Here is a 143,467-nt window from a genome sequence, read left to right on the forward strand (position 1 = left end):
TAGTGTTTTCAACCTTTTTTCGGTCAAGATTCTGTAGAACCTTGGGGCACACCAGGAGGTATGTCCAACCATGCACACTTTTTTTTAAGCAGTCTCTTGTTTTTCAATGGGATGCCCTATGCGCATGAAACATGCAAAGAAAGTTCCAGAGTGCTGCGTTTTTTAAAATCCAAAACACATGGTACTGCAGTAACATGCATTTACCTGCATCTGCACATCTGCTAAAGGCACCTAATGTGAACAAACCCTAAATGTAGTGGCCTAGTACCTGTAGAAATCAGTGAGCAGTATGTACTGGTAGGATAGGGCAGTGTACAGTGGTAGGGTAGTCAGTGAGCAGTATGGTGGCAGTCAGCTTGTGAGGGGGATGGTAGTGGCAGTCAGTGAGCGGTATGGTAGTGACAGACAGTGAGTGGTATGGTAGTGGCAGTCAGCGAGCAGTATGGTAGTGGCAGTCAGCGAGCGGCATGGTAGTGGCAGTCAGTTCATGGTATGTTAGCGACAGTCAGTGAGCATTATGGTAGTAGCAATCAGTGAGTGTTATGGTGGTGACAGTAAGTGAGCTGTATGGTAGTGGCAGTCAGTGAGCTGTATGGTAGTGGCAGTCAGTGAGTGGCATGTTATTGGCAGTCAGTGAGTGGTATGGTAGTGGCAATCAGTGAGTGGTATGGTAGTGGCAGTCAGTGAGTGGTATGGTAGTGGTAGTCAGTGAGTGGTATGGTAGTGGCAGTCAGTGAGTGGTATGGTAGTGGCAGTCAGTGAGTGGTATGGTAGTGGCAGTCAGTGAGTGGTATGGTAGTGGCAGTCAGTGAGTGGTATGGTAGTGGCAGTCAGTGAGTGGTATGGTAGTGGCAGTCAGTGAGCGGTATTATAGTGGCAGTCAGTTAATGGTATGTTAGCGGCAGTCAGTGAGCATTATGGTAGTGGCAATCAGTGAGTGTTATGGTGGTGACAGTAAGTGATAGGTATAGTAGTGGCAGTCAGTGAAAGATATGGTAGTGGCAGTCCGTAAGCCATATGTAGTAACAGTCAGTGAACGGTATGTAGTGTCGGTCATTGAGTGGTATGTAGTGGCAGTCAGTGAGTTGTATGTAGTGGCAGTCAGTGAGTGGTATGTAGTGGCAGTCAGTGAGTTGTAAGTAGCGGTAGTCAGTGAGCATATGTAGCGACAGTAAGGGCTCGTTCACACTTGGCTGTTTTACCAACGCTTGCCAAACGCCCCTATAGTGTTTGGCAAGCATTGGTCCGGCGTTTGCGGAGCGTTGTTTAACGCTCTGCAAACGCCGCATGCGCGGTTTTGCGGCGGGTGCTAGGCGTTTGCCGAGCGTTAATAACGCCCCACAAACACCTATAATGCAGTTTGAGTGGTGTTACCGCTCCGCAGACACTCCGCAACCGCGTCGCAACCGCACCGCAAACGCCGGCCGGGCGTTTGCGGAGCGGCAGCATAGACGAGAATAGGAGGCTTCAAAGCAACGCGACGCAACGCGACGTGACACAAACGCTCCCGTTAGAACAGCACCATGTGCTGTAATGTGCAGAATTGGCAGAGGCGTTTGGGAAGCGGTAAAAACGCTTCCCAAATGCCTCTCTGCTGCCTGCACACAACGCTAGTGTGAACGTAGCCGAAGGGAGACTTTCAGGGCTGCTCTCTTTGCTCCTCCATCTTCAGCTGTGGAATAAGCCATAGAAGCCACCTGTGTGATGTTGGATGAAGGTGGTCACACCCCCTGTCCCACCCACTACCACCAGCTGCACGAGGAGAGGTTGGGGAATTGTAACTAAACTCTTGAGGAGATGAGAGTGCTACAGACAGCCCCCTTGCTCCCAGCTGACCTGTATTTCCCTATCAGCTGTGCAGGTAAGCCATGGGACACCAAGGACACTGGGTGGGCTCCCAACGTCCTCCTTAGCAACTGATGATGTCATCAGTTGGCAGGACGCGGTCGGGCAGCCATCAAAGCACACAGGAGGTTACATGCCAGTTTAGAAGGCACAAGACTAGCACTGCAGTTGTAAAAAGCTTGCGGCAACAGTAAAAAATGTTTGCCTGTCTTAGATGGGGCAGTTTTTTCTGCTTTTGCCATGGCCAGGACTCTTTGCGGCACCCCGGTTGAGAAACCCTACTGCAGACGTTTGATTCGAATTAAAGTTCACAATTCTCCTGGCTTTCAGTTTATTGATCTTACAAACTTCACATTTGTGGCATGGGAAATAACTGAAACTAGTCTGGCTGAAAAAAGACAAAAGTCCATCCAGTTCAACTATACAAAAAAAGAAAAGTTATAATTCTATACCCACAGCTGATCCAGAGGAAGGCAAAAAAACCCCCAGTAAAGCATGATCCATTTTGCTCCTGCAGGGAAAAAAATCCTTCCTGATCCCCCGAGAGGCAATCGGATATTCCCTGGATCAACTTTACCTATAAATGTTAGTATCCAGTTATATTCTGTGTATCTAAGAAACAATCCACGCCTTTTTTGAAGCAATCCACTGAGCTGGCCAGAACCAACTCTTGAAGGAGTCTATTTCACATTTTCACAGCTCTCACTGTGAAGAAACCTTCCTGTGTTTGGAGATTAAATTACAGCCTGTCTTTGGCACACACCCCTCCCAATCACAGCCTAATGAACACGCCCCCTGCTCAAGCACAGCCTGCATCTTGCCTCAGGCCGAACAGACTATAGAATACAGGCTCACTGTGTCCTATAACCCCAGCCTCCACTCTCAGGAAGAAGAGATGCATGGTCACATGATAGCAATTTTTAACCTGGTAAAAAAAAGTATTATTTCTGAAACTAAGCAAGAGCAGCTTTGGTGCTTGCCAGGGGTGGACTGACAACTCATGGGGCCCCCGGGCAATAGGGGATCATGGGGCCCCTGTGTCCTTGCGCAAACTCAAAAAAGCCTATGAAAAAGGTACCAGGTGCATCTCCTGGGGCCCCCTACTGACCCCGGGCCCTCGGGCAGTGCCCGAATTTCCAAATGGTAAGTCCGCCTCTGGTGCTTGCATAGTTATAACTATATTAGAAAGTATATGTTCACAACTACTTGAAATGACAATATGGCTTGTGTAGGAGCTGTATATGCTATATTTTATTTTCCCAGCAAAAGTTGAGTTATCCTTTAACCCCTTCACGCCTAAGGGTAAAACAAATCAAAATGCCTAAGCACAATTCTGCAAAGTTGACATGTGATAGTAAAACCGTACATATCGTCACAACTACTTTGTACATCCAGGTGGATTATACCTTGATTGTTTCAGGAGAAATTGGGCTTTCATTTGTTGGTAAATAGTAATGGATAGCTCCTGATTTTTTTTTATTATCAAAGGAAAACTGGCCCAAAATAGTAAAAATAAATAATTTTTTTTTATTAAGCTGTGTGTTTCTTGTTACTACCATAACCTACCACCAAAGAACAACCCAAAATAAATTCTCCAGCTCTGGGCAATCGAAGTGATACCATATATGTGTATGTTATTTGTTGTTTGTGCCCACAGTACAGCCCAGAAACAATAGTGCGCATTTTGTTTTTGTCTTTTTTTTTTCTAAAACACACTGACACTAACTGACACTGATACCAATTTTTTTTTTTAAATCCTGACCTTTGCCCCTGACCCAAACACTAGCTCTGGCACTGAACTAGATCAAACCTTGATCTAGGTATTTTTCTTTTATTTTTTAGTATTTATTTATCTTTTTTTTTTTACAAACATTTTTTTTCTCTCTATGCCATTCATAGAGAAAGAAAAAAAAGCAAAGGGGCTGGGCTGTACAGTGACTGATCACTGTGATAGCCAATCAGAGGCTATCACAGCGATCGGAATCGGGAGTCCCGGGTCCCGATCATTAGAACGGGACCTGGGGCTTTCAGTGACACCGCGGTCTTTGTGCTGGTCGGCGCGCTCCCAGCACATAGACAAGTACGCAAGTATGCGGCCCCATGGAAAAAAGCCCAGTTCCGTGAGGCCGCATATTTGTGTGACGTCGGCGTCAAGGGGTTAAACTTACTGACAATCTACTAGGTGTTATCCTTTCCTGTGTCTAGGGTTACCCTTTTTGATAACTGAGCAGGGGTAAGGGCGGCTTTGAAATAAGTGAGCTGGGGCAGGGGCGGACTGACCATTTGAAAACTCGGGCACTGCACGAGGGTCCGGGGTCAGTAGGGGGTCCCATGGGATGCCCATGGTACCTTTTTCATAGGCTTTTTTGAGTTTGGGCAAGGACATAGGGGCCCCATGATCCCCTATTGCCCGGGGGCCCCATGAGTTGTCAGTCCGCCCCTGTGCTGGGGTACACTATTGGCTCTATAGGTGTAGTTAAACCACTGTGACTTAGTGCCACATCACACTAGTGATTGTGTTGCTGGTGGGAGCACACTCTCACCTTTCTTTACAGTGTCACTGCCTCGCTGACATACACGTCTTTCCCACTTCCTGAAGGATGAAAACTCCCTCAGAAGTTTAAAGCTAAACTAAAGACAAAACTTTTGTTTTTCATTTTGGATAGAGTAAGGGAGAGTTTTTGCCATCTGTGTCTCAATGGGGAGATTTCCTTTCACTTTCTGTCCCATGGCCAAAACAGGAAGTATGAGGAAATTCCTCCAAAGTGGAAGAATCCCTATTTTTTTCCAGAACTAGTGTTCACATTGGAAGATTCGCCCTCTATTCCTGTTCTGGTGACAACCCAAAATATGGGATTTTCTTTCATTTTTGGTTATAATAGTCACCAGGAGAAATAGAGAGTGTGAATCTCCCTAACGGAGGCACAGATAGCAATAAACACCTGACAGGTTTTTCTAATCCCTCTCCACTTTTTCCAAAATTGCAAAAAAAACGTTTTACCTGATGTAGCCAGGTGCAGTCTATATCATTATCTCTTAGATTGTAAGCTCCAAGGAGCAGGGCCCTCCTATCCCTCTTGTATTGAACTGTATTGTTGCTGTATAGTCTACCTGGTATATTGGAAAGTGCTGAGCAAACTGTTGGCGCTATATAAATCTTGTATTATAATAATAATAATAATGTCCTTCAGGGTCATTTACAGATGAAACTATGATTAATCCTTTTCCTCCTAGTGCCCAGTACTGGGACTGCTACATCACTTTCTGTTAGCAGAGTGGATCCAATTCTTCTGACAGCAGAGGATCTTGGCACCTGTAGTCCTATAGCCAATACATACTGTATTCCTGAGTGCTGATTGAACTACAACTACCAGAGAGCTGGCGAACAAGAATACTGGGAGAGCAGATATATTCTAGAGCAAGGGACTGGCTCGCTCTCTTGGCACGGGATTCAGAGCTGAACACAGGTGGATTGCTGTTCTCCTCCGGAGACAGATTGTTGGCCTACTGCTGCGGTACTGTCACTATCCGGTCTTCACACAGGTATCTCTGCTCGCTGCACAGACTGGCTGTCAGGCAGCAACTCTGCACTTCCCTGCAAACAACCAAGAGCCTGTGCAAGAACTCTTGTTCCTAGGAGGCCGTGCTATCTATGCCAACCTCTTTCTGTCATCACTCCAGAGATACTGCATGCAGACCAGGGGCGGACTGACAACTCATGGGGTCCCTGGGCAATAGAGGATCATGGGGCCCCTGTGTCCTTGCCCAAACTCAAAAAAGCCTATGAAAAAGGTACCAGAGGCATCTCATGGGGCCCCCTACTGACCCCAGGCCCTCAGGTAGTGCCCGAGTTTCCAAATGGTCAGTCTGCCCCTGATGCAAACACCTTTACAGCTCAGTATCAAGAGATCATTCTTTTGAGAAGTACCACAGCCTGTTTAACCACCTCCTCCAGAGGATTTATTCTCCCTCCTGACCAGGCCATTTTTGCAATACAGCGCTGCATCACTTTAACTGACAATTGCGCGGTCATGGAATGCTGTACATGAATTCAATTTGTGTCTTTTCTTCCCACAAATAGAGCCTTCTTTCGGTGGTATTTGATCACCTGTGTGTTTTTTATTTTTTTGCATTATAAACAAAAAAAAAATCGACAAATAAAACTATATTTTTGACTTTTTGCTATTAAACATGTCCAGTAAAAAAATTTTTAAAAATAACATTTCTTCATAAATTTAAGCCAAAATGTATTCTGCTACATATCTTTGCTAATAAAAATCCCAATATGTGTAAATTAATTGGTTTACGTGAAAATTAAAGCACCTACAAATGGCGGTATTAATACTAGAATTTTTATTTATTTATTTTTTACTAGTGATGGTGGTGACCAGTGACTTATTGCATGACTGTGGCGGGCATTCTAACACTGGGTGGGAACTGACTAACTGCCACTGACATCCGCAGTGACACTAATACAGTGATCAGTGCTAATAAAAAGCACTACCACTGTACGAATGACACTGGGCAGGAAGAGGTTAACATCTGGGGCGATCAAAGGGATAACTGTGTGTTGTGTTGTGTTTTAAATAGTATGCTGTGTGTGTTTTACTATGTAGACAAGCTGCTTTGTATTGCTCTGCTGTGCAGAGCAATACAAAGCAGCCTGTTCGTACTGACAGGGGAGAGATCTGTGTTGTTTACACACAGACCTCTCCTCTGTCAGCACCGCTGATGATCACCAAATCCCAGATGAGAATTGGCAGCCAGGACCGAGGAGCCAATAGTGGCATGGGTAAGGAGCGTGCGCACGCACCCCCCTACCCGGTAATGCAAAATTATGTATATATACATGCTTTTGCACATCCCTGCTGCCCTGTAGCAGTACTTCTGCTATAGGGTGATCAGGAAGCAGTTAACTTAATTGAATTACCAGTATTCACTAATGTTTATGGGCCACATCATTGCTAGCAGAAGACATACGGTAAACCGCATCATAAATGCACAGAAATGCACTAGAACGCATAAAAAATGCACCGGACCCCAAATGACCCACAAAAAGGAGGAGAAAAAAAGCATTTGGAACGCATCAAAAACTTACTGGAAACACAAAAACACACATGCAGAAACACGTCCAGACTGTGTTTCTATGGTGCGAACCGGCTCTTAACGTGGAGTTCTGGTCTCACGCAAAAAAATGAAAGTCTAATAATGTAGCTGCTGACTTTTAACATATGGACACTTACATGCCCAGGTGTCCTGTAATTTCCACACCCAAGCAGATTTCCTTAATTAGCTTCGGGTGCAGGCACCAGCATCTTAACAACGGGAAATCGGCAGTGAAGCCTTCGAGGAGGATTCCAACAAGCGGTACTTCCTCTTTTGGCTGGAGTTCCACTTTAAGTTATAGTTTAAAGCAGACCTAGAACCTAAAAACAATTTTTGCTGACACCTCTCACTCATCCTGCTTTCCCAATCTAAAATGCTGCAGTCAAGCAAAAAGAACAAAAACTGTGTGAGAAAAGTTATATATTGTTACCTTACACCTGGCTTTCACCTACAGCACCTAGTCAGAGGTATCATCTCCATGGGAATATTAACCACTTGACCTCCGGAAGGTTTTATCCCCTTCATGAACAGGGAATTTTATATTTATTTTTTATTATAGAAATGAAAAAAGACTGACAATTTTGAAAACATAGATATATTTTCTAGTTTCTACAGCATATCCAACAAAATATAATTTTTTTTAGGCCAAAGTGTATTCTGCTATATGTTTTTGGGAGAAAAACTAAAACAATAGATGTATATTAATTGGTTTGTAGTGGTTTGGTTATTGGGTTTACAAACTATGATATATATATATACATACATACATACATACAGTGTGTATATATATATATATATATATATATATATATATATATATATTTGAAAATTGATCAGTCCTGATGTACTGATGGCCTATCTCATTTATTGAGACCCTAAAATGCCAGGACAGTAAAAATGCCCCCCAAATGACCCCTTTTTGGAAAGTAGGCAGTTTGAGGTATTTAGTAAGAGGCATGGTGAGTTTTTTTAAGTTGTAATTTTTTGTCACCATTTTTTGGAAAATGAAGAAATTAAATAAACTTTTTTCATTTTTTTTTTACATACTGTCACCAGTGCAATACAGTGACATCAAATGACTGGTGTGGTGGTGATCAGGAACATTGACCGGTGGCAGTACGTAAAAAACAAAAATAAATTGAAATTATTTTTATTCAGTTTTTTAACTTTTCTGTTTTCTTTTTTTTTACATCCTGTCATCAGAGTAGTTCAGTGTCACTGACAATAACACTGTACTACTCTGGGGGGATTATCAGGGATTTTTTTACATTGGTATTGCTTAGAACAGTGAAGTTCACTGTTGTAAGCAAATGTTTTAGCTGTCATGAATGGGTTAACTTTCATGACAGCTTAGTTACTATTGAAATGCTGTGCTTGGCTACAGCTAATCACATGGTACAGGTAGCTAGGTATCATGTAATAGCTGTGAGCCAATCACAGTTTCACAACACTGAGCAAACAGTGATGAATGGAAGCCATTCATGATTGGTTTGTTTATATTATAATTATGTGATCGCTATGACCAATCATAGCGATCACATGATACCAGTAATGTTAATGCGCAGTAGTCACAGGTGTGCCATGCTGTATGCCCCAGGGAGCAACGTACATGTCTGTGCCTGTACCTGCTGCCCACTTGCAGTATATTTACTGTGAGCAGTTGGCAGATGTTTAGGAAATTCAACTCTTGTGGGATGATGCCCCAACGCAGTGTAGTAGCATCTTCTCATGAGATTAGGTCTTCTCAGCAGTCCCCAGGATCTTGCTGGAAGGATGATGATATCAGCTATTTTTAAGATTTTTTGCAACGTTTGTTCATGGAGGGGAGCTTCAGTATGTAAGCAGACCTTGCTATGGAGTGCCAAGTCTGCCCTTAAAAACCTGAGACAAAAACGCCAATCCAAAAAAGCAGATTATATTCTAATTGCCTATTGCTGTTCTTGTCATTCTTCTCTTCAGAATGTTCTCTATCTACAGTGTCATTGCCTAGTTCCAGTTCCACTTCTTGTTTCTTGAATTCCTGGCGCAAACATTACAGAAGCCTGACCCTTATTGTAACGGGGGATTGGGGATTCAGGAGATTGCTACTCCTGGAAGTGTCGGTTTCCCTGATGACTTCAGAGGAAGATCTCTACTAAATGGAGTGGTAACAATGGGCAGTGTGTAAGGAAAGTATTATTTTCCAGGTATGTCTGTGTGGAAAACTTTAACCTCTTTTCTTTCGTGACAATTTTTAAAATTTTTCACACACGTTAAAATCTGTAATTTTTACTAGAAATTATTTTAAAGCCACAAAAAAATGATATGATTTCCGAAAGCAGGCATCCTGTAGAATAAAATGGTGGCAGTTGAAATTTCTGTGATGCACAATAATTGTACATCTGTTAATCAACTGTATATTCTCAGAGAAAATATGCTAAAATTAATTATATTATGCTTGTTTGCACTAAAATACCCATTTTTTTAAGTAAAATATAAGAGATGGGGCTGAGTTTGGTAAATAGATACCAAACATGTCAAGCCTTAAGAATGCGTGTGCTGTTTCAGCTGTGCAAAACTACGGTAACAAAATTTGTCCATAGGTGATGCTTTAAAAGCCTTTAAAGTTTAGAGTTAGCTATTAATCATGGCTCTAGATTTCTTGTTCTCACTTCAATATTTGTGGTAATACCTAACATTTGTGGTGCATTTTTTATTTACATATTCCATCCAAAAATCGAATATTATGTGCATGGTCTGCATGCGGGTGTGTTGGGGGGTCAGGGTGTCGTTACATTTTTAAAATGCTTTTCATTTATTTTCTTATAATTTTTTTTACCACTTTTTTCTTGTAACTATTGCTATCACTAGGGGACTAGTGAGGCCCCTATATGATAGCATGAGCAGGTGACAGGTCCTCTACAAATGTCCATTCTTAAATCTACTAGTATATGGCCAGCTTTACAAATGGCAGATAATGCATCTTTGGCCATACGGTGGACATCCTGGGATCCTCCACTGCTAGACACCTAAAATTCTCCAGCATGTCCTGCAAACAAAAGATATCTCTATGTTCAGAAAATAGATAAGGAAAATATTTAGATCCGCGGATGTTAAAAATAGCATGTGTCTGACATTGAATAGATAGGAAGACATTCCATAATATTTAGCTTTGGCACAGTCTGACTTTTGTTTTCCTCAAATACAGTATCAGCCATTGTTAGAGAACACTCCACATACCTCAAACATATTAACTTGTGGTGCGCTGTTTAGAGAATCAAGAAAACAAAGGGAAGAGGTAATGACCATTGCCTTCCTGTTGGTTTTGTTTTGTAGGTAATAGTTGTCGGAATAGCGTAGGTTTTTATATCCGGTTGCAGCTTCAAAACAAACAGCAGCATGGAGGTTAAGAACTTGTACTTCAGGAATGCTCCTCACAATTAATCTTTGCGAGGCAAAGGGATGCATTGTGGAACCAGATTCAGATTTAAAGGTCAATATCAACAAAGGCATTTTTCCCAGGTTTTGAAAACAGGTGGTGGGTTTAATCATCCACTAAATTTGTGCAGCTGCTGAGGATCGCATCCATACCACAGTTCCTGGTTCTTCCTCCCTCCTGCAACCATTACAAAGCAAGTCCTACTTCTCCTATTCATTCTTGTAATATGACAGTTTAACAAACAGGAGGTCAGGAAATATCTGTCCCTAATATGCATGGACTAAAGGCAGAGGAGGCATCGGGGTTCTAATAGATCCCTGATGTTTCCAAAAAAAGCACCAGTCACTTCCTATTTTTTATCCAATCTTTCTTATTTTTTGGAACATGAAAAAAGTTAATGAAATGCTGTTTAATTTTGCAAAATTTTAATTTTAACAGGTTATTTGACACACACAGTATGGGCATACTTACAATTTCACTCCAAAACACATTATTATACTCAGTGGTGTATTTTGGTTTTGTGCTGCCCTAGGCAAGACTAAAATCGGGCACCCCCCCGCATCTAAATTTGTCCCACCCTTTCACCTTCAAACTCCACCCCTTCCTCTTTAGGCCCACCTCTTCCTTTTAGAGCTCCGCCCACTGACAATGATGGGCCACTATTCCTCACACTGACACCAATGACAGTGCGCTATTCCTCCAACTGATACCAATGATGGGGCGCTATTCCTCCCACTGACACCAATGATGGGACGCTCTTCCTCTCACTGACACCAATGATGGGGCGCTATTCCTCCCACTGACACCAATGATGGGACACTCTTCCTCCCACTGACACCAATGAAGGGTCACTATTCCTCCCACTGACACCAATGATGGGTCACTATTTCTCCCACTGACACCAATGATGGGGCACTATTTCTCCCACTGATACTAATGATAGGGCACTATTCCTCCCACTGACACCAATGATGTGGCACGATTCTTCCCACTGACACCAATGATGGGGCGCTATTCCTCCCACTGACACCAGTGATGGTGCCCCATCATTGGTGTCAGTGGGAAGAATCGTGCCCCATCATTGGTGTCAGTGGGAGGAATAGTGTCCCATCATTGGTGTCAGTGGGAGGAATAGTGTCCCATCATTGGCATTTTAACCCATGTGTGTCACCTTGTGTGTCTGTACCAAGGCCAAGCATTCCAGTAAAAAGTAAAAAAACTTTTTTGAAGCAATGACCGTGCTTTACGATGACCCGCAGCGGGCAGCTTCGGCCAAATCAGCCCTGTACTCCCTTAGACAGGGCCGCTGGGCGGCAGAAGAATATGCTTCTGAATTTAGATGGTGGATGGGGGATACGCGGTGGAATGATACCGCCCTGCGTCACCAATTCCGCATTGGGCTTTCTGAAGCCTTAAAAGACGAGCTGGCCCAAGTGGGCCTGCCTGAATCCCTGAAAGATCTTATTTCCCTGGCGATTCAAATTGACCGTAGGTTACGGGAGCGTAGGTCTGAGAGGTCCAACCACGGTCAGGGAATTACATGGGCCCCGGGGCGGGGGGCAAGCCATCCCACAACAGCAGATAGCCGGACTCCTGTTCCTGTGGACACCCAAGAGCCCATGCAGCTGGGCCTGGCTCGGCATACACTATCTCCCGAGGAACGCCAGCGAAGACGATCCAAGAACCTCTGCCTTTACTGTGGAGAAACCGGTCACATGGTGCGGTCCTGCCCTCTGAAAATGAGTAAGTCTACCTCTCCTTTTTCTTCATTGTCTATTGGGAATGTGAGACAGCCCGGTTACTTAGCTGTGCCCCTCTTCTTCCAGCTTCCAGGAAGAACCGTGGAGGTGACGGCTATAATTGACTCAGGGGCATGCAGTTGCTTTTTGGATCTAGACTTCGCACGTCAGCAAGAGATCCCCCTACAACTCAGGAAACAGGGTCTTAACTTATTTTTGGCTGAGGTCGGGGTTGGTTGATCAGGAGACCCCTCTTATTCCTACTACCATAGTAGGTCAACATCGGGAACTCCTGCGTTTAGATGCCATCGCGTCACCCCTTTTCCCAGTCATTTTGGGGCTCCCGTGGTTGCAGGCACACAACCCCCAAATTGACTGGGAGACCGGGTCTGTTCAGTTCCACTCTTCATACTGTCAGGAACACTGTCACGCTTCTGGCCCTGCAACTCCCCAGGTTCTTCTGTGCTCTGAGGGGGATCCCCAGCTTAAGACAAGTCATTCCAGTGGCCTAAAATGGCTATCTGGATGTCTTCAGCAAACGAGGGGCAGACACCTTGCCCCCTCACCGCCCTTATGATTGCCCCATTGATCTGTTACTCGGTTCTGAAATTCCCTTCGGTCAAATTTTTCCCTTGTCTGAGTAAGAATTGTGGTTTCTCAAGGATTACATTGATGAGAATCTCCAAAAGGGGTTCATTCTCCCCTCCACTTCACCAGCAGGGGCTGGAATTTTCTTCGTAGAAAAAAAAATAAATCCCTGAGACCCTGCATTGATTATCGCAAATTAAATAAGGTCACAATTAAGAATCGCTACCCTTTGCCCCTGGTCCCAGAACTCTTCCAGAGCCTGAAAACCGCAGCTATTTTTACTAAGTTAGATCTGAGGGGTACATATAACTTGGTTTGTATAAGGGAGGGGGACGAATGGAAGACCGCATTTCGCACTCGTTTTGGTCATTTCGAGTACTTAGTCATGCCATTTGGACTCTGCAATGCCCCGGCCACGTTCCAGCATTTTGTTAATGACATATTCAGGGACTACCTTGATGTCTTTGTAATTGTCTACCTAGACGACATCCTGATATTTTCACCTTCACTGGAAGCGCATAGGGATCATGTGGCAAGGGTCTTAGAATGATTATGCCTACATGGGCTATACACCAAGGCTGACAAGTGCAGTTTTGAACAGCACAGCATTGCCTTTTTGGGATTGATCATCTCCACCGCGGGAGTCGCGATGGACCCCCAAAAAGTCTTGACAATTCTGGATTGGCCAATTCCCGCAGATAAGAAGGGCATCCAGCGTTTTGTTGGATTCGCTAACTTCTACAGGAAATTTATCAAGAATTTCTCGGGTCTGGTCTCCCCCATAACGCAACTAACCAAACAGGGAACCCGCTTTAAGTGGACACCGGACCCCCAGGCGGCCTTTGAGGCCCTAAAAAACCTGTTTACCTCGGCACCCATTCTCGGTCATCCGGAAGCCTCCTTGCCTTATGTTCTGGAAGTGGACGCATCTGAAAATGCAGTGGGGTCAATCCTATCCCAGAGGAAGGGCACCAAGGAACTTCTGCACCCTGTGGCATTTTTCTCAAGGAAACTTACTCCGGCCGAAAGGAACTACGACATTGGCGATTGAGAATTATTGGCCATTAAAATGGCATTGGAGGAATGGAGATATCTGTTAGAAGGAGCCACGCACCTGATCTTGATCTTCACAGATCATAAAAATTTAGAGTATTTGAGAACGGCAAAACGCTTGCGACCGCACCAGGCGAGATGGCCGCTCTTCTTTTCTCGATTCTCATTCCACATAACATACAGACCTGGTTCCAAGAACACGAAGCCCGATGCTCTCTCGTGCATGTTTGAGGATCCTAAGCAAGAGCCAAGACTGGATACCATTCTCTCTTCAGGAAACTTCCTGGCCCTCCAAACGGAACTACGTTCTAAATTACAGGACGCATCTATGGCTATGGCCACTCCATCTGGGGTATCCCTCCAGAACAAGGATGGACTCTTATGGAAAGAGGGGTTAATCGTGGTGCCGGAAGAGGTTCAAACATTGGTCCTGGGACATTGCCACGATCAAGCTATGGGGGGACACTTCGGGCTGCCAAAGACTCTTGAACTGATCAAACGCACATTTTGGTGGCCAAATATGACCAGAGACTGCGAGCGCTATGTCAAATCCTGTGCCGTGTGTCAAAGGAACAAACCTCCTAGGAGCAAGGCCTGGGGGCTACTACGCCCACTACCTATACCCGACCGGCCGTGGCAAATGATTGCAATGGACTTCATAGTCGAACTTCCCAGGGTCACACCGCAATCTTCGTGATCGTAGACCGCCTGTCAAAAATGGCCCACTTCTTACCCCTGAAGAGTACACCATCGGCTTTCGAGACCGCACAGATATTCATTCGAGAAATGGTCAGGTTGCACGGAGTCCCAGAAGATATCATCTCGGACTGAGGATTGCAGTTTACCTCCAAATTTTGGAAAGCTGCTTTATGTAAGGCACTGGGTATCAAATTATCCCTTTCCTCCGCTTTTCACCCACAGACCAATGGGCGGACGGAAAGGACCAACCAGACACTGGAACAGTATCTGAGATGCTACACGTCCTTCCTGCAGGATAATTGGCTGGCGCTCTTACCTTTGGCAGAGTTCGCCTACAATAATGCGAATCATTCAACCACGGGGCAATCCCCTTTTTTTTCGAATTACGGACTTCACCCCACTTTTTTACCCGATCTGGTCACTGAGAGTTCAGTTCCAGCTACTCAAAGCACCCTCACTTTTTTCTCCTCCAACAATAAGTTGCTTTAGGAAGCCATTTCTAGAGCCCAGGAAGATAACAAGAGGGCCTTTGATAAGAAGCGAAGGGGGGAACTGGTGCTGCAACCCGGGGATACAGTCTGGTTGGCAACGACAAACCTAAAGATGTTGTGCCCTTCGAAGAAACTAGGACCAAGATGTGTGGATCCATTTCGTGGGAAGCGTATGATTAACAAAGTGGCATATGAGCTTATTCTTCCGGAAAACTTCAAAATCCACCCGGTATTTCATGTTTCTCTGCTAAAACCAGTCGTACCAGATCCATTCCTGGATCGGGAGTCCAGACCTCCAGAAGCTATAACTATTGAAGATCAAGAAGAATTCGAGGTGGAAGCAATTCTAAAATGTTCATGCCCCTAGACTTATCCGGGAATTCTTTCGTGGCCACCCGCGGTGGAGGGATCGGTTGGGCACCCGGAGGTTGCCTGTAGGAGGGGGGCAATGTCAGGGATCGCCGCGACGCTGGTCCCGGCGCAGGTGCAGTGCGCCGTCTCATGCAGGGATGCGGACACTAGGTCCCGGCCAGCCGCGGCGACACGGAATCCGAGCATGTGCACTGGCGTTCACGGGTGCGCGCAGGGCACCAATGACAGTGCAGGGCGTGGTATTTAAATCCCCCCTGTGCTGTCACTGGTTGCCGAATGGTCTTTTCCTGTTACCTGTGTTCCTGAATCTGTTAGTGAGTATTTCTGATCCGGATTGCCTGACGTTGCCGATTTCTCCTGTCCTGACCCCTGGCTTGCCTGACCTTGCTCCTGAATGCCCCTTTATAGATCTGACCTCCTGTTACTGACCTGGCGTGTGACCCGACCATTCTCTGCCTGCTGCTTTGTACCGCACCGACTCCCAGCTACCGACTCGGCTTGTCTGACTGTGCACTTGCTCATCCATCCGTCCATCCCACCGAGATCTCCCGGCCTCCTCACATCAGGCTCTCACCCTGCGGGAGCCTCTGGCGGACTCCTCTACCACTGGTGGGTGTACCCGGTAGTCACGACCTGGTCTCGGTACACTCCAAGTCCATCCCCACCATCAGGGGCCCTGGTGAACAAGTGATCCGGGACTTAGACTCCGCGCTCTGGGAAACCTGACCAGTGGGTTGCTAGAGGTGCCGCCAGATGGTCGCTTACAGGTTCCCTCCCCCGTCTGGCAGTCTACTCTTTGGCTTCCTCCCCAATTGGGGGGACTGGCCTTACCAAATTCTCAGGTATACTTTTGGGTGGTGGTCCTGGTCTCTGTTTACTAGTGGCTTGTGAGATTCAAATCTAATGCTGCAGTGTGCGTGGAGACGGCATTCCTGGGATCTCTGTCATATTTACGTAATCTTGAATATAGAGGGCCGAGACCATACAATGGGGTTCCTGAACCGACGCGCACCACTTGGAGGGTGTGGCTGGCTGCCAGGTGTTACTTTATGAATCCAAACCAGTGACCTCCAGCCCAGCCACTCTGGGGCAACCCCTCTTTTTTCCATTTAGGAGGGTGGATACTATCCTAACTGAAAATCTCTTGGTATTTAGCAGCTGTTCCTCAGAAACCAGGTCACTAGATTACATCTGTCTACCTGGGGACAAAGGACCTGAGAAAGCAGATCCTCTCAGCACAGCAATATCCAAGGAGGGTAAACAGCCAGAGCTGACAGGGTCAAAAACCAAGCCTGTCTGGGCCAGTGCGGGGCTATCAGGATCAGGGAAGTTCGCTCGGACCTGAATTTCCTGAGAACTGCTGGCAATAAGGAGACTGGGGGGAAGGAGTAACACAGGTTAAAGTCCCACCGCTGCGCTAGTGCATCCACCGCCAACACCCTGTCCCAACGGTTTAGAGAGAAGAAAACCGGAACTTTGGCCCGACACAAAAAGGTCTATGGATGGAGACCCCCACTCTCATATGATGGCTTGGTAGATTTCCCAACTGAGCACCCATTCTGATTCCCTCAGCTGCCTTCTGCTGAGAAAGTCTGCCACTTGGTGCACATCCCCCTTCAGGTGGATGACGGATAGGGAGGCTACATTGGTCTTGACCCAGGTAAGCAGTTCTAAGACCACGGACCAAAGAGTTTTTCTTCGAGTCCCTCCCTGTCTGTTGACGTACACCGTGACGCAGCACACCATTTGAGGCAGGCTGGTTGTCCAGCACAAGACCACTAAAGGCAGGCTGGTCATCTGGCACAGGACCCTTTGACTGGGCATTAGGAACAGGACCACCAGGCTGGACACCAGGACCCTCTGGCTGGACAACAGGAACACGATCATCAGGTTGGGCACCAGGAGCAGGACCTTCCAGTTAGGCATCAGGAACAGGACCCTCCGGCTGGGCATCAGTGGCAGGCTTGGTAGTGGATGGCAGGGCACCAGCGGCAGGCTGAACCCAATCAGCAAGCATAGGAACAGGTTGAACACCATTAGTGGGCTGCATGGAGGAGAACTTGACCCCATCAATGGGCCGCATGGAGGAGTGGACCCCATTAGCAGGCAGCAGACCATCAGGCTGGGCAATGGTCAGGAGATCAGCGAGGTCATGTTAATTAGCAAGCAAAGAGTCAATGGATCGAAACTGGACAGTGGACAGAGAACCAGTTATGCCAGGATGGATAGCAGGTTACATATCATTGAAGTTAAGCTGGATCGCTGGAATACAGGTTGGATGCAGGGTGGCTTGGAGAAAAGGATGAGAGCCCTACCTGGCTGAATGAGGCAGTCTGTCCTGCGGGTGAATGGAATGTCTTATACAGTTTTGAACAAAGGAAACTGAAGTACAGTGAGGCCAGGTTACTGAAAGTCCTGAATATGATATCGGATGGTGTGGCAGCAGACTGGGGCGCATCGAATGGTGTGGCGACAGACTGGGGCACATCAGATGGTGTGGCGGCAGACTGGGGTGCATCGGATGGTGAGGTAACAGAAGTGGTAAAATTGTGCATGTTAGAAAAAACTTCAGTTTCTTTTTAGGTTTAAATGATGCAGTTTTGCAAGTGATTGCATGGCTGTGAGCAGGGGGTGCAGCAGATGGCGGAGTAGAACTTAGAGATCATGAAAAGGGAGTAGTTGCTGAAGAAGGTTTCTGAGGGGCTGTCACAGGCAACAGAGTAGAAGGGGAAATCTTTCAATGGGTTGAAGGCAGGGTAGGTGTAGCAAGTGGAAACAGGGTACTGACAAACTTGGAAGCAGAGTAAACTGGGCTGCAACTATAGTTGCTGTGGGTGACAGAGAGGGAGATACTTGAGAGAGCGGGTGGCTAGAAGCAGGAATGGGTTGGTGCAAGCTGACTGAGACTGAGTGCAATATATCTGACCAGGCTTGTAATAATGGTCAAACAAAATTCAGTTTACACTCCCCTTGTCTGACTAGAGACTGCACTGTGTTAACACAATCCACTAGCACCTGTTGGACACAGGCTGAGTAATGCTTACAAAAAATAGGCTGAATCATCCTCCAATACCCATACAAGTAATTCCACCTGAGCTATACTAAAATGTAGACAAAAAGTCATCACTACCTTTCGAAATAATAGGCAAAGCCAACTCACAGACTTGAATCAAGGGCTAATCATCACAGAACAACATCTTGCCTTGGTCAACCAGGGAATGAACAAGGCAAATGCATTCTAACAGCTGATCTTTGGCCCACTCCTTCAGTATTTGGTGGCAATATCCCCTTTCCTCTGTCACTAGCAAAGCATAATATACAACCTCATCAGGATGCATCTTGCAGCAAACAGCAGAGCCAAGATGGCTCCCCTGTGTAGCCACTTCTGGTCTTTCCTGACCTTGGTGTTATGTCAGGAATACCAAGTGTTGGTATCCTGTGAAACAGGCTTCACCAGAAATTTGTGAACTTACACTGAGAACAGCAGGCACAAGTAAGATATAAAATAATGTGGTTTATTAAAGGATAATGCCAGCAAAACAATATAACACACATACACCAAGATAACCAAAACCCCAAGAACCTAAATCAGTGAAGCCTAAATGGGTGTGAGTGACCACAATCCTACTAAACCATGTAGGGTAAAAATAAAGTAGTAGTCAGTATCAGAACCTCATCAGAGTCATATATGGGAGATCAGACAGAGGGAACAGGTAGCAAGCCAGGAAAGGGAGAGGGTAGACAGGAGAAGGAACAAATAGGCAGGTAAGGGATCAGTTTGCAGGGTCAGGGCCAGATTCAGGATGCAGGAATACAGGTCAGAGGCATATAGACAAACACCAAGTCAAAAAGGAAAAGCACAGACAAGGTTTAAATACACTTCCTGCAAGGAGCATCAGGTGCTGCCTGATTACCACGATCTTCTGGCTGCTGAGAGACACCTGTTGGTGGACACTAGAACTGCAGCACATAGGTCTGGAAGCCACAGTACCTCCAGCAGGTGAACGTATCCCTGACAGGAACACTGTTGGCAGAGGTGTGTGTTGGAGTACAGTTGTGTCAGAGGTATGCGTGGGGGGTACAGTGGTGGCATAGGTGTGCGTTGGGGGAACAGCTGTGGACAGGGGTACAAGTGTGGTTGGGGGCACTGCCCGTGTCCAGGGCTGATCACTTGCATGTGACTGCTGCAAGAACATGCGAGAGGGTGAAATTAGCTGCAGGAGACGGCAGCCTCCCAATGCTTTCAATGTGGCTGCCTCTTGCAGATAATCTTGGAAACCCCTACTAGGGTTCTTGTATATAATCACAGGCAGGGTGCATTTGCAAGTGTGAATGCACCCTTAAGTTAGCCATACATGACTTGAATTTTAAACAAATGTTCCACCCTGAATTAAAGTATATTCTCTACTTACACGGGTTTAATGGATGCACGGCAAAAAAAATGTCCCTGGAAATTTTTTCAATATTTGGCAACTTTGATCCTGTAAAAGTAGCAGTGACATCATCACTATGCTGCACATAGTCTGTGAAGACAGCACAGTTGTGATGGTGTCATCCCACTATAGGATGCCTGCAGAAAACTACAGAAGAGCACACATAAGACCAATCACCCTGCAGAAGAAGAGCAGCAGTGACTGGGCTGGATTACAGGATGCTCCTGCACCAATGAATGGTTGCACAAGTGATTACCGTACTGATCTGGAAGAAATACACAAACCACACCAAGATTCATGTAAGAATACACGTCTTGTATTTAGACAATATTTTCTTATTACACAATTAAACTTTAATCAAACTGCACACACAATTAACTTTACGTGTTAGGCAGCACAGTGGCTAAATGGTTAGTGCTTCTGCCTGGCAGTACTAGGGTCGTTGGTTCGAATCCCAACCACGGCACCATCTGCCTGGCGTTTGCATGTTCTCCCTGTGCATGCGTGGGTTTCCTCCAGGTACTCCGGTTTCCTCCCACACTCCAAAAGACATGCTGGTAGGTAAATTGGCCCTAGTATGTGTATGTATGAGAGTTAGGGACCTTAGATTGTACACCCCTTGAGGGTTAGGGACTGATGTGAATGTACAATATAAATGTAAAGCGCTGCGTAAATTGACGGCGCTATACAAGTACCTGAAATAAATAATAAATATTATTTATATTTATATATTTATATATTCTTGTCCCTCTTTAGAAAGCATAACTAAAGAAAATCCTAACATGCAGCATGTCTAAGTTAAAAGCTTTTACTATCTGGACTGAGAAGATAAAAATAGTTATGAAACTGTCTCCTGTAGAAATATTTCCTCCCATTAAAAAAAAAAATCATGATTATTTAACAACCAAAAAATATTAGAATTTCCTCAACCTAACCTATTGTCTGATAAGATAAAACCAAGATAAAACACTTTCAGGGGATTGCAAAGGGTTAATATGTCCAAAGGCATATGCTTCACTCATGAGTTCCTGTATTTTCACTTACACAGCTTCTCTCATCTGTCAGTCTAGTATAGTGGATTTCCTGTACCCACAGGGCTTATTAGGAAGGAATAATAATGACTGGAACTGCCTTGGGATCAACATTCCAACTTGAATGCAGTTGGTTGACATTTGTCTGCTTGACCCTTTAACCATGAGTTTGTTACCCTGAATTGGATTTGCAGATAACACAAATATATAGTAGGCACTATCTGATGCCTATGCTACATACTGTAAACTATGACTCAATAAAAGTTCAGATACATAAATGCAGTGTATAAAGGACTAACTTCTAAAATGCAGCTGATGAATATATCCCAAAGCAGCCTAAGTCCCCGGTCACACTGGTGCTAATTGTCATGTGATTTGATAGTTTCAAGTCGCACCCTATTGTGTGCAATGAAAGTGGTCATGTTGGTGCGATTCCAACTCTGTCGGAGTCACACTGATTTTGAAAGTACTTCATGCACTACTTTTTCCAAGTTCAGATGCGACTTGCATAGACATCTGTGCATGAAGTTGCAGATGTCTTCCAAATCGCACCTGAAGTTGGACTGACATTCAACTTTGAAATCGTGCGAATTCCAGTGAAGTCGCACGATTTCAAAGTCGGATTTGGTGTGACCGAAGACTAAGGTTCAATGGGACCCTATGGTTCCTCCAGAGGGTAACAGGGGTTCCTGGAGCAGAGAACAGTTACTGAGCCTACATAGTTCTAGCACTAATGTCAGCCAGAGACAGAAGTGTGGGACCAGTAGAGACTCTCATCTCTAAGAAAAGTAACCACTGAAACAAATGATTTTAGCTGCATTTAAGGGGGTTCTTCCGACTGACCCCCAATGTAACAGAGCATTCTTCATAGTGGGGTTGATCTACTAAAGGCAAACATATTGCGCACTCTGCAAAAGCGTTTGCTCCAGAGCTTAGCAAACGAGGTAAAACTTCACGTTGCAAAAAATATCCAATCACATGAAAGGAAAATAAAAAAAAAAAAACCTCACATTTTTGCTTGTACATGATTGGATGATGGAAGTCAGCAGAGCATCCCCTCATTTAATATAATCTGAAGCAACTGCAAAGGGCACAGTCTAGTTGCCTTAAGTAAATCAACCCCATAGACTTGAATGCAAAGTACCACCACATTGGGCACCAGTGTAAGGGTGATTCTTTGGGCTGATAACCAATGTAACAGGGCATTCTTCCAACTTGCCATCAAGGTAAGTAGCCATCACACTATCCACCAAGAAGCATGTTTTCCACTGACCACCAGATAAGGGATCCTTCTCCTATTAACCATCTAAGGTGGCCCATTGCCACTGAATACCAATGTAAAATCATGCTTATGTACTGTAAACTGTAGAGCATGTATTTAACAGAGGTTCTCTAAGACCTAAAGTATAACTAAAGGCAAAACTTTTTTTCCTTTTCAGTAGAGTAAGGAATGGATAAAACCCGTCAGATTTTCTTTCCCTCATTCATGTCCCTTTAGGAAGATTTCTCTTCATTTCCTGTCCCATTATCAAAACAGGGAGTGAGAGGAAATCCCTCCAAAGTGAGGGAATCCTTGGTTGTCACCAGGGTCCTAAGAAATAGTGGCCAATTGGAAGATTCTCCCTCTAGTATTGTTTAGGGGACCCCAAATTAGGAATTTTCTTTTACTTTCAATGATGATGGTAAACATGATAAAGAGAGATGACTCTCGCCAACAGGTGTTGTAACTCCTTCCCACAAAAAAAGGTTTTGCTTGGTTATACCACTATTTATTCTCTAGGGCCTCTGCTTTAAAAAAATATATATATAATGTTTGGGGGCTCTAAGTAATTTTGTAGCACAAAAAATTAAAAATACTATTTTTACATGTAAACAAAGTGTCAGAAAGAGCCTGGACTTAAAGTGGTTAAGGGTTACTGCAAGGGTTCCTCTATGGTAAAACAGTTAAGAACGACTCTCTAGGATAGAAAGGAACAATTAGGCAGAGATACACAACTTTGGTAAATTACATTTATTATAACACTTTGTGAATGGTCCATACATTTAAGAAGGCACAACACAATGTTTAACTCATTAAAATAGCAAAACGAAAACAAAGTGACAATAACTTCTTAAAGCTTATTACAAGTTTTAATCCCTTCACTCGTTATCTGTATGCTTTTTGAAACATTTCATACAGACACTCAGCAATCTATAATAATACACACAGTAATTGTGTATACACAAAAACATAAAAAGAGACAAAGATCAGTAGCATAGACTACAATACAAGAAAATAAAGTTATCTTTGTAGTAGATGGCTGCCAGTAAGTACTTTCAAAATTTTATAATGGTCATGTTTATTAAAAAAGAGAAGATTTTAAAATGTTATCTGTTAAATAGAATACTGTGTTTTTCGGATACAATAGTTCATTACTACATTTAAAAATTGATTAGTGTTACAAAAGCTGGCTTTTTTGTGGACATACAAAGTAATAAATTAGGGGGTTGATGTACTAAATCTGGAGCATGCAAAATCTGGTGCAGCTTTGCATAGAAACCAGTCAGCTTCCAGGTTTTATTGTCAAAGCTTAATTGAACAAACTCAAGTAAGAAGCTGATTGGCTACCATGCACAGCTGCACCACATTCTGAGTGCACAGGTTTTAGTAAATCAACCCCTAGGTGTCCAGTAAAGAGTGAAAAGTGCTAGATGGTTTTACTTCTTTAGGCTAGGTTCACACTTGGGGGCTTGGTTGTGGGAATCGCACCTGTTCCTGCACCCGCCTGCAGCTGAATCTAGTCAAAAAGACCGTGCGGTTTCCCTGTGGCTGCATTTTCAAAAAGTCGCATGCACCACTTTTGTTTGGAAACACAGGCAAAGCAGCCAATTCAAATGAACGGGCTGCGTGTCTGGGCAAATGTGAGCCCTTTCATTTTCAATTGCCTCAAATCACACCGCATCGCACCAAAAGTAGGGCATGCACTACTTTTTCAAATGCACCGCATTTATGACCTGCTTTTGGGGTGTCATTAATTTAACAATAACACTCATTGCAGATCGCAACTGCAGTGCATTTTGAATGTGCTGCAGGAATCACTGGTTTCACTGTGTTCTAGTGTGAATCTAGCCTTAAAATAAAATTTAGACTGGGTGAGTTTATTTTGGGAAAAAAAAAAAGCAACCGTCTAAACCCAAACCACTACTGAGGGCTCCTAACTCTTTGCAGCTTTTCGCTACAGTCAATGATTTATCCTTTTTGTTGCCAGAGCTGTTTTTTTATGGGGTTTTTTTGTATACATTTAAAAAATTATTTTAGCCCTGAAGATTGCCTAAAACCCCCAAAACATTACATATTTTCTGAAAGCAGACACCCTAGAGAATAAAACAGTGGTTGTTCCAATTTTTTATGTTACATATTAGTGAAAAGGTCTATGAAATGTAAAATTTCAGTAAAACAAATTTAATTTTAGGGCATGCAAACAGAATAATTCACCAATTTTTGGTAAAATATAAAAGATGGGGTTGCACCAAGTAAATAGATACCCAACATGTCAAACATTAAAATTGTGTAAGCCTATGAAATGGCAACAAACTTTAGTACCCTATGTTTTTCATAGGGGATGCTTTAAAAGCTCCTACAGGTCATTGACTTAGCGTTACCCAGGATCTCTGGTGCTAGAATTATTGCTCTCACTCATGGTGATATGTAACGTGTATCACAACTGACCCTTTGGTGCGTAGGTGCTCATGACAAGTTCTTTTTAATGAGACACCAGGGGGCTGGGGAAAGTGACACAGGGACCCAAAAGTGATAGTCAGCAAGAAGGGGAGGAAAGCGGATATAGGTCTGCCCAGCTCCCTTCCCCGTTCCTCTTTTGTTTGCCTATGTTTTGATTATTATGGTTCCATTATGGCTTGATCTTCACTGATCTATTATATTGATATTTTCATTCATTTGATTTCATCTACATTTTGCTATGCATGTCATCTATGGTTACCTATACATGACTTATTTTCCTGGGAAAAGTAGAATTCCACCTGGTGGTGAGTGCAATAGGTTTGACAAAACTTAACTATAAGCCTGGGAATACATGACAGGCTTGCACACGACGGGGGGGGGGGGGGGGGGGGGGGGTTGTGAGGGTGTTATTAAAAATAACCTTCCTAATCTGCAGGACTGTAATTTTCTGTAAAATTCAATGCAATATGGCAGACTGGGGGCATTTGTACAGAACACCCCCTGAAATGTTATTTATATATTGCTTTTCAGATTCTAGGCAACCTCTGCATCAAAAATGTTATTTTTGGTGAGATATTCCCAAAGGGTTAATAACTTTTAAAAGGATGCAGACCCTGCATTTTTTTCATTACACACGTCAGGTCCGAAGTGTAATACACTACAAAAACATGGGCAGGATGAAAGGGTAGCTAAAGTGGCAAAAAAATGAAAACAGGGATTTTAACCACTTGCACGTCTGAGGATTTACCCCCCTTAATGACCAGGACTCTTTTTGCTACTCGGCGCTGCACTAATTCAACTGATAATTGCGCAGTCATGCAATGCTGCACCCAAACAAAATTTACGTCCTTTTTTCACACAAATAGAGCTTTCTTTCAGTGGTATTTGATCACCTGTGCGCTTTTTATTTTTCACGCTATAAACAAAAAAAGACCGAAAATTTTGAAGAAAAACGATATTTTTTACTTTCAGCTATAAAAAAAATATATAGTAAACTCAAAGTTAGTTATACATTTAGGCCAAAATGTATTCTGCTACATGTTTTTGAAATCCCAATAAGTGTATATTGATTGCTTTGTGTGAAGTTATAGCGTCTACAAACTATGGTATAGATACTGCAATTTACACCATTTTTATGCTATACAGCGCTGCGCTAGATTAACGAACAATTGCGCAGTCATGCAATGAAATTTATGTCCTTTTTTTCACACAAATAGAGCATTCTTTTGGTGGTATTTGATCACCTGTGCACTTTTTATTTTTGGCGCTATAAACAAAAAAGAAATTTTTTAAATTTTTTTAAAAAAAAAATATTTTCTCATTTCGGTCATAAAAAATATCCAAAAAAACTAAAATTTTGTCATAAATTTAGGCCATGTAAATGTATTCTGCTAAATGTTTTAGTTAAAAAAATCCCAGTAAGTGTATATTTATTGCTTTGTGTGACAGTTATAGCATCTACAATCTTGGAATTTACACAGCTTTTACTTTCTGACTGCTCATCACATTTCTTGAGGTGCTAAAATACCAGGATAGTACAAACACCCTCAATTTACCCCTTTTTGGAAAGTAGACACTCTAAGCTATCTGTGGAGAGGCATATTGAGTCCATGGAAGAGTTTGTTTTTTTCCACAAGTTTCTGGAAAATGACAAAAACATTTTTTTTTTTTTTTTACACAAAGTTGTCATTTAAATTATTTATTTCTCACACAAGCCATGGGTATATGTGGAGTTACACCCCAAAATACATTCTGCTACTTCTACCGAGTATGGGGGTGCCACATGTGGGAGCCTAGCCACATACAGAAGCCTGAAATCCAATGACCACTTTGAAAGCCTGAAGGTGCGTAACTTCCTCATTTCACTTCCTCAATATCTCAATCTGCAAAATACTTACCATGCTTCATATCAAATTCCTTGGGGTGTCTACTTTTCAAAAAGGGGTCATTTGGGGGGGGGTTAGGTGCTATCCTGGCATTTCAGGGCCTCCGAAACTGTGATAGGTAGTTTGGAAGTATAATGAGGAAATAAAGTGCTTTAAAAGCCTGAAGGTGCTTATTGGATTTTGGGGTCCTGTACTTGGCTAGACTGCCAAAACATCTCTCACATGTGGTACCCCCATACTCGGGAGAAGTAGCAGAATGTATTTTGGGGAGTAATTCCACATATACCCATGGCATGTGTGAGCAGTAAATCATTTAACTGACAATTTTGTGTAAAAAAAATTGTAATTTTCCAAAATCTATTGATTCAACAAATAGTTTGGGGTGTCTACTTTCCAAAAATAGGGCGTTTTATGCCCAACATTAGAAGTTTATGCCACACATCACTCACTCTTCTAACCACCTGAAGATCGAGCCTTTTCTGACACTTTGTTTACATGAAAAAAATCAGTATTTTTTGCTACGAAATTAATTTAAACCCCCAAACATTATATATATTTTTTTAAAGCAGACACCCTAGTGAATAAAATGGTGGGTACTACAATTTTTTATGGCACATAGTACCCACGCAGCGATTTTTTAAAAGCAATTTTTAAAACAAAATACACTTTTTTTACTTTTAATGCACAAAAACACAATATATTGGCCAATTATTTGGTAAGGTATAAAAGATGATGGTATGCCGAGTAAATAGATACCAAACATGACATGCTTTAAAACTGAGCATGCCCCGTGCAATGGCGACAAACTGCATACATTTTCAATATCCATAGGCAACACTTTAAAAGCCTTTAAAAGCTACAATTTTAGATTTACAGAGGAGGTCTAGTGTTAGAATTACTGCCCTTGATCTGACGTTCACGGCAATACCTCCCATGCATGGTGCAACCGCTGTTTACATACCGGCACAGGGTCAAGGCTTGTGCACACAGGTGTGCGTGCATGGGAGGGGCGAGTTTTATTTTTTTTAAGTTATTTTGATTTTTTTAATTATTGTTAGACTGTACCTTTCATTTTTTTTATCACTTTTAATGCTATCACAGGGAATGCAAATATCCCCTATAACTTCAATGGGCATTGTCATATATTCTTTTTTGAGAAATCTGGGGTCTATCAGGCTCTAGATATCTCCTCTGCCCTTACATTATCTAACCAAACCAAAATCAGTGTGATCAGATGCTTTCCCAATTTACAATTTATATCCTGCGAAACTGAAGTGATGAAATGCTCATAGCTTCCGAATTCTAAGACTATAGAGATGATTGGCACCACTCTGGTCTTCAATCAGCTCTATGGACAGCTGGCAGAAACACCGGCTGCATTCTCAGGTTCCCCCGATGGCACGGGACTGCCCGAGAAGGCCGTGGAAGGCAGCAGGGGAGGGGGGGCATAATATCCCGCTGCTTGTAAAAGCAATCCTGCAGCTAATTAGCCACTAGGATTGCTTTTACATGAAAGCCGATTGCTGGCTGAAAAAAATGATACCAGAATGATGCCTGCAGCTGTAGGCATCATCCTGGTATAACCATTCAAAGTCCAGTGATGTACTGGTTGGGTGTATATGCTATGTTCTTTTTTTTTTGTATGCAGCCTGTGGACTGAATGAAAAAAAGAGAAGAAATCTCTGCCAGAAAAAGTGTGTGGTATGCCCACCATTAGAATATACCGCCCTGCATCCACCCACTTCTAATGGTGGGCACACATTAGGTCACACTTTGCCACATATGCCAGTTCCAAGATTGTACAAATGTCTAAATAGTGGCACGCTTGAATAAAAATTGTCCACGTATAAGTGGTACCCCGTATGGAAAAAGGATGACACCAAGTCCCAAACTATCTTGCCACTGCTCTGCTCCCCATGTAGTCTGGGCATCCGGGGGGCTCCACGTGACTATCTTTTCCCTCGTAAATCCGAAACTTATAAGTATAGCCTGTTGTCCTCTCACAGGTCTTCTACATCTTGACCCCATATCTGGCACGCTTGCTAGGGAGAAATTGTTTGAATGCAAGGCGGCCAGAAAAATGAATGAGGGACTCATCAACGCAGATTTTTTGCTGGGGAGTATAGACATCTGCAAATTTTTGGTTAAGGTGATTTGCAAGGGCCTGAATTTTGTGGAGCTGGTTAAATTCAGGGTCACCCCGAGGATGACAGAGTGTATTGTCATTGAAATGCATATAACACATTATACTCTCATATCTATGCCTGGCCATGGCAGCAGAGAACATGGCATATGATGAATCGGGTCTGCGGACCAATACAACCGCAATTCATTTCTTTTAGTAATGCCCTTGTTGAGGGTTAGGCCCCCAAAAAATGTAAAGTCGGAAACCGTAATGAGTTTCCATGCGAATGGTCTGGCAAGGTTTGAATTTGGGTTGGCGGCGATAAATTGTTGTGCATATAAATTGCTTTGATCCACAATCAAAGCATACAGATATTCTGTGAAAAACAGCTCCAAAAATCAAGGAGGTATGTGAAAGACCAGGATGTACTAGACCGCTGGTACTCGCCAGTTCATCAAAAGGTAGAGCGGCACTAGTACTGGCACTCTGCTGCATATGAGAGTCATCAAAATTTACCGGCAAGTGCTAACAGAGATCAGGCCTGATTCTGCGAACACTGTGGTTTTGTGTGCAATGTATCAAGTGACAGTGACCTACTGACACTGCACTTGCTGGGGGAGAAGGGGGGGGTAAGCGTAGGGGCTAAACGCAGGTGCTGGCAGGAGCCGGGGCTGATCCCGCTAAAGCTGCGTTTTTGGGGATGCTATACTAATGTTAATGCTGGTATAGCGCTGATCTGATCAAAGATATTGATCCGTTCAGACACTATGCTAGCAATGGAGGTTTATTGTGCATGAGCGTGCTCCTGACGGGCAATCTGACGCTATCTGGGAGGGGCGTGAAAACCACGGGAGCGCAAATCATATATGTGATTTTGCGCACCCATGTCGCCCTGTAGCAGTATTTCTGCTATAGGGCGGTCAGGAAGCAGTTACAGAAGAGGTTTGTGTTACAGCGCTGCGTTACTTTAGCTGACAAATGCGCGGTTATGCAACACTGCACCCAAATTAAATTTACATCCTTTCTTTCCCACAAATTGAGCTTTCTTTCTGTGGTATTTGATCATCTGTGCGATTTTTATTTTTTGTGCTATAAAAAAAAAAAGGCTGACAATTTTGAGAAAAAAAAACAATATTTTAGACTTTTTGCTATAAAACATGTCCAGTAAAAAAATGTAAAAATCAAATTTCATCAAATTTCAGCCAAAATGTATTCTGCAACATGTCTTTGCTAAAAAAAAAATCCCAATACGTCTAAATTAATTGGTTTATGTGAAAGTGTCTACAAATGGCGGGAAAGATACTGGGATTTTTTTGTATACTAATAATGGCGGCGATCAGCGACTTATGGCGGTGATCAGCGATTTATGACAGTGATCAGCGACTTATGGCGGGACTGCGGCGGACATTTTGACACTGGGGGGGGAACTGACTTGGGGTCACTGACATCCCCAATGACACTAATACAGTGATAAGTGCAAAAAAAAAAAAACCACTGACACGGTACTAATTGCACTTGGGAGGAAGGGGCTAACATTTTTTTGGCAATGAAAGGGTTAACTGTGTGAAGGGAGTGTTTTACTAGGGGCGGGGGTGTGTGCTTCACAGGAACACACTGATCCCCAGAGATAAACTCCTCTCTCAGGATCACTGTGCTTGGAACTGACAGGGAGCAGAACTGCATTGTAAACAATGCAGCTGTGCTCTGTGTCACTGTTTGCCGGCAATCGCCGGGACCTGGTGATTGACACCCGCGGCCATGATCGGCGGCACGGGTAGGGCGGGTTGCTACTGATACCAACGATGGGGCACTATTTCTCCCCCCTACTGACACCAACGGTGGGGCACTATTCCTCCCCCCCACTGACACCAACGATGAGGCACTATTCCTCCCCTCACTGACACCAACGATGGGGCACTATTTCTCCCCCCTACTGACACCAACGGTGGGGCACTATTCCCCCCCCCACTGACACCAACGATGGGGCACTATTCCTCCCCTCACTGACACCAACGATGGGGCACTATTTCTCCCCCCTACTGACACCAACGGTGGGGCACTATCCCCCCCCCCCACTGACACCAAAGATGGGGCACTATTCCCCCCCCCCCCACTGACACCAAAGATGGGGCACTATTCCCCCCACTGACACCAAAGATGGGGCACTATTCCCCCCACTGATATCAATGATGGGGCACTATTCCCCCCACTGATATCAATGATGGGGCACTATTCCTCCCACTGATATCAATGATGGGGCACTATTCCTCCCACTGACACCAATGATGGAGCACCATTCCTCCCACTGACAGCAATGATGGGGCGCTATTCCTCCCACTGACAGCAATGATGGGGCGCTATTCCTCCCACTGACACCAATGATGGGGCACTATTCCTCCCACTGACACCAATGATGGGGCACCATCATTGGTGTCAGTGGGAGGAATCGTGTCCCATCATTGGTGTTAGTGGGAGGAATTGTGTCCCATCATTGGTGTTAGTGGGAGGAATCGTGTCCCATCATTGGTGTCAGTGGGAGGAATAGCACCCCATCACTGGAGTACCATACCATATTGAAATCAAATCTGATGTTTTTTAATTTTTATTTGGTGTGCATTGGAAGAGGGGTAGTCTTATACGGCGAGTATAGCCCAAACCCTATATTTTAACAGGAAAAGTAGGTCGTCTTATATGCCCAGTCGTCTTATACACCAGAAAATACAGTATGCCTTATCTTGGAGCACAGTACTTGTATTCTTAGACCATGGGTTATATGCACCCAGGTGATCGGACACTTGCTAGGTCTACCTCCAGAGCGAATCATATAACCCCACCCACTCAGTGAGACTCAAGCTTTTTAGCAAGCAATAAAGGGTGATCAGGATACAAAGCGAAAGGGCCTGTGTCCTGTACTGTACTCCACAAATTTACATGCAAGTCAAATCTTAATTATACAGTACAGGACTCGTAGTCAAAGGCCATGGGATTTCCCTGAACAATAAGCAGAGGTTTGTGTAACAACATAGCTAACAGGACTGCTAACAGGACCACAAGACAAGGGTTAAAGAACCCAAAGAAAAAAACACACACGCACGGATGACAGTTTAAAGCACCTTGCATCAGCCAAAGCCTGAATTTCCGTCTGAAAATGTGTGAACAGAGTACCAGATGGTGGCCTTGCAAATCTGGGAAGCAGATGTTTTGATGCTGAAAAGCCCAAGAGACATCAACAGCCCTGTTGAAATAGGCTCTAATAGGGAAAGGAGGAACTCTATACTTTAGAACGCAAGCCCTAAAAATGAATTGCCTAATTCGCTTAACAATTCAGGTGGGATAAAAATTGACTCTTGTGAATACAGCCTTATGACCTTCAGGTAGATCCTGACAGTTCTGACCACATCTAGGCAATTTAGGGTGATTTCCGTATATTTGGGGCAAGATAAGGGAAAGTTTTGGTTTCACCAATTTGTCCTTCTGTAAGAAAGGGACCTTTACAGGAAAGAGCTGCCAACTCAGAAACACAGATAACAGATGTAATGGCTACCTGGAAGGCAACTTTACAAGTGAGGCCTTCCAATGAAATATGTCTAATTGGTTCAATGGCAGGTCTCTAAGTAAAAAGCAACAGGCTGAGATGCCAAGGTCACACAAGAGTTTGAATTGGAGTATTAAAATGAGCAATTCCCTGAATAACAAGTCTTGATGAGGGATTGCAAGGCAAGAGGTTTCTGAAAGTAAATGGATAAAGTAAAGCAGACACACCCCTGAGAGTACTCAGTGCCAGACGCTGGTCAAAACCAGATTGAAGAAAGTCCAAAATATGTGACATTCGCACAAGGCAAAGTAGGCCATTCCATATGCAAAGGTCAATCTTACAAGAGTTGGATTTTCTTCCTCTGAGTAAGGTGGGAATACCAAAATCTGAAACGTTGCATATACTTCAGGACTTAGATTATAAAAAGGAGCCAGGATAGAATAGATATCCTAGGGCTGGTAGGTCTGGTCTGTTTGGAAGAGGTCAAGGTTTGTCCACCAGAAGTCTGTGTACCACGTTCTTCTGGGCCAATCTGGTGTAACGAGAATCACCTGAACCTCTTCATTCTTCATCTTGCGGAGCAGTCGAGGCAGTGACTTCATTAGAAGGAAGGCATAAACTAGCTTGAATTGAACCCAAGGAACTTCCAGGAATCACCAGAGCATCCACTTCGAAAACTAGAGGATCCTGGGCTTGGCTACAAAGTTGTCCAGCTTGTTGTTGAACCTGGTGGCCAAGATTTCCACATCTGGTTTTCCCCAGCTTTGACAGATGCAGAGACCACGCTTTTGGGTCTAGGTGGCTTAGGAAGTCTGCCTGCCAACTGTCCACTCCAGTGATTTGGATGGCTGAAAGACAGCTTGAATGTGAGTTTCTGCTGAGGAGAGTATTGCACATGTTGTTCTGAGGCAGCCTCTGTTCCACGTTGATGGGAAGTTTTGACTTCTGTGAGGATCAGGTCCCCTGGACAGTAAGGAAATTGTAAACTCCAACTCAGCCTATAAGATATCTGATGTCAACATTACTCAGGGCATGTGAAGGAAAGTCTTTCCCAATTCTAAGGTAGGTTTGGAGATTGATCAAGTTAGGGAGAGCTTTGTCTGGCTTGACAAAAGCATTGGGCAAATCAAGGAATGGATTTGCTTGTTCCATGTTGTAAGTTGGATTGAAGAGGTCTGAAGTAAAATCTGGCAAAGGGAACTGCCTTGAAGGAGGCCATCATCAAGCTCATAACCCCCACACTAAAGTGAACTGAGGGGTGCCATTTTCACTGGTGGGTCTTTGTGTAGGAATTTAGAGAAGCAACCTTAAAATTCTGGCTTGGTTTGTGTCCAAGATTAGACCTAGTTATTTCAGATGGATGCTGGATAGCAGATTTTGCAAAGCTGATTGTCCAGGCAAAGTTTTGAAGGAACTGAATTGTCCTCTGGACATTGGTGGACAAGGTTGTGGTAGGGGAATCTTTCGGTAGGAGCTCGTCCACATAACCTGTGACATGACTGCTCTGGGTTCATAAAAGTGCAGAGGAGAGCCCAAACTGTAGTGCTACAAAGTAGAAGTGTTGGTCTTCCTTGTCTTAGAGAAGCAATGACAGATCTTGTTAATTCCACCCAGAATTGTGGTACATGAAAAAAATATGCTTAGAAATATTGTAAGTCCACTAATAGGCAGATGGTTTTGAGCTTGAGAATAGTTGCAAGTAGAAACCATGAAACTGTTCTTCTAAAGGAAATGGCACACCCACTCCTTGCAGTGTTGGTACAAGGTGGTAAAGTAAATCTACATTCTTTCTTTTGGACTGAAGCTGGCAGATTGGAAGGGAAAAAGTCACAAGAGGTTCAGAGATTAAAATCTTTTTGTACCCCTTTAAAATGACAGATTGAACCTAGAGGTCCAGGATGTCTTGGATCCAGACTGGCACAACATACACCCATCCTATGTGTGTGGGAGGCATCTCATCAATATGATTAGATTCTGGGCAGTCTTGGTGGACATGGGAGCCAAGCACTTGCAGGAAGAGTAGGTGGCAGGCCTTGATTTGGAAGTAGATGCCTTGGGATAGTAAAAGGAACTCTGTATGCATTTTTGGCAGAAAAGGTGGGTGGAAAAGTGTCCTCCATAAGGCATAACAAAGTTACCTCATCCATCAGAGACTAAGTTTGGACAGGAGGCACGTGTCCAAACTAAATACACACATTATACAAAGGGGGGGAGGTGCAGCGCTATAAATACTTAATAAACAGCAAATCGGATATATAATATACTAGACAGTGACTGAATGGTAATGAAATAAGGCCACTGAATAGTGGCTACCAAAGTGAAAAGAGTGCAAAATAAGTAAAAGAGTCCAATGGAGGGGTGCTCTTAAGATCCAAGATGATCCTTATACGTCCAATGATTGGAACCGCAGGGTGATAAGTAATGTAAAGATTGCGCACTCACCAGATACGCAATCTTTATGCGCATTTGTATATACAGTCACCGGACCTCTGGAATCATCAGACTGGTCTGGTCAGATCTGGTCAGCAACAACTTCCACTGCCTGGCGCTCGGATAGATGCGGCTGCTCTGTGGATCTGGCCAGATGCGGAACAAAGATGGCCGCCGGGGCCCCTCGTGGCACCGGCGGTAAGGCATCCAACCTACTGTAGCGCTATAAATACTGTTTATTAGGTATTTATAGCGCTGAACCTCCCCCCCTTTGTATATTTACGTCTCGGAAGGTTATATGGTGCCTTTTTTGGTGTACAGCTGCTGTGTTAGTATTCAAGCGCTCGCTTACTCTGTTTTTTTAAATACACACATTGCACTTTGTGCCAAGGTGAGCGCCTAATACAGGATCCAGTACCTGAAGCAAGCATTACAGGCTAGCCCCATATAGTGGAGCCTGGATATGGTTCCCAAGGTATACATCAAGGGTAGCGGATTCAGAAAACTGCCCAAGACAGTAAGCAGTCAAATCTTGGCAGAAACGTCACAGAGAAAAAACTGGTTGAAAAAAGAAAATAATTTAATGATGTGCTTTGGGGTAGCCCTAGCAAGTTTTTTCACTGGAAGGTAGCTGCAAATAACCCATGGTCTAAGAATACTGTACAATTCCTATACTGTACAATTAAGATAAACATCTTTAACCAATACATGTGCTCCTTCACACATCTATTTCACAAAAGGGTTATAAGTGCTGGTTAACCACTTGCCCTCCAGAGGATTTACCCCACTTCCTGACCAGGCCATTTTTTGTGATACGGCGCTGTGTTACGTTAACTGACATTGCACGGTCATGCAACACTGCACCCAAATGAAATTCATGTCTTTGCTAAAGAAAAAAATCCCAATACGTGTAAATTAATTGGTTTACATGAAAGTTACAGCGTCTACAAATGGCGGTATAGATACTGGAATTTTTTATTTTTATACTAGTAATGGTGGCGTTCAGTGACTTATAGTGGGACTACAGCGTGCATTCTGACTGTCACTGACATCCCCAGTGACACCAATTCAGTGATCAGTGCTAATAAAAAGCACTGACACTGTACTAATGACACTGAGCAGGAAGGGGTTAACATCTGGGGAGATCAAAGAGTTAACGGTGTGCTTTACACTGTAAGCACACTGCTTTGTATGGCTCTGCTATGCAGAACCATACAAAGCAGTGTGCAGGAGCTGACAGGGGAGAGATCTGTATTGTTTACATACAGGTCTCTCCCCCATCTGTGACACACGGTGATTGCCAGGTGTCGGCGGGACGGGACATGGTTATCTACATGTGAGGCCGCCAATGGCAGCACGGGTAGGCGTGCGTCTCCTACCCGGAAATGCAAAATCACATATATAAACGTGATTTTGCACACCCCTGCCGCCCTGTAGTAGTACTTCTGCTATAGGACAGTGGGAAAGCGGTTAAGGAAAAGGCAGGGGGAGGGGTGTAATATACAGACCAGACGGGTTCAGGGAACAGAAAGACCATGATGCTTAACCACCTCCCGCCCGCCATATAGTCTGACGGGCGCAAGGTGGCTCTCTCGTTCTGAGAGGACGTCACATGACGTCCTCCCATTCTCACCGCGCATGCACGGCTCAGGGAGCGCACAGCGCGGCGATCGGCGGTGCACTGTGTCCCTAGGACACAGCGGATCACCGATCACGGAAAGAGCCGAAGATGTCGGCTTGGTCATGTGATCAGATGTGTCCAATCATAGTTGATCACATGTAAACACGGAAATGCCAGTTATCGGCATTTCTCTCCTTTCGAGCCTTCACGCTGACAGCTCGAGAGGAGAGGAGAGCCGGTAATCGGCTTTCCACAGAGGGGACATGTACACTGATCATCAGGGCACTGATGATCAGTGTGCCCTGATGATCAGTGTAGCCCCAGCAGTGCCACCTGTCAGTGCCTATCAGTGCCACATCAATGCCACATATCAGTGCCCATCTGAGCTGTCTTTCAGTGTCATCCATCAGTGCCAATCAGTGCCGCCTAACAGTGCCAGCCAGTGCCGCCTAACAGTGCCAGCCAGTGCCGCCTAACAGTGCAATATATGAGTGCTGCCTTTCAGTGCCCATCAGTGATGCCTGTCAATGCCCATCAGTGCAGCCTATCAGTGTCCATCACTGCAGCCTCGTTAGCGCACATCAGTGAAGGAGAAAAATCACTTATTTACAAAATTTTATAACAAAAACTAAGAAAAAACTTTTTTTTTTTCAAAAATTTCAGTGGTTTTTGGTTTGTTTAAAAAAAAAATTAAAAACCCAGGAGGTGATTAAATACCACCAAAAAATTATTAACATTTCTTATGGGTACAGTGTTGCATGACCGCGCAATTGCCAAAGTGCGACAGCGCTGAAAGCTGGAAATTGGCCTGGGCAGGAAGGGGGTATAAGAGTCCTGTAGGCTAGTGGTTAAAAATGCTCCACAGGAACGCATGTCTACATTTTTTTTACGCTTGTTTCTAAAGTAAAATACACTTAAGCTGAATTCACACATCTGTATTGCTGTAAAATGCTCTAAAACACACATTTACCAAACGTGTAGATTCTAAATGGAACCCAAATGCAAATATTAAGTACATGAGGGCAGCCAAGGGTCACTGGAGAGTATCTGAAAGCAATAAAGCCTGTCATAAAGGAAAAAGATACGTATTACATCTTATTCCTTTACCCCCTAGACTTAACAAGCAATTAACCAATGCAGTTCAAGGGGCCCCATGGCAAGCATTTTTCTTTGCAAGTTCTGGATTTGGACCTTTATAGAATTTATAGCTATGTGTACTATACAGCTGTTGAGACATTTCAAATTCTACAGATATTTGATTTGTAGTTGAATATAAGCGATTATTTTACACCATCAAGTATTTCAGGCTGAGGAGAATCTCGCTGTTCTCAAAGGAAACACATTCTGGAAGAAATGTGCCTTCCATTACTAAACACCTTCTGCAAATTGCTGTCTGGGTGATTTTGAATACATTGAGTAACTGTCCCAGAACCAGTATGAAGCAACTGGTTAGAGCATACCTGTTCTGTGACTCAAATTACTGAAACCAGAAACTCCCCCCAAAACTTCCCAAAGACATAGTTCAATCTAGTTCTTTAAAAGGAATTTTAACTTTTTTTTAAAAAATAATCAGCTAAATGTACATAATCAAGCAAATTTTCAGTATTTTAAAACTTTGTTGTGTGCGAACTATGACATGGTGGTAGGCAAGTAGATTGGCATGCTTCACAGTGACTGCGCTTCACTGTTCCTTACTGTGAGTCCAGGAATCTGTTCAGCCTGACAGAAAACATCAGAATGTTTATCTGGGTTGCTGTGGGAAGGATTATGAAAATACTGAGCAGCAATCCCGTAAAAATGTGGTTCCATCCCAATTTATAAAACTCAAAATCTATATTTACCGTACATTTTAGTTTCCCTTTAAGCATTTACACGAAGGCCTATAAATGCAGTTGGCAGCTGTCTTATGCAAAACACATAGCACAGGCTCTTTGATCTTTTAAATAGTGAACTTCAAACAAAATTATTCAATTTTCTTTTATTAAACAATAACAAATAATAGCACAATGTGTCCTCAGGGAAAGATGGATACAATAGATGTTACCATTTTTTTTAGAGATCCTTATTTTCTACTAAATGTGAATAGAGCACTAAAGTCAAGATGGTCACCCGAGCTCGGATCATGTTACACCAGTGAGCTTTGTTTTTTCTTTATGTAAGCTCTATCATGTTAGAGGAAAGCTCTCCCTGCAGGTGATTTCACACACTGAGATTTCCTAACTCCAGAATCTTCCACTCTCGACTACTGCAACAATTACCGTTATTGAACCAAGGTGGGCCTACCGTTGAATGGATTGAGTCTTCAGTAGCTTTGCCTTTGAAAACTAGTGAAACACATTCACTTTAAAGCTGGCCCCTACAACACCTTAATAATTGCTTCTCTGGGGCCAACAGCAAACAAAATAACATAAGTGCTGTCCAAGTTATTTTAAACCTGGCTGTACACAATGATTGAGAGAAAACCAGATTCCCCTATCAACGATAAACAGCATGGATCAACAAATATCCTGCAGCTGACTATTGTATCCTGACAACAGTAGCTGTCAGAATACCAGAACAGTGACTGCAGCTGACTTTCTCAAAGTTTGTTAAGCAGGGGTCACCCATGGCTCGAATTTCAGCCGGCTCACATTCTTTATCCATGGGTTACCTGGGACCTATGCAGAGACCCCTCGGCAGAAAAGTGTTCTTCATATATAGCCCAATAGAGTTGACTGTACACAAAATGCATATTATCATGGCAAAAGGCAATCTTGTGACAGTTGGATTTTAATGTCTAAAGCTAGTCTTACTTGTTAGCAAGTGCCTGATGCTTTTAAAGCGCTTATAGACTGTTGTGGTACAACAGAATGCAATTAAGAAATTTACAACCCATAAATTACTGGGGTTATATTGTCGGCCCTCTGTTCTGTCAGAGTGCAGCTCAGGTGACAACCATGTAAAACAAGTTCCATTTCTTTTTTTTACTTACTTACTGGCTGCACAACTGCACGATTGTTTATGTGAACAAGTTAATGGCTTGACCTTTATGCATCGGATCATCACTGATGTTTTAGGTCTGAGAGATATGTTAGTAGGGAACCATTAAAGTCTGCAATGCAGTCTGCAAATGTTGAGGCACACACTTGTTATTTTAGTTCCCAGTTGCCCTGAGCACATTCTAGTCCATTACCATCCTAGTGGACATTTAAATGTACAGTTGTAATCATAAATTGTATCTAAAAGCCGAAAGGGCAGTGTTTTGCGCAGGAAAGTAGGTATTTCATCCTTTTATGTTATATCAGTAAGTAATTAGAAACATTAGTGTCCTTGCAGTACTGAATATAAAGACAACTTTATCACCTTCTTTAAGATACAATATGTAAGTGCTTTCAAATGCAGGGGGGGATTCATCCAACCCCAATAACTCTGAGAGAGGCCATTGGAGGCGTCATTGCAGTTTTATAGAAAGGTGGCAAGAGGTAGCTACCACTATTAGCAGGGGACATCACCAATAGGTCCCCAGTGCTCATTGAGTGAGGTAGACCAAGGCTGTTTGTGCTGCTTGCAGCGTAGGTGGCTTTTGTCCAGAAGTTTGTTTGCTCCAAAACAGGAAGACAGGGGCTGGAGACTGCGGCTCGAAGACTGTTCAGGGGAGAGCTTAGATCTGCAGAGGAAATACATTAATAACTTCACTTTACAGCAGACAACAATGGCATAGAAACAGAGGAAGTATTGTGGAATACTACAGCAACAGGAAGAGCCTGCAGTGAAAGACTCACATCTAAAGAGAAGCTTTAAAGCAATAAAATCAATCCGTGTTTTGTGCCAATGACACATTATCCAAAGAGCTTTACAGAATTGTGGTCTAAACAAAGACTTTTAAACCAGTCAATCATCCAATCAATTCAACATTCTGGTCATAACTACCCAGGTGTGAGAAGTTTTTGTTTACTTACAATTTCCTTTACGGACGTTGAATTGAAAACTAAAATAAATGCCTGCCAATATTTTTTTTCAATTGGATTATAGCAAGTTTTGGAATATTGCAAATCTTTAGTGAGGAAAAATAATGTTTACAATGTACATTTCTCACAATGATAATTAGAATCGTAATTTGGAAAGAATCTAAAATTTCAGTGAACAAAAAAAGTCTTTTAATTAAAATCAAATTTGTGACTAAATATAAAAACATGCAAATTTGATGTTTGTGTTGCCACCCTAAATAAAAGTAATTTAATCCAATAAGGCCACATTCACACAACAGATCTTTTGCTGCATTCTGAGGTAACCGAACATCCAGTTTGTGTGCAGCCAGAGCTCCATAGAAATACAAACCCTGGATGCACACTGGCTGTGTCCAGGGTCAGTCAGAGGCTTTTTCTGCACTTTTAGATGAGTGCTTACATGCGAATAGAGGCAGCAGCCTTTGATTTGTACAGGGTGCAAATTGACAACTGCATCTGCTAACACTGCATTGTGAATGCAGCCTTATTTATGAATAAACCTCAAACTGTGGGCTCAATTCAAAAAGAGTTATTTTACTCTTAAAATCTGAGATAAAATAACTCAGTTTTTTCAAACAATTTTTTTGCAATTCTCCAAAAAAACCGCTACTGAAATAAAGCTGATGAGTTATTTGATCAAAATGTGAGGAATTTTTCTCATAAAACCATGTGGTATTTTCTCTCATTACATGATATCCAGTGGAATGGATAGTGGAGAAAGATTAGAACCAGTGTCAGTTTTTATTACTAGTTGTTGTTAAGGACACGGCGGCCTCCATCAACAACCAGCTACCGTGCAATATATTACTGCTTGAAAATATGTGTTAACCACTTGCCAAATGCGCTATAGCCGAATGATGGCTACAGCGCGGTTGTCCAGTTCTGAGGGAGTCATATGACTGTCCTCCCAGAACGCGCCCTCCCGTGTGCCCCTGGCGATCTCCGTGATCGTTGTGTCCTACGGACACAGCTGACCACGTGATGTGGTAAAAAACCAATCACAGTGGCCTTTTATCACATGATCAGCTGTGTCCAATGACACAGCAGATCACCGGTAAATGCAGTTGCCGGTTATCGGATGCACTTTCCTCACGCTATCACAACGTGAGGAAAGTACTGCCGATAACTGGCAATTGTCAAGAGGAGGGATCCGAACCGATCCTCAGGGCACTGATGATCACTGCCCCACAGTTCTGCCCACAAGTGCCCAGTAGTGCCATCCACCTGTGCCTAGTAGTGCACCCCAGTGCCACCCATCAGTGCTGCCCAGCAGTGCCACCAATCAGTGGCCATCATTGTTGCATATTAGTGCAGCATCATCAGTGCCACCTTACAGAGACCATCAGTGAAGGAGAAAAATTACCTGTTTGCAAAATTTTATAATAGAAACAAAGAAAAAAATTTTTTTTCAAATTTTTTTGTTTATAGCACAAAAAATAAAACGCCCAGTGGCAATTAAATACCACCAAAAGAAAGTTCTATTTGTGTGAAAAAAATTATAAATATTTCATATGGGTACAGTGTTGCATGACCACACAATTAACATTCAAAGTGTGACATCGCTGAAAGTTGAAAATTGGCCTGGGCACGAAGGGGGTATAAGTGCCCTGTAGGCAAGTGGTTAATTTCCACAATATCAATATTTTAATGTGTGAGCTATTTACCACAAAATTCTTAGTGAAATGCACATTTGCAAAAGAATTACTGCATGCGTTATTTTATCAAATTTTCTCAGTCGTTCTTTAACTCTTGGTGAATTGACCCATACATTCCTTAAATAACGCATGCCTGGAGCACTACTTATTTATTTCCTTTAGTGAATTGACTTTTACACAGTTTTATTAGTTATTGATCTCATGTTTTTGGTGTGTGAGGTAAATAACTCAAAGTGACCGTGAATTGATATTTTTAGCATCTAATGAAATGACTGGAGAAAATGTGTCACGTGATTCAATTATCTCATGAGATATTCTTTAGTGAATTGAGCCCTGGATCCCTTAATTGCACTGTTCCATCTGGCATAGGTGTCTTGATCACAAGGCTGATTGGACAGTATTACAATTTCTTTGGTAGGTGAAATGTTTTACATAAATACGTAACTACACTGCTCAAACAAATGAAAGGAACACTTTTTAATCAGAGTATAGCATCAAGTCAATAAAACTCCTGGGATTTTGATCTTGTCAGTTAAGTAGCAGAGGGGGTTGTTAATCAAACTAACAGGTGCAATAGATGGGAAACAATGAGACGACCCCCAAAACAGGAATGGTTTTAGAGGTGGAGGACACAGACAATTTTTTCCCCACTCATCTTTTCTGTTTTTTGCTAGTTTTGCATTTGGTTAGGGTTCAGTGTCACTATTGGTAACATGAGGCGATACCTGGACCCTACAGAGGCTGCACAGTCCAACTCCTCCAGGATGGTATATCACTACATGTCATTGCCAGAAAGTTTGCTGTGTCTCCCAGCACAGTCTCAAGAGCATGGAGGAGATTCCAGGAGACAAGCAGTTACTTTAGGAGAGCTGAACAGGGCTGTAGAAGGTCCTTAACACATCAGCAGGACCGATATCTGCTCCTTTGTGCAAGGAAGAACAGGATGAGCACTGCCAGAGCCCTACAAAACGAGCTCCAGCAGCCCACTGGTGTGAATATCTCTGACCAAAGAAACAGACAGGGTGGCCTGAGGGCCCAACATCCTCTAGTGGGCCCTATGCTCACTGCCCGGCCCCATAGAGCTTGACTGGCATTTGCCATTGAACACTAGAATTGGCAGGTCTGCCACTGGTGCCCTGTGCTTTTCACAGGTGACAGCAGGTTCACCCTGAGCATATGTGACATAATTGAAAGGGTCTGGAGAAGCCGAGGAGAACATTTTGCTGCCTATAACATCATTCAGCATGACCGTTTTGGTGGTGGGTCAGTGATGGTCTGGGGAGGCATAGCCATGGAGGTATGCACAGACCTCTACAGGCTAGACATAAGCACCCTTACTGCCATTAGGGATTGGGATGAAATCCTTGGACCCACTGTCAGACCCTACATTGGTGTAGTGGGTCCTGGGTTCCTCCTGGTGCACAACACTGCCCAGCCTCATGTGGTGATAGTATGCAGACAGTTCTTAGAGGATGAAGGAGTTGATACCATTGAATGGCCCCCACGCTCACTTGATCTAAATCCAATAGAATACCTCTGGAATATCAAGTTTCAGTCCATGCAACGCTGCCAGGTTGCACCTCAGACTCTCCAGGAGCTCAGTGATGCCCTGGTCCAGATCTGGGAGGAAATACCCCAGGACACCATCTGTCGTGTCATTAGGAGCATGCTCCAACGTTGTCAGGCATGCATACAAGCATGTAGGGGCTATACAAACTACTGAGTACCATTTTAAGTTGCTGCAATGAAATTTCAGCAAAATGGACTAGCCTGCTGCACCGTTTTTTCACTTTGATTTTCGGGGTGTCTTTGAATTCAGTTCTCTGTAGGTTGATCATTTTTATTTCCATCAAACTATGGGGCATCCTTATGTTCCCAACACATTACCCAGTCCTTAATATATCAATATAGATATCCAGCATCTTAGAAGCAGATGTGGGTGGGAGTATTGGTGTTTGCTATAGGCTGGGAATCCCTGGGAACAGAGGAGACAACAGTAGTGTGGAGCCAAACTATATTTTTTATCTTATACTGTATATTCTATACACTGGCCAACATTATACCGTCCACAGCTCTACACCTGCACATACTGACCACCAAAATCAATATTCTATGTCATTTCGCCAACCTTGCAAGTTCTTGAACGGGCATATTTTGCTATTAGAGAAATTAAGAAATTGTGTATAAAATCACAAAGACATTCATTTCAAGTTCAATAATACTAATATTATTAGTGTGCACAGCCACTAGATGGAGTATGTCCCACATAAGTACAATGCTCTGGGAGAGCCATTGTTTGCAGAAGAACAAAAGTGAGTGAGGTGTTTTTTGTGTAGAAGAAAAACCCTGATCAGGGTAGTGTCCAGTAGGAGGTCTAGATCCTCCAGGATACACCCGAACCTCTGCAGAGTTTGAACAGTTTGTTTGACATTGACTGGCAGAGTCTGTGCTGACCGTTCCCTCAGTAGAGGATCATTAAGGTATCCTACTACGAGAATGTCCTGAGAGTGAAGCAGAACAAGTACAGGGGCTAAAATCTTGATGAAGACCCATGGTGCAATGCACAGACCGAATGAAAAGACAACAAATGGGTAATGTTACCAGCCCATCGCAAAATGCTAATGGAACTGGTGCACCGGAAAGATGAGGACATGTACCCTTGATGCCTGTGGAAGCCAGGAAATCTGCTGGATGGGGGGAAGCAATAAATTAACTTGTAGATTCCATGAGGAATTTCTGTATCCAAAAGGAAAATGTTGAAAACATTGAGATCCAGTATGGGGCCAATGCCCCTTTCACTTTGGGAACAGAGAACAGGTTAGAAATCCTGAAACTTTTCTTGCATTGGAACAATAGCTAGGACACCTTGAAAGAGTAGCTATGCCAGAACTGCATGGGGGTCTGCTAATCTTTGCAAAGACATTGGCAGGTTTTACAACAAAGAAGCACTGAAACAGAGTTTGAAATTCAGGCATGTAGCACCTGGATACCATGTTCTGTACCCAAGTGTCCAAAATTTAGTAGATCCAGGGAGGCGCAAAAGCTTACAGATGTCTCCCTGCTCTGATAAGTGGGGAAGTCTCCTGATTTCGAGTCCCAGGCTTGGGGGCCAGGAAGAAAGCTCTTTTTTGGTTCAGCCACAGAGGGTTTCCCAGACTGTGACTTGGCCTTTTTCTGGGGATCGTCCCTCCTATTATGTCCTTGATAAAGTTTTTAAGGATAAGCCAAAGACGCATTCACAACTGCCGGGCGTACACAATAGTGCTGTGGTGTTCTCTGATTGCAGCCTAAATGGGTGTCCTTGCAGAAGGGAGTTTATGTTGAACCATCCTCATTGCTCTGATCTCCAGGATGTTGATGGGGGCTTCCATCACTGACCATGTTTCCTGAACCATGACCAGGTTCCCTGAGGGACTGCAACACTCCTCCCCAGTCTGAGAGACTCGCAACTTTCTTTCTAGTGATAAAGTAAGACTTCCCCTTTATTACGGCTGGGCTGGAGTTTCACTAAATGAAGGAATTCCATGTCTGGACAAAAGCATGGGTAGGTCAAGAGAAGAAGCATGCCTGTTCTAATCCATACAAATATGCTGCAGAGGTCTTAAATGAAATTGGGTAAATGGCACAACTTCAGAGGAGTCTTCCTTGAGGCCTAGAACGGTCATGGAGAATCTCATCAAGGGATGGCTCTTTAACTTCAATTTCTGAGCGTTAGCTCTGTGAGAACAGTTTTTTCTGGAACGAATACCTTTGCTTGAGGTGTATCTAGAGTCAGACCCAAATATTCAGGGTGAAGAGAAGGCTAGAGAGCAGACTTTTTGTAAGTTGGTCACCCATCTGAAAGCCTAAAGCATCCAATTGTCTTATGAATTTTTGGAGATTGGAAATTTGGAATTCTGGAAGATTTGGATATCTGGAATAGAAAGTAGTCCTATAGAAGATACGGACGTTCCGAGTTTTCTGAAGGAAAAGGAGAGGTGCAAAGACCTTTGTGAACAGTCTGGGATCAGAGGATGGGCCAAATGGTTGGGATCTTTCCAGAGCCTGGACCAGCTCTGTGACGTCAGCAGACAGCAGGATTTAGTCCACTGTCGGCTGAAAATAGGTCACCGTAGTGCAGAACTGCTCCTGTGATCCAAAAGGACACAAAGCCTTTTTCCTGTACAATCAGGAGAAAAAATAACCCCAGAACTATGGGATATTTCTATATGTGAATGTTTAGGAGAAAATTATTGGGAGGCAAACGAATGTGTCAGTAAAAATACTGACTCCCACAGTACACAGAACATGGAAATGCAATTATTTTAGTAAATATAAACTGCTAAATACCTTTTCTCATCATCAGTATATAGCAGTCTTGTGACTTCCATAAGTATCCAGCTGAGAACTGGTTAAAGCTTGTAGGAGGAGTTTTCATTCTCCTCTGACTGTCCTACGAGGCTGCATAACCTCTGTCCCTCTATCTGGACAGTGCTGATTGGCCCTGTGCTGATCACATGCACCCTTCCAAAGCAAAAAAACTCTCTAGCAACACACACCAAACTGAGCATGTGCAGAGTGACCCCTAGAGCTCTGTACTATCAGCAGATGGATTGGGGTTGTAGAAGTGGAGGATCTGAGAAGACAGGATCAAACAGTATTTTTACACAATGAGGAGGATTAACCGCTTAGGTTCCACGAGGAGTATAACAAGCACGCTTTACTGTATATACAGACTGATTTTACGGTTGTGGATTTAGTAACACTTTAAGCTCCAGGGGATGGGGCAGGGTGAAACATGTTGAGGCATGGCTTGGATGAATCAAGCAGAGGCTGCTTTTACCTGCTAACCACTTGGGCTGGGCGAGGTGTGCGGCAGTCGGGCTCTCTTTCTGGTACAGCCTACACTGGAATTGCATATTCTTCACGAAATTACAAATGGGCAGATAAGTGCTTCATTCACCACTGCATAAGAGTTTTGTCTATAGCAACCAGATTCTTTGTCTAAGCTGTGTCAGAGGTTTGAAAAGGAAGAAATTGACAACGCTTTTTGACGGTATGCTTTGTATGGTAAATGTGTTCCAATGTGCGTCCAGTTTATACAAAAAATGTTTAGCCCTGGTTCGCTCTGATGTTAATTGGGGGGTACTCTACTTCTACTGAACACCCACGTTATTATAGGGGTGACAGTGTGGTCTCAGGACACACAAGCACTCAGATGCTGGTTTGTTTTGTGCTGTCCTGAACATTTCCTGCAAAGTCTTGGCCTCTGTTAGGTGCTTACTGACTTTCATGATTTCCCTACCAGGGATGTGTTTAGGCAGGGGAAATGCTGGCAGTAATGCCGTTTTGTCAGAGATCAGAGTGAATTATTTTTCAATTTGAGCTCAGGTGAATTCTTTTTTTTTCCCTCTGCTTTAACCGCAATAAATACATATTACATATAAAAGTTTAATTAAATGATTGCATAACTTAAGTTTCATACCTACATATGTCTTAATTGCCAACTATGCATGTCCTCACCTGGACTCTGAAGCTGCTGCATCTCCAGTAATTTCTGCTGAGCAAGCTCATGTCCTGATTTTGCAGCCTTTTCATAATGTGTGAGAGCTTCCAGTCTGCTCACTGAAACTCCAAATCCTTTTTCATAGCACACTCCCAGATGATAGCGACTTTGAACATCCTAACACATACACAAAAAATATGTTGAAATATTGGCTATTAATACAGCACAAAGTCTGGCAGTAGAACTGAATTCAGAATGAACAGAGAAGGCTCCAGCTGTGCAACTGTGTGCATTAACTGTAAACATGTGCTGCAAAAACCATTATTTTACAACAAAAAAACATATAAATGCTGTAAGCACACTGTGCTCAAAATATTACAGAAAACCCTATGTTTGTTAATTGGCAGGCATGTGACCTCTGTTGAAGGGTGGGAAGAGAGTACAAAATCGACCAATCCTACCCTTTGTTAAAGATCACATAACCATATGCCTGAGCCTCCGGATATCTGGCTATCACTGAAGATACCTTAAAGTAGCATGTTCTAAAGGAATTTCTGCCCTTTTATACAGTCATGGCCGAAATTGTTGGCACCCTTGATATTTTTCCTGAAAATCAAGTATTTCACACAAAAAAGGTATTGCATTAACACATGTTTTGCTATACACATGTTTATTCCCTTTGTATGTATTGGAACAAATATAAAACAGAGGCAGAAAAGCAAATATGACATAATGTCACACAAAACCCCAAAAATGGGCTGGACAAAAGTATTGGCACCCTTAACTTAATATTTGGTTGCACACCCTTTGGAAAACATAACTGAAATCAGTCGCTTCCTATAACCATCAATAAGCTTCTGACACCTCTCACCCGGAATTTTGGACCACTCTTCCTTTGCAAACAGCTCCAGGTCTCTCTTATTGGAAGGACACCTTTTCCCAACAGCAATTTTAAGATCTCTCCACAGGTGTTCAATGGGATTTAGATCTGGGCTCATTGCTGGCCACTTCAGAACTCTCCAGCGCTTCTTTGCCATCCATTTCTGAGTGCTTTTTGACGTATGTTTGGGGTCATTGTCCTGCTGGAAGACCCAGGATCTTGGACGCAAACCCAGCTTTCTGACACTGGGCCCTACAGTGCGACCCAAAATCCTTTGGTAATCCTCAGATTTCATGATGCCTTGCACACAGTCAAGGCACCCAGTGCCAGAGGCAGCAAAACAACCCCAAAACATCATTGAACCTCCACCATATTTTACCGTAGGTACTGTGTTTTGTTCTTTGTAGGCCTCATTCCGTTTTCGGTAAACAGTAGAATGATGTGCTTTACCGAAAAGCTCTATCTTGGTCTCATCTGTCCACAAGACGTTTTCCCAGAAGGCTTTTGGCTTACTCAAGTACATTTTGGCAAACTGTAGTCTTGCTTTTTTATGTCTCTGTGTCAGCAGTGGGGTCCTCCTGGGTCTCCTGCCATAGCGTTTCATTTCATTTAAATGTCGACGGATAGTTCGCGCTGACACTGATGCTCCCTGAGCCTGCAGGACAGCTTGAATGTCTTTGGAACATGTTTGGGGCTGCTTATCCACCATCCGGACTATTCTGCGTTGCAATCTTTCATCAATTTTCCTCATCCGTCCACGACCAGGGAGATTAGCTACAGTGCCATGGGTTGCAAACTTCTTGATAATGTTGCGCACTGTGGACAAAGGCAAATCTAGTTCTCTGGAGATGGACTTGTAACCTTGAGATTGTTGATATTTTGCCACAATTTTGGTTCTCAGGTCCTCAGACAGTTCTCGTCTCCTCTTTCTGTTGTCCATGCTTAGTGTGGCACAGACAGACACACAATGCAAAGGTTAAGTGAACGTCTCTCCTTTTTATCTGCTTTCAGGTGTGATTTCTATATTGCCCACACCTGTTACTTGCCCCAGGTGAGTTTACAGGAGCATCACATGCTTGTAACATTCTTATTTATCCGCAGTTGTGAAAGGGTGCCAATACTTTTGTCCAGCCCATTTTTGGAGGTTTGTGTGACATTATGTCGAATTTGCTTTCTTTCCTCCCTTTTTTTGTTTTGTCCCAATACACACAAAGGGAATAAACATGTGTATAGCAAAACATGTGTTAATGCAATACGTTTCGTGAGAAATACATGATTTCCTGGAGAAATATCAAGGGTGCCAACAATTTCGGCCATGACTGTATATCTATATTGTCTTTTTGTATCCATTCCTGCAGGACTGTTAGCTTTGTAGTTTTAGTAGAGGTCCACTTAAATACAAGGAACAATATTTGATAGCCTATGTTTGTTTGAGTGATGGCTTTAGCGCAGGATATAAAGAGCCATCTGAACATTACTGACTAGGCTTTTCCAAAATAGTGGTCCACTGACTACTTAAAGCGGAGTTCCACTCGACCTATCAAAAAATAAAAGTCAGCAGTTACAAAAACTGTAGCCGCTGACTTTTAAAAAACAGCCACTTACCTGTCCCTCGGTCCCGTGGTGTGTCCCCTGCAGCTCATTTCACCAGCCGTCCTGTATTCCAGGAGACCAGCATCTTCAGTGTGGGCACCCAGCTGTGATAGCTTGCAGCTTCACAACTGGGTACCTATTGCGCATGCGAGAGTAGCGATGCCCTTCGTGAATGGTCCTGTAGTCTTCTGGGACCTGTCAAGTGTGCCGAAAGACTACCGGGAGGGAGGACATTTTCCGTTTTCGATCTCCTAGGGTGAGCGGGTACCTGTCAAATTCGGGTACCCACTCCCCCCCCACTCCCCAAAGGTGCCAATCCTTAATGGGGAGTGGAGGAGCAGTCCTTAAAGCGGAACTTCCCCTTTTGGGTGGAGCTCCGCTTTATTATTATTATTATTATTATACAGTATTTATAAAGCGCCAATAGTTCACTCAGCGCTGTACATTACAAAGGGGGACAGAACATGTGACAGAACAATACCAATACAATGCAAAACATGAGGGGATCGAGGGCCCTGCTCTTTCGAGCTTACAATCTAGAAGGGATGGGATAGTGGTACAGGAGGAGATAGCTGTGGGGGATGGAGTGGTAGGAAGAGTGGAGGAGGTCAGCAAGTTAGCAGGGGGTGAGGTAGGCTTCCCTGAAGAGATGGGTTTTCAGGGTGCGCCTAAAGGAGAGGAGAGTAGGTGATAATCTGATGGGTTGGGGCAGGGAGTTCCAGAGGATGGGTGACACCCTGGAGAAGTCCTGGAGGCGGGCATGGGAGGAGGAGACCAGGGAACTAGAGAGAAGGAGGTCTTGTGAGGAGCGGAGTGTGCGTGTTGGGCGGTACTTGGATATTAGGTCAGTGATGTAGTTCGGGGCAGTATGGTGGACAGCTTTGTATGTCAGTGTTAGGATTTTAAATTTGATCCGTTGCGCAATCGGAAGCCAGTGGAGGGATTGGCAGAGGGGGGTGGCGGAAATGGAGCGGTTGGAAAGGTGAATGAGTCTGGCAGCCGTATTCAGGATCGACTGAAGCGGGGATAGCCAGCGGCGAGGCAGGCCAGTGAGGAGGGAGTTGCAGTAGTCGAGTCGTGATATGATGAGGGAGTGGATGAGCTGTTTAGTGGTTTCTGGGGTTAGGAACGTGCGGATTTTGGCGATGTTGCGGAGGTGGAGTCTGCACGAGTTTGTTAAAGATTGGACTTGGGGCTGGAAGGATAGGTTGGAGTCCAGAATGACACCAAGTACTCTGGCCTGCAGAGCGGGTTTGATATTGGCGTTGTTGGATGTGATGTAGAAGTCAATGGGGGGTGGGGTTCGGGCTGGGGGGAAGACAAGGAGCTCGGTTTTGGAGAGATTCAGTTTAAGGAAGTGGAGCGACATCCAATCTGATATGTCGCTCAGTAGGTGTGTGATTTGGGCAGAGACCGAAGGGGTGAGGTGGGGGGTTGAGAGATAGATTTGTGTGTCGTCGGCATAGAGGTGGTAGTTGAAGCCGTGAGAGTGTATGAGTTGGCCAAGGGAGGAGGTGTAGATGGAGAAGAGAAGGGGCCCAAGGACAGAGCCTTGAGGGACCCCAACAGAGAGGGGGAGTGAGGGGGAGGTGGTAGCATTATAGGTAACGCTGAAAGAGCGTTGTGACAGGTAGGATGAGAGCCAGGAGAGAGCAGAATCTCTGAGGCCGAGGGAGTGTAGTATTTTGAGGAGGAGGGGGTGGTCAACTGTGTCGAAGGCCGCAGAGAGGTCAAGGAGTAGGAGCACTGAATAGTGGCCATTAGCTTTGGCGGTTAGAAGGTCGTTGGAGAGTTTGAGTAAGGCGGTTTCGGTGGAGTGTAGGGGGCGGAAGCCAGACTGTAGGGGATCGAGGAGGTTGTTGTCGTTGAGGTGAGAGCATAGGCGGGTGTAGACGAGACGCTCGAGGAGTTTAGATGTAAGTGGGAGCAGGGAGATGGGTCTGAGGTTGTTCGGGTCATTGGGGTCCAGGGAGGGCTTTTTAAGTATGGGGGTGATGTGTGCATGCTTCAGTGGGGAGGGGAAAGTGCCGGAGGAGAGGGAGAGATTAAAGATGTGGGTGAGGGAGCGTAGGATGGAGGGGGAGGGAGGTCGTAGGAATTGTGAGGGGATAGGGTCGAGGGGGCAGGTGGTGAGGCGGGCATCAGAGAGGATCTTGGAGACTTCCTCAATGGTAGTAAGGTCAAAGGTGTGGAGTGTTGGGGGAGCTTCAGTATGAGGAATGTAGGGTGGGGTGGGAGTGGAGGTCAGAGCAGTGGTGGGGCCGTGGGAGAGGGGTGATGAGGGGGTAGCTGAGTGAGGGGGAACGGGGTCGGAGGGAGTTTGAGCAGTGACGAAGTCCCTGCGGGTAATGTCGAGGGGGAGGGGGGATGAGGGGGTAGCTGTGTGAGAGGGGACGGGTTGAGAGGGCGTGTGAGTTGCGGCAATGTCCTTGCGAATTGTGTCAATCTTGTTTTTGAAGTGATTGGCAATCTCAAGGGCGGTGAGCGAGGTGCTGGGTGGAGGTGGGGGTGGAGAGAGTAGAGAGTTGAAGGTGGAGAAGAGTCGGCGAGGATTGGAGGAGAGGGCCTTGATGAGGGTCAGGAAGTAGGCTTGTTTGGCTGCGTGGAGGGAGGAGGTGTAGGTGCGGAAGGCAGATTTGTAGCAGGTGAAAGCTTGTTGGGATTTTGTTTTGCGCCATAGTCGCTCCAGGGCACGACTGCGTCGTTTGAGGGTTTTGGTGTGATCAGTCTGCCAGGGCTGGAGCGGTCGGAGTCTGATGTTGCGTGTGGTTAAAGGCGCTAGTGAGTCAAGGGCTGCTGACAGCGCGTTGTTGTAGGCAGTCATAGCCAAGTCGAGGCAGGACAGGGGGAGGATGCGGTCGTGGAGTTGATCAGCTGCAGAGTGGAGGGGGGCAGGGTTAAGGTTGCGGAGGTTACGGCTGGTAGTAGTGTGACATTTGGAGGGGTAGGCGTTGGAGGACGAGGAGATAGAGAAGGTGATCAGGTTGTGGTCAGAGAGAGGGAAGGGGGTGTTAGTGAGGTTGTGGGGAGCGCAGCGGTTGGAGAAGACAAGATCAAGGATATTACCGTTGGAGTGGGTGGTGGATTGTATGCACTGTGCAAGTGCAAAGGAGGAGGTTAAGTGGAGGAGACGGGCTGTGTCCGGGTTGTCAAGGTTGACAGGGATGTTGAAATCCCCAAGAATGATGGTGGGTAGCTCAGAGGAGAGGAAGAAGGGTAGCCAGGAGGAGAAGTCTTCCAGGAAGCGGGGTATGGATCCAGGAGGCCGGTATATCACAGCAATCTTCAGGGGGGTTGGGGAGAATAGTCGGACGCAGTGGGCCTCGAAGGAGGAGAAGGATAGGGAGGGGGGGTTTGGGAGGACTCGGAAGGTGCTCCGCGGTGACAGGAGCAGACCAACTCCACCACCTTTACGACCGTTAGGTCTGGGTGAGTGGGTCCAGGTGAGACCTCCATAGGAGAGTGCAGCAGGGGAGGTAGAGTCAGTGGGCTGGATCCAGGTTTCCGTGATCGCCAGGAGGTTGAGGGAGCGGGAAACAAAGAGGTCGTGGATGGCGGTAAGCTTGTTGCACACCGATCGGGCGTTCAGGAGTGCACATGAAAACGGGGGGGAGATTTTAGGGAGCAGGGGGACAGATACTAGGTTGCGGTAGGACATGGCGGTGGGAGGGTGTTGTGCGGGTGAGGGAGGTGGTGGAGGGCCAGGATTCGGGGAGATGTCTCCCGCGGCTAGGAGGAGGAGAAGGGTGAGAAAGGTGGCATGGGAACGGGATGTGCAGGAGCGTGAGAAACTCCTAGTGGAGGTGTTGGGGTCAGTGGGAGAGTGGAATAATAGGAGGAGGTGGTGGGTGCCATAGAGGGGCGAAGGAAGCAGTGAGGACACAATGTACAAATGTTTAGGAGGAGCAGAGGGATATAGTGAAGAGTTTTTTTTCTGTAGATAGAAAATTGGCTACCACAATGCAACAGGAGCCATCTCGTTTTGCACGCTATTAGCAATGCTGTTTATCAGCACAATGAAAGGAATCGTATCAATCAGGGTTCCCCAAGGGTCAATGGGGCTATCCAAGGGGGTCGATAAAATGGCATTGATGATAAATGATGGAAAATGATTGTGGCCAATTAATTTTATGAGGTCTATGCAGTGCTCCATGCTAGTCCCTAATCCTGAAAATATGGTTATTGGCACCAAGGCAGCATTACTCAAGGTTGATCAGTTGCCAAAAAGAGTGGCAAGAGTTGCGGTGCATTTAATAAACGTTTTGCATTTTACCAACCATAATAGCAGCTGCTGATACCAAAAAGAAGATTCAACAGTATTCATGAGAAATTATATCTTTAATACTATTATTTAAGGTAGTATTTATTAAATTGTTTTTATATAATGAATGTTTGGGGGTCGATGATCAATGGGAAACTTCAATGAGGGGTTGATAAGCTGATAAGCCGAAGAGTGCTACTGTTTAGCTGAATTGGCCTTTTTTTTTTTTTAAAAGTATGTATTTTTTTTCCTCGTTATACTTACCTCGGTGGATGCAGCATTGGTCCAATGCTGCATCTGTCCCACGCCGCCTCTAAGTGTGAGAACTCAGTGATCACATGATCGCTGAGGTCTCACAGCCGCTCTGTGCAGAGAGCAGTGACTTTAAGTCACCGCTGTCTAATCAGCCCCCCTGAGCTCACAGCTTGCTGAGAGGCTGAGCCAGGTGCCACTCCAGACCCTGGGGTGGATCCCGACTTTGAAGTTGGGATCTTTTCCCAGCCTGGACTAGCTGAGTGGTGTCAGGCGTCAGCAGGCTTCAGCCCGCTGTTAGCCAAAAGCGGGGCACAGGAGTGCAGAACAAACTGCACTCCTGTAATCCACAGGAGAAGTACAGCCAAAAGACCTTTGGCTGTACTTCTCCTTTAAGCATTACCTGAAAATGTTTCACAATGCAAATTCATCATTAAAGGCCACACCATGAGTCCATTTTAAAATAAGCCTCACCAGCTGAAATTTGGGATAGTCCCAAGGAAACAAAATAAAAAACTGGGTACAAAATATTAGTGAAAAAAACAAAAGCAAAAACACACATAAACCAGCCCATGCACCAGTTTTTCATTTTTGAATGGTTTAAAAGAGAAGTATGAGAGAAAAAAAAAACATACATACTCACTTAGAATGTTGCAGCATTAATCCAAGCTGCAGCTGTCCCCTGCCAGCTTTCACCAAGAACTTAGTGACCAAAGACCACTGATAATTTAGTTCTAGGGTCCACACTGAGCACAGAATGGTGACTTATCAGTCACCGCTCTATGCTCTGTCCCTCCAACACTCACTGGACTGCTGGGCTGTGGTGCAGTGCACTCTTGTGACCCACAGAAGAAGTATGGCCAATAGAGCTTTGGCCATACTTCACTTTTAAAGATACAAAGTGTAGGGACATTGGTACTAGACTACTCTATAGAGGTATCTATTGTGTAAACTAGGTGTAGTCTTTTATGGTTTGATTTTGGTTTAACGAGTCACTATACAGTTGACAAGTGCAGTTTAGGTAAACATAAATTCAATGTTTCAGACACATTTTTTGTAAGATCTATGCTTTATGACTTACTCCATTTTCAGCTGCCATCCAGAAGTATTTTGCTGCCTTCTCTGGATCAAAATGAGACTCTTTACTATAGAAAACTCCTAAATAGGCTTGAGCCTGCAAAAACAATAACATTACTGTTATGTATGGTAAATATAATCAACAATTCAGAACAATGAATAAAGACCACGTTATGGAGAGTAGCTATAGTTGGACTACACTGAAGGATTAAGTCACACCAGTGGCTGTAGCTGGTGTGTGGTGGGGTCCAGCGGGATCACAGCAGTGCTGATGCGCTGATCTTGGCACATTGCATCTTTTTTTTTTTAATGAACTTTATTGAAATGTCACAGAGATATTCCATTAAAGTGGAAGGTCTGTCATGTCTGGCTCCCAGCGCCAGCTTCAGAGGAGAGAACAGTGTCAACGGCTGCATTACCTGGCGGTGACATCACCCATAGACTTACTATGTGGCATCTGTTGTGGGCTATCCCTCTTCTTCCCTGAAGCAGACGCTAGGAGTTGATAACGTGACTGGTCTACGTAAGTATAGACATCTTTCATCTACAGTCTAGTTTGTATAGGACTTAGAACGGGGGTGGAAGCAGGTTTAAGATTATACAGAACTTTAAGTTCAATTACCAGCCATGCGGTGGAGTGCTTTGCATGGCGCTGGAAAATACTGCTCGCAGTACCTTTTTCAGTGCGCACGGCCCGCAGACCTCTGCAACGCAGTGGTGTGAAACAGGCACATCAGAGACAAGACATTTTACCTTGTCATGTGATAGGATTAAGCTGGAAAAGCCACCCAAGGCAGTTCCACCATATCTGGTGTGAATGTTAATGCTCTCTGCTAAAGTCTGCTAACACTTGTACCTTGTGACAACTAAGAACAGCAAGGAAAATACTGTACCCATTGTTTTTACAGGCAAAACATAAAAACAGATGCTATCTGCACTCAAACTGCAGGTAAAGCTGGGTATACACTATCAGGTTTTTTTTTTTTCGTTCAACCCAATTATATGAAAAGCCTGACATGTTGGTGCCCTTGTCTGGCCTAATTTAATTAGCATGAGCTCACACTGGCAAGCAAACTATTTGTGGATTTTGAGATATCTATATGTAACATATTATATACATGTAATGCTATGAGATATTGTACTTTGACTGTCATGATTTTATTTCAGAATAATCTGACTTTTCCTCATGAGGAAGTGGATTATTTCCACGAAACATGTAGAGGAGTCAACAATCAAGGGTTCAATCAAACAAATCAAACAATCAACAAACAATCAACCCAATCAAGGGTGGAGCTGTAACCACCATAATTTATGTGACCTGTGAGAATATGTTAAATCACTGTGATTTTAGAACAGATTCATGTACATATCTGATCAAATAATTTTTTGCATAACAAGAAAAATGTATTGTTTTTATGACTGTGTTGTCCTTCGGGTGCCAAGATAGTCCATTTTCCTCTTTGGGGGTATGTGCCCCTTTCATTTTTCTTTTCGTTCAACCCAGCAGGCATAGTGAAAAGTCTGATATTTGGCTCCTGTGTATGGGGCTTAACACACTACCATTTACTGTGGGTTGGAAGTTTAAACGGTCTATTAGGATTGTCTAATAAACAGGTCCTCGTGAAGTCCCTGCACTCAGAAATGATATCTATGGTAATGCAAATTTCTATATTTACACATTGCCTAACTTTCAAAGCCAAGGTAGGATTAGATAAGAAAAAAAAAATAATAATAATTATCTGCTCATGTTCTATTACATAGAAAGATCTTTAGCTCCCATGATGTCAATTAAATTAGGTTTTAAGATTAAAAAAAAACTGTAAAAAAAGAAAAAAAAAAAAAAAGTATATAAAATACACTGCTCGAAAAAATTAAAGGAACACTTTGAAAACACATCAGCTCTCAACGGGGAAAAATATCATGCTGGATATCTATACTGATATGGACTGGGTAATGTGTTGGGAACGTAAGAATGCCCCGTCGTTTCATGGAAATAAAATTCAGTCCTCTGTAGAGTGATAATTTCAAAGTGTTCCTTTAATTGTTTTGAGCATTGCACACACGCACGCACGCACCATAGCCTGAATTCTCCTGGCAATTGACAAATATAAGTCTTGGATGGTGGCTAATGGAATTTGATACCATTCTTCATACATATATTGTTCCAGTTCTGAAATGGCGCAGGAGGAAAAAGAACCTTGTTCGTCAAAATTGCCTAAAGTGGCTCTATGATATTGAGGTCCGGCGACCTTTGTACATAGTCACAAGCAGTGACTCTACATTTCCAGGTGATGATGGGGCCTGCAGAATACCAAGATATGGCTGTCCAAATCAGGATTGCGCCACCACGTTTTACCGTTAGCACAAGACAGTCCTGGTCGTAAGCTTGGGATGGCATTTGCCACACAAAAACATCCAGTGGTTGGGAACAGTGTGAAGCTCAATTCATCTAACCATATTACAGCCAGATATTACAATCAATAGTCCAGGATTTATGGGTGTTGCACCTTTCTCTCCTTTACTGAGCATTAATATCGGTAACTACACTGTATGCACAATTATTAGGCGAGTATTTTGACCAAATCATCATTTTTGTAATACTGTCCAACTCCATGCTTATAAACTTGAATGCTTATTGGATTTAAGCATATCAGGTGATTTATATTTGTGTAATAAAAGAGGGTGTGGCCTAAGGAGATCAACACCCTATATCAAGGTGTCCAAAATTATTAGGCAGCTTTTTTTCCTCAGGCAAAATGGGCCAAAAAAGAGATTTACCTGACTCTGAAAAGTCAGAAATTGTAAAAAGTCTTTCAGAGGGATGCAGCACTCTTCAAATTGCTAAGATATTGGGGCATGATCACAAAACCATCAATCGTTTTGTTGCAAATAGTCAACATGGTCGCAAAAAACATGTTGAGGAAAAAAAAGATGCAAATTAAACTGCCAAAGATTTGAGAAAAATCAAACATAAAGCTACCAGAAACCCATTATCCTCCAGGGCTGTCATTTTCGAGAACTGCAACCTACCTGGAGAGCCCAGAAGTACAACGTGTTCAGTGCTCAGAAACATGGCCAAGGTAAGAAAGGCTGAAAACTGACCACCACTGAACAAGATACATAAGTTGATATGTCAAGACTAAGCCAAGGAATACCTGATTTTTCAAAAGTTTTATGGACTGTTGAGATGAGAGTGACTCTTGACAGACCAGATGGATGGGCCCATGGTTGGATCAGTAATGGGCACAGAGCTCCACTCTGACTGGCTGGATAAAGTGGAGGTGGGGTATTGGTATGGGCTGTTATTAAAGATGAGCTAGTTGGACCTTTTCGGGTTGAAGATGGACTCAAAATCAACTCCCAAACCTACTTCCAGTTTTTAGAAGACACTTTCTTGAAGCAGTGGTACAGGAAAAAGTCTGCATCTTTCAAGAAGACCATGATATTTATGCAGAACAATCCATCGCATGCATCGAAGTAGTCCACTGCGTGGCTAGCCAGTAAAGGCCTTAAAGATGAAAGAATAATGACATGGCCCTCTTCCGCACCTGACCTATACCCTATTGAGAACCTGTGGGCCTTTCTTAAAACGGGAAAACAGTACACCTCTCTGAACAGTTTCTGGGAGGCTGTGGTTGCTGCTGCTCAAAGCACTGATCCTCAACAGATCAAGAAACTTACAGAATAAATGAATGGAAGGCTTATGACTTATTGAAAAAGAAGGGTGGCTACAGTGGTCACTGATTTTTGTTGGAAATGTCACAAAAGTGTATTTGTAAATTTTGAGTTGTTTATTATTCTCAATTTAACAGATGAAAATAAACAAGTGAGATGGGAACATTTTCGTTTTTCATTTAGTTGCATAATCATGCTGCACACAGATATTCTCCTATGAAAGCCAAAACCTCACTTTTACTGTCTTAAATATTCAGGTTTGAGGTTTATTAACATTTTGGACTGACTGAGAACACTGTAGTTGTTCAATAATGAAATGAATCCTCAAAAATACAACTTGCCTAATAATTGTGCACACAGTGTAGTGGTTTGGCACTTGCAGCTCGACTGTGAATGTTTTCCTTATAGAGTTCCCCCCGCACAGTTTTTGTGGACACGGGCTTTGGAAGACTGAGATTGAGCTCTGCAGCTTTTGCAGCAGTTGTTTTCTTATTCCAAGTCCCAATCCTGCGCAATGTCCTTTTCTCTCATTTCAGTCAGTTGACCATGCTTATGCTTATCAGACAATATTTTCCCGGAAACTGTGTATGCCATCATAACCATTGATACTGTACCTCGCGACACAGCAAATAAACAGGCAACTTCAGTCACAGAGGCACCAGCTAAACGGGCACCAACAATTTGCCCCCTTTGAAGCTCAGTAAGCTCTGACATGACTCCGTATTACTACCAGTGCACGCAGTGAATGACAAAAGTGAGGCTTCCCACCTGTTAGCTAGGCGTCTCATCACACAGCAGAATAATGTTACATCATCTCTTAACGAGAAACATGTCGTCGCTTTCACACCTGCAAATCATGTAGTTTTTTCATATTTTTGTTCAAGTTCTGAATATGTGCTTGCACTTAGGAGACTCTCAAAATTATAGTTAGGACTGCAGTACACTGGGCTGCCATTATGTGGCCGCTGCAGCTTACACATATATTTGCAAATCTGTGCAAGCTAAACCCCTTGGTGTTAACATGAACTGTTAGGGTCAATTTGGTTTGCTGGCCAGGTGAGCTGGGAATTTTTGTTTGCCGTTTTCTGACATGCGTCGCACGTCCGTGTGTTCCTTGCCATAAAGGCCAGTCATATGTTGGGGTGGTTGCCAATTGATTTTACTGTTGGTGAATTGGTGAGGGGATGTACTGGATACTTTTTCCGCTGTTGTGCTAATGCATCCCTATATTTTAAAGGGGGCTTACATATTCTGATAAGTGACCCTGCAACCCCCAGCCAGGGTTTTGGGGAACAGGTCCTTTTCCTCATTAACATGGTGCCAGGATGCTTTGTCCTTTGCTACTACCCCCCCCCCCCCCCAACCCCCAGAAAAGTAGCCTCACATTCATATTGAGGGAATGTGGCCTGGTATGGTTCAGGAAAAAAAAAGCTGCATGCTTAACACCCCCCCCCCCTGGCCTGCATGGATTTTGGGGAGACCTAACGCTAATTTTTTTTTTTAATCTTCTTTACTAGCAAGTCAAGATCCCCCAGCTCACAGCAGAGGTGAGTCACTGGTTGTTAGGATGTCAGTGAGTGTCAGCTTCTTCAGCAAAAATACACAGAGAAACATATGTACATGTGTTTTTGGTGTGTCTCTATTGAAGTCTATTGGGGACAAAATTGTAATGCATCGCACCAAAGTAGCACAGGTACCTTCCCCAAAGTCATATTGCAGTTGTGTAGCACTTATTTGAACGGACACCACTGAATTCAATGTGATTTCCATTGTCATACGATTCTATGCAACTCAAGTCAAAACTAAAAACGCATGAGTGTGATTCAGAGATATCATTTTCTTTTTGTTTTCTTAAGGAAAACAAGAAGAAAATTATATATATATATATATATCTATCTCTTCTCATATAAGGGTTCCAAGATCAGTGCACACCACTCACCTCTTTCACACCAGCCTGGGCAGCTTCAAGAAGCAGCTGTAGTGCTGACTGTGTGTCCCCACTGATGGACTGTAGCAAATGGCGGGCATAACGATATTTGGCAAGCTGGTGCCCCCCGCTGGCTGCCAGACGATAATATTCTGCTGCCTAGAAGAACAACAACATATATAACATATATAATATAAAAAGAAAGATGCCTTTTTTTTCTAAATATAAAGAATAAAAAACATTCCAGGACATTTCATATTTTTTTCAGTACTACACTAACAATAAAATACAGACGCTTTTGGATTATACTACTGTCAAACAATAACAGCAAAATGAAGACCTGGGCTATGATACAAGTATAAGATGAATAAATATGGGGCACTGCTGTCTTTGAAGACTTAGTAAGGCTCAAAATTGCACATGACAAGCGATGGTACCGATTTTCAGCATTAATTACAATTGATTGGACCACTTTCAGTTTCCTATAGAGCAATAATAAGTGCCTTTTTCTTTAATTTTTTGTCAGTTTACTGTCAGTAGCGACTGCTTCTCCCACACACATTTGAATAAGATTTTTTTTTTTTCAAAGTACTAAATGCATAAATCTTGGTAACAAACCACTTATGTTCTTTAGAACCACTACTGTCTCCAGAATTTCAAGCAACAAATTAGCTGCTCTAGTAGCATAGTAGCATAAAAAGTGGTCCACAACCTTATTATACAATATACAGTTGTGTGAAAAAGTAAACACACCCCGTGCAAATGGCTGACTAAATAATGTTTGAACAGGCAAACATTAGATCATTATTTCAAACAGTAACTACAGATAAAGACGATATACAGTACCTGAAGTGGTATTAAAGCCAAAATGTAATATATTGCAGCTTACCAATCATCAGATGAGGTGACTATTAGTTTTATTTTTTTATCAGTATGGGGAGTGGGGGGTAATGTTAAATGTGTTAGCAGATTTAGATACACTAACACTACTTAAATGAAAATCTAATGTTGGCCTTTTCAAATATGTTAAAAGGTAACAATGCCATGGGGTGTAATCTCAGTAGATAAGCAGTTTTTGAAATACTCAGACCAGCCTGTCTCACACCAAGAACCATGCCACGTTCAAAGTCACTTAAATCCCCTTTCTTCTCCATTCTGATGCTGGGTTTGAACGTCAGCAAATCGTCTTCACCACATCTCTATGCCTAAATGCATAGAGTTGCTGCCATGTGATTGGCTGATTAGCAACTTGTGTTACCAAGCAATTGAACAGGTGTACCTAATAAAATTGCCAGTGGGTGTACATCACAGAACACAGAGGTATTGATATTCATATCTACTTGGGTAAGTCTACCACCTTTAGGTCAAGGTTGGGCAATTCATTTTTCCAAGTGGCCACATGAGAAACTGGGACTGTCGTGGAGGGCCACACCTAATTCTGCCTTATATTAATTTTGGATCTGTGAAGGTCTGCAAGTACATAAATATATAGAAAGAAAACACATGGCATAGGAATAATAGGTACAACTGCTCATGAAATGGGTTTCTTTTAGATCAGTGGACAAGGAGTGGTAAAAACAGGCAGCTGAGACGCGGTTTTATCCTCCAGAACTATAGTATAACAGCTGGATAGGATTGTTCATGTGCCACGGATTGATTCTTTGCTTCGTGGCATTTTTACCTTGATGTGCAGAGTTTGACTAGCAGCACCACTTGTCAAACTTGCTCACTGAGTTCAGTGGCGCTATGCAGCAACTGTATGCAATGCAGGTATTGTAGGGTTAAATTAAGTTAAATTAGGAAGTGGGGAGTTGAAGTGAAGAACAGGTGCGTGGCTCTTGGGGTCTGCAGCGTGCAAGTGCTAAAAACAGGAAGAACTTGATATGTAGTAGCAGGGGAGCATCGGGATGTGTCCTAAGCTACGCTCTCCCATGCTCTTCTTCCAGTTCTTGCAGCTCTCTACACGGACCTCTGTCAGGGTGTCTCTCTGGGTCTGTCAGCTTCCCCAGTGAAGACGTTGATAGGCATAGAGAAGCATGCTGACAGTGGAAGTATCTAAGGCCGGATAGAGACAGCCAAAGGGCTGGGGCGGCAATTTGCCCTGGTCTGCTTTAGGTGAAAGGAAATTGGCCGAAAAAAAGCAGAAATCTCCACACTGGCATAACCCCTCCCAGCTCAGCTAAGCTTCAGTTTTGTAGCAAGCAATGAGGAACACAGACAAGAGGGAAGGGATCTTTGGTGTCCTTTATTATACTCCAAAAAAATAACTTTACAGGTAAATAAAAACATTTCTTATTTCCTAATCGCAGGACACAGAAAAGGGCAACCAAACTGATAAGAGGTATGGAGGAGCTCATCTATAAGGACAGATTAGATGAACTGAATTTATTCTCTCAAGATGAGGAGATTAAGGGGGGATATGATCAACATGTATAAATACATCAGTGGTTCATATAGTGAACTTGGTGTAGCGTTACGCATTTTAAGGTCATCACAGAGGACAAGGGGGCACTCTTTACGTCTGGAGGAAAAGATTTAATCTCCAAATACTGAAAGGCTTCTTCACGGTAATAAGAGCTGTGAAAATGTGGAATAGACTTCAACAGGTGGTTCTGGCTAGCTTATTAAAATTGTTTCCAAAAAGGCTTGGATTCTTTCCTAGATAGACATTATATAACTGGATACTAACATTTATAGGTAAAGTTGATCCATGGAATATCCGATTGTCTCTTGGGGAGGGTCAGGAAGGATTTTTTTTCCCCTGCAGGAGCAAATTGGATTATGCTTTATTTATTTGCCTTCCTCTGGATCAACTGTGGGTATAGGATTGAATAATTTTTTTTTCACATCTATTGGTTAAAAACGAGATGGATTTTTTTCAACCAGACTAACTATGTAACTAGGATACAGAGGACTTAATATTCATAACTACTAGGGATGCAAAGCACTGAACATAAGGGGTGGGCAACACAACAAGGCCAAAACATACAAAAAACAGGGGAACCCTACTACAAAGCAGCTTGCAGGGCATTCTGCCCAAAACTGGCATCCACAAAGGCAAGAACATCTACCTGACAGAACTTGGTAAATGTAAAAAGATGACAAGGCAGCAGGCTTACAAACTTGAACAACAGAAGAATGGGGAACTGGAAAAGGTGGAACCTCTATCTTAATACCATAGGCCTGAGAAGTGAGCTGACAAATCCACCCAGAAACAGTGGATCAAGAAGCAACCTGACCCTTAGTAGGACCCTTAGGCAGTACAACCAGGCTATCAGAATGTCGAAACAAAGCTGTAGACTTGATAAATTTGAAGGATAAGGGAGAAAAAGGAGGCGCCACCTCAGTGCACAAAACAATAGATTTATTCACAAAGGGTTAAAAACCCTCACAGGATATTGAGTAGTATAAAGCTCATCTAGCAGTACAGTATCAGCCGCTCCTCTCCGCAGGTACCAGCAACCAGGATCCTGAGAGCTGTAGAATTGTGGAATTAGCATGGACACCTTGTGAGAACCAGAAAGTCAACACCAACCAGCGTGGAATGCACAACTCGATAGCTGTCGGGATCCCAGCTGGCAGTACCTGTGGGATAGAGAGGAGTGGCCAATACTGTACTAATAGATGAGCTTTATACTACTCAATATCCTGTAAGTGTTTTTAACTCTTTGTGAATAAATCTATTGTGTTAAAACTGCCCCTAGGTGGCACCTCCTTTTTCTCCCTTATCCTTCAATACACAGCTCGCTATACTGTGAGGATGGCAGCTGCTGATGAACCATTTATCTTCCAATAAGTCTTATGAACTTTATGGACCGTTTATGGTCACTAATTTCACCCAGTGACCCTCTGGTGTTTTATATGTTTGCTGGATACCATATCTTTTGTGCGCCGGATAATTCCTATTCTTCAGATAAATTTGAAAGCACTTTTTCTTTAGGATGCTTACGATTAGGACAAAAGATGGCAACCTAATTCAGGTGAAACAAAAAAAAAACATCCTAGGTAGGAAAGAGGACCAAGGCCTCAACACCACCTTATCCTGGTGAAGTACCAGGCAAGGTTCCTTAACCACTTGAGCTCCTGAGGATTTACCCCCCTTAATGACCAGGCCTCTTTTTGCTACTTGGCGCTGCACTAATTCAACTGATAATTGCGCGGTCATGCAATGCTGCACCCAAACAAAATTTACGTCCTTTTTTTCACACAAATAGAGCTTTCTTTCGGTGGTATTTGATCACCTGTGCTCTTTTTATTTTTCACGCTATAAACAAAAAAAGGCCAAAAATTTTGAAGAAAAACAATATTTTTTACTTTCAGCTATAAAAAATATATAGTAAACTGAAAGTTGGTTATAAATTTAGGCCAAAATGTATTCTGCTACATGTTTTTGGTAAAAAAAATCCCAATAAGTGTATATTGATTGCTTTTTGTGGAAGTTATAGCGTCTACAAACTATGGTATAAATACTGCAATTTACACCATTTTTCTGCTATACAGCGCTGCGCTAGTTTAACGGACAATTGCGCGGTCATGCAATATGGTACATAAATGAAATTTACATCCTTTTTTCCCCACAAATTGAGCTTTCTTTTGGTGGTATTTGATCGCCTGTGCGGTTTTTATTTTTTGCGCTATAAAAAAAAGGCTGACAATTTTGAGGAAAAAAAAACAATATTTTGGACTTTTTGCTATAAAACATGTCCAGTAAAAAAAAAAAATGCAAAAATCAAATTTAGTCATAAATTTCTGCCAAAATGTATTCTGCGACATGTCTTTGCTAAAAAAAAAACCCAATAAGTGTATATTAATTGGTTTACGTGAAAGTTATAGCATTTACAAATGGCGGGAAAGATACTGGGATTTTTAGGGTTTTTTTATACTGATAATGGCGGCGATCAGCGAATTATGGCGGCGATCAGGGACTTATGGCAGCGACCAACGACTTATGGCGAGACTGCGGCGGACATTTTGACATTGGGGGGTACTGACTTGGGGTCACGGACATCCCCAAAAACACTAATACAGTGATCAGTGCAAAAAAAAAAAAAAAAACTGACACTGTAGTAATGGCAATGGGAAGGAAGGGGTTAACTTTATTTAGCAGGGAAGGGTTATAGGAGTGAGGGTAGTGTTTTACTAGGGGGCGGGGGTGTGTACTGGGCGGGACAAGGCTGATCGAGAAAAAAAACTGTTCTTTCTCAATCAGCTCATCCTCGAGCTGACAGGGAAGTGACAGACAGCACAGCTACTGCAGCTGTGCTCTCTGTCACTGTTTGCCGCCGATCGCCAGGACATAGCCGCTAAGGAGCGGCTGTGACCCGGCAACTGACATCTGTGGCAGAGAACAGTGGGACAAATAGGGCGGCGGCCCCCTATTTGTTTACAAAACACACGTCTAAAAAGGTGGTTTTGCCTGTGAGTGCCGCCCTGCCGCCCTATATGTACAGTGGCTGGGCGGCATGCGGTTAAATGAAAGCACAGCCAACTCTGAGATCCTGCAAGCCAAGGTACAACCAGAAAGACCATCTTCCATGTAAGGAGGAGTAACAAGGGACTCACAAAGTTTCAAAAGGAGAATACATGACGCATTATGATCAAGGAATATATTGGCACAATAAATACAGATGTGCATTCAGAGCTCAGTAGAAATTATTTATTTTTTCACCTAATGGTTTACCAGGGAACAATTAAATAAGCCCTAATAAATCTATTAATAATATTTTGTACCGATGTGATTCATCACTACAATCAGTCACAAAATGTCACATACTTTGGTCATGTCTTTGGCCACCCCTTTTCCTTTCTCATAGCACACAGCCGTGTTGTATTGGGCCTTGTTGTAGCCAGTTTCTGCGGATTCTTGAAAGAAGTGGAAAGCGGACTTGTAATCAGCACTGTCTCTGGCGCTGATGATCCCTGGAGAGATTGGTAAGAAATAAGAAATATCAACATATAGATATGATTAAAGGGCAAATCCAATCAGATACAGCTGCAGCACACATATAGGAACAAAACAGATTCAAACAAAAAATAAGGATGATCAATGTCTGCAATACTGCAAAATCCTGCTGCCTGCTCTTTGTGCTGATGGTGAGCATCATCACATTGGCACTCCCCATTTTAAGCCATCTCCTTCCTCAAAGTCCACATAAATACCTCCCTCTTTTGCCCTTCTCTTGAATTATTAAGTGTTCTTGCATGGCAAGACCACTTACTGTTATCTCACATACATATTCTTTTTATTATAGCCAAATTTACCACCCTAACTCCTCCCACAGTTTTTACACTACATAGACAGTAATATACCGAAACGTGCGGATTGTTCCCGATTGGTGTGCTATTACTTTGTGGAACGTTTCGCCGAATGCTTCACAAAATATCGGCATTTTTGTGGTGAAATTGGTCCCATAGGAATGAATGGCGGAATATTCAAAACTAGAGTGGGAGCTGACAAAAGCTAGAGTGTGAGCTGAAAATTCAGGAGATGATTTCTAAACTGCCATCACTCACTCATTTTCAAGCCCACCTACACAAATCTTATATCAAAACGTTAAGCTATCCCTGCTGCCACTAAAAATGTCCACGGCTAAGCCATAGTCCTGATAGTCTTCACAATATGACCATTTGTTTGCAACTCACGCCGCCCATTGACATTCATTGAAACTCCACTCTAGCCACCTCAAATATTAAGGGCAATTTCTAAACTGCAACTGTGCCTTCATTTTTAATATTTCAGAGACATACTATGCATCAAAATGTAGGTCTGGGTCTTGTGATTCTCACTCTATCAAGCTTGCCATGTGCACTTTTTAAATTTGAACAATCAATTGGTTAGTGTAATGTTTACTATCTTTACTCACTCCTAACACTCCACACAGTTACTCTGCCCACTCCATAAAGTTACTCTGCCCAGTCCAACCTTTTCACAGTTACTCCAGACACTCCAAGCATACAACAGTTACTCAAGCCACTCCACCCAGCTACTCCGCCCACTCCAGTTGTAGCCTACTGGTGGAGGCAAGAACACTTCACACAATTTCCACAGAAATTGTAGCTTTTCTAGTTAAAGATGATTTTTTCAGCACATTGTACAGGTACAGTTGTGTTCACAACAATAGCAGTGTGTTGAAAAAAGTGAATAAAGCTAAAAATCCTTCTAATAGCTTTTATTTCCATACACACAAATGCATTGGGAACACTACACATTCTATTCCAAATCAAAACATGAAGAAAAATATATCAAATTTGTGTTTCTCTAAAAAATTGAAGAAAAGTGAATATTAGACTGTTCAAAAAAATAGCAGTGTTTGTATTCTTCTTTACAAACTCAAACATTCATTATATAAACTGAAAAATGTTTGAAGATTTTGCTTTCGTTTGAATCAATTAATATTTAGTTGTATTAGCACTGTTTCTGAGAACTGCTGCACATCTGTGTTGCATGGAGACAACCAACTTCTGGCACCTGTGAACAGGTATTCCAGCCCAGGATGATTGGACTACATTCCACAGTTCTTCTCCATTTCTTGGTTTTGCCTCAGAAACTGCATTTTTGATGTCACCCCACATTTTTTCTATTGGATTAAGATCTAGGGATTGGGCTGGCCACTCCATAACGTCAATCTTGTTGGTCTGGAACCAAGATGTTGCACGTTTACTGGTGTGTGTGTTTCGGGTCGTTGTCTTGTTGGATCACCCATTTCAAGGGCATTTCCTTTTCAGCATAAGGCAGCATGACCTCTGCAAGTATTCTGATGTATTCAAACTGATCCATGATCCCTGGTATGCGATAAATAGGCCCAACACCGTAGTATGAGAAACATCCCCATATCATGATGCTTGCGCAACCATGCTTCACTGTCTTCACAGTGTACTGTGGCTTGAATTCAGTGTTTGGGGGTCGTCTGACAAACTGTCTCCGGCCACTAGACCCAAAAAGAACAATCTTACTTTCATCAGTCCACAAAATGTTGCGCCATTTCTCTTTAGGCCAGTCAATGTGCTCTTTGGCAAATTGTAACCTCTTCAGCACATGTCTTTTTTTCAACAGTGGGACTTTGCGGGGGCTTCTTGCAGATAGCTTGGCTTCACATAGGCATCTTCTAATTGTAACAGTACTCACAGGTAACTTTAGACCTTCTTTGATCTTCCTGGAGCTGATTGTTGGCTGAGTCCTTGCCATTTTGGCTATTCTTCTATCCATTTGAATGGTAGTTTTTCGCTTTCTTCCACGTTTTTAAGGTTTTGGTTGCAATTTTAAAGCATTTGCGATCATTTTAGCTGAGCAGCCTATCATTTTCTGCACTTCTTTATATGTTTTCCCCTCTCCAATCAACTTTTTAATCAAGGTACGCTGTTCTTCTGAACAATGTCTGGAACGACCCATTTTCCTCAGAATTTCAGAGAGAAATGCACTGTAACCAGCATGTTCAACATTTGCTGCTTTCCTTCCTTAAATAAGGGCAATAATTGCCACCTGTTTTTCAAAGAATGAATAACCTCACTAATTGAACTCCACACTGCTATTATTTTGAACATGCCCCTTTCAATTAGTGATTCAATTACACAGAATCAGCAGCATGCATGTCATGACTGTTGGGTCTGTTGGATTTTTATTACTCTACTACACCTGCTAGTAAATTATTTGCCATGTAGAAATATCATTTCTACCAAAAACAGTGATTGATCAGGTTAGTGATGTCTGACTGCTATTATTTTGAACACAACTGTATATACACAGATTTCAAGTAAATTCAAAGTCAATTAATACATTTGTGAATTAATACACGCCAAATCTATACCTTTTCTTTTAGGAGTGGTTCATACGTGAATGTGTGGTTCAGTGTGATTCAGTGCGGTGCGTTTTTCAGCTCATTCATTTGAATGATCTTAAATCACACTAGATCGCACCAAAAGTAGTGCACACACTACTTCTAAAAAGGCACTGCAACTGATTGCATGGTTCTGCAGTACCATAGGATGTGGTACAGGCAAGCACACTGTGTTTGTGTTGCCGTTATGGATACAATGACACCTGTAGCATATTGTATACCCAGTACATTTTGAACGTGTTGTGGGAGAAGCGCACAGATTGTGGATTTCCGGCACCATCTTCTGGTGTGAACAAGCCCTTAGTGCTTATGTAAGAAAACAGAAAAAGGTACAAGAAAAGCCTTTTTTCCCCATTTGGATAGACAAGGGAATGGTTTAAACTCCTGTTAAGACTTTTCCCATCTGTATACAAATGGGGTTTTTTTTCTTTACTTTTTGCAAAAGTAAAAAGAATTTGGCTGTGGATACATTTTAAACATAGTGGCTTAGAACTCTTGACTTGTAGCTGTCACCGGGGTCCAACTTTGGACATTATCTACTGTACATACAGTGTGGGTTGTATACTCTTCACATTTTAGGATTGGTTTCTTCTAAGTGCCCCAGACTCCCCACAATCCAGAAACACAATCATAGATAAAAGATATATACTGTACATACCAAATATGTTTAGCACTGTCGGCACACTGGTCTGTGTCAACTCCAACAAATGAGAGGCAGCAAGGTTTAATGATTCCACGTGGTCTTCTTTGGGCTCCCGTAGCTAAGAAAAGAGCAAAAACGGTCTATTAGTATATTTCAGTTCTTAATCATTAAAGCGGACCTTTCACCTTTTACTGCACTTTTGGTTATTCCCATCCTCATTAGTACACAATTGCTAACATTTTGTGTCTTGTGACCTGTATATAGTTTATTTTTGTCTCTCCACCTTCCCACTTCCTCAATGTTTGCCTAGCCAAGAGTAATGTACTGCCCGAACCCTTCTGGGAAATTCATGCCATACATCCCCAGGAGGCTGCAGGTCAGTAAATGCCAAAGTATCACAAGATTTTGCATCTGCATAGGTGTTGGCTCTACCAGCACAAAATCTCACGCTACCCCAGCACTTACCAGCCTTCAGGCTCCTAGGATGAGTGGCATGAATATCCCAAAAAGCTGCAGACAGCTGAAGAACCGTCACCAGGCAAAATGAGGAAGAGAGAGGATGAAGGACTAAATTAAACTATATTCAATTCGCAATACATTAAATTGTGTAATAAGAGGAAGGGAGGTAATGATAAAGTGCAGTGAACAGTGGTCCGCTTTTACATGTCCCAGCATGTTCTGACGACTTACTGGGGAAAGCAAGAATAAAGAGTACTGTATATTCCATTATTGCTTCCGTAATATTACCTCATTAACAGGTCTTGATGTACTCTCTTCTGAACTATGGTCTAACCCATGTGAAGAGCCAAGGTTTACATCACTGCAGGAATCTATTATGTTAAGAAATGAATAAAACTGTCAACCATAAGTAAAAATTAACAGTGAACAAATTTTTAGTGTGCACAGTCTTCCACCTGCCATACCTTGCTCGACCAGATGATGGAGCAGGTCATTATCACTCGAGGAAGCTAAAGATGCACTCTCAAGAGAATTATCCACATCCTGCAGAGCAGCATCACTACGCAGCTGAGCGTTACTCCAAGTACTAGACTGGACATTCTTAGACAAAATGTGATTGCTGACGGCTACAACAAAAAGAAAAGAAATATATATTGTGTGAGAATCAACAATCCATTCTTTAAAATGCATCTTAAGAAAGCCAGTACACATATAGCCATGTATTCTTCAAGCCTGAACTGGCAATGTGTCTGGATCTCACATATGGATAAAATATGGTGTTATGAAGGTAAAATAATACAGTGATGTATTGATTTGAATTTGCGTTCCTACCATGTTTGCACTTACTTTACTTATCTCAGGCCATGATATGATATATGTTTCTTTAACTTCCACAACCAAATGGTAAGCAGTGAGTGACATCATGATGCCATGAGCTAGCATATTAATTACCCCTTCCCACTGAGCGTACACACATATGCGGCCTTACTGAAGTGATTTGCCTTCTGTGGGTCACATATGTGTGTACCTGTTTGTGCTGGTAGTGCACAGCTAGAAAAAAAGTCTGTAAAACAAAAACAAAAAGTGTTGCGTAAAAATAAATTAAAATAAAGATAAAATAGCTGGACCAGGGTTTATCTAGGTAATTGTTAGGATCAGGACCAAAAGGTCAGGGTCAAAGTGTTGAAGTCTTGGTTCACACATATGTGCTTCTAGGAACACGTGCCAATTGCACGCATTTCCCAACCTACAGGCAAAACGAGCTGCTCTTTAACAGATGAACGAACAGGGGTGCCACCGATTCTTAATGGCACCCTCATGCATCTGAAAATGCAGAGTGTTTTCAGGTGTGCAAAATCACATGGTGCAGCAGCCTAACGCCGCAGTTTTAAAAGAAGTTCGGGGACATGTTTCCTGCAGGTACAGCAGCCCATTAAAATGACCACTCAAGACAACAAATATAGAGCTAAATTCCAAAAATATGTTTGGGCCAATTTTCTCTTGGTAGCATAAAAAAAAAAAAAATTACCAACAAACGAAGACCAAATTTGTCCTGAAAAAACAAAACAAAAACAAAGTATAGTTCACCTGAATGCACTAAGTAGAAGTGAATATAGGTACGCTTTTACTAACACATGCTAAAGTTGCTAAGCTGGCTTCACGCATTAAGGTTTGTTTTACCTTTGCCATGAAGGGGTAAATATGAGGTGACATTTCCAAAGACAGTATAGCAAACCCTGCAATCAGACATGCATGAGGTTGCAGAGAACACTTCATATACAGTGGGTATGGAAAAGAATCAGCCCCCTTTAAAATTATCACATTGAATTACCCCCCTTTAAAATAATCACATTTTGTTGCTTTGCAGACCGAATTGAAGACGTACACAGTTTTTGTTTTATCCAGCTGCAGTTTCTTAGTGCAAATTATAATATCAAAGTGAAATATAAAACACCAACATGTCAGCCTTTTTTTTTTTTTTTTTTAAATTCAAAAACAGAATCACTGAGTTGGAAAAAGGATCACCCCCCTCTGAAATATGACTTTTACACTCAATCAGGTGTAGCTAATCATCTTCTCAATGGCACACAAAGCCATTTGACTTTCAACTGTGATCAGCTGTGCTCATTTTGATTAGCTCAGCATGAAAAGAGCTTTCCTGGAGCATTTCAGTCCCTGGTAGTGCAGCTGAAGCAAACAAGCAACCATGGGTGGCAAGGCACTGTCAAAAGATCTCCAGGATAATGTTGTGGACAGGTACAAGTCAGTAGATGGATACAAAAAAAATTCAAAGACTTTATCAATGCCTAGAAGCACAGTGAAGTCTATTATTAAGTGGAAGGTATTTGGTACAACACAGACCTTCCCTGAATCAGGATGTCGCTCTAAACTGGAAAGAGCCAGGGGGAAACTGGTCAGAGAGGGTACCAAGTGGCCTACAGCAACTCTGAAGCAGTTTCAGGAATTTATGATAAAGAGTGGTCATTGTGTGCATGTGACTACAATATTACAATTTCTCCACAAATGTGGCTTGTATGGGAGGGTTGCAAGAAAAAAGCCATTCCTCAAGAAAGGCCACATGCAGTCACGACTGAGCTTTGCCAAAACGCACTATGAAGATTCTGATGCCAGATGGAAAAAGGTGTTATGATCAGATGGGACTAAAATGTAATTATTTGTCCTCAACACAAAATATGTCTAGCAGAAATCCAATGCAGCTCACCATCCAAATAACACCATTTCTACAGTAAAGCATGAAGGTGGTAAGATCCTGTTATGGGGTGTTTCTCTGCAGCAGGGACTGGAGCACTTGTCAGGATAGAAGCAAAAGATGGATGGGGCAAAATATCATCAAATTCTAGAGGAAAAACTGCTGCCCTCTGCCTGAAAGCTGCCAATAGGAAGAAGGTTTACCTTCCAACATGACAATGACCCAAAGAACATAGAAAAAACACCACACAGTGGCTGAAGGCCAAAAAGGTGAATGTCCTTGCATGGCCTAGTCAGAGCCTAGACTTAGACCCCATTGCAAATCTGTGGAATGACTTAAAGACTGCAGTCCACAAGCGGGCACCATCAAATTTAACTGAACTTGCGCAGTTCTGCAAAGAAGAGTGGACAAATGTTGCAAAGTCTAGATGGGCAAAGTTAGTAGAGACAAATCCCAACAGACTAATGGCTGTAATTAAATCAATAGGTGGTTCAACAAAATACTGACACAGGGGGGTGATCCTTTTTCCAACTCAGTGATTCTGTTTTTGAATTTTTTCCGACATATTGCTGTTATATCTTTCACTTGAATGTTATAAGTTGCACTTAGTAAATATAGCTGGGTAAACCAAAAACTGTATGTCTGTCTTCATTTCAGGCAAAAAAACAACAAAATATGATTATCTCAAAGGGGCGATTCTTTTCTATACCCAATTTATGTTTGTAATATTGGGACTATCCTGAGTAATGAAAGTCCTGGCCTGAAGAACTGGCATTTTCACAAGTGGCAGTGTGATCCTGAAGTACTAAGCAATGAACATAAATGGATGGGATTTTTTTTTCTCATATACAGGTGAAACTAAAAAAAATTAGAATATCGTGCACAAGTTCATTTATTTCAGTAATGCAACTTAAAAAGGTGAAACTAATATATGAGATAGACTCATTACATGCAAAGCAAGATAGTTCAAGCCGTGATTTGTCATAATTGTGATGAATATGGCTTACAGCTCATGAAAACCCCAAATCCACAATCTCAGAAAATTAGAATATTGTGAAAAGGTGCAATATTCTAGGCTCAAAGTGTCCCACTCTAATCAGCTAATTAAGCCATAACACCTGCAAAGGGTTCCTGAGCCTTTAAATGGTCTCTCAGTCTGGTTCAGTAGGAATCACAATCATGAGAAAGACTGCTGACCTGACAGTTGTGCAGAAAACCATCATTGACACCCTCCATGAGGGAAAGCCTCAAAAAGGTAATTGCAAAAGAGGTTGGATGTTCCCAAAGTGCTGTATCAAAGCACATTAATAGAAAGTCATGTGGAAGGGAAAAGTGTGGAAGAAAAAAGTGCACAAGCAGCAGGGATGACTGCAGCCTGGAGAGGATTGTCAGGAAAAGGCCATTCAAAAGTGTTGGGGACTTTCACAAGGAGTGGACTGAGGCTGGAGTCAGTGCATCAAGAGCTACCACACACAGATGGATCCTGGACATGGGCTTCAAATGTCGTATTCCTCTTGTCAAGCCACTCCTGAACAACAAACTACATCAGAAGAGTCTTACCTGGGCTAAAGAAAAACAGACCTGGTCTGTTGCTCAGTGGTCCAAAGTTCTCTTTTCTGATGAGAGCAGCTTTTGCATCTCATCTGGAAACCAAGAACCAAGAGTATAGAGGAAGAATGGAGAGGCACACACTGCAAGATGCTTGAAGTCCAGTGTGAAGTTTCCACAGTCTGTGTTGATTTGGGGAGCCATGTCATCTGCTGGTGTTGGTCCACTGTGCTTTATTAAGTCCAGGGTCAATGCAGCCATCTACCAGGAGATTTTGGAGCACTTCATGCTTCCTTCCACAGACGAGCTTTATGGGGATGCTGACTTCATTTTCCAGCAGGACTTGGCACCTGCCCACACTGCCAAAAGCACCAAAACCTGGTTCAATGACCGTGGGATTACTGGTCTTGATTGACCAGCAAACTTGCCTGACCTGAACCCCATAGAGAATCTAAGGGGCATTGCCAAGAGAAAGATGAGAGACATGAGACTGAACAATGCAGAAGAGCTGAGGGCCGCTATTGAAGCATCCTGGTCTTCCATAACACCTCAACAGTGCCACAGGCCGATAGCGTCCATGCCACACCGCATTGAGGCAGTAATTGCAAAAGGGGCCCAAACCAAGTACTGAGTACATATGCATGCTTATACTTTTCAGAGGTCCGATATTGTTCTACTGTATGTACAATCCTTGTTTTATTGATTGCATGTAATATTCAAATTTTCTGAGATTGTGGATTTGCTTTGCATGTAATGAGTCTATCTCATATATTAGTTTCACCTTTTAAGTTGCATTACTGAAATAAATGAACTTTTGCACGATATTCTAATTTTTTCGAGTTTCACCTGTAAATTTCATGGCCTGCAGTGGGTCAGGAGTGGTAGAAATAAAGTAATGCTGTTAAAGAAACATAAAAAATTTGTATAACATATATATTTAATTAAGCACATACTACTTACACGATCTGCTGCACTGATAAAGAGATGAGAGGATCTGTTCCAGGTAACTGCGCCGTGAGCACCTGTCTTCCTGAGGTTTATTGGTGCGACAGTACAATGATGCCTGGCGAGCTAAATGCAGGAAAATCACAGCTGTGGCTCCCTGTGAGACACGAAGAAAGAGTGAAGACTAGTCACACACACTTAGTTTTATTAGTGAGGATGAGAAATAAAAGAGCTATACAAGGGCTCTAAATAAATTGGTTACACCTTAGTTGGCTCAGCGGCCCTTTGGCACTTACTATGCAGTCCTTGGGGCTACTGCAGACACTAGTGTTTTGATGCTTACACAAGCAAGTGAAGGAAAAATAATCTTTAGACTGGCTTCTTGTAGTTAAAGTGCTTGTAAACCTCTGGAATGAAAAATGAACAAAGCGTATCCTTCTATGTGTACCTGCCTCGTCAGTATCCTCCACCCCTCTTACATATCACAGTCCTTGGTCAACCCAATGTTAAATCAGAGCCCTCAGCCCCCCCCCCCCCCCCACCCATTTTCACTTTAGAGTCCTCACCCAAACCTGGCCATCCCTTCTCTAATTTTCCATCAAAGTTTCCCCTTTCACATCACAGTCCTCAGTCCCACACTTTAAAATCAGGGTCCTCAAGCCCCCCCCCACACACACACACACACACACACACACATGCTTTTTCACTTCACAGTCCTCGTCCCAATCCCCCTCCCCCTTACCTAATTTCACATCAGAGTCCTCTAGATAGTATATATTCCTATGGAGAGTCCTCTAGAAGGGCATAGGACACAAACATGCTACAAGACTTGCCTATCAGTGATGTCTCTTTAGCAATATATGAAGGTTTACTTTAGTAAGCAACATTGGGAACCTAAGAAGATTGGGGGAGATTTTTCTGCTAGCACCCGAAAAACCACATGAAGACTAAGTTGAGGAAAAACAAACACATTGGGTAGAGTTGTGCTATACAGGGTCTGTGCAAGGCACAGCAACCACAAAGATTTCACTTACCATTTTTCTAGTCCCACTAAAGATAATGAACAAAGGAAATAAATTCTAAGGGTGAAACTGATATTTTCAACCTCGCTGTAAATATTTTTCTGGTTTAGCTACTGTTATTTTTTGTTAAGTTTCAAAAGGCATATGCTAGTTTACAATCTATGCAACACATTTTTTAGCTGAAGTTGTATCTCCAAATAATCGTCATGTCTTTACATGTTCATTCATAACTTCCCTCATCGCCTTTTAGAGTATACCCCATATGTTATACTTTTTCATCCTTGCATGGAAAAGGGTGACCATATTCAGGCCTGGTAATACTATAGGTGCAAAATGCAGAAAGTGAAGGTGCTCAGTAAATCTCAGGGTGGTGCTGGAGACATAATTCTTAACAAACAAATTGCTATTGTTATGTCCCTACTCCTACACACTTGTATTGAAACACACCTGTCGTCGGCAAATTGAAGACACCCTATGTAATCCAAAGTTTCTGAAAGTGGATATTTGAACACTGTAAAACAAGTGCTCTGACCTCCATGTGAAAATCTTTACAGAGTAACTCCATTTTTGTTGAGAAAAAAAAAATTCCCCTCTGGGTGATCTATGTACATGGCAAGGATTTTAACAAACTTTGTTACAGATTCCTACCTTGTTATTCTGAAGAGGCATGTGTTTGTTTATCTGTGTCCATGTACAGAGTGAATCTAATAGGCATGATTTTATAGTTCTCAATCAGCTGCTGCACTTGCAGTGTCTAATTAGGAAAGTGGCTGGGTCTGCACCCCTTTCGACATGATTTCCCTTTGGGAGTAGCTCACTGAAATGAAGTTGTTGCAGGGGAATCCCAAAATCTGACTTGTATCTATTGCAGAAAAATCAGTGAGCCAATCACAAAAACAGGAAATTACATTTGTGGGGTGGTGTTCTGTATACCATCTTTGTACAGAACACCTCCAGGTTGCCATATTGCATTTCACAGAAAACTACAGCGCTGCAGACTGAAAAGGAAAGGTAATTTTTAATAACAATTACATTATGACTTCAGTCACAACTGTATACGCTATATTATTTTTGTTTTAGTTGCTATTTTTTCGCACAAAAGTGGAGTTACCCTTTAAGCCTGTTGACTGGCAGTTCAGGTACTGAGCACTGATGCATTGTGTGAGGCTTGAAGAATGCTGGAATATCTTGGATTTTAAACGGGGCTGCATTTGGAGTGTAGTGACAAGCACTGAAATGTAACCTACCTGTCCAAATATTAATAAAGTATAGGTTAACTTACCACGCTAAATGCATTCAGTACAGTATACTGTGGCAGCTGACCAGTGCAAAACTGAAAGTTCCCCCTTTTCTTATGTTTCTGTTCATTCTGACCACTGTGCGCACCTGATGATTGGGAGCTGTAACTGAAACAGAGATAGGTAAGCAGACATGAGAAATGTAAAAAAAAATTTATAGATAGAATATAACTCAGTCCATAGTTTACATGGCACTTCCGTTTTCCTTTGTAGAATCTTCTGTTTGCTTTTGCTCATAGTTAGAACAATAGTTGAAGGATCAATATAATCCGCATAGAGCAGCCATGTATCACAAAGAAGATACTTTATGCTCACGTTATATCCATATATACAGTGGACTGATGCAATTTCCTCATAACATCAATTCACACCTCACCCAAGAAGCCTAAAAAATGTTGCAAAAAATGATACCACGTGAAAAAAGCTCAAACTATCATATAAAATGTGTAAATATGCATACAAAAATAGTGTTGTTACCCCTTTATAAATGAATGACCCAATTACAAAGAGTGTCTGAAAAACTTAAATATATAGACTCAAAGTGGCGCTACACCCTACAAAAATGTTATCGCATAAGTGGACTCAATATGTAAAAATATCAAAAATTAAACTAAAACAAATAACTCAAAAGAAATTTAAGTCCAAATTATACAAGTCCACCACATAAATGTGTATTAAAAGTTCCACCATAAGTGTCCCAAAAAATCCACATCCATCTCCCACTGTTCAGTTCTCATAATAGCCACTCCCAAAGTGAGGTTTATCTCACTCACCATAAATCAATGCCTCACATTAAAGATGATTGTTTTTTTACTATGGTTCGCTCTCGACACTACATCAATCTTTCTGCTCCAAGTAGTAATACCTCTTTAAACAAACCTTCTCCTCCCAGCAAGTATCCATAAAAAATAAGAGCTCACAATAATGCCCAAGCCAATTTTCAGCTTTTAATGCTGTCGCATTTTGAATGACAATTGCGCGGTCATGCAACATTGTACACATATGACATCTGTATAATTTTTTTCATACAAATAGAGCTTTCTTTTGGTGGTATTTAAATGCCCTTTCGTTGGGCATTTTATTTTTTGCGCTATAAACAAAAAAACAGCAAAAAATTTGAAAAAAAAAAGTTATTCTTTGTTTCTATTTTAAAATTTTGCAAACAGGTAATTTTTCTCCATCACTGATGTGCGTTGATGAGGCAGCACTGATGGGTAGCACTGATGAGGTGGCACAGATAGGCAGCATTGATAGGCAGCACTGATGGGTGGTACTGCAGGCACAGGTGGGTGGCACTGCTGGGCACTGATCATCAGTGCCCTGATGATCAGTTCCGATGCCTTCGCTGACAATTGCCGTTTCTCGGCAGTACTTTCTTCATGCTGTGACAGCGTGAGGAAAGTGCAGCCGATAACCGGCAACCATATTTACCCGGTGATCTGCTGTGTCATTGGACACGTGTTAACAGGCCACCGTGATTGGCCGTTTACCGTACCATGTGATCAGCTGTGTCCATAGGGCACAGCGATCACCGGCAGGGTGTGCGGAGGAGAAGGAGGGGGGGGGGCATGTTCTGGAATAACATCCATGGATGTCGTCCCAGAACTAGACAACCGCGCTGTAGCCATCCTTTGACTATAGCGCAGTTGGAAACTGGTTAAAAAGCCATATATGTAGCAAATTTACCTTTAATTGCCATTTTAACCTGTCTCTGTCACCTTGTGAGTCTGTACAAAGGTCAAACATTGCAGGGTATGTAAACATTTGATCAGGGCCATTTGGCCGATTTCTGTTATCATTAGGATTTAAACAGGAGCCAAATAACTATGTGCTAAAAAATGGCTTCATTTGTTATTCCCAGTTCTTTCCTATTAACTAAAAAACAGGTATTCAGCCTGTGTCTGCAATGCGGCCTTATACCAGGCAGTGTTGTATTAAGGGAAGTGTTATTCCTTTTAGTGATCCACAATGTGCCTTCATTCCAATGTTTTACACTGCTATCACCTAGTCTCCAGGATAACTTCTATACCCCTGAGTTGCCCACTTAAGAGTAGCTGTGCTTTTTTTCCATTGTATTCGTTTACCAGCATCCTGTGTAGAGGTTGCTTATTTTTTATCTCATAAATATTGTTATATTAGCATGTCTTATGTATCATTTATGATCTTCTTGTGAGACATTATTGCTATTTCTGTACTGAGGCAGTTTGTTGGGTAGGATACTTTTTGTAAATAAAGAATTTGAAAGAAAAAAAAAATGGCTTCATATGATCACTATCCTTAAATAAAAGACATGAACAGTCATATTTTCAATATAAACGCCAAGATTTCATAATTTCTGCTAGAGTGTGGAAACTTTTGAGGAGAAGCTGTAAACTCCCTTTATGATCCCTGCACCTGTTTTACATATTCATTCTATTCTGTCCAATCTGTTGGACCTTCCTAGTCTTTATGCATATGTGGGCTACATGACCTGCCTATTAAATTTAAAGATTATTTTAAAGACCTATCCCGCTATCATATATCCATTTTCCCCAGAAGAGCAAGTAGTTTCCTTGTTCCAAATGAAAATGAAGGCTGTTGCTTACAGTAACAAACCAGGTAAAACCTTTGACTCACAAACATGTACTTCTGAAGTAAAACAAGCACAAAGTTGATCTGTGCAACAACTGCTGTTTTCATAAATCAATTACGCTGATCCACAAATAGCAAATATATAAAATAAAGACTGTCTGTATAGCACCAGAGCATTCTGCTATTTTCCGCTGCAGCAAAATATATTATTCTTATTGAATCTAAATTATTTTGTAAGAAGGAAATGCATGATAGACATAAGGGGAGTTTGTATTCATGTTAAGCTGTGAGGAACAAGGACAGGATCATTAAACAGTACAGGCCTCTCATTTTACAGGAGAATGGGGTGATACCCATAACCATTATTGCTTTTTGATTTGTTACTGCTCATTACCTCCCAAGCACTGTGCAAGAGGTGACCTTTCCTTCAGAACATTGTAAAGCCATTCACCTATTGCTCTGCTGGCAGGATGACTGGTGAAATGGACTTTCCCAGTATTACTGAAGAATTGTCAGTTTTGCTGTATATAGAGCATAAAATCCATAAAGACACATATCCTTCTGTGGAATCCTCATTAGGGATGATGTATGAGGTCTGGAGAAAAGAAAAGTGTCTGGGCTGTTGATAACAGCAGCATATTCCGACTATCTGCTTTTTAATGGGAAAAATGACAGCTGGCATCTTATTCATCGTTACGGCCAACGAAAACACCTTTGATACAGTATTTGCAAAGCTGCCCATTTCTTCTCAGCTTACAATACCAGCTTTTCCTCTGTTCGGCTGCAATACGGTCATACTTTTTTACAAGGCTGCTCATGGTTGGAAGTAGACATGAGGTCCTTTAAAATATCCCTTGCTGGCTAGCCAAGATCTGAAGATGCTACAAACGCTCAGAGCTCAGCCAACGGGTCTCTAACAGGGCACATGAGGCTTACCATGTCATTCTTTTTGGAACACAGGCACCGTAATGTAAAAGGGCAAGTACTGGACAGCAGAGCCGGAGCTCCTACTAGGCAAAGTAGGCGGCCGCTCAGGGCGCACTGCCACCTAGAGGTGCCTGGGCGCAGCACAGGCTGGGTGCTCTCGCTGTGTGGGACGCCGCCACGTCATGAATGATCATTCAGCTGAGGGGCGGGGCAGCAGAGGGGAGGGAGAAAAGACAGCGAAAGATGCCAGGTGTCTTGGGCCAGTGTAGCAGCTGAGCTGCAGCTCCCTCCAGTGTTCTTCTCAGATTCAATTCCTTACTGCAAGCCAGCTGGTGGCTGCTGATCACTGTGGAGTTCCTGCCCTTCTCTTCCCATTCATCAGCGGAGGCGGAACAGCGTCTGCAGAGGAAGGTAATATCTGACTTGGATGTCTTGTGTCTGTGAGCCCGCCATCCATCACATGTGATATGTGTCAGTGAGAGATGACATTATGATCCCAAAGCCTGCTCTTCTAGTTGAGCTTGCTGATCTATGTCAGTGTGTCGGGTGTGTGTGTGTGTGTCGGGTGTGTGTGTGTGTGTGTGTGTCGGGTGTGTGTCGGGTGTGTGTGTTGGGCTGCCTGATGTCACAGCGTTTTATCTCCCTCCTTTGCCTGGGGGAATTCAAGCCCAGGATCTGTCAGTGTGGATCCATCATCCTCCACTCACTGCAACTGTCACCCTGCCACTGTCCACCACAGATACAGTCCATCCGTGACACTGATTTTGTCTTTAATATTGGTGCTGGTGGCACTTATTTTATTGCAAATTAAAAGAAATCTAGCAGTTTCATGTTTTGTTAATATTTTTTTTTCTGTTTTTATTTAAATTTTTTTAATTCATTTATTTTGTTGGGGGGCGCAAGTAGCTGGTCTTGCCTAGGGTGCAAAATAGTCTAGCACCAGCCCTGCTGGACAGGTTAAGGTGTGTGTTTCTATCACACACTTACCTATAAAAGACACTCTACATCCTATATACGGAATAAAGCATAACTACACAAAACTTTTATTTCCAGTGTTGGATAGAGCAGGGAAGGGTTAGAACCTCTGTTACATTTTTATGGATGTTTGTGTTCTTTTTGGGGAGACCCAACCTCACTATTGGTTGCAAAAACCTCAGTCACTGGAGGAGAAAGTGAGGTGGATTTATTATTATACAGGATTTACAGTTAGGTCCATATATATTTGGACACAGGCACAATTTTAGTTTTTTTCAGGTATTTACCAAAACATATTTAAGCTATAGTTAGATAACGGATATGGGCATGTACATCCAAATTGGAGGAAAGGTTTAGGAATTACAGCTCTTAAGAGTACACAATATTAATTCCTAAAAATAAATAAATCAATATAAAATAATATAATATACAATAGTGACAAAAAATAAGTGCCAAACTAAGATTCCAAAAAGAAATCTATCACCCATTTAAGAAATACGTGTACCGACATATAAATAATATGTGACTACTATTTCACACAAACATATGGATAGTGTACACACATCTACTAAAATTAAGCCAAAATATCCAAACTTAATCCAATGAGGGAACTCTTAGCAGTGCTCACACAGTGCCAAAAAAATGAAAATTTATAAATGTGTCCTCCTTGATGAAAGACAATCTTAAACAATGTCTTTTTGTGGAAATGAATAAAATCATGCAGTGTGCAACAGTGATAATTAAATAAATCCGTGACTGTGCCAAACTCTTCTCCTGTTAACGGCTAGATTGCCTCCTCACCTCCTCCTAATGACCCCAAAGGGGCCAACAGGCTTGCAGGATCACCCTGGATCCTTGATTTATAATGGCCAGCAGCTTCCTTCCTTCCCTGGATCTCCTTTGTGGGGCTCCTAGTGCCCCTGATCAGTCAAGGTGGTTCTGAAGGATAATAGCTCACCAATCCAGTGAGCCAAGAAAAACCTCTAAGTGTAGTACTTTAGTAAACTTTGTTTATTCAAAGAGTAAAGAGTATCACTCACATTACAAGCAGTCCTCCCTCCTCACTGATGTGTGGGTATACTGCATGTGAATGGGACTTCCTGGGTGTAGCAAAATGGCGTCGCACGCCGGAAGGGCGTCACCACGCACCGGAACTACGGACTCGCGAACCTACGCGTTACGTCACCGTCTGCTCGTGACTTCCTCGGGGTATACCCTGAGGAAGTCACGAGCAGACAGTGACGTAACGCGTAGGTTCGCGAGTCCGTAGTTCCAGTGCGTGGTGTCGCACTTCCGGCGTGCGACGCCATTTTGCTACACCCAGGAAGTCCCATTCACATGCAGTATACCCACACATCAGTGAGGAGGGAGGACTGCTTGTAATGTGAGTGATACTCTTTACTCTTTGAATAAACAAAGTTTACTAAAGTACTACACTTAGAGGTTTTTCTTGGCTCACTGGATTGGTGAGCTATTATCCTTCAGAACCACCTTGACTGATCAGGGGCACTAGGAGCCCCACAAAGGAGCTCCAGGGAAGGAAGGAAGCTGCTGGTCATTATAAATCAAGGATCCAGGGTGATCCTGAAAGCCTGTTGGCCCCTTTGGGGTCATTAGGAGGAGGTGAGGAGGCAATCTAGCCGTTAACAGGGGAAGAGTTTGTCACAGTCACGGATTTATTTAATTATCACTGTTGCACACTGCATGATTTTATTCATTTCCACAAAAAGACATTGTTTAAGATTGTCTTTCATCAAGGAGGACACATTTATAAATTTTCATTTTTTGGCACTGTGTGAGCACTGCTAAGAGTTCCCTCATTGGATTAAGTTTGGATTTTTTGGCTTAATTTTAGTAGATGTGTGTACACTACCCATATGTTTGTGTGAAATAGTAGTCACATATTATTTATATGTCGGTACACCTATTTCTTAAATAGGTGATAGATTTATTTTTGGAATCTTAGTTTGGCACTTATTTTTTGTCACTATTGTATATTATATTATTTTATATTGATTTATTTATTTTTAGGAATTAATATTGTGTATTAGACACAGTTCTTTAAGAGCGCTACACTGTTTTCTATGATTTATTGACACTGTTTTGGTATCAGTTCTTGAGTGTTGGCAGCTGTAGAATAGGTTCTGTACTTCCATCTCATAGCGCAGGAGGATTTTTGACTATTTGTGTAAGCTCTTAAGAGTAGACATCCCCCTTTTTCAAGGGACCAGAAGTAATTGGACAATTGAATATAATCATAAATAAAATGTTCCTTTTTAAAATTTTGTTGAGAATCCTTTACTAGCAATGACTGCCTGAGGTCTGGAACCCATGGACATTACCAAAGACTGTGTTTCCTCCTTTCTGATGCTTTGCCAGGCTCTAACTGCAGTTGTCTTCAGTTGTTCTTTGTGGGTCTTTCTGACTTTAGTTTTGCCTTCAGCAAGTGAAATGCATGCTCAAATAGGTTGAGATCAGGTGATTGACTTGGCCATTGCAGAATATTTCACTTCTTTTCCTTCAAAGGCTCCTGAGTTGCTTTTGCAGTGTGTTTTGGATCATTGTCCATCTGTACTGTGAAAAGCCGTCTAATCAACTTTGCTGCATTTGGCTGAATCTGGGCTGACAGTATACTTCTAAACACTGCAGAATTCATCCGTCTGCTTCTGTCACATCATCAATAAACACCAATGACCCAGTGCCACTGGAAGTCATGCATGTCAATGCCGTCACACTGCCTCCACCATGTTGTACTAATGACGTTGTGTGCTGTGGATCATGAGGTGTTTCAAGCCTTCTCCACACTTTTTTCTTCCTGTCATTCTGGTACAGATTAACCTTAGCTTCATCCGTCCAAAGGATGCTTTTCCAGAAATGGTCTGGCTTTTTTAGATGTTTTTTGTCAAGGTTTACTCTGGCTTTTCTATTCTACAGACCTATGAATGGTTTGCACCTTGTGGTGAACCCTCTGTATTTGCTCTCGTGAAGTCTTCTCTTGATTGTAGACTTTGACAATGATACGCCCACCTCCTGGAGTGTCCTTCACTTGTCTGGATGTCGTGAATGGGTTTTTCTTTACCATATAGAGGATCCTGCGATCATCCACCACTGTTGTCTTTGGTGGATGTTCATACCTTTTTATGTTGCTGAGCTCACCAGTGCATTCTTCTTTCCTCAGAATGTACCAAACGGTTGATTTGGCCACTCCTAATGTTGCTGCTCTCTGATGGATTTGTTTAGTTTTTGAAGCCTTACAATGGCCTGTTTCACTTGCATGGAGAACTCTTTTGAACTCAAGATGTAGGTTCACAGCAATAGATTCCAAATGCAAATACCACACTTAGAATCAACTCCAGACATTTTACCTGCTTAATTGATGAAGAAATAATGAAGGAGTTGCCCACACCTAGCCATGAAACCGCTTTTGATGCAATTATCCAATTATTTTTGGTCCCTTGAAAAAGGGGGGGGTGACTACTCTTAAGAGCTGTAATTCCTGAACCCTTCCCCCAATTTGGTTGTACATACCCTCAAATTAAACCTGAGATTGTGTACTTTCATCCCATATCCATTCTATAACTATAGCATGAATATGTTTTGGTAAATACCTGACAAATCTAAAATTGTGCCTGTGTCCAAATATATATGGACCTAACTGTATATAGAACCAATAGTTTGTGCAGCGCTTTCCAATATAAAGGGGGACAGTACAATTACAATACAGTTTTATACAGAAAGAAAAGGAGGGTCCTGCTCATGGAGCTTACAATCTAAAGGTGGAATCCAAAATTTCACAGACTTAGAGGACAGTGACAATAGTCCGGGGTGGGATTCTGGTAAAATTTAAACTTGCTTCCTTCGGACAGGAAGTGCAGTTTCTAGCCCTTCCTACTCTATCCAAAATTGCAGGAAAAAAAAAAGTCACTACTGCCTTCGGAAGTGCTAAATTAAGGCTTACCTGTAGGTACAGTAAATATTGCCTAAATGTGCACTGTTTAAGGGATATTTACTTTAGCAGAGCCCAACTCGTGATGTGTACAATCATACCACAGGTCGGCAGGGGACACGTGCATATGCGCCCCCAGACCCGGAAGAAAGATCGTGATGTACAGGTACCTCACCCAGCCTGGAGCTGCCGCCTGCTCGCAGTACAACTATTGTGGGCGGGAGGCAAGCAGTTAATGTGTTAATATTAGCTGCTTACAATCACCTACACAGCAGAGCTTGAACTGGGAGAGGAACTCGCAGCACAAGAAGCCAAGCAAATGTGCTGCAGTGCTCATGTGCTAACACGGCACATACTGATAGGAGGAGAAAGCAAAGCAATAAAAAAATAAGCTAATCAGTGTGTAGCTTCACTTTCACTGTGAAGTCACAGGGCTGGAGGCAAAGACAAGACATGTAAGTATTACTTAACTGCAGCAGACAAAAATCAGGTCTCTTGGATCTGCGTATGCCATGTGGCAGATGTTTAAATCTCATGACTGTATGGACAGATATACTACATATATATGTCAGCTAAAACAGCTCTAGCGTAAGTATTTCATTTGTGTATTTAGCCATTTGTCTTGGGTCCACCTTTAAGGAGTGCCAGCAACTACAGTTGTGTTCAAAATAATAGCAGTGTGTTGAAAAAAGTGAACAAAGCTCAAAATCCTTCTAATAGCTTTTATTTCCCATACACGGAAATGCATTGGGAACACTACACATTCTATTCCAAATCAAAACATGAAGAAAAATATATCAAATTTGTGTTGTTCCTCTAAAAAAAATTTAAGAAAAGTGAATATTAGACTGTTCAAAAACATAGCAGTGTTTGTATTCTTCTTTACAAACTCAAACATTCACTATATAAACTGAAAAATGTTTGAAGATTTTGCCTTCCTTTGAATCACTTAATTAATATTTAGTTGTATAAGCACTGCTTCTGAGAACTGCTGTACATCTGTGTTGCATGGAGTCCACCAACTTCTGGCACCTGTGAACAGGTATTCCAGCCCAGGATGATTGGACTACATTCCACAGTTCTTCTCTATTTCTTGGTTTTGCCTCAGAAACTGCATTTTTGATGTCACCCCACATTTTTTCTATTGGATTAAGATCTAGGGATTGGGCTGGCCACTCCATAACGTCAATCTTGTTGGTCTGGAACCAAGATGTTGCACGTTTACTGGTGTGTGTGTTTCGGGTCGTTGTCTTGTTGGATCACCCATTTCAAGGGCATTTCCTTTTCAGCATAAGGCAGCATGACCTCTGCAAGTATTCTGATGTATTCAAACTGATCCATGATCCCTGGTATGCGATAAACAGACCCAACACCGTAGTATGAGAAACATCCCCATATCATGATGCTTGCGCAACCATGATTCACTGTCTTCACAGTGTACTGTGGCTTGAATTCAGTGTTTGGGGGTCATACATTTTTTTAAATATCAATGTACCTCTAGAAAGGGGGGCACTGGGCACCTAATTTAAAGTTGCAGCTCTTGTTCCCACCACTGGTTCATGACTATAAACAATAGTGGCTAGAGTCCCAGTATTAACCGCTAACAGGAGTGAAACCAGGGCAGTTCATAGGAGGACACACCAGGCTCCCTTAAAGGGCAATGCACTTACTGCAGCGGTGGTCAGGAGATCACAGATAAAATCATTCAGGGTATTTACGAATTCATTCTGTAATGTGAGAAGTACCACATGCATTTGTACAGTGATACCTGTCAGTTTTGTTTTTTAAACTATGGTTTTGTCTTCACACATAAAATGTTTTAGATCTCACCACCGATGGAATATAGACATCTGTTACTGTATTAAAAATACATTGTGCAATGAAGCAGACTGCAGCTTGCTATGACACTTAACACGCAACTTTGAGCTTCCCAACCATGAAAACAAGCGTACTGACGTCAGAAACAGCATGAATTTATCTGCTCCTATCTCCAGTGGCATGCTGATGAAATACCAGCATAAGTTCAAGCAAATAACCTAGAGCTAATAAAAACCATAAAACAACTGAGGTAAATCAGGTCCCATTGATCAGAATTTTTCAACTGTGCTGATGCATTTAGTGACATCTTAAAATTAATCTTAATAGTTCTGGAGCAATGTATAGTGAACTTGTAAAACTGGGAAATTTAAAACTGAACATTTTCTTAAGAAGCGTTTACCATCAGTGAAAACTGCATGATAAAACAGTAAGAAGATTCAGAGACCAGGGCAGATGAAATTATATGAAAATGTTGACTTTAGAAGTCAAGATGGGCTGTTCCCACCTAAGCATCACTGCTGGACTTTAAATGGGATGGACACTTTTTCCAAATCTCTAAAAATGCTTAGCCTAGGGATACAACTTAAAATGCATGTTAGTGCATAGCAACAGTGCTAAAGATCCTTAGATCAAAAGACAAATGTTATGAAAGCTGAAGTTTAATTTGGTTATATTTTGGCTTCCCTGGTTCTGGTTTCTGTCCCCCTTAACAACTAGCAAATTATATATATTTTTTCAAACTTTAGACCTAGTGACATCACTGGGTCTTTGTGCTTCTCAATGCAATGGAGAAAGATCATGACTGGTGGGAGGGGCCAGCAGAGTGCTGTAAATGACTTCCATAAATATCACAACATTCTGCCCCAGTACGCCTTGCAAAAGCCCTTAGTTCTGACGCAAGCAGTGGGCTGTCTCTTCAGACATCATAAGTAAATATCCAAATTCTTTCATGGGTGAATATCAGGCTGCAGAAGTGGGCATACCTAGACAGATTGTATTTTTTAATGCACAATAACCTAGGTAACACCATCGCTATGCCCCACTACCGTCACAAAATTGAGAAAGTGAAGTCACAGCTCCCCCTAGCATCCGACATCAGTTGACACTGGGAATGTTGGCACTGCTACAACAGAGGAAGGAGCAGCTGAGAGCACTGGCAATGTATCAGTGGGTCAGAGAATGGGTAAGGTGGCAGTCTATCTTTAAAAGGTTAGTTCACCTTTAATGACATTCAAAAAACAATACCATATGTATTACAGGTTTTATTGCAAAGCAAATGCTGTTCTCCATTTTATAAAATGATCCTTAAAGCGGAGCTCCACACAAAAGGGGAAGTTCCGCTTTAATGCTTTGTCCCCTGCTCCCAATTAAGGATTGGCACCTTTAGGGAGAAGGGGGGGAGGGAGCCGGTACCCAAATTTGTCAAGTACCCGTTCCCACTTCCACTGCAATCAGCTAAGCAATCAGAAGTGGAAGTGGTCTTCCCCACCTCCCTCCCCGTAATCTTTTGGGAAACGTGACAGGTCCCAGAAGACTACAGGGTCATTCACAAAGCGCAGCGCTTCTCGCGCATGCTCAGTAGGCACCCAAGCTGTCACAGCCAGGTGCCCACACTAAAGATGCTGGTGCCAGAGAGAGAAGACGGCCAGTGAAACCAGCGGTGTTGGGGACACCGCTAGACCAAGGGTCAGGTAAGTGGCTGTATTGTAAAAGTCAGCAGCTGTAGTTTTTGTAGCTGCTGACTTTTTTTTTTCTCTCAGGTGGAACTCTTAACTTTGAAGCTGCCACTGCAGACTCTCCCTCTCCCTCCTGCCTAGATAGTAAGATGAAATGACTGTTCGATGCACAGCTCCAGCGCCCCACTTATGAGCACTCAGCTACAAGAACTCCGCTTATTTAGCCTAACCAAACATGCGCCTCCTGCTCTCTCCCACAGCAGAGGCTGAACTCAGTATTCTGCCAATGAGTGGACTGCAGCTTCGCAGTTGGGCAAAATGAGTTCTTATAGACAAATGCTGGTTCATGAGGTGCTGAAGCTGCATATCCAACAGCGGGACAGTGAGAGGAAGTCCACACTAAAAACAGCTTCAAAATGAAGAATCAAATAAAAAAAAAAAAAAAAGACAATTTTAAATGTTTAGTGGATATAAAGAGTATACACACCCCTATTAAAATGTCAGATTTCTGTGATGTTAAAAAAAAAAAAAAAAGAAAAAGGAGACAATCTTTTAGGTGAAGGGAAGTAAAATAAAAAAGTAAAATAATATGGTTGCATAAGTGTGGACATCCTTAAACTAATACTTTGTTGAAGCACCTTTTGATTTTATTACAGCACTCAGTCTTTTTGGGTATGAGTCTATCAGCATGGCACATCTTGGCTTGGCAATATTTGTCCACTCTTCCTTGCAAAAACACTCCAAATTCCTTGCAAAAACACTCCAAACTCCACAGGGCATCTCCTGTGCACAGCCCTCTTCAGATCACCCCACAGATTTTCGATTGGATTCAGGTCTGGACTCTGGCTGGGCCATTCCAAAAGTTTAATCTTCTTTTGGTGAAGCCATTCCTTTGTTCATTTGGATGTATGCTTTGGGTCGTTGTCAAGCTAAAAGATGAGGTTCCTCTTCATGTTCAGCTTTCTAGCAGAAGCCTGAAGGTTTTGTGCCAATATTGACTAGTATTTGGAACTGTTCATAATTCCCTCTACCCTGACTAAGGCCCCAGTTCCAGCTGAAGAAAACAGCCCCAAAGCATGATGCTGCCACCACCATGCTTCACTGTGGGTATGGTGTTCTTTTGGTGATGTGCAGTGTTCTTTTTGCACCAAACATATCTTTTGGAATTATGGCCAAAACGTTCAACCTTGGTTTCATCAGACCATAACACATTTTCCCACATGCTTATGGGAGTCTTCAGATGTGGTTTTGCAAAATTTAGCCGGGCTTGGAGGTTTTTCATCATAAGAAAATGCTTCAGTCTTGCCGCTCTACCCCATAGCCCAGACATATGAAGGATATGGGAGATTGTTTTCACATGCACCACACAGCCAGTACTTGCCAGGTATTCCTGCAGCTTCTTTAATGTTGCTGTAGGCCTCTTGGCAGCCTCCCAGACCAGTTTTCTTCTTGTCTTTTCACCAGTTTTGGAGGGACGTCCAGTTCTTGCTGGTGTCACTGTTGCGCCATATTTTCTCCACTGGATGATAACTGTCTTCACTGTGTTCCATGGTATAGCTAATGCCTTGTAAATTCTTTTGTACCCTTCTCCTGACTGATACGTTTAACAATGAGATTCCTCTGATGCTTTGGAAGCTCTCTGCAGACCATGGCTTTTGCTGTAGGATGCGACTAAGAAAATGTCAAGAAAAACCTACTAGAACAGCTGAACTTTATTTGGGGTTAATCAGAGGCACTTTAAATTATGGCAGGTGTGGTGTGTACTGATTCCTATTTAACATGATTTTGAATGTGATTGCTTAATTCTGAACACAGCTACATCCCCAGTTATAAGAGGGTGTGCACACTTATGCAACCACATCATTTTAGTTTTTTTATGTTTACTACTCCCCCCCCCCCCCCCAAAAAAAAAAAAAAAAGATTTCAGTTTGTTTTTTAATTGAGTTGTACAGTTTTTATAGATCACATTAAAAGGTGGAAAAGGTTCTGAAATTATTTATCTTTGTCTCATTTATTTACATAACAGAAACCTAACATTTTAACAGGGATGTGTAGACTTTTTATATCCACTGTACATACATTAAAAGGTAAACTAACTTTTTAATCAAAGAAATTAAAAGAAAAACACTGAAAAAACATCGTATGCAGAAAAACTGGTGGTGTGAAATACCAGGACAAAAGTATTAGTTAATAAGTGAAACACTAGAGCACTACCATAGTACAGGAAGCTCACGTATGTATTGCACAGTGCAATGCCAGGGCCTTAACGTACAAAAAGTCTTGGTCTCAGGTGAGGAGGGGTAGGAGTGTGGTGTTGCTTACTATAACCACTTCAATACTGGACACTTTCATGCCCTTCCTGCCCAGGTAAATTTTCACACTTTGAATGACAATTGCATGGTCCTGCAACATGGCACAGTGCTAGATCAAATGGGGGCTCAGGTAAGTAAACAGGAAAAGGGAGGGGGGGGGGAGGTAGTGAGGAGGAATATTGATACCTAAACATTTTTTACCTTAATGCAAAGAATGCACCAGGGTAAAAATGCTTATGCTTTGTAACCATTTTAATATTTCCATTTTAAACGTACCTTTTGCTACCCACATTCTGACCCAACGGAATCAGAGATGAAGGATTTAAAGCTTCAGTCTCTCCGTGAACACATCCCTGGATATTGGAAGCATGACAGCGGTTCAGGGCTGGAAGAAAAACATAACCTATTCATGTAAACTTTACACAATTGGCACCCTAACTTAGCAATTCTGTACCATGACCTCATTGCTTCTCTCCCTAGGTGCAAGGTTACTGGTCAGGTCTGACATGACTCTATATACTACTTAGGCCTCATGCATACTGGGCGTTTAGCCCCTCTGCATGCGATTCTGGCATTTACATGTGGGTGGAAGCCACAGGGACACCATCGAGCCCTGCTGTTGGCAGCCTGTAAAAGTCTTAAGAGTGAATGAAAACTGCCGTGGCTGGATTATGTACAGAGTAAGTCTAACGCTTAAGGCAGTATGTGCCCAATGACAAATGCCCAGAGCACAGGCATCTTACCTTCTGGGCATTTGTTCTTAGGCCTATACTGCCCTAAATGTTAGTACCATTGCAGCAGTGGCTGCAAGGTGCACCAGAGCCTTCCGCTTCTACAAAAATGCTGGAATCTTGCTCATAGGGGCTAGGCACCCAGTGTATGCAAGGCCTTAAACTATTCTACTGTTATAAGAAAATAAGTTTATTTCAACAGCTTAAGTTCCCCCAATATATGGTATAGTTGACTCACTAATGGCAACACTTACAAATATATATATGAAATACAATAACAAAAGCTGTACACTGCTGTAACACAAGCCCTGACCTTCACTTATATCTTTACAAATTACCCCACTCTTACATTTACAAACAGCAGAAAGGGTCTCTCTTTTGTAAGTGACATATAGTATGTGCCATTTGGCTGGAAATATGTAATGCCCATGATTTAATGGCAGCCCTGTAAAGAATAAACTATTAATTATATAAACCATATAAAGGTGGCTCTGCTAGAATAATTGTATGAGAAGAAAATTGCTCTGGTACTGATCCAATATTGTGCTGTAATTACAAACTTGGCTTGGATGGTCACCCATCTAAGGATTTTGAGACAGGAGATGGAGCCAAAGCAATAAGGAAATAAGTTAAATGTGTAGAAGTGTTTCTCTTTTTTCAGCTAGCTAAGATCTAGTAAGTAAAGCAAGAAAATGACTGACATGAAAGATTTGCATACTCCTTATACTTAATCATATAATTAGCTAAGGGAAACACAAAGCGAGTTTGAATTTATTAGGCTTGGTATCCAAAGATATTTATTATAGTGTAATTAAAGACAAAACCTTTTTTTTGTTTTTATTTTGGAAAGAGGAAGGGAGAGTTATAACCCCTGTAATTTTTTTTTTGCCATATCTGTCCCATTGGGGAGATTTCTCTTCACTTCCTGTCCCATAGTGAAAACAGGAAGTCAGAAGAAATCCCTCCAAAGTAAGGGAATCCTAGCGTGTCACCAGAACTAGTGTCCACATTGGAAGATCTCCCCTCTATTACTTTTCTGGGGACAACCCAAAATGTGTTTGAATCCCACTCCACTCTATCCAAAACTAAAAAAAAAAAAAATTCTGTCTTTAGATACACTTTAATCTCCCTTTGGAAATGTAAATTCTGACATGAAGAGTATTATTTACTAAGCATTTAGAATGCATAAAAACCTCAAGGGCCTGTGCAAGCATAATGAAACCATGTTAGAGTTATTATGTTGCCTTTCCGTTGAAAATCAATTTGGCTAAAAATGTTGTGAAGAGATGAAACTGACAGGGACAGGAAGACTGGTTCTTTAACCAGAGTTCATCCAGGTACCCCACAACACGAATCCCCTCAGAATGAGGCAGAGCCAAATCTGGGAAAGCACATTTGTGAAAACAACCATGGATAGGCCAAGGGAAAGGGCAAAAAAACTGGTAATGAGGGTCACCTACTGCAAAACGCACTTAGTGATGGGGAGACAAAAAAGTGGGAACATGCAGATAGGCATCTAATATGTACAAAGAGAAAGCAAATCTTAGAAATTTGGCAGTGTACCTGCCAAGCCATTCCAGCAGTAGTGTGAAGATGAAGGTAAAAGTTCCAGCTGACTATGGACAGATGGAACTATAAGGAGACAGCTAGGGTTCTGAGCCCTAACCTTAGTTCAAATAGCAGTGGTCTTACAGCTTTCCGTAAATACAACTGCAGGTTGAATGGCAGGGCCGGTCAGAGCAAAGGTAGACTTAAAGAGACCTTTTACCTAAGGGGTGTCTTTGAACACACTTTTTGTGTTTGGTTTGTTAAGCTAGGAAATAGCTGGATCTACCACAGGAATTGTCCATTTTCCAAGCAAACTTTCCTCAGTAGGATATGTTGGGCGAAAAGTTTAGGGTAGAGAAAAAAAAATTTTTTTGCAGTTGAGCCCAGTCATCATTTAGGACAGGCTCAAGCAGCGCCTGAACAGAATTGATGTTAGCTGGTATAGGGAACTTTGAGGACCCCATACTAGAAACTTTACGGCGAGCAGACACTCTACGCTAAAGAGAGAACAGCTTCAATCAGCATAACAAATAGTGTTCATGAGTTTCAGAAACATTTCTGTAGCAGTCATGTCATTCTGATCAGATATCTCAGAAGGCAAGGAGTCTTCCTCTGCTAATGCCACCTCTCTGGTACCACATCTGGCTGAAGAACAAAGTCAAAAGCTGATGCTGGAGAGAAGTAGAAGGGGCGTGGCCATGACCCTAGGAGTCCCTGGCCTCGACATAGCCAGAAATTCTGCCTATGAATTCAGACAGAAAATTCTTCTCTAGACTGAAACGATGAAGTTGTCGTGGCCAAAGGAACTGCGGAATGAATATAGGAAGGTTGAGTGTCAGACTGGTGCAGCCATCAAGGGAGCAGGTACCAGTGCTACCGGGGCAACACAGTGGCTAAATGGTTATCACTTCTGCCAGGCAGTACTAGGGTCGTTGGTTTGAATCCCAACCACGGCACCACCTGCCTGGAGTCTGCATGTTCTCCCTGTGCCTGCGTGGGTTTCCTCAGAGTACTCTGGTTTCCTCCCACACTCCAAAAACATGCTGGTAGGTGAATTGGCTCCGGTCTAAATTGGCCCTAGTATGTGTATGTATGAATGTAAGGGACCTTAGATTGTACGCCCCTTGAGGGCTGGGGACCGATGTGAATGTACTATATAAGTAAAGCGCTGGGTAAATTGATGGCACAATATAAGTACCTGTAATAAATAATACCAGGGCTAGCCAAGATGGTGCTCAGCCAGTGAATTAGATCTAAAGAGGAGGCAGGGCGCACATGCACAGTAGTCTCCCTCAACTAAGGCGGCACAGGCACCGATCACTCTTCAGCCTACACAGGCACTATACAACTCTGCTGAGTAAAAGGGCAATTGGTAAAACAGTGCCACACCAGACACCCTCTAGCAGTACAAATGGACTGTGCCAAAAACAGATTAAATGGGCACCCTGGGTAAATGTTTAAAGGTCTTCTGTACTCACCAATTAAGTATCAAGAATAAGGGTGATTTAACCCCATCCTGGCTTTATCCTCCATGGTAGGCATACCCCACAGGGGTATTTAGAAACTGGTCTCGGTACCAGGCAGACCATAGCCCTGGACCTGTAAAACACCCTGCATTTAACTCCACACACTGCACTACATGCTCAGGGGAGCACCCAAAGCAGAATCCAATGCAGAGTAACTTTACAGGCCAGCCTCGCTTCCTTCATCAGAAGGGTTCTTGGTATGGTCTCCCAAGGCTCTGCCCAGGAGTCCACTAATCCAGAAGCTGCAACCGCTGTAGCTATAGTGCAGCCAAGTGATGAAGAAATCATTTTGGAATAAATTACTCAGTGTGAGAGAAAGGGAGACAACAGATCCATTGGTTAAAGACCCTAGCAAAATACTGAGTCTAGCTGGGTGTGAGAGGGGTGTCCCTGCAGCTTCTTTTTTGCCAATGTCTAATCACCTGAAGGTAGCTGCATATAACTCTATTGTAATGATTTAAAGAAGCCTGTGTCCTGTACAATCAGGAAAAGTAATAGTAAAGTGGTTCTCCAGTCTCCCCTCCAAAAAATTAAAATTCAACACGTACAAATACTGTAGCTGCTGACGTTTAATATAAGGACACTTACCTGTCCAGGGATACAGCGCTGTCCTCACTATGCAAATAAGCGGAACTTCCCTTTTTGGGTGACGTCCCGCTTTGCATTTCCCTTTTAAACTGGAGCAACTGTCATTAAACATAAAACATCTGTTGCGCAATATTTACGTTGCTACAGGCTGTTCTCTCAATGGATATAAATAAATACATATATAAAGGCTGAACACACCTTTTCCAGTCCAACTGCAATCTCCACGGGTTTGACATCCAAACAGGAGTAGAAACCGTTCAATTAGAAAGGTTCAGTGAGTTTAGCCAATAAGATGTTGTGTTTCATTCAAATCAACTAAACTTGTGCTATGAACCCAGCTGTTCTAATCCCCCTTATACATTATTGGTTATTCAAAAAGAATACAAGTATAAATAAAGCGTAACTTCACCCAAAAAGGGAAAGTTTTGTTTTATGTCCTCCTCCCCCCTCCTCTACCACATTTGGCACATTATATTTTTTTTATTTAGGGAACGGGTACCTAGTTTTGATAGGTACCTGCTCCCACTTCCCCTCAAATCACCTAAGCAATTTGAGCAGAGGTTTGGTAACAGCCTGCAGAACCTTTCTCCCAAAAGTTTGATAGTGAAAGCTTGATCGCGTTGTGGCCTTGCAGATTTGCTCCAGAATGGAACCACCTTATTCCACCCATGAAGAAGTTAAAATTAAAAGGGCATTAAAGGCAGGAAGACTCACTTGCGTGACTTTGTGTAACTCAAGGATAGTTTACTTAATCCAGCAGGCAATACAGATTTTGAATTTTGATCTTGGAGCTTTTCCTGCCACTTTCTTTACTGGCGGAAACGGCAAACAAGAAATGTGATTTGTTATAATGATCTATTGGCTTCATTAGAAGTCAAAAAATGTGTAGCACTGACTTCAAATCCAGGACCAAAAAAAGGAGGCCACACCCGCGAAATGCATCACCTAGGCAACCACGCACCACTTCTTGCAGTCTCTTCTAGGGCTCAATTCACTAAAGAATATCGTATGAGATAATTGGATCACGTGACACTTTTTTTTTTTCCCACTTATCTCATGCGACATTCAAAAGGTCAATTAACTGTCAGTGTATATATACGTGATTGTGCTATATATATATATATATATATATATTGTGATTTCCAGGTAGGGGCACACGCAAGCTGCTATTTGCGACTTCGGCTGTCAACCACCGGGTCCCGGCCGGTGATTAAACGCCGGCACCTGGTGATCGCTGAGCATTACTGATGGGGGCGGGGGGGGGGCGGGAGAGAACTGTATGTAAACAATACAGTTCTCTACCCTGTCAGAGCCGTACAAAGCAGTGTGCTTACAGTTGAAAACACACACACAGCTTACAGTAAAACAGCACACAGCTAACCCTTTGATCGCTCCACGTTAACCCTTTCCTGCCCAGTGCCATTAATACAGTGTCAATGCTTTTTATTAGCACTGATCACTGTATTGATGTCACTGGGGATGTCAGACCCACCCCCCTCCCCCCCCGTGTCAGAATGGCCACTGCAGTCCCGCTATAAGTTACTGAACGCCGCCATTACTAGTATTAAAAAAAAAAATACCAGTATATATACTGCCATTTGTAAACGCCATAATTTTCACATAAACCACTTAATTTACACGTATTAGGATTTTTTATTTTAGCAAAGACAGTAGCAGAATACATTTTGTCTTACATTTATGACAAAATTTGATTGTTTAAATTTTTTTACTGGACATGTTAAATAGCAAAAGGTCAAAAATATTGTTATTTTCTCAAAATTGTCTGTCTTTTTTTTATAGCGCAAACAATAAAAAAAACCGCACAGGCAATCAAATACCACCAAAAGAAAATGTCACTTCTGGGTTTCTGTGTCACTGGCTGGAGAAGAAACTAAAGCAGTGCAATATAATATTTAATTGCAGAATGGGGGAGACCCTGCTGTCTCATTAAGTGCCGGTTCACATATATGCGGATTGGATGTACCGTAGTTGTAGGATGAACTGCATCCAATCTGCATGACATGCGAAATAACATTGCTTCCTATGATGCCTGTTTACATATGTCCAATGCACTGGCAGTGCGGACTGAAAAAGAGTCTTGTACAATATCTGAGCAGTGTGGTCCGGTTCAGGTGCGGATCACAGGCTATTGACTGAACAGTTTCTAAACTGCAGAAGTGTGAACAGGGTAAAATCCTGACCTGATCCTGTCTTGAGCCTGACTTTTTGCTGAGCAACTACTGTGTCAATTAGTGGTGAAACTTGAGCTTCAGTCTGTACTGCTCATGTGTGGATCAGCTCTAAAGAGAGCCGGTCACCCAAAAAATCATCACACAGGGGACTTTTTGTCCCCCATGTAATGAAAAAGAAAAAGTTAAGTGAAAAAAAAAATCTTTTTAAAAAGTGTTCAGAATTAGTTACACCCAATAACTTAACCAATTTAAGACCATGCCAATTCAGACATTTTTTACATTTAAAAATCAGTAATTTTAGCTAGAAAATTACTTAGAACCCCTGAACATTATATATTTTTTAAGCAGAAGCCCTAGAAAATAAAATGAAGGGTGCTGCAATTTTTTATGTCACACAGTATTTGTGAAGCAGTTTTTCAAAGGCAATTGTTTTGGAAAAAAATACACTTTAACCATTAAGCTCCAGAAAATTTTACCTCCTACATGACCAGGCCATTCTTTGCTATATGGCACTGCACTACTTTAAGTAGTAATTTTTCCACATCACTCATCATCATTGATCATCACTCGTTTAAAAAAAAAAAAAATTATATATATATATATATACAGTCATGGCCGAAATTGTTGGCACCCTTGATATTTCTCCAGGAAATCATGTATTTCTCACGAAACGTATTGCATTAACACATGTTTTGCTATACACATGTTTATTCCCTTTGTGTGTATTGGGACAAAACAAAAAAAGGGAGGAAAGAAAGCAAATTCGACATAATGTCACACAAACCTCCAAAAATGGGCTGGACAAAAGTATTGGCACCCTTTCACAACTGCGGATAAATAAGAATGTTACAAGCATGTGATGCTCCTGTAAACTCACCTGGGGCAAGTAACAGGTGTGGGCAATATAGAAATCACACCTGAAAGCAGATAAAAAGGAGAGACGTTCACTTAACCTTTGCATTGTGTGTCTGTCTGTGCCACACTAAGCATGGACAACAGAAAGAGGAGACGAGAACTGTCTGAGGACCTGAGAACCAAAATTGTGGCAAAATATCAACAATCTCAAGGTTACAAGTCCATCTCCAGAGAACTAGATTTGCCTTTGTCCACAGTGCGCAACATTATCAAGAAGTTTGCAACCCATGGCACTGTAGCTAATCTCCCTGGTCGTGGACGGATGAGGAAAATTGATGAAAGATTGCAACGCAGAATAGTCCGGATGGTGGATAAGCAGCCCCAAACATGTTCCAAAGACATTCAAGCTGTCCTGCAGGCTCAGGGAGCATCAGTGTCAGCGCGAACTATCCGTCGACATTTAAATGAAATGAAACGCTATGGCAGGAGACCCAGGAGGACCCCACTGCTGACACAGAGACATAAAAAAGCAAGACTACAGTTTGCCAAAATGTACTTGAGTAAGCCAAAAGCCTTCTGGGAAAACGTCTTGTGGACAGATGAGACCAAGATAGAGCTTTTCGGTAAAGCACATCATTCTACTGTTTACCGAAAACGGAATGAGGCCTACAAAGAACAAAACACAGTACCTACGGTAAAATATGGTGGAGGTTCAATGATGTTTTGGGGTTGTTTTGCTGCCTCTGGCACTGGGTGCCTTGACTGTGTGCAAGGCATCATGAAATCTGAGGATTACCAAAGGATTTTGGGTCGCACTGTAGGGCCCAGTGTCAGAAAGCTGGGTTTGCGTCCAAGATCCTGGGTCTTCCAGCAGGACAATGACCCCAAACATACGTCAAAAAGCACTCAGAAATGGATGGCAAAGAAGCGCTGGAGAGTTCTGAAGTGGCCAGCAATGAGCCCAGATCTAAATCCCATTGAACACCTGTGGAGAGATCTTAAAATTGCTGTTGGGAAAAGGTGTCCTTCCAATAAGAGAGACCTGGAGCTGTTTGCAAAGGAAGAGTGGTCCAAAATTCCGGGTGAGAGGTGTCAGAAGCTTATTGATGGTTATAGGAAGCGACTGATTTCAGTTATGTTTTCCAAAGGGTGTGCAACCAAATATTAAGTTAAGGGTGCCAATACTTTTGTCCAGCCCATTTTTGGGGTTTTGTGTGACATTATGTCATATTTGCTTTTCTGCCTCTGTTTTATATTTGTTCCAATACATACAAAGGGAATAAACATGTGTATAGCAAAACATGTGTTAATGCAATACCTTTTTTGTGTGAAATACTTGATTTTCAGGAAAAATATCAAGGGTGCCAACAATTTCGGCCATGACTGTATATATATATATATACACACACATATACACACACACACACACATTTTTTTGTACAAATCCAATAAAACATTCTTTATAAATTTAGGCTATGATCTATTCTGCAATGTCTTTGTTAAAAAAAACTCCCAATAAGTGTATATTAATTGGTTTGCATGAAAGTTGTAGTGTCTACAAAGTATGGCAAAGGTGTGGAAATTTTTGAAAAACTACTTGTCCAGGGACTAAATTGGTGTCCCAATCTACTTGTCCCTCATGACAATCTACTTGTCCTGATAAAATTAGGAATGTCTGGGACTTTGAAAATCAAATAATTATGGCAAATTAAACGTTTAATTTTTTTTAACATTGCGCCATTTTATCTCCTCCTCCCAGTCTCCAGTACCGCACCCAGGAACTAGCAAGGAAGAAAGAGACCTTGCAGTAATGAGCACTGATTGGGTGTTTGTCAGGAAAGGGGAGGGTCCAGCTTATCCTTTATCCCTTTTGCTGCCAGAGCCATTTTTGATTTTTGCACGCATTTACAAAATCATTTTAGGCCTGAAGATTACCCAAAACCCCCAAACATTATATATTTTCTGAAATCAGAGACTCTAGAGAACAAAATACTGGTAGTTCTAATTTTTTATGTCACATGATATTACCGCAAAAGGCAATATAAAATATAAAAGATGAGGTTCCACCGAGTAAATAGATATCCAACATGTCAAACCTTAAATTTGCGTGCACTTCTGAAATGGCAACAAACTTCAGCACCCTATACTTTTTTTCCATAGGTGACCCTTTTAAAACCCTTATAGGTCATCGGTTTAGCATTAAAGAGGAGGTCTGGCGCTAGAATTATTGCTCTCATTCTGGCGTGCGCGGCGATATGTAACGTGTGTATTGGAATCGATGTTTTCATGCGTAGGCACCCCGGCATGTGCTTTTATGTTTGAAAGTGAATATATGCGGGCAGGGGCGGACTGACAACTCATGGGGTCCCCGGGCAATAGGGGATCATGGGGCCCGTGTCCTCGCCCACACTCAAACCACACCCAAAAAAGCCTATGAAAGGTACCAAGGGGCATCTCATGGGGCCCCCTACTGACCCCGGGCCCTCGGGCAGTGCCCGAGTTCCCAAATGATCAGTCCGCCCCTGTATGTGGGCCCAAATTTTTTTTTGAGGGTATGTTATGTGCTTGGGTGTAACTTTGATTTTTTTTACTGTTAAAAAAACATTTCTACTTAACTTTTTTCATCACATAGGGGACACAAAGTATATGATAATTTTTTGGTGACAGGTTCTCTTTAATAAGCCATGCAGGGTCTAAAAGACCCTGTATGTCTCCCCTGAATGTAATGCAGTGTACAGTGGGGATCGAAAGTTTGGGCACCCCAGCTAAAAATTTGTATTAATGTGCATAAAGAAGCCAAGGAAAAATGGAAAAATCTCCAAAAGGCATCAAATTACAGATTAGACATTCTTATAATATGTCAACAAAAGTTAGATTTTATTTCCATCATTTACACTTTCAAAATAACAGAAAACAAAAAAATGGCGTCTCCAAAAGTTTGGGCACCCTGCAGAGTTAATATCTTGCACTGCCCCCTTTGGCAAGTATCACAGCTTGTAAACGCTTTTTGTAGCCAGCCAAGAGTCTTTCAATTCTTGTTTGAGGTATCTTTGCCCATTCTTCCTTACAAAAGTCTTCCAGTTCTTTGAGATTTCTGGGCTGTCTGTCACGCACTGCTCTTTTAAGGTCTATCCATAGATTTTCAATTATGTTGAGGTCAGGAGATTGTGAAGGCCATGGCAAAACCTTCAGTTTACGCCTCTTGATGTAATCCCCCGTGGATTTCGAGGTGTGTTTAGGATCATTATCCATTTGTAGAAGCCATCCTCTCTTTAACTTCAGCTTTTTCACAGATGGCATCAAGTTACCATCCAAAATTTGCTGAAATTTTATTGAATCCATTTTTCCTTCTAATCGTGAGATGTTCCCTGTGCCACTGGCTGCAACAGAACCCCAAAGCATGATTGATCCAACCCCATGCTTAACAGTTGGACAGAGGTTCTTTTCATTAAATTCTGTGCCCCTTCTTCTCCAAACGTACCTTTGCTCATTCCGGCCAAAAAGTTCAATTTTAACCTCATCGGTCCACAGAACTTGTTTCCAAAATGCATCAGGCTTGTCTATATGTTCATTTGCAAAGTTCAAACGATGATTTTTGTGGTGAGGACGTAGAAGAGGTTTTCTTCTGATGACTCTTCCATGAAGACCATATTTGTACAAGTATCTCTTTATTATGGAATAGTGTACCACAACTCCAGTGTCTGCCAGATCTTTCTGGAGGGATCGTGCAGTCAAACGTGGGTTTTGAATTGTTTTTCTCACAATCCTGCAAGCTGTTCTGTCTGATATTTTTCTTGGTCTTCCAGATCTTGCTTTAACTTCCACTGTTCCTGATGACTGCCATTTCTTAATTACATTCCAAACAGAGGATATTGACATCTGAAAACGCTTTGCTATCTTCTTATAGCCTTCTCCAGCTTTGTGAGCGTCAACTATTTTCAGTTTCAGTTTTCTAGACAACTGCTTAGAAGAACCCATGGTGCTGATTGTTGGGGCAAGGTCAGATGAGTCTGGGCATTTAAAACCTTTGAGATTGACATCACCTGGTCTTCCCAGACGATGATTGAGAACCATCCATGACACTGGCAGGTCTCAGCTTGGCAAAGGGGGCAGTGCATGCTATAAATTCTGCAGGGTGCCCAAACTTTTGCAGACGCCATTTTTTTGTTTTCTGTTATTTTGAAAGTGTAAATAATGGAAATAAAATTAACTTTTGTTGACATATTACAAGAATGTCTAATCTGTAATTTGATGTCTTTTGGAGATTTTTCCATCTTTATGCACATTAATACAAATTTTTAGCTGGGGTGCCCAAACGTTCGATCCCCACTGTACATCACACTGCATTACATTCTTTCCGGGAATCTGTGAATAGGGGACCTGGAAGAGACGTCAAACATCCCTTCTGTGTCAGGACAAGAAGTGGAGGAGAGTGGGGGGGTTGGCACTGTGGGCTGTGTGGAAGCAGTCAGGCGGCAGCGCTGCCACCCGAATGCTTCCACCTGACAGGTGAGCCCAGCTGCTTGCCCACAACAGGGCTAAAGGTTGGAAAAAGCTACATGCCCGATGCCCGGAACTACATGTTGATCGGGCGATACAAATTCAACATCCCCTGTATCTGTATATACTGGATTTTTTTTCCATACAAACTCGCGTCCCATTGGCTTCAATGTAATATTAATTAAAAAGTCTAATAGAATACAATTTATATATATATATATATTTTTTTTTTTTTTTTTTTAAAAACCATCCATTTTGGTTTTCAGCCAAGTGCAACCTGAATTTTCGATTTCAGTCACGAATTTTCATTTCGGTGCACCACTGCTACTAATGGCGGTGATAAGCGACTTATAACGGGACTACGATAATGCAGCGAGCAATCTGACACTGATGCTGGGGAACAAACTGCCTAACTGCCACTGACATCACCAGTGACACGATTACAGTGCTCAGTGATAATATACACAGTCACTGTACTAATGACACTGACTGGGAAGGAGTTAACATCTAGGGTGATCAAGGAGTTAAATGTGTGTATTATGTGCTGCTTTTACTAAGAGATCTCTTTGTTTCTGATCCCTGCTTTGCTAACCAGTTGAAAGTCAAAACGTAAATATACTAAAAGTATTGCAGTCTTCATATGGTTAAAATCCCCCCCGCAAAAAAAATCTTATGAACAGGATTGCACACATCAGGGGAGCCTACACACAAAAATGTTGATTTCGCTACACATTATATATTGCTGTACATGCCAGATGAAAAGCAATAACTCTAGGCCCACAGTCATGGTTTATTCTAAACGGATGACCTGTAGGGGCTTTTTAAACCATTGCCGATGAAAAAATGTAGGGTACCAAAGTTTGTTGCCGTTTCAGCATTGGTTCACACTATAGCAGTGTGCGAAATCACATGTGATTAGGACAGGAATCACTCTGCATTCCTGTTCAACTCAAACGCGGTTCTTTGCAGTGTGATTTGAGCCCATTAGTTTTGTATGGCTCAATTCAGAACGCACCAAAACGAAAAAGGTGCAGGAAACTTTTTTTTGTCCGTACCTGAATCGGACCACATGGGTGGTCACACCCATGCAATCAGATTCTTGCAGCCGCACTGTGTTTTGCGACCTGTTTAGTGGCGTCATTAATGTAACATTATCACCGGTGGCAGATTACATGAGCAGAGTGCGATTTCAATGCAGTGCGGGAAATGCTCAAGATTTGCCCTGTTGCCCCCACTGCATATATGTGAACTGGGGCTCAAGGGTGCACACAATTTTAAGGCTTGATATGTAGGGTATCCATTTACTCAGTGCAAACTCATCTTTTATATTTTTTCAAAAAATGGGCAATCTAATGAGATTGTATGTCCTAAAATTAACTTTTTTTTAGTACTTTTAACTAAAATTTTCAGCTAATATTGTGTGACATAAAAAAAATGGAACTACTGCTATTTTATTCTCCAGGGTGTCTGATTTAAGAAAATGTATAATGTTTGGGGTTAAAGGTGGGAGGGTTCTATAATCTTGCAATGAAAATATTAGGGCTCATGTACACAGGGAGTTTGAAAAACTCTTCTTACCACTGGAAACTGACTGCTAGAAAATGTAGGTTAAAAATGTCAGTTTAGCCGTGTTTACCTACTGCGTTTATGAGCATTTAGCCTCGTTTATGCACGTTTGAGTTTAGAAGCGTTTTTAAAAGATAACCTCAGGAGACCTTCCAAATGCCCAGAATGAAATTAAATAAAAAAAAAAAAAGGCTACTAAAATACTGCATGAGTTATTTTATCAAGTCATGCTGTATTTTAGTAGTGAAAAGCATGTGTTGATGTTTCAGCTGTCAGCGGGATTCCCCACTGACAGCTGAATGTAAAAGAAAGAATTGCCGGCAAATAAAAAAACGGAGTGGGGTCCCCCCCTCCATCCATACCAAGCCCTTCGGGTCTGGTATGGATATCGAGGGGAAGCCCCATGCCAAAATGAAGAAAAAAAAAAAAAATAGCGTGGGTGTCCCCTACAAAATCCATACCAGACCCTCATCCGAGCAAGCAGCCCAGCAGGTCAGGAAAAGGAGGGGGCGAGTGAGCGAGCACCCCCCTCCCTCCTGAACCATACCAGGCCACATGCCCTCAACATGGGGAGGGGGGTGCTGCCGGGTCAGGACATTGGACACAGCTCATCAAGTGGTAGAAGGTTGCTGTGATTGGCCGTTTACCATATCACGTGATCAGCTGTGTCCGTAGGACACAGCGATCAACGGCAACGTCGGGGCGCACAGGAGGAGTGTTCTCAGATGATGTCTATGGACGTCGTCCCAGAACTAGAAAACCGTCTTTGGCTATAGCGCAGTAGGGAAGAGGCTAAAACCACGTCAGATCCCTGTGCATATATACGCATATGGACATAGTATCATGAAAAAGAAAAAGAGAGGCTCTCCATAGTGTAATCCCGATTAAAACAATGTGGTAAATGAAAAGATGACAACCAGGCCCTTTACATCATATAAACAACTCATGTTCCAGAACCCAAGATGGCTGCAGCGGGATCATGTATGCGTAGTGGTGTGTGTTCCCTCTCTGCCCTACTAACGTTTTAAAAATAAAAATGGGTAATCTATTGAGTTTATTTGTCCAAAAATTAACTTTAGATTATGTTACCTGCTTACCCACCGCCCTATAGCAGAACTACTGCTACAGGACGGCAGGGCTGTGCAAAATCACGTATATCCCAATCACAGCACCACCTGCCTGGAGTTTGCATGTTCTCCCTGTGCCTGCATGGGTTTCCTTCAGGTACTCCGGGTTCCTCCCACACTCCAAAGACATGCTGGTAGGTTGATTGGCTCCTGTCTAAATTGTCCTTAGTATGTGTATGTATGAATGTGAGTTAGGGACCTTAGATTGTATGCCCCTTGAGGGTTAGGGACTGATGTGAATGTATAATATATATGTAAAGCACTGCTTAAATTGACAGCGCTATATAAGTACCTGAAATAAATAAATATGCATGATTTTGCATTTTCAGTTAGGGGGCACGCATGCTGCCCTACCCGTGCCGCCATTGGCAGCTACAGATATCGATCACCAAGTCCCAGCCGGAGATTCCCCGCCCGCACCGGGCAATCACCAAGGAACAGTGACAGGTCTCTCTCTTGCCAGCAAGGAAATGCTGCTGTGTACTTCTCTGCACAGCAGAGAAATGCACAGTAGCATGTTTCCCTAGTAAAACAGCACAGCAAACAGTTAACCCTTTGATCATCCCAGATGTTAACCCCTTCCTGCCCAGTGTCATTAGTACAGTGTCAGTGCTTTTTATTAGCACTGATCACTGTATTGGTGTCACTGGGGATGTCAGTGACAGTTAGTCAGTTCCCCCCAGTGTCAGAATGGCTGCTGCAGTCCTGCTATACGTCGCTGATCACCACTACTAGTATAAAAAAATAAAAATTCCACTATACATATTGCCATTTGCAGACGCTGTAACTTTCACGTAAACCAATTTACACGTATTGGGATTTTTTTTTTTTTTGCAAGGACATGTAGCAGAATACATTTTGATCTAAATGTATGATGAAATTTGATTTTTTTTTTTACTGGATATGTTTTATAGCAAAAAAATATTGTTTGTTTTTTTCTAAATTGTCAGACTTTTTTTGTTTATAGTGCAAAAAATAAAAAACGCAAAGGCGATCAAATACCACGGAAAGAAATCTCTATTTGTAGGAAAAAGGACATAAATTTAAGTTGGGTGCAGCGTTGCATGACCGCGCAATTGTCAGTTAAAGTAACGCAAAAAAATAGCTTGGTCAGGAAAGGGGGTAAATCCTCAGGAGGGCAAGTGGTTAATTGAAATCTTGTAACACAAAAAATATAATTTGCGCTAGTAGATAAATATTAAAATATACCGGTGAACAAAAAAATATAAAATATTATCCATGTAAATAATACTTATAAATACATATAAAGAATTTTTTATATATAAAAAAAGTGTCCAAAAAAACAGTCCAAATTTGAGATGTGTAATACAGATCCAAAAACGTGCACGAAAAATATAAATGTGACAATCCACCACCAAAAGTACTAAATAAACTCACCAGAGCTATAAAAAACTGAAGCATATATTGCTCTGGGAGCAGTGGTATTAGTAGAGTAATAGACCATTCATGGATGTGTCTTCAGGGAGTAATATTCTGCAGAACCCAGATCCAAGCAGACCAATTTCAATGGAGCGAATGCTCTAGAATCAAATACCACTAAGGAAATCCACTTCTCCAAAAAGATCACCCTAATTGTATCCAAGAGGGGAAATGCCAGACACTCGGAAGAAATAAAAGAACTTCATGGTGCAGTATTATTAAAAAACAGCTTCCTTTATTATGCACTCATTGCACTTATCTCAAAAGGTGTCCCAGCCGACACCAGCGTTAACAGCATACAGGAATCACAGTGAAAAACGAACCCAGCCACTTGGCACATGCGCAGTAGATCGCTGGGAAACGTAATGACGTCACATCAAGCCCCACCCTACGCGTTTCGTCATGGACGTCCTCACGGAGCGGGTATATTTTCAGGTATATTTTAATATTTATCTACTAGCGCAAATTATATTTTTTGTGTTATTTGTTACACTTTATTTATGGTGGATTTTGCAGCTGGTATATCAATTAGTGACCCATATATATATTTTCTCTCTCTTTCCATAGGCGCCATTATATTTATTTATTTAATTGAAATCTTGTGCTTTGTAAACCGTTGGAAGTTTTGTGACATAAAAAATGGAACAACCGCTATTTTATTCTCCAGGGTGCCCGATTTCATAAAATGTATAATGTGTGGAGGGTTGGGCATAATCATCAAGCACAAAATGAGTTTTAGAAACATGTGCAAATAACCACAAAACCGGCTGTCGGCGAAAGGGTTAGTCATGATGGGTACAATAATCTTTATTACTGCGTGTCCAAATAAAATGATGGGACGCGATCTTTGGAGCGTTTAAAAACATTGCAAAAAGTATTGGTTGCCAAAAATGTCCCAGGACTGAACTACGTACCCATGGATGGCAGCGTGTCAGGGGCACATTTATGAAGAAAACTTTGTTCCAACAAAAAAAAACAATGACAGCCTGTTAGTCTCAATAAAGTTTTCCTATATGCTACAAAAAAAACCCCCATCTCTTTGCCCAATGACTGGCTAACCATCTGGACTTGGTGGCACTTCTCTTGGACTGAGCTGCCGGCTGTAAGCCCTGACAGAGGTTGTATTGAGATTCCGAATACAGGCTATGGGAGCCAGGTACCGTCACTATAAAAGTGTGTGACAAGGGAAAGTCAGCACAAGAATGACCCCCTCTACCACCAGGCTAAACTAAGACCCGCCCAGCCCCCTAAACACTGACATGTCCTCCCGGTCGGCACTGTCATACTCACCCCTTCCTAGGAGCCCCGGAATCCGCCACATTTTGGCAACCGAGCCAGTCACAGGGCTTCACTGCGCAGTGCGCATGCGTTCCGAGCCGCCCCCTTCACACCTACCATAGAGCCGGAGAGGGGGCGGGCCAGAGCGCCCACGCACTGAAAGTCAGTACTGTACAGGAGATTGCATAATAGTAAGCACGTGCTGGTACTGGCTGTCTGCAGGTGGTGAAACGCCGAGTTCAGTCTTGTTTGTAAAGGAATCTAGAATACAGCTACAACGTATACATTCTAAAACAACAGCTGAAGGATCCTTCACTTCATATTCAGTGAGCTGCCTTGATCCGCAGAGATTAGCTGCTTGACCTCTGGAAGGTTTTATCCCTCTCATGACCAGGGCATTGTTTGCTATTCAGCACTGTGCTATTTTAGCTGGCAATTACGCAGTCATGCAACGCTGTGCCCAAATGAATTTTCACACAAATAGCGATTTCTATTATAATACAGTTCAATACAGGAGGAATCAGAGCACCGTTTGTTAGAGCTTACAATCTAAATGGGATGGTCAAGTGACACAAAAGGTAATAGCTGTGGGGGATGAGCTGATGGAGGAAATAAAACTCCAGTTGACATGTCAGGTGGGGGCGGGCAGAAGAGGGGATTCGTCACACTATATATATATATATATATAGTGAAGGAAATAAGTATTTGATCCCCTGCTGATTTTGAATATTTAATGAGGGAAATAAGTATTTGATCCCCTATCATTCAGCAGGATTTCTGGCTACCAGGTGTCTTTCATACAGGTAACAAGCTGAGATTAGAAGCAGTCTCTTAAAGGGAGTGCTGCTAATCTCGTTTTGCTACCTGTATAAAAGACACCTGTCCACAGGAGCAATCAGATTCTAAACTCTCCACCATGGCAAAGACCAAAGAACTGTCCAAGGATGTCAGGGACATGATTGTAGACCTACACAAGGCTGGACTGGGCTACCAAACTATTGCCAAGCAGGTGACAACAGTTGGTGCAATCATTCGCAAATGGAAAAAACACAAAATAACTATCAGTCTCCCTAGGTCTGGTGCACTATGCAAGATCTCACCTTGTGGTGTGTTAATGATCATGAGAGCAGTGAGGAATCATCCCAGAACTACACGTGAGGATCTTGTCAATGATCTCCAGGCAGCTAGGACCACAGTCACCAAGAAAACAATTGGTAACACGCTTTGCTGACAAGGATTGAAATCTTGCAGTGCCCGCAAGGTACCTCTGCTCAAGAAAGCACATGTCCAGGCCCTTCTGAAGTTTGCCACTGAACATCTGAATGATGCAGAGGAGGACTAGTTGAAAGTGCTGTGGTCAGATGAGACCAAAATTGAGCTCTTTGGCATCAACTCAACTCTCCATGTTTGGAGGAGGAGGAATGCTGCCTTTGACCCCAAGAATACCATCCCAACTATCAAACATGGCGGTGGAAACATTCTGCTTTGGGGGTGTTTTTCTGCTAAGGAGACAGGACAAAGCACAGCATCAAAGGGATGATGGACGGGGCAATGTACCGTCAAATCTTGGGTGAGAACCTTCTTCCCTCAGCAAGGGCATTAAAAATGGGTCAAGGATGGGTGTTCCAGCATGACAATGACCCAAAACACACGGCCAAGGCAACAAAGGAGTGGCTCAAGAAAAAGCACATTAAGGTCCTGGAGTGGCCTAGCCAGTCTCCAGACCTTAATCTGATTGAAAATCTGTGGAGAGAGCTGACAGTTCGAGTTACCAAACGTCAGCCACCAAACCTTAATGACTTGGAGAGGATCTGCCAAGAGGAGTGGACTAAAATCCCTCCTTAGATGTGTGCAAACCTGGTGGCCAACTACAGGAAACGTCTGACCTCTGTGATTGCCAACAAGGGATTTGACACCAAGTACTAAGTCATGTTTTGTGAAGGGGATCAAATACTTATTTCCCTCATGAACATGCAAATCAGTGCATAATTTGTTAGACATGCATTTCTTTTGAATTTTTTGTTGTTATTCTGTCTCTAAGTGTTACAACACACTTACCATTCAATTTTTAGACTGATCATTTCTTTGTGAGTGGCCAAACATTCAAAATCAGCAGAGGATCAAATACTTATCTCATTCACTGTATGTATGTATATATATATATATATATATATATATATATATATATATATATATATATATATAAATAAAATGTTGTGTCTGTAACTATTATCTGTGAGACCTACTGAAGTAATTTTTTAAGATTGTTTTTAAAGGAAATTGTGTTGTAATTTAATCTTATATGTGTAATAAAAACTCCAGTTGTTCTATCTTTAAATTTGTGTAGTATTGTAAGACCGTGCGCCTATAAAACCTGAAGGAGTGATACTTTTTTTTCTGTGTATGCAAATCTAAGGACGTGGTTCTGTGGTTCCTCCTTTGACTTTAATACTTGTGGGGGCAGAATAGGTTTCTCTGAAGAGGAGGGTTTTCAGGGATCATCGAAAAAGCAAACAGAGTAAGATATTGTCAGACAGATTGGGGTAGGGAGTTCCATAGGATAGGAAAGGCATGGGAAAAATCCTGGAGGTGAGCACGGCAGGAAGTGATGAGGGATCTAGAGAGCAGGAGGTTTTGGGAGAAATGAAGAGAACGATTAGGTCGGCATTTGGAGATTAGGTTACTGATGTAGCTGGGGGCTAAGTTGTAGATGGCTTTGTAAGTTGTTAGTATTTTGAATTTAATTTGTAAGGTGAGTGGTAGCCAGTGAAGGGATTAGCAGAGAGGAGTAGCAGAAACTGAATTGTTGGTAAGGTGGATGAGCCTGGTAGCAGCATTCATGATGGACTGAAGGGGGGATAGCCTATATAAAGGTAATCCCATGAGGATGGAGTTGCAGTAGTTGAGGCGAGAGATGATAGGGAATGAACTAGGAGCTTTGTGGTGTCCTTTGTTAGGAAGAGGTGTATTTTGGAGATGTTGCGGCGGTTCAGGTGGCAGGATTTGGACAGTGATTGGACATGGGGCTGAAAGGATAGATCAGAGTCTAGGATTACACCTATAATCTTGGCATGCGGTGATGGGCAGATAGTTGTGCCATTGATCTTGACAGAGGAATCAGGAGAAGAGGCATGTGGGGGAGGAAAAATAATGAGTTTAGTTTTGGATAGATTGAGTTTCAGGAAGTGGTGTGATATCCAGCCTGATAAGTCTGTTAGTAAATTAGTGATACATGAGGGGACTGAAGAAGTGGGCTGAGGGGTAGAGAGATAAATTTGGATGTTGCCAGTTTAGAGGTGGTATTGGAAGTCATGGGAAGCAATCAGCTGACCCACGGAGGCGGTGTAGATTGAGAATAGGAGAGATCTAAGAACAGAACCTTGGGGGACCCCGACAGAGAAAGGAAAAGGAGAGGAGGAAGTAGAATTGTAGATAATGCTAAAGATGCGGTTGGATAAGTAACATGAGAACCAGCAAAGAGTAATGTCATTGAGACCAAAGGCATGGAGTTTTTTGAGAAGAAGGGAGTGGTCAACTGTGTCAAAGGCAGCAGAGAGGTCCAGGATTAGGAGTACAGAATAGTGACCATTGGACTTACTGAAGCTGTTAACAGATCGTTTGTGAAGTTTTAGGAGAGCAGTTTCTGTTCAGTGTTGAGGGTAAAATCCAGATTGAAGGGGATCAAGAAGGTTATTCTCGATGAGGTGGTCGCTCAATTATAGACAGACGTTCAAGGAGTTTAGATAAAAAGGGGAGGGCTTTTTAAGTATGGGGGTGACAAGTGCATGAGAGTTGGGGAAGAGGCCAGAGGAGAGGGAGAGATTGAAGATGTGAGTTAGAAAGTGTAGGATAGAGCCAGAGGGTGAACGTAGCATTTGTGGTGGAACAGGGTCCAGGGGACAGGTGGTTAGATGGACGTTAGAAAAAAGTTTAGCAACCTCGTCTATAGTGGTGGGGTTGAATGAGAGAAGTAATGATTGTACCTGTGGACATGGAGTGTTAAGTGGAGAAGGTATCTGTACAGCAGATATCTCCTGACAAATTGTATCAATCTTATGTCTGAAGTGATTGGCAATCTCCTGGGCAGTGAGTGAGTTAGTAAGTGGAGGCAGTGGAGGACGATGTAGAGAATTAAATATAGAGAAGAGTTGTCGGGGACGGGATGATAAGTTGTTATTAAGAGTGATAAAAAAGGTCTGCTTGGCAGAGAAGAGGCAGGAATTGTATTCTTGGAGAGGAGATTTATATTGATTGGACTTGGTCTTACGCCATAGGCACTCAAGAGCGTGGCTATGTTTTTCAGATTTCTGGTGTCATCTGCTTGCCAAGGTTGCAGGGGTCGGGGCCTGATTCTGTGTGTAGTGAGTGGGGCCAGTGTGTCCAGTGAGGATGACAGTGATGTGTTGTAGACATAAGTGGCTAGATAGGGGCAGGACAGGGATGAGATTTTGTCATAGAGGTGGTCAGTAGCAGAGTAGAGAAAAGAAGAGTTTTAATGGGTAATTATTAGGCGGTTGGAGGGAGAGGAGGTAAAAGAGTGAAACTAATAAGGAGGTGATGAGAGAGAGGGAAAGGATTATTGGAGAGGTTGCACAGAGTGCATAGGTGGGAGAAAACAAGGACAAGGGTGTTGCCATCAGAGTGAGTAGAAGCATGTATCCATTGCTTCAGGTCAAAGGAGGAGGTTAGACTGAGAAATTTGGAAGTAGCAGTGCTAGTGTTAACAAGGATGTCGAAATCACCAAGAATGATTGTGGGGATTTCAGAAGGGAGAAAGTAGGGTAGCCAGGCAGAGAAGTCATCAAGGAAGGCTTACACCAATCCAGGGGGCCCATAGATCACAGCTACTGTATCTTAAAGAAACTGGGGAGAAAAGACGAATGCAATGTGCCTCAAATGAGGAGACTGACAAAGAGGGAGGTGGGTGAAGTACCTGATAGGTGCTATTTTGGGCTAGAAGGATTCCCACTCCCCCTCCTTTCCATCCACTGGGTATGGGGGAGGGCAGCAGGGGAAACAGTGTCAGATTCATGAAAGCAGGTTTCAGTAAAGGTGAGTAGACTAAATGCGTTAGCTATAAAGAGGTCATGGAGATAGGTGAGTTTGTTATAGGCAGCAGGCATTCCAAAGGGCACAGGAGAAGGGGAGTCTGTTCTTGGAAAGAAGAGGGATGGAAAGTAAATTGTATGGATTGCAGCTGTTGCCAGCAATACGTCTGCAGTGTCTGATCATCTCCTGTATTATGTCTGCAGTCTCTAACCATCTACTGTAGTATTTCTGCAGTCTCTGATCCTCTCCTGTAGTATGTCTGCAGTCTCTGACCATCTCCTGTAGTATTTCCAGTCTTTGATGACTTCCTGTAGTATGTCTGAAGTCTCTAATAATTTCCTGTAATATTTCTGCAGGCTCTGATCATCTTCTGTAGTATGTCTGCAGTCTCTGACCATTACCTGTAGTATGTCTGGGTCTCTGACCATCTTCTGTACTATGTCTGCAGTCTCTGACCATCTCCAGTTTTATGTCTGCAGTCTCCGATCCTCTCCAGTAATGTCTGCAGTCTCTGACCATCTCCTGTACTATGTTTGCAGTCTCTGATCATCAAGTGTAGTTTGTCTGCGGTCTCTGATCCTCTCCTGTAGTATTTCTCTAGTCTCTGATAATCCCCTGTAGAATGTCTGCAGTCTGTAACCATCTCCTGTAGTACTTCTACAGTCTCTGACCACCTCCTGTAGTATTTCTACAGTCTCTGATCCTCTCCTGTACTATGTCTGCAGTCTCTGGCTATCTCTTGTAGTATGTCTGCAGTCTCTGATCCTCTCCTGTAGTATTTTTGCAGTCTCTAACCCTCTCCTGTAGTATTTCTGCAGCCTCTGACCATCTCCTGTGTTATGTCTGCAGTCTCTGATCCTCTCTTGTAGTATGTCTGCAGACTGAGAATTTTCCTCGCTTTCTCAGGTCTGAAGCAATACTTGAGGAAGAAAGGAAAACTCTTGAAAACTTGTCTTTTAGGTGTTAGGTTAGTACAATAAAAAGGTATAATTGCATTCCTCATTACATTCGTATTTTGTAATCATATTGATATATACTTATGTAATTTTTTTCAGTGGTATGATTTAGTGGTGAAAATTATTAGTCCCCCCCCGTTTTCACTGCAGTATCTTATGTGCCCCCCTATTTATTGTTCCTATAGTTGCCACTACCACAAGTACGGTATATGAAAGCCAGTGGTTCAAAAAAATTCTCTGTCATGGCTTGAAGGATCAGAGGGAAATTCTACTTTGCTGAATTCAATTTCTTATGAGGATGTAATTTCAAAAGAGCTTTCAGAAATTGGAATATGAGAGCATTAGACATGCAGAACGAAAAAAATTGTTTTGTTTCGTTTTGGATAGATTCATTGTGTTACTAATTTAATTTAGTTGATTTGTTTTGAAATTCGTTTAGTTTCATTTATTCATTTTCTAACGAATTCCAAATTTTCAAAGCAATTCGAATTCAGATCCATTGAAAATTTATCGACTGATCCAAATTCTGTGTGAAATATAGCTGGTTGTTAAGGAGCAGGCCAGAAAGCCTCTGCCATGTCCTTAACAACCAATGACTCATCAGCTGTCAGCCGGTTTTCCCGCTGACAGCTGAATATAAGCAAAAGAGATATTAAAAATTCATAAAAAAAGACAGCGTGGGGGTCCCCCCCCTCCATCCATACCAGACCCTTGGGGGTTTATTTACTAAAGCTGGAGAGTGCAAAATCAGACTCACTTCTGCATAGAAACCAATCAGCTTCCAGGTTTCATTGCCAAAGCTTCATTGAACAAGCTGAGGTTAGAAGCTGATTGGTTTCTATGCAGAAGGGAGTCTGATTTTGGACTCTCCAGCTTTAGTAAATAAACCCCTTGGAGTCTGGCATGGATTTTAATGGGAACCCCACACTAAAATTATAAAAAAAAATGCTTGGGGTCCCCCCCCAAAATCCATACCAGACTGTTATTTGAGCTTGCAGTCAGGAAATGGGAATGGACAGAGGGAGCACCCTCCTTCTGAACCAGGCAACATACCCTCAACATGGTGGGGTGCTTTGGGACAGGGAAGTCCCCCCAAAGCACATTGTCCCCATTTTTATGGGGAGAAGGGCCTCTTCCCCACAGCCCTAGCCCAGTGGTTGTGGAGGTCTATGGTGGGTGACTTATGGAATCTGAAAGCCCGCTTTAACATGGGGGCCCCCAGATCCCGAGCCCCCTGTGTGAATGAGTATAGGGTACATAGTACCCCTACTCATTCACCAAAAAAAGTAAAAGTTAATAAAAACAGAACAAAAGTTTTTGACAAGCCCTTTATAAAAAATAAAACATATAAACACTGACTCGAACAAAAAAAAAGAAAAACACCATGCGCCGAACACGACTGCTCCCGTCCAGGGACACAGCTGAATGACAGGTAAAAATAGGGGTGGCAGTTACCTGGTGACGTAATCGGGTGACCCTGCCCCATGTCTACCTCTCAATGGGCGAGTGCCATTATGGGAATGGTAACCCCATCTTCATGTTCATTTGTCATTTGGGAAGGACACTTGCCCAATGAGAGGTAGACATGGGGGCAGACATCACCAGGTAACCCCCGCCTGTCAGACAGCTGTGTCCCTAGACAGGAACAGTAGTGATCTGCTGGCTTTTTTTTTTCTACTTCAGGTCAGCATTTTTATGTTTTTTTTTTTTTTATAAAAAACTTGTTAAAAACGGTTGTGTTATTATTAACTCTTTGAGCATGTATGTACATGGGGGGTGGGATCTGGGGGCCTCCTTGTTAAAGATGCTTCAAAATTCTGATAAGGCCCCCAACTGCAGACCCCCACAAACACTAAGCCAGGGTTGTGGGGAAGAGGGCCTTGTCATCATGAAAGCACCCCCCCTCCCATGTTGAGGACATGTGGCCTGGTAAGGTTGGGGGGGGGCACTCACCCCTCCCCCCCCATTCCTGGCCTGCTGGGCTGAATGCTTGGATAAGGGCCTTGTATGGACTTTAGGGGGGGCCCCCACGCCATTTAAAAAAAAAAATTGGTGTGGGGTTTCCCTGAAAATGCATACGAGACCTGAAGAGCCTGGAAAGGATGTGGGGGGGGGGGGGGGGGAATACTCCCACACTGTTTTTTTCTTAATTTTTAATTTCTTTTATTTGTGTACATTCAGCTGTCAGCGGGGAAACCCTCTGACAGTTGATGAGTCATCGGTTGTTAAGGACACGGCTGACTTTCTGACTTGCTCCCTGACAACCAGCTATGCTTCACACAGAATTCGAATCATTCCAAGAATTTGGAATTCATTAGAAAATGAATAAACAAAACTAAACAAATTTCAATGAAATTCATTACTATTGTTATTATTGTTCTTATTATTGTTATTCGGAGATTCTGAGTTATTCATCTGAATCTCTGAATAACCAAAAATGTGTACGACTTTAGATTCGGACCAAAATGAATTGCACAGAGAGCATTCAATGCACCACCTGTGAGGGAAGTAATACTGAAACTTGTACTTTGTTAGTGTTAAAAGAAAGTCCAAGATCTACTCCAGTTGCAGAAAATCCAGGACCGCTAACAATGGAGGGTTCAGCGGATTTCTTGTCTTTTGTTTGGCAAAGGATATAAAGTTCTCCCAAATCTTAAAATAAGTATTGTTAGTAGACTGTACCAAGAAACTAATGCAGCTGATGTTCATTCTTGTGCAACTAATGCTCATTCTTGTGCAACTAATGCTTGTGCACATGTTCCAGCATACAGACAAGCTTGAGCCAGTAAACAACATGCACTGGCATATCCGCACATCCGTGTGCACCAGTGTGCATGCCCAATCCTAGAAATGAGCCAAGCTGCCTATTCAAAGGAGGCTCCAGAAAGTTCTAATCTCTGAATGTTCCTCAGCTTTCACGTGGCCTGTGTTCTTGTGCTCCTGCTTTTTTCTGACTGACCTCCCGTTGCTGATCTGGTTTGCTTCTGACCTTGCTTTGTGGATTCTGGATACCGACCTCCACCTGACTCTGACTATGCTCTGCCTGCTTACCTTGTATGACCCTGGCTCACTGTGCCTATGTCTCTATCCCTGGCAGTTACCTGATTCCAAGCCATTAGCAGCCATGTTTCTTTGAGCCTTGTCCCTCTACCACCACATTCAGGAGTGTGTGGACCAGAGCTGCAAGGAAGCCCTCTCGTCGGATCAACCTCCAAACAATGTGTGTGACATACTGTACTGCTTAGTTGACTGCTTTCTTGACTGCAGAACGTTCTGATGGGCCTGCTTACCTCAGCTTTTGCCACTTAACCTTCAAACTTTCAAGATTCAGCTTTTCTTGAGATGGATGAAAGAGGGGATCTTGCTTTAGCAAATCATGGCTCAGTGGTAAGATGCATGGGTATTTAATGCAGTGGCTCTAAAGAAGAGGAAACCAAGACCTCCTTGGCCACAGAGGAGTTACCGCCATTACCTTTACACATATGTTCAGTGGAACTTTGAGAATTACAGGGAAGACAGGGAAAAGCAATCACTAGAGAAAACCTTCATGATTGCATCAGGGCAGCTTCTGCTAAAGCTTGCAAGTCTGGAATTCATGAAAAATACAAAGAAATCTGGGCATTGTGGTGAGAAGCCATGAGGTCCACAGATAGGGTCTTTTACTCTTTTGAAGATCTCTAGGAGGTAGAGAGGGTTCAAGGACCACTCCTTGGGACCTGATAACTTACAGCTGAGATTTTCCACCCAGATGTTCTGAAGCCCTGGTATATATACTGTTTCAAAATCCTGAAAATTGGCTTCAACCCAAGTCAGTAGAAATGAGACTTCTCAGAGTAAAGATAGATGTTTTGTTCCTCACAGAAGGTCAATGTACATTACTCCAGCAGGGACCTTCCAGTGGTCCAACTTGTCCCTCGCGAAGCACTAAGGTTCTCCCAGCTGAAGTCACACCCCTGCCTCCTCCACATACTTTTCAGGGCTAATAGCCCGACATTGTATGTGATGATGCAGAGGGACCACCCAGAACACTGAAAGAGAGGAGGAGAACACCAGAGTTGGTTAGAGTGAGGGGTAACATAAGTAACCCGTGTAGCATGGGTGGGATTCACTTCAAGGGTTTTTTCCTTTTACAGCCCAGATATGGATTTATAAGAATGTTCCACTTTAAAGAATGGAGAGCAAAAAGTCATGTGATCACAGTTTCATTGCTGACATGGTCATCACATGCTTTTTTACTAAACAAAGTCATGTGATCTTAATTCTTATCACATGGCTTTGTTTATTGACAATGCCATGTGATCACCATGCCATTGCTGACATCATGACCATATGGCTTTGTTGTTATGGCAAAATTGTTACCAAATTTAAAATCACTATACTTAACACTTGAGCAGAGAGCTGTGTTTTTCTGCATAAGAAAACAGCTCTTTGCAAGGGTACACAGAAAATAATGGTTTCCCGTGTGTCTCTTTGCAACCTAGAGAGAAATTAGCCCCAAAACATTTGTTTTTGAACAACTTCCACCCATGGAATTTTAGGGAAATCAGAATCCCATGCTCAGTCATCAAAAAGCTCACTCTCTTTTCACACATAGAGTCTCTCAAATGCAAAAGAGCAGTGTGGTTTATTCCTATCCAAGAAATGGACAGGTCTCCACTTCACCATTTTCTTGGTTCCAAAATCTTCAGGAGGATACAGGTAGGCACTAGATCTAAAGAGCCTGCACCACTACTTGCAAGTAAGTTAATGCCAGATGGAGCCAACAAGAGTGTACTAAAGATTGTGAGGAAGAACAAATGGCTTTTTTCAATTAAATTTGTGGATATCTGCTTATCCTAATATTCAAACCTTATCAAAAGTTTCTGAAGTTTCCCATTCAAAGAGATCATTTGCAGTTCACACTTCTCTCCTTTTTTATTTATTACATGTACTTATATAATACCATCAATTTAGACAGCCGCATTACATATATATATATATATATATATATATATAAATTGTACATTCACATCAGTCCCTAACCCTCAAGGGGAGTGCAATCTATTCCTCTACTCCTTGGAAAAAATTAGCACTTAAATCACTCCTAATAGCTACATTAACAGAGACAAGTGGGCATGTTGAAACATATGAACTAGTGATTTGCTGCATGCCCATGTACTATGGCCTCTTTCAGATGGGGTGGACCTATCAGCAGATCTGCTTGCTCAGTGGGGGATCTCTCCGATGATCCCTGCTGAGCAAGTGGATGACAGGTCTGTGTCCACTCCGCTGCTACAGAGTGGACACAGACACAGCCCACTGTTTTCTATGGGGCGGTCATATGGAAATGGACCGCCTGTCCTTTTCCACCCGACTGTCATCCAATTCTATCCACCAGACGGATGGGGAACTGATCCCCATCCATCTGTTTTAGCATACAGGATCGGATCGGATACCAGCCCATAGAGGGCTATGGATGGTCTGATCGGGTTCGCATGAAAAAACGATAGGCGGACCGATCAGACCGTCAGTGTGAAAGGGACCAATTTTGTTTGGCCATTTACATTAACGTAAAGCGGTAGTAAACCTAAAAAAAAAAAGTTTCCTCTGCAAGTTGATGTCATAATGTGCTAGTATGCATCGACTCTACTGTGGCACACAGCTCTGAAGGAACACCATGGGTATGCCATTCCTTCAGAACACATGCCCTGGTGATGTCTCCAGCTGCTGTTCACTAGAATATCTCCTAAACAGTGCACGTTTAGAAGATATTAATTTCACATACAGGTAAGTTTTATTAAAAGCTTAACTGTAGGTAAAGGTATAAAAGCTGAATTTACTACCACTTCAATGTTGAATTGGAAAATCAACAAATTTTACTTTCAATTTTTAAATTGCATTAAAAAGTAACAGCTATGATCTCATTGATTCCTATGAGCGGCATGTTCTGCACGCCCATTGTCTATGGCTTCCTGAGAAAATCCCTGGCTTTAAACATTTAAACAATGCTTACACTAGTCATTGTCACCTGCACTTAAGGTCTGTCTGTTCTTAGAATTATGTTTATAATATTCTTTAGTATCTACTTCAAGGGGTTTTCCAATTTTAGCTGAAAATTCCTTCCTGGGGTGTAGTTCTTGTAGAGGTCTGGAAATGAATTACTGAGTTATGAAAAGGGCAAACTGAAAGGTAGCCTACAACCTATATTTCTGGGCAATTTTTGCCATTCACAAACTGATTGGGATTTATTTTAATTAATTGTTGAAACATTTTTTTTTGTTTATGGAATAAGTGTAGGAATGCTTTGTGTAAGAGTAAATCAGGAATTATGATTGTCTCAGCAGGTGATCAAATATGAATGAATTATACAATGGGGATTCATTGTTTGCAGTCCACCAAGTGGCCTAGTTACATTTAACTCTATAAATAAATAAAGGAATGCGCTAATGGTGTCAAAATAAAACACAAAAAATATAAATATCAATAATAAATATAAATAAATGTCCACAAATCTTGTGTAAAGTCCAACCACCATAAAAGTGACAATCAACTCTGAAGTCTTGTATAAACCAAATAACACCGTGAAAAAATCCACCACCGAATGAAGTGAATAACTCACCAGAGCTATATGCTGATCAAATTATAAATCAGCATACTCACTATTGCTCTGGGAGCGATGATCTGTAGAGATATCCAAGGTATGGGAGCAATACACTGCAATCAGCCAATCAGCACGGATGGAGAACCCTTCACTCAAATGTTCATGATCTCTGCATAATTAGTAGCAATACTCGGGGAACCAAGAAAAGATATGATGGTGCAGTATGTTTTTGGGATTGCCTTACCAAACCTTAAATGTGGTTGCTGCATTTGTTTACTTTTTTTAGTGTGTGTTGATTTTCTATTTGCTTTAAAGGGGCCCAGTAGAACCCTGTCTCAGTAGTACCCTTACTCAACAGTACCCCTGTTCAGCAGATCCCCAGCTCATTTGTACCATTGTTCAGCAAGATCCTAGCTTATTAGTACCCTGGTTCAACAGATCCCATAGTTCTGCTAATAACCCACTCAGTAGTACCTCTAGCTTGGCTGATCTCCCGCTCAGTAGTAACCCCCAGCTCTGCTGATCCTCTGGTTCGCTGATCCTCCCCTCTGTCTCTGGTCCCCACCCACTTCCCACTATATTGCTGCTAAGCTGCGCACCATGTGTGACATTGCTAGTTTCTCCTGCTCCAGTCCCCCAGCTCTGCTGATCCTTTGCTGCTCAGTCTTCTCTCTGATCCCCGCTCACCTGGCTGAAACTGAAAGTGACGAGATCCTCGTTGCTTCTGATTTTGTATACTATAGAGATAAGGGAAGTTCCAGTTCCTGATCAGCTCTATAGTAAGCCAGTGGAACCACTGTCTTCAGCCCGAGCTCATGGTGAGATGGTGGAGCCCGGAGGGCAGCAGGGGGGTTCAAGATGACCCCTTCGGATGCTTGTAAAAGCAATCCGGCAGCTGATTAGTCACTAGAATGGCTTTTACATAAACAATAAACAATACTGGGAAGATGCCTGTAGTTGCAGGCATCATCCCAGTAGAAACACTCCAAGTGGCAATGTATATGTATATAAGGTGATCAGCAAGTTGAAACCATCCAACACCACAAACAGTATACAAGGAAAAGTGAAACACATGCGATAAGTAAAACTTATAAGTGAAAACAACCTAACTAATAAACTAACTACGATACACTATATACAAAGCAAGCAGAGAGATCTGGTAAGGCAGAGTCAGGCTGGAGGTGCAAGGAACAGCAACAGCAACAGCAACAGCAACAGCAAGATTCAGGGTAACAGGTACAAATCAGGATCAGATATCAAGATTCAGCTGTTTGGCACACAGGGCAAAACACAGAGGCACTGTGGAAAGCTAGAGTTGGGGCTAAATACCCCCCCAACAGTCAGCATCAGGTGCAGACCAACACTTGGGGCATGCTGGCTGCTTGGAGGTACCTGCTGGAGGACATCAGAACTACACCTTTCAGGACTAAGGACCACAGTACCATGAGAAGGTACTCTGGTTCCTGACACTTTTTGTCAGGGCAGGAGCTGAGGAACGGACAGGCAGGCCTAACAATGTAACGCACTGGCTGACGACAACCACCACCCACAGACCGAAGTCCCTCAGGGCGCGGAGTCTAAGTCCCAGGCTGCCCTTCACCAGGGCCCCTGATGGTGGGGATGGACTTGACGCAGCCAGGAACCAGGTCGCGGCCCCCGAGACACCTCAGCTGCGGTAATGGCCGCCGCCAATGGCGTGTAGCTGGTGGAAGAGACAAAAGAGTAGTCAGACAAGCCGGGGTCAACAACAACAGGACAGAACAGTACAGGACAGCAGACGAGAATCACAGGTCACGAGCCGGGTTCAGCAACAGAGGGTCAGATCAAAGGAGAATACAAAGAATAGTCAAGACAAGCCGAATCAGATACCAGGAGAGTCACGAGAGTCAGAACAGAGTAACAGCAACACAAAGACACAAGACACAAGTGCAAAGAGCATGTGCGGGCCACAGGCTTATATGTCATCAGCCACACCCCTCTGGAGGATGGACCACAGAAACCTGAAGGCATAAAAGGGCTCCCATCATGCACAGCAGAATCCAAGATGGACACCAGCACATGAAGTAACATAACCACAGGGAAAAGGTAGGACCTTGACAGTACCTCCCCCTCAAGGGCCCCTCCCCCTCCGCGGCTCAACAAAAGGTTTCTGAGGAAAGCGGGTATGAAAAGCGCAGAGGAGGGCAGGAGCATGGACATCCGCGGAAGGAACCCAGGAACGCTCCTCGGGACCATAACCGCGCCAATGAACCAGGAACTGTAATTGACCGCGCACCAATCGAGAGTCCAGGATCCGGCTCACCTCATACTCCTCATGACCGTCAACCCGGACAGGACGGGGCCGAGGAAGAGAGGTAGTGAAGCGATTGCAGATCAGAGGTTTCAACAGGGAAACATGAAAGATATTGGAGATCCGCATCCCAGACGGAAGGGCAAGTGCATAGGCCACCGGATTCACTTTGCGGAGAATGCGGAAAGGACCGACAAAACGGGGAGCTAGTTTGGGTGTGGGCACCCGAAGATTGAGGTTGCGAGTAGACAACCACACCCGATCGCCGACCTGGTATGAAGGAGCGGGCAACCGTCTGCGATCAGCCTGGAACTTCTGGCGCTGAGCTGAGTCCCTCAAGGCCCTCTGGATCTGCCCCCAAGAAGAACGCAGGGCAGCAAGATGGTTCTCCACAGCCGGAATGTCCTGTGGTGAGAACCTCTCAGGTAATACCGCGGGTTGAAACCCATAGTTTGCCATGAAGGGAGACATCCCGGTGGAGGAGTTGACCGCCGAGTTCCTGGCAAACTCTGCCCACGGCAGGAGATCGGCCCAATCATCCTGATGGTCTGAAATATAACACCGAAGGAATTGTTCTAAGGCCTGATTGGAACGCTCCGCAGCCCCATTGGACTGCGGGTGGTAGGCTGATGAAAAGGAGAGACTAATACCCAACTGGGAGCAGAAGGCACGCCAGAATCTGGACACAAACTGACTCCCGCGGTCTGAGACAATCACCTTAGGTAACCCATGCAGGCGAAAAATCTCCCTGGAAAAGACCGTGGCCAGTTCCTGCGCTGTGGGTAATTTCCTGAGTGGAATGCAATGGCACATCTTGGAAAACCGATCGACGATCATGAGGATGACCGTATGACCCCGAGACACCGGGAGGTCTACAATAAAGTCCATCCCTAGATGTGACCAAGGACGCTCCCCATTGGGAATGGGTTGCAGAAGACCCAAAGGGAGATGCCGTGGAGACTTATTCTGGGCACAGATCGAACATGCCGCTACATAAGAGGCAATGTCGGCACGGAGGGTTGGCCACCAGAATAAGCGAGAGACGACCCAACACAGCTGGTTCTTCCCCGGATGCCCGGCAGTTTTGGCGTTATGGTAGGTACGCAGCAGGCGGGTGCGCAATCCCTCGGGTACGAAACATCTACCCTCCGGCCTCCCGGGAGGAGCATCAGTTTGAGCCGCCAAAATCTGCTCCCCAAGGGGAGAGGTCAGACTGGTGCGAATGGCAGCCAGGATCTGATCTGGAGGTATAAGTGAGATTGGCTCAGAGTCCTCCCTGGACAACTCAGAGTATTGCCGTGATAACGCATCAGCCCTGACATTCTTGGAACCAGGCAAATATGAAACCACATAGTTGAAGCGTGACAAGAACAGAGCCCATCTGGCCTGGCGGGGTGTCAATCTCTTGGCCTCCGAAAGATAAGTCAGGTTCTTGTGATCGGTAAGAATGAGGACCGGAACCGCGGAACCCTCGAGCAGGTGCCTCCATTCCTTGAGCGCCAGAATGATGACCAACAACTCCCGATCTCCAATCTGGTAGTTGCACTCAGCCGAGGAAAGCTTCCTGGAGTAGAACCCGCAGGGAAGTAGGGGTCCATCGGGTGACCGACGCTGAGACAGGAGAGCCCCTACTCCCGTCTCGGAAGCATCAACTTCGAGGACGAAGGGCAACCCAGGATTGGGATGCGAAAGAATCGGAGCCGAAGCAAAGGCAGCTTTCAGAGCCTCGAAAGCTCTGATGGCCTCGGATGGCCACTCGTGAGGGTTACTCCCCTTCTTGGTTAGGTCAGAGAGAGGCTTTGCCAATGTGGAGAAGTTCCTGATGAACTTCCGATAGTAGTTGGCAAAACCCAGAAAGCGCTGAATGGGCCGAAGACCATTGGGACGAGGCCACTGCAGAACTGCCGCAACCTTCTGAGGGTCCATGGAAAATCCCTCCGCGGAAATTATGTAGCCCAAAAAGGCAACCTGGGATCGATGGAACTCGCACTTCTCGAGTTTACAAAAGAGTCCGTTCTCACGCAATCGTTGCAGCACCTGCTTAACATCCTGGACATGGGACTCCATGGAGGTAGAGTAAACCAAGATGTCATCCAGGTAAACCACTACGCATTGCTGCAACAAATCACGAAGGACATCGTTTATGAATTCCTGAAAGACCGCGGGCGCGTTACACAATCCGAAGGGCATCACCAGGTATTCGTAGTGCCCAGTTCTGGTGTTAAACGCGGTCTTCCACTCATCCCCCTGTCTGATCCGTACGAGGTTGTACGCCGCCCTAAGGTCGAGTTTGGTAAAGACCGTTGCTCCCTTAAGGCGGTCGAATAACTCAGAAATCAAAGGAATTGGATATGCATTTTTAATGGTAATCCGATTGAGACCCCTATAATCGATGCAGGGCCTCAATTTCCCACCTTTCTTCTTTACGAAAAAAAACCCCGCTCCTGCTGGGGAAGTAGACTTACGAATGTGCCCCCGGGAAAGCGCATCCACCACGTACTCCTCCATGGCCTTATTCTCCGCAACCGAGAGAGGGTACACCCTGCCACGTGGAGGAGTGGCCCCGGGTTGCAGGGATATGGCGCAGTCGTAAGGACGATGCGGTGGTAAGGTACCAGCGCGTACCTTATCGAACACGTCCCGGTATTCCCCATAGTCGGTGGGCAACGCAGAGTCCGAGGAGGCACACAATACCTTAACCGGCCCCCGGATGCACCCGGCCCCACACTGTGGAGACCATGAGAGAATCTCGGCTGTTTGCCAATTGAAGGTTGGATTGTGCCTCTGGAGCCAGGGATACCCCAAAACCACCGAATAGTGTGGGGAAGAAATCACCTGAAAACAGGCCAACTCCCTGTGAACAGCCCCAATGGCTACCTCTATTGGCAGGGTCTCGTGGGTAACCTGCGGCGGCTGCAGGGGCCTGCCATCTATTGCTTCGAGAACCAATGGGGCAGCACGAGCCTGCAGGGGAATGGAGTGCTGCGCAGCAAACGAGCTGTCCAAGAACAACCCACCGGCCCCAGAGTCTACCAACGCCTGGGCCGTCACCGAGCCCCCTGTCCAAGAAAGGACCACGGTGATCAGTGGCTTATCCTTGCGGAACGCCGGGGACGAGGAAACTCCACCCAAGATCTGTCCCCGACATGATCTCAGGTGCGAGCGTTTCCCGGACGGACCGGACAAGACTGCCGAAAGTGCCCACCGAGGCCACAGTACAGGCAGCGACCCTCCCGACGCCGAGCGGCCCGCTCCCCCTCGGAAAGGCGAGCAAACCCCAGCTGCATGGGTTCCCCACCAGACAAGCTATCCCCAGGAGGCGTGGGAGGAGAGGGAGGAACGGGTGGGACAGAAAACGCAGGTGCCAGTCGATTGGAAGGCCTCCGCAGGCGTTCCTTGAGTGAAGGCCTCTCCCTGAGCCTGGTGTCAATCAGGATCAGGAAAGAGATGAGCTCCTCCAACACCACAGGCAGTTCCTTAGCTGCAATCTCGTCCTTCAATGAGTCAGAAAGACCATGGGAAAACGCAGCCACCAGAGCCTCATTGTTCCAACCGACCTCTGCCGCCAGGGTACGAAACTCTATAGCGTACTCGGCCACGGTCCGTGAACCCTGATGCATGGTCATGAGCAGCTTGGCCGCCGAGGCGGAACGAGCCGGTACGTCGAATACCCTACGGAAGGCATCGACAAAACCAGAAAAATCTTGAATCACCGGGTCGTTCCTCTCCCATAAGGGATTTGCCCAGGCCAAGGCCTTGTCTGAGAGTAGTGAGATGAGGAACCCCACCTTTGACCTCTCAGACGGAAAGGCGTGGGGTATTAATTCAAAATAAATACCCACCTGGTTGAGGAACCCACGACACTGACTCGGCTCACCCCCAAAGCGCTGTGGAAGAGGGGCTGAACCGGTCATACCTCTGGACACCGCGGGTACCGCATCAGCCGCGGCGGTAGGCACAGCAAGCGGAACAGCAGCGGAAGCGACCACCGGAGCGACCACCGGCCTAATAACACCAGGAGTAAGGTGCGCGGTGCGTGCAAGCAGAGTTTGCAACGCCTGAGCGAACTGATCCAACAGGTGATCCTGTTGATCGAGTCTGGCGACTAGCATTGGGAGCGAAGGCGTGCCTGCACCGTCAGGGTTCATGGCACTTGTGTAATGTCAGGGCAGGAGCTGAGGAACAGACAGGCAGGCCTAACAATGTAACGCACTGGCTGACGACAACCACCACCCACAGACCGAAGTCCCTCAGGGCGCGGAGTCTAAGTCCCAGGCTGCCCTTCACCAGGGCCCCTGATGGTGGGGATGGACTTGACGCAGCCAGGAACCAGGTCGCGGCCCCCGAGACACCTCAGCTGCGGTAATGGCCGCCGCCAATGGCGTGTAGCTGGTGGAAGAGACAAAAGAGTAGTCAGACAAGCCGGGGTCAACAACAACAGGACAGAACAGTACAGGACAGCAGACGAGAATCACAGGTCACGAGCCGGGTTCAGCAACAGAGGGTCAGATCAAAGGAGAATACAAAGAATAGTCAAGACAAGCCGAATCAGATACCAGGAGAGTCACGAGAGTCAGAACAGAGTAACAGCAACACAAAGACACAAGACACAAGTGCAAAGAGCATGTGCGGGCCACAGGCTTATATGTCATCAGCCACACCCCTCTGGAGGATGGACCACAGAAATCTGAAGGCATAAAAGGGCTCCCATCATGCACAGCAGAATCCAAGATGGACACCAGCACATGAAGTAACATAACCACAGGGAAAAGGTAGGACCTTGACACTTTTATATTTGGCAACAATGTTCCTCAGCCTCTGACTGTATCTGTCAGAACACACATGGCAGGACATGCACCACACTTGTCATTCTTGATCTGTGTGTACATAGCAGGACATGCACTGTACTTTGTCACTCTGGATCTGTATGTACATTAGAGATATAGTAAGGCATGCAGTGAACTCTATTACTCTGGATCCGTGTGTACACATGTGGCAGGATTTTGTTTTATTGATCCTTTTAGACTGTACGTTAATAAAAGCTGGATTCAGCCAATCTCCAGCCTAGACTAGTGGAATAGATCACAGTGAATGTTAGGAGAAATTCTTGCTGTCAGTCATGACATATTTTTCTAGAAGACATCAAAGGTAAAAAATATATTTTTTAAATCTTTTTTGTTAGGTATGCTATGTGAATGGGATAACATTTAGTCACCCTATCCTAAACAGGGGTGACTATCTAAATATAGTCATGCTGGGTGATAGTCCAGACTGATTTATAGTCTATCTGTTAATTTGGTTATACCTGTAGCTGCAGGTTTCTCTCTGCTCACAGTAGGTGTCACTGAATAAAAAATGGTATAATTTGCAGCTGATCCACTATGCTCTGTTTATTAGCATAACTTTGGTGACTACACTGGGAGAACCACTCTCCCACTGTAATCCCCAGAATGCAACTGTCAGAATCGGCACACAAGCATTGCAGTTGGGTGCTCTGCATTAAAAAATCTGCATTTCTGATATTTAGTACTTTAAGGTGCACTACCAAAATTTATTTAACTTACATTTGAATTTAACTTATTGCACGCACTGCGTTGACACAACACATCAAGTGAAGAAGGCCTTAAAGTGTAACCCAGGACCCTGCATTCACTATATCTGGTCTCCCACAGTACACAGAACACGGAAATGCAATTCTTTTAGTAAAAATAAACTGTTAATACCTTTTCTCATCAGCAGTTAGAGCAGTCATGTGACTTCTATCAGTGTCCTGCAGAGCACTGGTTAAAGCTTGTAGAAGGGGTTTTCAGTCTCCCCTTTGAGGCAGCAAAACTGAGCATGTGCAGCTTGTCTCCAAGCCCCAGTTCTCTCAGGAGTTATATTGGGGACAGTAGAAGATGGGGAGGATCAAAGAAGATCATCCTTTTTTAGACAATGCAGACGATTAACACCTTAGGTTCAACAATGAGTACAACAATTGTGATTTAATGCAGGGCTTAAAATTTCAAATCCTGAGCTACTAGCCAGGCCTTAAGAGTTACAAGCCACCAACAAACACACACAAACAGAGACACCTGTACACACACACAGGCATGTACATACACACATACACACACAGAAACATGTGCACACAGGCACAGAGACACATGTACACACACACATACAGACACATGTATACACACACAGGCACGTACAGACACATGTACACACAGATACATGTACATACACAGAAATACACACGCACAGAAACATGTACATACACACAGACACATGTACATACATACACAGACACATGTACACACAGACACATGTACATACATACACACAAACACACACATGTACATGCACAAACACACACAGACACATGTACACACATATATATACATGTACATACACGCAGACACATGTACAGATACACACAGACACATGTACATACATACACAGACACACACATGTACACACACGCACGCACGCTGTTAAGTGCTCTCTCCTCTCCCCTGAAGCCACCACTGGCTGACAGAGGATCATGTGACCAGAGTGAGCTGAAATTAGGTAGACACACCCCTATAAAAAGGTTGCAGTACTTCATTGTTCACTCACAGAGCCAAGTACTGCACTCTAGGGGGAGGCAGAGAGCACAGCACACACTCCTTCCTTTGCTTTTACTGCCTTAGCTATTGAGCAGTCTGACGGCTCCCAGTGCCACTGACAGATCCGGCCTGAGCTCCGAGCCTGCCCAGCAAGACGGCCCTGGGGGACACACTCGCCCCCACCATAATTTCCACTCGCCATTGGCGAGCAGGCAAGTGGAAATTTCAGGGCCTGCTTTAATGCATATACAGACTGATTTTACTGTTGTGGATTTAGTAACACTTTAAAGCCAAAGGACAAAATGATTATGACTAAAATATATACAGTAGTAACAAAGTTTTGATATGATTTTGTTGGGACTCTAAATAAACTAAGCTAAATAAAATGTAATTGCTACAATCAATATACAGATTCAGAACTTGAAATTCTGTCTTGTTATGAATTCTGTAGGAAGCATAAGAGCTGAGTGATTACAATATAGATGAGGGATACTTTATGTAATTGAACAGGTGTATGTTATGATTTTTTTTCTGCTTTAAATTACAACTGCAGCAAAACTTTAAATGCATCATAAAATGTATGTGTTCTTGTAACATGAAATAATTTGACAGCTAATGGTTCCTAGAATGGTACTGTAGCTGGGTCCTACAGTGTTAACTCACCATGCTCAGATGCAGAACGTGACTCTTTAACTCCATTTTCCATAACTGGATTGCTATACATACCCAGAGAAGATAAGTTCCTCAGGTTCCCTCCCTCAGCAGTTCAGTGAGGCCAAACCTGATGAGGCAGTGGTAGCTTGGCAAGTGACATGCAGTCAGGTGAGCATCCCTCCACTGTCAAAAGCAGCATGCCAGCAGCCAGGCAGGAGCTGCAGCTACTGTAAGCAGCGTCTCCCTAATTTCTACCAGTATTCCAGTTGCAGTGAGGTTGCCCATGGACCTCCAATTCCTCCAGCTGTTTGCCCGTGTGTAGCACGTACTGTAAATTTGCCCAGGTTCTTCCCCAATGGATTGCTCTACAGCCAGGCCCACAAACAGTCACTCTTTTGCTTGATAATCAGTCTAGAGGTGTTTTTTTTTTTTTTTTTTTGGAGAACTTGGATAGGGTTGAGGGAATTGAGTGGGATACTCCAAAAACAGAAACTAAGTACAAGTTGAGGACAGTGAACGCCTTTCTGTAAGGCTGAAGGAGAAGTCCTTGCATATAGCAAACTGTGGGCTTGGCTTGTAGTAGAAGCAGTAAAAGCACACAAACGTCTTTCTTTAGAACTACAAGAGAGGAATCCACAGACTATATAGTGTAAGGGCCTGCCTAATTGGATACAATTGAAGGTGTTGTTTAGGTTTGACCTTATATTATATGATTTGTGGTAAATCTAAAGAAAAATTCTCAAGAAAATTGTATAATGTATGGCCAGCCTTTGCTATTCAGATCACCATCTGATGTTCCCTTCAGCAAACACACCCAGATGACTTTCTAGCACCAGCCAAAAAGTCTCTAAGATTTGTCACAGCCGTCTGTACTCACGATGTCCAGGGAAAGTTGGTTGGCCTCTTTCCAACTTCCATGAGAAACCTTTCTCCTGTGAAATCAGACTAGATCTTCAGCAGACATCCCCTCAGTCAGCTCTTTGTAGCTTCAGCATCCATGCAAGCACATGGCAGTATTGCCCTGGAGAGCAGCTTTCCTCCAGGCTGGACTGATTCTCAGCAGTAAGAGACCCAGAGTTCAGTGTCCCAGAGAATATATGCAGACTCACAGCAGCCTTTAGGGCCCTGGCCCCTAGGATTTGCCAGGGCTGTCTAAATATTCATACTGCCATCTGCATAACTCCACATCTATGTTCCAGAGAATTATACCACTCTCGGGATAGTTATCAGACTGGCAGCAGCTGAGAACACTGAGAAGACCTAATTAATCAGCTGCACTGGATACAGTGAGCAGAACTAAATTTGCCTAACCCAATACAACCACAGTGATTACAGCGAGCAAGCTAACTTTTCCTAACAAAAACACACACAGCTTCACTGAACAGTTAGCCAGCACTAAATATAACAAATCATAGCATCTATCTAGAAAGGTGCTACATTCACCCCCCTGCCAAAAAAGGCCACATCCTCATTGGCCTGAGTCTAAGGCTCCTAGCAAAAACTATTTACAATAATAGGGTGGAGTATCCCACAAACTTGGAGGGGAAAAAAGAGGTTAACAAAGGCCATGTGGCATTCCACATATTGGCAATAAAGAATATGTACAAATAAATTAGCAGTAGAAAAATTATTATTTTAGAAAAAAAAAATTATATATATATATATATATATATATATATATATACACAGTAACATAGCAAGAAGTGCACCACCCCTCCTCCCTGCCAAAAAGAAATGGAGAGATGGAGTGATAAAGCTAATATATACATTCCTTATCCATATGACATAGCTATTATATATATTATCCTAATCCCTATTGCAGGGGTGGGCAAACTCTTTGACTTGAGGGCCGCAATGGGTTCATATATTGGACCCGGGGGCCGGACCAAGAGTAGATGAATGATGTGTATGTGTCATCCATAGTAAGTATAGTAATATTCCCCCATAGTAAGCATAGTAATTAATCCCCCATATAGTAATTCATCCCCCATAGTAATTCATCCCCCATAGTAATTCATCCCCCATATAGTAATTCATCCCCCATATAGTAATTCATCCCCCATAGTAATTCATCCCCCAATATAGTAATTCATCCCCCATATAGTAATTCATCCCCCATAGTAATTCATCCCCCATATAGTAATTCATCCCCCATATAGTAATTCATCCCCCCTATAGTAATTCATTCCCCATATTAATTCATCCCCCATATTAAGTCCCCAAGTCCCCCCTGTGTCAATTCACTGACCTTTGCTCCGCGCGTTCCTCTCGCCATGTTCCCGCGCCGTTCCGGTGTAGCATGAAAATCTGTCTCCTATGAGGATCTGTCCCCCTCGACGTATCTGCGCATGTGCCAGTTTCAGGCATTAGCAGCCGATCGGCGATCTCCGGCACATGCGCAGATACGTCGAGGGGGACAGATCCTCATAGGAGACAGATTTTCATGCTACACCGGTCTTCAGGGCGGACTGTGAGAGGAGCCTAGCGGGAGCCTAGCTCCGCGGGCCGGATTAAAAGGTCCGCCGGGCCGTAGTTTGCCCATTGCTGCCCTATTGCTATCTATGCACACACAAGTAACAGTGATAGGTTGGTACTGAAGCCAAAGTTCAACAGACTTCACCTAGAAGAAAGCAGAGTTAGTGCATCTTTCAAAATAATATGTACAATCTACTTAGAAGGATAAAGAATGAAACACTACCCCCTCAGGGATAACCCACCAAAAGTGGACATTATTAGACCGTAACATTTCTGACCATAAATGTTATATTTAAATGTATAACTAATGCAGGTGTGCACAATCTACACTAAAACACATATATCACTATACCACAAATATACTAACACATCCTCAGGGGCGGACTGACAACTCATGGGGCCCCCGGGCAATAGGGGATCATGGGGCCCCTATGTCCTTGCCAAAACTCAAAAAAGCCTATGAAAAGGGTACCAGGGGCATCTCATGGGGCCCCCTACTGACCCGAGTGCCAGAGTTTCCAAATGGTCAGTCCACCCCTGCGCATCCTACACTTAGCAAAATCATTCCAACTAGTGGCCTAAATATAGTATCAGGCCCCTAGTGGGCATAAAAGAGTACTTGTAATACTATTACTGCAAATATACAACATATGTACAATTAAGGCTATGTTTTGTCGCATAGAGTCCTCCAGAGCCCTGGAAAACAAAGCACAAATAGACATCCTGGCAAATCTAAGCTATCTAGACTCTATCTGTATATGAACATGTCTTGCAATGACATAGAGCTCCCTAGGGATACTTACCCAGTAACAGTAGAAAAATCCTTTAGGATGTTTGGGTTTTGGCTCTGTTAGTCAAAGTCCATAAACCCAAATGGAAGATGTGAAGTTCCGCTTAACTGACACTTGCAGTGCCTCCACCTCTGCAGAATCAGGAGCATCAACTGGAGTCTTAAATGAAGAGCAGTAGCTGAGACTTTGGCAAGGGATCCTTTCCCTGCTGAGTAGAAAGTAACTTCTTGCTTGCAAGAGTCTCCATTGAAGAGCCATTAAACTCCAAAAAGCTGCGGCTCAGAAAGATGTCTCCTGGGAATTAACAAGGGTTGACCCCTTGTGTTGGGCAACAGTTCAGTTCTTGCATATACGAACTTGAAAACAAAAAGCTTCTTTTTTTTGTGGTAAGCAGTTGGTTATGCCAAAAACAATTACTTACCTGAACTCACTTCAGCATGACCAAGCATGAGTCAAAGTACCTTTTTTCCTTTGTTACAAGGGCGTAGGGGATTTAAGACATGGGGATAGCCCCTTTAAGTTGCAGTCCAGTTGCACACTTGAACTTGAAGAATTTAATTGGAGAAGATTTGGCAGAAAGTCGTTCCTCCTGTGCACTTGTATAGAACTTTAGTGAGCTGCTGCCCTTTGCCAAAACAGCAGCTCACTCGGACTTCACCTGGATGTCCACACAAAGTTGAAGTTCCCTCTCCTTAAGTTTCAAAGAGAGGAGGGAAAGGGGTTTTGGAATAAGTGGATTGCCCCTTTAAGTAGCATTTCAAAACTGGAGAACTTGATGAGCTTACTGGAGAAACTTGACAGAGGGTTTTTCCCCTCTGTACATATGTAGAACAATAGTGAGCAGCCATCCATTGCCACAACAGCAGCTCACATAAACATAACTTGGAGAAGGTGGTGGCCATTTTTAAAATGACAATTCAATGTTCTGCAACACAAGGCACCTTAAAGCAGAACAAAAAGAGGTAGAGGTACACTCCTGTCTGGATCCTTAATTAATAGAATTCAGGATTTGTGATTTTGGCTGCCTCTAGAGCAGGGGTGTCAAACTGGCGGCCCTCCAGCTGTTGCAAACTACAAGTCCCATCATGCATCTGCCTTTGAGAGTCATGCTTGTCACTGTCAATCTTGCAATGCCTCATGGGACCTGTAGTTTGGCAACAGCTGGAGGGGCACCAGTAGGACACCCGTGCTCTAGAGTCAAAGTCATAGGTCCTGACAGCTGAATTGGACTGCAGTTGAATTACTGCAGCTGCTAGCCTAGACCTGTTTTCCCACCACTATCACTCCCCAGTGACTTACCTGTAAGAACTGTAGTATCCAACTACTTCCGTGCAGGTACGATACGGTTAACTGTGGCTGTGAGCTTCTCCCCACCCACAAGACTGGTGGAATCCAACACAGATGAACTGCTGACAGCTGGCTCCTCTGTAGCCTGGTTAGCTGTAGCAGGTTTAGCTGTAGCTGACTGTGGCTGCAACTTTGTGCAGGTTGAGATGACAGCTTTGCTTTGCTGAAAGATGGTGGTTTGGCTGACAACATTGATCCCGGCCCCAACGACTGCATTGTGATCTCACCACCGTTTTGTAGCAACTTGGGCGCTGACATAACCGGGCTTGGGAGAAACTGCTACTGGTGAAAATTGGAAGAAGACCTCTTTGCACTTTAATGTACCTGTGACTACCCACATAGGGTCAAAGGGCCAATTACTATTAGAGGGCTGCTCTAAAAATGCCACTAATTTAGCTTCTCTTAAAAATCATGGGATATTTTGCTATTTGTGGGTATCCTGAGCCCCTAATCTAGGTTGTTGAGCAAATAAACTAATAATAAGATTACAGTGACTGGAGTGCAATGGTTTGTTTTACCCCTATAACAGTATATGACCCTGCCACTATGGAAATAGATATAATGACACAGGGTTCACACTAATGCAGAGTACGGGGCTCTGGCATGTTTATTGTGAGCAGAGAAGATTGTGTTTGCAGCTTCCTCTGGGTTTTTTTTATTCCAGATTGGGACCTGGAACCTGAAGACTTAAAAGTGTCTTGGGTGGGCCAAAGCTTTCAATCCTGTGTCTGGGTCTTGCTGGAGACCTGTAGGCTGTGTGAATGCACAGGTGTGCAGATTTGTTGGAAGCCGTGCCTGAATATAGCTCAAATCTCCTATTTGGAGACATAACCTTTATGTGGAGATAGGTGTGTGATCAAGGGAGAGATTCCCTTAGGACTGAGAAAGTTGTGACAGCTGAGTGAGTCAGCAGGACTGAGTGTGCTGAGGCAACTAGCAAGTCCAGGAGACTGGAGGGGCTCTGTAAGTCTCAGAAGAGTGAGAGAGCATGGGGTGCTAAGAGAACCCTATCTAGAAGCCAGGAGTGGGCCCATACAGTGAGGTACTGCAACCTATAAGGCTGAATGAGCCTGAAGTGCTGTGGTCTGGGAGACCAGAGACAAGAGCAGTGGTGCTGCTGACAGGAGAGCAAGGTGGCTCTGCTATTTTCAGTGGTCTCTTATGCTTTGTAAATCTAAAACCCCTGTGTGGGCAACTTCGTGAGGACTTTTCATTTCATTTTTCAATAAAAGTGAGCTTCTATGCCCAAAAATATTATTTCTAACTGTTGCAAACCTATTAACACACTCACTACTACTGAAAAGAAGGGACTCCGCTCACTGACCCGGTGCTTCAGCAGTAGATGGATGTGGACTCAGCCAAGTACCAGATATTGGTGAACGGCGTCCCTTTTTCTTTTCGGAACTGTGTTCACACAGCTGAATGGTGTATAGGCGCCAGCTCCCTTCACTGGATGACCGGCAGGGAGATTCCTGTTTTCCAGATGGAAGGGGCACTACAAGTTTTGTATGACACACCACCACCCCATGGTCAGAGTTATTCACATCATACCACACTCCACAATAGGCCAAGGATCCTGCCATACTACTTTGGGGGTGATCCTATTCTGCCCAGAAAGGGGAAGTGCTACAGGTACAAGCTCTGTTTAGGTACACGTCGTATATGTTAAATTAAGACTATAACATATAAATACTGGGCAAGAGGAGAGGCACTTATCTGTACTCCAGATAGATACAGTATAAACAACAACACTGAACACTACCAATGAAACAACTTTATTTCAGACTTTTGTAATTACCTGTATGTAGGCAGGGGTTAATGTATTGCCCAATTTAAAGAAGGCTTCCTCTTTAAAACTTTTCAGGAAGGGAAATTATTTAATTTCTTTTCTTTCGGGATCTTATATAAGCTTGGGATAGAGCTTCAGAGCTGGCTGATAGGAAGAGCAGAGCCAACAGAAAGGGATGAGAGAAAGGAATTATTAACTACTAAATGGAGAGAATTGATTTAATTGAACTGTTCTGAAAAAAACCTAAAAAAATGATGTTGGACCAAGCCTGTGGCTGCTTCCAGTGTCCAGTGTTCCAGTGGATCTCCAGTACCTTTGCTGCTTGTGAAGAAGTGAGATAGCGCAAAGCTAGACTGTTCATCTCATGAGAAAAAAAAATTGAAAAAATAGGATCCTGGTGAACCAACTCTGTGCAAACCTGTTCGGGCTAGAGCATGGTGGTGGATAGGGCAGCAGAAGCTCTATCCTGTAACCCCGTGGAAGACATCAGGCCTGACACAAGAAGTGTCCTCAGCCAGAGAAGTTCTTGCAACAGGTGACCAGGAATATGGTGAGTGGATGTTCAGGACATGCTTGGTTTTAGATACACCATATGTGCACAGAATGGCATGTATGGCAGAAGTGGAGTTCTGCAAGGGCTGATGACTGTAAGTATGGCCGATGTGTTAGGCCTGAACATGCCCTGTTTAAGATGATCCCAGGAGGAAAGCATGTGGGTGATTCGGTCACGTTTGGGAGCCAGCCACCTACATATATTATTATTTTTGTCAGCCCCCTTGTCACTGCTTCTTTCTATGATGACATTTGGCCAGGACTATAGTTATAGTATTCTTGAGTTGAGATAACTCCATCTGACAGTAACAATATCTCAGTGCTGGGTGCTGGAACACAGAGAAAGTTCTAGTGTCTGGAACCCTGCTGTCATTCTACAAAATCCAAGTGTCCTGGTGGTCCAAAATTTCAGACTGTTCAGGTAGAATCCAGGACACTTGGAAATTATGCTCTTTCACCGAATTCAGGAGTTGCCAAGCAACTGACAGGATGCTTAGTAGCTCATATTAGGCTACGTTCACACTAGCGTTGTCAGCAGACGGCAGACAGGCGTTTGTGAAGCGTTTTTACCGCTTTCCAAACGCCTCTGAAAATCCTGCACATTGCAGCACATAGTGCTGTTCACACGGAAGCGTTAGATTCTCGTAACGGCAAAATGGATGCCTCTGGTCGAGTCAGGAGGAGTTGAAGTCTCCTATTCAAGTCTATGGTGCCGCTCCGCAATTGCCTGGCCGGCGTTTGCGGAGCAGTTGGAACGCGGTTGGTAGGCATTTGTGGGGTGTTTTTAACGCTTGGCAAACGCCTACCAATCTCCGCTAAACCGCACATACAGCGTTTTTGGAGCGTTAAAAACGCTTCACAAACACTGGACCAATGCTTGTCAAACGCTATAGGGGCGTTTGGCAAGAGTTGGAAAAAAAGTCAAGTGTGAACGAGCCCTAAGAGAAGTGCACAGTACATGACCAGTGCCAGCAGAAGCAAGTATGCAGTACTGGATCATTCCAGCAAATAAAAAGTCCTGTATATACGTACAGTATTTCACCTAAATACACTATATTGCCAAAAGTTCTGGGAAACCTCTCCAAATCATTTGATTCAGGTGTCCCAATCACCTCCATGGCCACAGGTCTATAACATCAAGCACCTAGGCATGCAGACTGCTTCTACAAACATTTGTGAAAGATTGTGTTGCTCTCAGGAGCTCAGTGAATTCAAACGTGGTACTGTGATAGGTTACATCCTGTGCAATAAGTCCATTCGTGAAATGTTCTTTCTACTAAATATTCCATGGTCAACTGTTAGTGGTATTATAAGAAAGTGGAAGCAACTGGGAACAACAGTAACTCAGCCACGAAGCGGTACGCTACGTAAAATGACAGAACGGTGTCAGCGCATGTTGAAGTGCACAGTGCGCAGAAGTCGCCAACTGCAGAGTCAATAACTAAAGACCTCCAAACTTTGTATGACCTTCAGATTAGCACAACAGCAGTGCATAAAGAGTTTCATGGAATGGGTTTCCATGGCCGAGCAGCTGCATCCAAGCCTTACATCACCAAGTGCAATGCAAAGCGTTGGATGCAGTGGTGTAAAGCACACTGACACTGGACTCTAGAGCAGTGGGGATTTGTTCTCTGGAGTGACAAATCATATTTCTCTGTCTGGTAATCTGATGGATGTGTCTGGGTTTGGCAGTTGCCAGGAGAATGATACTTGCCTGAATGCATTGTGCCAAGTGTAAAGTTTGGTGGAGGGGGGATTGTGGTGTGGGGTTGTTTTTCAGGGGTTGGGCTTGGCTCCTTAGTTCCAGTGAAGGGAACTCTTAAGGCATCAGCATACAAAGACATTTTGGACAATTTCATGCTCCCAACTTTGTGGAACAGTTTGGGGATGGCCCCTTCCTGTTCCAACATGACTGCACATGTGCACAAAGCAAGGCCCATAAAGACATTGATGAGTGAGTTTGGGGTGGAATAACTTGACTGTCCTGACCTCAACCCGAAAGAACACTTTTGGGATGAATTAGAGTGGAGACTGTGAGTAAGGCCTTCTCGTCCGACATCAGTGCCTGACCTCACAAATACGCTTCTGGAAGAATGGTCAAACATTCCCATAGACACACTCCTAAACCTTGTGTACAGTCTTCCCAGAGGAGTTGAAGCTGTTATAGCTGCAAAGGGTGGGCCAACTCAATACTGAACCTGTACGGACAAAGACTGCGACATCATTAAAATTCATGTGCGTGTAAAGGCAGGCTCCCCAATACTGTTGGTAATATAGTATACAGTATATTTAGCTGTTTCCTTTGTGAGAAAATAGGCACACAAATCAGTAAAAATATCCAGGGCCTAGTCACATCTTGGGTTGCTGCATAGTGTTGGGTTACTGTGTAGCACATTTTTATTTGCTGCACGTAAGCAAACAGTAAGAAGTAAGTGAACACTATTTGTTAAATCCCCTTTCTTCAAACCATTTATAGATTCTTAGAAAAAATGTTCACTCTATGTGCAGATCCAAGAAAATCTAACTATATAGTGCTTAAAAGAAATCATTTTTGTTTGCAAATTTGTCTGTAGATAATTGATTTTTTGCTCTATTCTTTTCAATTAATTTAATCATATTCCAGGGTTCATGTAGAGGGAACTCCATTCTCTGAGTCCATGATCTTTGTTTAATTTTCATTAAATTGGCTGATGAGGAATAGAAAATCACACAGGTTCCTTCATTGTCTCTGCGCTATTCCTCTGCAGCAATTTTCTTGGACAGCTCATCCTCTATGCCTTAGCTTCACTAATGACCCTGGACTGAGACACCACAGGCTCAGAAAAGACATGTACAGAGTGACTGATACCTGATCTGACAGCAATTATCTTGATTATGGGAATGGTGCACCGTGGTGCCACCAGCAGGGATCTATGTGTATGTAAGAGAGGAAAAATCATTCTATCATTTCAAGCTATATTTTGCCTTGGGTGACATAAGCAAGAAGATGGACCAAGCAGTCTACTGTTTCAATTACTCTGTATTAGTGGCAGCTATAACACAGCCATGCAGTAAATACCCACCATATATTTTTTAAGTACTATGTAAACCCTATCAATAAAATCTAATATACACATAAACATGTTAAATTAATTTCAATAGTTGTTTTAATATTTTCAAATCTACAACTTTCAAAAACATTATACACCATGATCCTGTCATGAAGGTCTGTTTAGGCATTTCCTGTTATGGAGTGACAACACTCTGTTCCTGTCTCCCAGTCATAATCCCGTGTTGTCTCCCTGTCATATAGACTTCTGATGGAGATGGAAAGTGGTTATTTTAACACACATTATGCAAACATGGTCCACTGGTGTCATCATCAGGAAACCCAACCTGTGAAATTCTATGAGTGTATGCAAGCAGACATGTGCAAAATATACTACAGGAGATCAGCAGCCCTGAGATGCAAAAAAATAATAAAAAGGTGAAACCATGTATAGTATTGTAGTGTAACAAGATGATCAGCCAAATAATCAGAGAGAGAGAGTGCTTTAATATGAACATTCTACTGGAAAAATGCAAAATAGTATTAAGTGTATAAACAGTGTGAGTGAAAGAAAAAAAGCTGTGCATACTGTAGATAACAAATAGCTAGTAATGTGATGGCTATCCAAAACAGGAGCAAATTCCTAATTAGGTCACTAGATGGCAGCATAGTCTATGAGACTCTCAGTTGAGACTGAAAAGCAAAGTACACTGCTCAAAAAAATTAAAGGAAAACACATCGGATCTCAATGGGGAAAAATATCATGCTGAATATCTATACTGATATGGACTGGGTTATGTGTTAGGAACGTAAGGATGCCCCATAGTTTGATGGAACTATCAACTTACAGAGGACTAAATTCAAAGATACCCCAAAAATCAAAGTTATAAAATGATGCAGCAGGCTAGTCCATTTTGTTGAAATTTCATTGCAGCAACTCAAAATGGTTCTCGGTAGTTTGTATGGCCCCCATGTGCTTGTATGTATGCCTGACAATGTTGGGGTATGCTCCTAATGAGATGACGGATGGTGTCCTGGGGTATTTCCTCCCAAATCTGGACCAGGGCATCACTGTGCCCCTGGACAGTCTAAAGTGCAACCTGTTGTTGTTAGATGGACCAAAAATGGTATTCCAGAGGTGTTCTACTGGATTTAGGTCAGGCAAATGTTAGGCCAGGCAATCAATGATATCAATTCCTTCATCCTCCAGGAACTGCCTGCATACTCTCACCACATGAGGCCGGGCATTGTCATACACCAGGAGGAACCCAGAACCCACTGCACCAGCGTAGGGTCTGACAATGGGTTCAAGGATTTCATCCTGATCCCTAATGGCAGTCAGGGTGCCATTGTCTAGCCTGTAGAGGTCTGTGCATCCCTCCATGGATATGACTCCCCAGACCATCACTGACCCACCACCAAAACGGTCATGATGAATGATATTACA

General features: G+C 43.1%; 1 protein-coding gene across 1 annotated transcript; it reads right to left on the reverse strand.

Moving 5' to 3' along the window:
- Nucleotides 1-38,056: 38,056 nt before the first annotated feature.
- On the reverse strand, nt 38,057-109,962 carry LOC149444812 (DAP3-binding cell death enhancer 1-like). The gene is made up of 12 exons (XM_089654500.1): nt 109,932-109,962; nt 92,845-92,953; nt 78,328-78,451; nt 76,039-76,180; nt 71,285-71,446; nt 71,109-71,191; nt 70,377-70,479; nt 66,658-66,803; nt 60,897-61,043; nt 55,287-55,379; nt 47,237-47,396; nt 38,057-39,739 (listed from the first exon to the last, which is right to left on the reverse strand). The coding sequence occupies exons 1-12, from the start codon at nt 109,960-109,962 to the stop codon at nt 39,483-39,485; spliced, it is 1,557 nt and encodes a 518-aa protein (XP_089510626.1). The 3' UTR covers nt 38,057-39,482.
- Nucleotides 109,963-143,467: the final 33,505 nt, after the last annotated feature.

The sequence above is a fragment of the Staurois parvus genome, unplaced genomic scaffold (genome assembly GCF_062004578.1).
Source record: "Staurois parvus isolate SC_StPar_1 unplaced genomic scaffold, SC_StPar_1.0 ptg000770l, whole genome shotgun sequence".
In the NCBI taxonomy this organism is placed as follows: Eukaryota; Metazoa; Chordata; class Amphibia; order Anura; family Ranidae; genus Staurois; species Staurois parvus.

What these genes read in the sequence shown, in the direction of transcription:
- LOC149444812 (XM_089654500.1), bottom strand. Translation starts at nt 109,962, where the DNA reads ATGTGGCGGATTCCGGGGCTCCTAGGAAGGG. An exon ending in CAGAATGTGGGTAGCAAAAG is followed by an intron (nt 78,452 to 92,844) that starts GTACGTTTAAAA and finishes TCTCTGTTTCAG; the next exon opens with TTACAGCTCCCAATCATCAG. An exon ending in GGATGGCAGCTGAAAATGGA is followed by an intron (nt 47,397 to 55,286) that starts GTAAGTCATAAA and finishes TGTATGTGTTAG; the next exon opens with GATGTTCAAAGTCGCTATCA.